The sequence below is a fragment of the Varanus komodoensis genome, unplaced genomic scaffold, assembly GCF_004798865.1.
Source record: "Varanus komodoensis strain SLA01 unplaced genomic scaffold, ASM479886v1 scaffold8, whole genome shotgun sequence".
NCBI classification, from domain to species: Eukaryota; Metazoa; Chordata; class Lepidosauria; order Squamata; family Varanidae; genus Varanus; species Varanus komodoensis.
Window position 1 is genome coordinate 40,613,466 of NW_025336481.1, and position 108,757 is coordinate 40,722,222.

Consider the following 108,757-nt stretch of genomic DNA (forward strand, 5'->3'; position numbering starts at 1 on the left):
GGCTTGCCTCTGAAGCTAAAAACAAGTCATTACCCATTCATGGTTTGGATGCAATATCTATCCTTAGAAAAAACGTTTGGCCTCCGAATGGCCTTTTGATTTTCTCTAAACACTGTGGCCCTCACTGTAATTTTTAAAAAAATCTACAAGTGACCCCTGGCAAGGGCAACCTGTCCCTCCCCTGGATGCTCAATGGGCATGGGAAGAGAAAGGATGGAGAAAGAGAAGGGATATCCCATCTTCCACTGCATTCAGCCTCATCCACAACTGCAGTGCACCTCTTGACTGATATTCTAGATAGGAATGTAGATTTCACAATCAAAAGCTTCCCTACCCCTGACTTAGTAGCTCCTATGAATACCTAGGCCCAGCTTTCCCCACATATAGCCGCCTCCAAGTTTATTACAGGTATTACAGCCCCCATTATCATCAGTAAGCATGGCTGGAGATGATGGGAGTTGTGGTCTGAGATCTCTTGTGAGCTCTGAGTTGCAGAAGACTGGGCTAAACCTGTTGTGGAATTCACATAATCAATGGGATTCCCATTGCCTTGCTCAACATTATTTTTTAAACTGTTTCCCATCCTGTGGAAAATCTGGAGAAAGATCAACAAGTTCTTACCAGTGATTAACTGATCCAATCTGTTTTTCAGATTATAATTCCCTAGTTTCTTCTGCTGTACATTTGTACCCACACAACTGCTCTAACTCAAGAGTCATATTTATGAGTCCATGCATGTCTATGAATTTGTACTCACAGGGGTGCTCTCTTCTTTCCTTATTTAGCATTTCTATAACAAATGGATTGACTACACTATATTTTCAGTGTGTGTATGACTAGAAACGTACTGCACAATCTTCTGATCTTTCCTTATAGCAAAACTAGGGTGATCTCTATGGAACAAAGCATTGTAAGGAACAACTTGATGGCACATTAAGAACAACAAAGAGATGTGTGTTCCATAAATGTTGCACATAATATTCACACTGGTGGCAATGTCTGATCTCAGTCTCTGCATCTGAGACATTTCAGTATTCTTATATCTCGTCTTCCTAGAAAATTTTCAGATATTTTGCCAAGCATGTAAAATTTTGCTTCAATATGTATTATGATATATTGCCTTAAGCCAGGGGTGGTTGTTGTTGTCGTTGTTGGTCGCGAAGTCATGTCCGACCCATTGCGACCCCATGGATAACATTCCTCCAGGACTTCCTGTCCTCCACCATCCCCTGGAGTCCACCTAAGCTCACACCAACTGCGTCAGTGACTCCATCCAGCCACCTCATCCTCTGCCGTCCCCTTCTTCTTTTGCCATCTATTGTTCCCAGCATTAGGCTCTTCTCCAGGGAGTCCTTCCTTCTCATTAGGTGGCCAAAGTATTTGAATTTCATCTTCACTATCTGGCCTTCTAAAGAGCAGTCAGGGTTGATCTCCTCTAGGACTGACCAGTTTGATCGCCTTGCGGTCCAAGGGACTCGCAGGAGTCTCCTCCAGCACCACAATTCAAAGGCCTCAATCCTTCGGTGCTCAGCCTTTCTTATGGGCCAGCTTTCACAGCCATACATTGCAACTGGGAAAACCATAGCCTTGACTATACACACTTTTGTTGGCAGGGTGATGTCTCTGCTTTTTAGTATGCTGTCTAGATTTGCCATAGCTTTCCTCCCCAGGAGCAAGCGTCCTTTAATTTCTTGGTTGCAGTCCTCATCTGCAGTGATCTCAGAGCCCAGGAAAATAAAATCTGTCACTACCTCCATTTTTTCCCCATCTATTTGCCCGGAAGTGAGAGGACCAGATGCCATGATCTTAGTTTTCTTAATGTTGAGTTTCAGGCCAACTTTTGTGCTCTCTTCCTTCACCCGCATCAAGAGGCTCTTTAGTTCCTCTTCACTTTCTGCCATTAGAGTGGTATCATCTGCATATCTGAGGTTGTTGATATTTCTCCCAGCAATCTTAATTCCAACTGGTGATTCATCTAGCCCCACCTTTCTCATGATGTGCTCTGCATATAAGTTAAACAGGCAGAGTGACAGAATACAGCCTCGCTGAACTCCTCAGTTTTGAACCAATCACTCCTTTCTCAATTTTGAACCAATCACTCCTTTCTCAATTTTGAACCAATCAGTGGTTCTGTGTCCAGTTCTCACTGTTGCTTCTTGACCCGCATATAGGTTTCTCAAGAGAATAGGTTTCTCAAGCCAGGGGTAGGCAATACTAAATTCCTAGAAGTTTTGGTCTAAAACTCCCCGTAAGTCTAGCAACCATGGCCGATGATCAGGGTGTGTGGAGTTTTAATCTGGAGGACATCAGATTACCTATACCTGCCTTAAGTAATATCTCGTGGGAACACTACAGCAGAAACTAGATGGTAGACCTGGGTCTTGGAATCCTTCATGACACTCAAGTGTCTCTCCATAGCTTCTCTAGTGCCACTAATCTGGGAAGCTGGTGGGGAAAAAGTAGCAGAGGAAGAGAAATGTAGGGGAGAAGCAATGCATAGGGTAAAAGTTAAACTTATCCCTTGTCCACTACTTCTTTCCAAATTGTTCTCTACCCCCACCCCCCTGGGAAGTTTTAGATTTTGCTGGATGCTCAGGTTCTCTGCAGGTCTACCACAAATTAACTGCTTTGTCTCCCTGGTGAAATGTTTTTATGTGCTGTCATCTCTGACTTAGGATGATCCGATAAATGAAAGATCTCCAGAACATCCTGTCCTTGACAACCCTACTCAACTCCCGCAAATTCAAGACTATGGATTCTTCTATGGAATTGATCCATCTCATACTTGCTCTTCCTTTTCTTCATCTGCCTTCAGCTTTCCTTAGCATGATTGTCCTCGCCATTGAGTTTTGTTCTCTCATGACGTGACCAAGGTAGAACAGCTTCAATTTCATAATTTTTTACTTCTACGGTAATTTCTGGCTTGATTTGATCTAGCCCTACTAATTTATTTTTCAATTTATATCCTGCCTTTGTAATTTGTCTTACAAAGCTCTGAACATTCCTCCATATAATTGCTTGCATATAGAAAACTAAGGTTATTTTTTTTTTAAGTTTATAAGCCGACAGGGCTTTCCAAGCGGTAAACAACAAGATGCAGACCAATATAATTAGAGTTCTCTGGCTAGAGTGAATTAGACAACTATCCGGTGGCCTCCTTTCAAACCAAAAGGATCATTAGTTGCAATAGTGACAAGAAAACAAAAACAATTGAAGGAACTATCAATTCAGATTTTCAAGTTCTCTTTCTACTCTCCTTGGCCCTGAAGGGGTCAAAAGGACAGCAAGGGCAGGATGAAACAGAGTGGCTCCTTTTCTCACACTTGTCTGAGTGCAGTCTTTATTATTGGCACACGAGCAAATGGAAAGGCTGCCCAGTTCAACATTAAATTATTTGGTATCTAACAAGAAGAGTTCCATCTAGCGGCAAAAGAGCATGTAGCATCTTTGGAAAATAAAATATATGTAACACTGTTAGATGCTTATTTCAAACAGGTTTATAGTAATTTTAACTCTTCCAGTACAACAGAACAATCTATTTCAATTAACTGTCATATCAACATATTTTTACTGGTATTTTCAAAAATCTAAATGAATGTCTTTGTTTTTTTAAAAGAAATGATTTTTGTTAGAAAGATACTTTAGAATTTTAAAGCTTCTGGGGTTTCATGCTTGCTAGTTTTGATATCAAATATGAACTTTGTCTGTCTGGGGTGGCTTCATTAAGACACACACACACACACACACACTCGAACAGTTATGCATTGAGTACTTCGCATGCATGCTAGGATGCATATGTTGCTTGGCATATTGACAAAGGCAAAATTCCCTCATGGTTATATTACCCCATGGTTCACTGCAGCCACTTTTTTCCCTGCCCTCACCAGTTCATGACAAGTTGCCAAGCATGAGAAAAGGCAAGCAAGCAGTTTCCTAAGACAAAATCAAGATAACTTTCATATGTCTCTGATGCGGTAGAAAATAAGGCAGGTGTCTATGCTGTCCTCATCCGGGTGTCCACCTCTTTCCCATGCTTTGTGTATGGGGCAGGGGAGAGGGGGAGATACCGATACCTGGAGATCAAAGGCTTCAGCTGTGTCATGGACCAGCCATGTCCTGGTCTGTGAGTGAATGGCAGAACATGCAAAATTGTGTGCTGCCGCTCCTTTTTTGCCCTTCTCTTCCTGTTGTCTTTTCTATTGCCACCAAGTAGAAAAATTAACTTCCTTTTTCTCACTGTCTTCTTGCCAGTGTTTTACTCCCCTCCTGCTTTTATCTCAAGAAAGGTAGGCAGGAGGGTAGTTCCTTGTTCACTTCTATAAACTAGATTCCTACTACCCAGTTTAAGAACATTGTCTTTTTTTCTTCATCTGGCCTTCATTGGACTTTATACTTTTGGCTTTCAGAGTAAACTTCTTGACCTCTAACTTTTGATTTTTAAACTATTTTTTTTCTCTGAAACAGAGAAGCACCAGGAACACACACACACACGTCTGTCCTTTTAAGCTCATGCACATGTGAGTTTGTGCTTTGCACACACATGGACACAGAGTTAAACCCATCATTTCTTACAACAAAGCTAAATACAAAAATAGAGGACAGTAGTTTCTTCACAGGCTGCTTGCAAGTTTGAGCAGCTGTATTAATTAGCTTGTTCCAAAAAGTATTCCCACGGCAACAGAAAACTTGTGAGTCCTGTTTTCGTCTTCTAGGCCTGGACAAGGCATACACTGAGACTCCACCTGCTTACTCAGCAGTAAGTGCTTTGATTTAAAAAGAACATGCTTCCAAGTAGAGGGGTTTAGGATTGCAGACACGAACCTATTACAGAAACTCTCTTCCAATCACTTTATTACCCAGCACTCAGTATTAGCAACTTGAAAAATCCAGTTCTTCGCAGCACCAAATCCTTAACTGCACATCTCAGTGGTTGTAAAGTTGTAACAAGAAGACCTACATACATGCAGTAGTGATGTTGTTTAAATAGGCTGAAAACAGCTAAATAGGTGTGTTCTTTACTATGGCTCAATATGGGTCTTTATCTCTCCAAGGGTCTGATTTTTCCAATGTGTTTGAGTTATTTATGGCTTTCCTTTGACTATTAGAAGATTTATCTCTCCCCAACTGGTTATCATATCATTGCTCTGCAGGGATGCATGCGAACAGTTTAGAAATTAAAGTATAAACCACGAGGTGGGACAAATAAAAGTCAAACATTCCTGAGGAATACAGCTTGCCTCTGTATTTACACTGATGCTTCAGTTGAATGGATTTCATTACTTATTCCAAGTTTTTCTACAGAGTCAACTTTACTGACCTTGGATTTAATTATTTTCCTTCTCAGGAACTGCACCACACAATTCTCCATAACAGTCAACCCAAGAGCCTTTCAGAAATGTAAAAGGACAGCTCCACTCATTAAGCCAGATTCTCAGATGGCACTTGAAATCAACCAAAAACCCAGATTACATTTATCAAGAGAAGCACTGAAGGCAGTAAAACACTTTGTTACTTGTATGAAGTAGATATATGAGTAGCAATGCAAGAATTAGGCTGCAATACTATACCTCCTTTCCTCAGAGCAAGCCCGACTGAACTCAATTGGACTTACTTCTGAGTAGATGTGTATAGAATAGCACTATTAAACAGTCCAAACCTAGATATGTCCACCCAGAAGCCCTCCTGAGTTCCATGTGACTTACCGCAAGGTACAGAGGCGCAGGATCGCATCCTCAGTCACCTAAGCTGCAATTCCATGCATGCTTAGACATAAAATGTCCCCTGGAAGTCAGGGCTTCATAATTTGGAAAGTTACACTATTTATTATAGACTTTTTCTTGTTCCTGGGTCTATCATGAAAGGTTCTGATTATAGGTTTATTCTTTAAAAGCAGAGTACACCTGATTCTACCTTTGTTGTTGTTCTTAATAATATTTGGCCAGGGCGGCTTATTTTATTCTAATGTATATATTTTAATGGTTATTGTTTTAATTTATTGTGTATTTTATTCTATGTTGTGAGCCGCCCCAAGGCTTCGGCAAGGGGCGGCATAGAAATGTTTTAATAAATAAATAAAATAAAATAAAAAGTGGTATGGCCATTTTTACAATGTGAGGATTCTACCACCTCATTCACTACCCTGTGTCTGTAAAGCATAAAGCAAATCCTTCTCTTCAGCCAGCAGAGAATCACAGTTAATGCCGAGAGAAAGCAGGTTTAATTTAAAATTGTTTTCAATAATTTTAGAGTACGCTCCAAGAGATGTTGGCAAGCTCAGTGAGACCCACTCTGCACAGTTTAGGGAGTGAATTTTGGCCTACTTCATGTCTAAAAGTTAGGCAGCTGTTTGAAGAAAAACACCTGTCTTTATTCCAAGTAGTGGGATGCCTAAATTGTTTCACAAATGTCCTTTTCTATTGTTGCCTACCATATAAAACATAATTTAGACTGAATAATAATTTTGCAAATCTGACTGTTTTCCCTTGAAAAAAAATTGAAAAAGCTCTGCATTTTCAGCGAATGTCCTCAGCCTTTTTGGAAAAGGGAATACAGCAACACCCCATTTCCCCAAAGATTTTGGATCTGTAGACCTAGGAAGGCTTAAGATTTTTGCCATGAGCAACCAAGTTGTCCTTACTACGAGAATCCCGGACACACATTTCTTGCTGGCATTCTTAAGTCTTTTTCAAATAGATCTCTCCCCCACCGTAGCCCCTATATGCACACACCACCAACCAATTAGCAAAACTTGCCTTGATATACCCCAAGAATCAGAAGATATCGACAAAGAAATTTTATATTCTATCCTGTAATGCATGGTACAATTATGTGCGCCCGCATATATGAAATATTTTATTGTTTTACTGTTAATACACGGCAACCGTCTACAGTCTTAAGCAAGAAACTTGGCCAAAGGCTCAATTTAAAACTTTTAAAGCTCCTCTAAGAGCAAAACCCACCCAAAGTAACATACAAACTTAAAAAGTATAAAATACAATAACATTAAACACATAGTTATTTAAGTTCAAAACCACACCCAGAATATGACAATGCAATCAGAAATAAGAGCAGCCGCTTTGGGGGCGTGGCCTCAGAAGTGTCCCGCCTCTTAAAGACACAGCAGCAGCTTGGCCCACGAAGAGTGGGGGCAGCACCCTGCCTCCATTTTACATTTCTTCGCGCGGATCAATTTAGCTTCAAAGGCAATTAGAGATATTTCAAGCAAATCTAACACCAGCGGCTCCCTCCGGGAGAGGCCATGAGCTGTTAAATCCTCCCTCAGTTCTGTGCCACTCTAGAACTCTGTGGTCCCCCAGCGTCGGAGCTGCACCCCGCCCGCTTATCACCGGAACCGGAAACGTCGTTACGGTGTCTAGGCGCCTGCGTGGAGCGGCACCTCCGTCTAACAGGAAGGCTTTGCGGCAGGGCCCATTTCCGGCTGCGTCACTTCCGTGGCCGGCGCAGTTCTTCCCCCGTCGGTGGCCAGGCCGTTCGCGTGGCTCTGCTTGAGCGGTGGCCCTCGTAGGCAGCTCGCCCGCCTCTTCGTCCTCTCCCGGCCCGCCTCGCGTCCTCCGTGTCACCCACGCGCCCCGCAGATCCAACGGGCTTCTGCCTGCCGCCCGTCGCCCTCCGCCATGGCGATGAGACAGACGCCGCTGACGTGCTCCGGCCACACGCGGCCCGTGGTGGATTTGGCCTTCAGCGGCATCACTCCCTACGGCTACTTTCTCATCAGCGCCTGCAAGGGTGAGACTGGGGGCGCCGCGGCGAGGCTGGGTGTGCGAGGGGGGATCGTTCCTTCCGGTCGGAGTGGTTTGCGTCCTATGCGAGGAAGCAAAGGAGAGCTGTAGGAATGTTTGCAAATAAGTACATAAATATAAATGCTTTTGGATTTGTGTCTCCCTGCTGCTTAAATGGCATGCCATTTTCTGGGTACTCTTCGGCTGAGTATCCCTAGCCAGTCAGGCATTTTCCCCTGTTGCCTTGTATACCCGCAGTTGCCTCTAGAATAACTGTGTTTGTCCTGAGCATCCTTCTTGTTTCTTTCAAATCCTTCAGCTCATGTTTTTCACTTGAAGCATTTAGAACAGCCTTTTGATCCCAATACTGTTTCTGTAATAAACCCAAAATATGTGTAGTTGAAATAACAGTTTATTGTCTCCACCTTTGTTTTCCTGTAACTATTTCCAGTTCTCTAAAGTAAGGAACTGTTGAACCTGTAGGTTTGCTTTTGTTTTTGTTAACTACCAGGTAAATAGAGAGTAGTATTGAACTCATGATCTGTAATTTCAAACAGTATTTATTGGAAAGGTATTATGCTTAAATTTGGTTATGTGCAGAGGTGTTTCTGTTTTAATTTATATGTGCAGTTGAATTAAAATAGTTTTTATTAAGCTGTGATGGATTTAATGCAAACATTCTTCAAAAAATTGTACCAACGTACTGTATAGGCTAAAAAAGATACATAAATTGACTTTTGATAGAGGTGTAGAAATCAAGGTTCTGTTATATGTCTATATTTTGGAAGAATTTTAAAACCTGATTTTGATCTTTAGTTTTATTGAGCCTATCACAGACTTGGTAAGGGTCCATTTTGAGAAATTTTCAATTTAGAGATCATTATGGATCTGTTAACAGCTGAACTTCCATTTTGGAAGAAGAACATCACCATTCACTGATTTTGAAAACTTTTGGAGGTTGCTGTTATGATGAAACTGACTTAAGATATAAGTCACCAAGATAATCAAATGTCTGAACCTACCTCACAGGGTTGTTGTGGTGGGGATAAGATTGAGAACAGCAGGAGGAGAATGATGCAAGTGGCTATGAGTTCTTTTAAAAAATGAAAAGGGAAGATAGAAATCAAATAATAAAAGAACAAATTAAGTACATTTGCCATTTTCTGAAATAATGCCTTTTAATGGAATTCAGATGTCAAGATACCTTAAAATAATAACCAAGCTTTAAATTCAATCTAAATGTAGTACAAATTGAAGGCTTACACCATTATTTTATATATTTTACTTACTGGTAATTTGTTACCTTTCTGAGATCTAGAATTAGATCTAGAGATTTTTTATATTGAACTGGATATAAATGTCTTAAATTACAACTATAGTAAAAGATGTTAGGTCTTGACATGGTTTTAAGGATACACCCATTGAATCAGTGCGATGTAAATTAGTCATGGCTTAAAATGGAGAAGAGTAGAATTATGTAAACTACCTTGGGTTTCTGGCAAAGAAAAAGGGGTAGGGTATAAATGTAATAAGGTATGACTAAACTTGGAACAAACATACTGTGTCAAATTATGAAGATGTTTCTGTCAACTTGCCCAAAATGGATATTTTGCTCACCTTCCCTGGCAATGCTAGTGGGTTGGTTGTTGCGTAACAGCTTGTGAGGCTCATGTGAACCTGCCCCCTTCCTTGTCCCTCCCATGGGTATCCCAGAGGACTGACTTGTTTTTCCTTGCTATCCAAAAGAGAGATTGTGCAAGCCTGTCTGATACTGGATTTTGTGATTTCTACGGGAAAGAAGGAGTTAAAGAGGAAAAAGGCCACAAGAAGCCCAAGACAGTAGTATTTGTATTGGGCAGTAATATTTAGTAAGCAGAACTAAAAATTCTCAGACTTTTGCAGTAAATTTGTTTATAGAGTTTTAGAAGAACTTAAGCCTATAGTAAAGAAGGCAAGTGATATTCTGCCTGAGGGACTGTTAGCCCAATGCATCATCCTGGGATAAATACTCTGAATTTAGTTCGGCCTCTGATCGGCATGCATCCAAAAAATAACTGTTTATAAAATAACCAGAGTGGAATTTATAGATTGTTACAGAGGACTAATGAAAATGACTCAAGGAGACTTGCAATAGACTTTGCTGAAATATCTTGGCATTCTTTGGAACACTAGGAATTTCCATCTCAACTGAGGGTATCTATCTGACTAAATAAAGTACATGAATTTGTTTGTGGACACTTAGCATGGACATCTGATTGAGGTTATTTAATAAAATACACCCATGTCTGCGTGTCTTTCTTGCTAGATGGCAAACCTATGCTTCGCCAGGGTGACACAGGAGATTGGATTGGAACGTTTCTTGGTCACAAGGGAGCTGTGTGGGGTGCCACTTTGAATAGAGACGCCACTAAAGCAGCTACAGCAGCTGCAGATTTCACTGCGTAAGTGCAAGTTTTCTTTCTAACACTAACACTTTCACATGCTTCTGCTTCTTTTTGGAGCTGCTTTAATACATGTTCATATAGTTTTTTCTGGGGTCTTAAATCATTAAGTGTTCAATGACTATTGAAAAAAATGTTTTCTAGCCTGGAACTTTATTAAGTTAGTATGCCAATCACAGTTATGTTCTCTGTTTCAGCAAAGTATGGGATGGTGTTTCAGGGGATGAACTAATCACCTTGGCACACAAGCATATTGTCAAATCTGTGGATTTTACTCAGGTAAGGGGAAACACCTTTTGTTTTCAGTGTTGAGAGTTTGTCAGTGTACAATACCAGTAATTTCATATTCATGGTCAATAACTTATGTTTTGAAAAGTATCATTTCAAAATGTGATATGGTTAAGTTTCGGTTGACTATTATAGTCTTACTGAGGTCATATGGATAAAAATGGTACTATTCATTTTTCTCTTCTAGGACAGCAATTACCTGTTGACAGGTGGACAAGATAAACTGTTGCGTATCTATGACTTAAGCAAGCCTGAAGCAGGTGGGTTTTACTGCTCCTAACGTTTATTATTAAGAGTTATGAAGTCTTCTACATATAATCTACACTAATCTTAGCTTTACACCCCAGATCCCATGCCTTTTTGTAACTAAACTTATTCCCTCCTCACATGTGCTTTCATTTTCTTATCCTTTTTGTGTCTCATTTATTGAACTTTAGATTGTCTGTTCTTTTGAATATATTCTGCTAATCATCGTGTATGTTGGTGCTATATAATATAAGAATAATGGAATCCTAAATGTTGGCAGTGATAAAATCACTGGTGCCTATCGTGGTTATGCTGGGCATAATAATAAAATATGGTTTTACGTTACAAGAAGGAGTCTTAGATACAGGAGCTTCTGTCCTTTCCTCCACTGTGGCCAGAAGTGGGGGACTGCAAACATCTGTTTTTGTTTTCAACTAACTGATCCTTGTTGTATCCATCAAATTGTGGTTAGTCTTACCTAAGGCTCCAGGAAACAAACCAATTTCAAACCAAGGTTTCTGATCCTAACAATAAGCCATAGTTAAAATTGAGAAGAAACCACACTTACTAGAAAGTGAAAGCTAAAGTTTCCAGTCTTCTTGTGGCTGTGCCAGAGGAGGAGAGCAGTATCACACAATTTTAATGTTAGGACCAGGCTCAGTGGATGCTAATGCCATGATAAACCATGGTTTGTCAAAATAGGAGTGAACAGGTGTGACAGTAGGCTTACCTTTGAGGCCACACTATGATCAGAAGCTTTCACTTCTGCTTTTGCTGACCATAGTGTTAGTTATATCCAAACCTTTAAATGATGGTTAGTCTTAACTATATTATTCTTGAAGTACATTTTTAAATAATAGTTTATAGCATGGATCTGGCCCGCAGGTTTTGCACTTGCTGGGCGCACGTGTGGCTTGCTCGCGAGGAGGTCGTTTTGGACTCACGAGGAGAAAACGATCTCGCAAGCAAGCTGGCACCCCACCCTGCATGTGCGTGCCCCCCGCCCCCACACTGGCCCGCACCCTCCTGCCAACACTGTCTTGGCGGCCCACAGCCACCATTGGCACCTGTCAACTGGCCTCCTGTTCAAAAAGTTTGAGGACCCCTGGTTTATAAAGTTAGCTTGTTTCAAATGAACAACGGCTTCTGTTCTCTGCCATGTGAAAAGGGAGCATGTAAGCAGAAGGCTTGCTATGGATTATTCCCATGAAGAAGAGTTTAGAATTACATTGGAACCAGTGAACTCTGTTATTAATAAATTGTTAATAATATCGCTTATGGGGAGACTTGGGAAATGGTGATTAGAAATAATCTGATTTTTAAAAACTAAGAATATGTACAAAAGGCTGTACAACTCTTCTTGCAGCCTTTTGTGATTATACTTCACAGTTACACAGCAGGGAAATAAAATTGTGAAAGCCCTGTTGGAATCATACCATATTAAATGCTCAGGGATGCCGTAAGCCACTCTCATATATATGGTTTGTATTGCCTTTATGTGATATTCTGAATAATTCTACTTAACTCATCGTAAGGTATGTTAAGAGTGGCTATGATGAAGTATAAGGCTAGAAATTAATTTTTAAATATCAATAATATTTCCTTTGCTTTTTAGAGCCTCAGATTGTTAGTGGCCACACATCTGGTATTAAAAAAGCTCTGTGGAGCAGTGATGATACACAGATACTTTCAGCAGATGATAAAACTGTCAGGTGAGAAGTAACAAATATTTTGTTTTCACCACTGATGTATTAAGCTCGTATATTGCTGTATCTAGTTCTTGACTATGGGATCTGTCTTTCAAATTAAACTTCTATTACTTCAAAGTTAATTTTTCTATTTTATCATGTGAATTTTTCAGCAAAATCTTGTGCATCAGGTATCAGCTGGATCTGAGAGCTAAACAGTGGCTTAGAGAAGGTGGCAGGAAGTTCATTACTTCAAATTAAGGAAAAGGTTTCTAGGCACATGCTGAGCCTAGGAATTTACTTTCTGTACTGGGATTCAGCTCTGTTTCTCAATATCATTTCCTGTTTTTCCATCACATTTCATTATATCAACCCCATTTAGGAAACATGCCCATTTGCTTCAGCTGCTTAAAAATCAGGAGTCAAACTTTGTTGATCTACTATGAAATACTTGTAGATTCCAAACTACTTTCCATCCCTTTTGTTTTACTTACATATTCCAAAATTGGTCCCACTGTGTACAGAGGGGCTTATTTCAAGATTGTCTCAGTAGCCTCACATCCTTAGAGTGGCATACTGTTTCTTGCAGTTGATCAATTCCAGCTGACTGTTAGATCAGAACGGTCAATAAAGTTAGCAAATATACTTTTGCTGTAATCCTGCAAGGTCATCAATTCAGTTACTTTGCCTACTAAGTGGTTGGTATTGAAATTTTCTTTATGAAAAAATACTTTTTAAAAAAAGCAACCATTTCCTCTTGTTGTTGTTGTCATTTGCCTAAGAAAAACAAGAGGTTCACTATAAATTAAAAGCAAAATACATACTGGTGTATTGTGTGACTTGACCTGAGGGACACTTGGGTCCTGCACAGATAGACGAGACTTCAAGGACAGCCATGTTCATCACAGGTTTTAAACACATGAGGGATTGGCTGATAGCTTGAGGAACTTTTCTTGTGTTGAGATGGTCAAATAGTTATGTATGACCCTCGTGATCATAGTGGAATTCACAGCCTTGGTCCTGATTTAGCTAGGAGCTACTCTTTCTCTTCCATTAGTAAGTTTGGTAAATAATGGAAGGGAAAGAGTAGCTCCTAGCTAAAGTGGTATATTATTGCAGTTCTTCCTTAGGCTTAAAACTTAATTCCATCCCTATGCTTCTCTCCAAATATCCATGGGGAAGGTGGGTGAGGAGAGTTTTCATCTTGGAAAGGGCTTAGTGTTCAGCCACTGGTGAAAGGTGCCTAACACTCAGAAAATACAGCATAAGCATACATAAAAAGTGGCGCTTATGTGCCTCGATTTTCAGAGCTTCTTATGTGCAGCCATGTTCTTGAGCAGTGGTATAGCTATTTTGGGAGGTGATGGTGTGGAGGAGCATTTGTCCCAGTGGAGCTTGTGGGGTTGACCTGCATTGCTTTTGGGATGAGCTAAACATACTTGTTCATGCCTCTCTTGTCGCAGACTCTGGGACAGAACTACAATGACAGAAGTCACTGCGATAAACGTTGCCATGTCTGTAAGCAGCATGGAGTATGTTCCAGAAGGCGAGATAATAGTGATCACCTACGGGAGGACCATTGCTTTTCATAGAGCAGAAACGTATGTATTTTTAAGGTGTGCTTTTCATGTCAAAATCGGCAGTCCATCCAGACTCTGCTTTGGTAAATAAAGAAAAAAAGTGAAGATCACGATGATTTAAAATACAGTTGAAACTATAATGGCAGTAATGTGCCCTGGGCATTACTTCTACTACCTTCTGTTACCCAGTTTACCGTGTAAAGTGAACTATTTGCCCACCATCTGGCTTTTTTACTGACATACTCTGCTGCTAGATAAGATTTGTAGACCTGATTCTCTGGAACCTGAAAAGTCCTGTAGGTCTGTGCACTTGATTTTGTAATTTATGTAACTTGTATGAACATTTTATTTTTCTCAATGAAGCAGCAGCATCTGAATGGCTTACAATACTCAGTCAGAACTTGCAAAGCTGCTTAAACAAAATATCACAAATATATTTCAAAGTAAGCAGACAGCAGACGTGAGACATTGGCACTAAGTTCAATAAAGTGAAGGCCACAGTGAATAACCGCTTTATAATGCATCCCTGTACATATCTGTTCAGAAGCAAGTCCCATTAGTTTAAATGGGGCTTACTCCCAGTGGTGTGGGGATAGGGTTACAGCCTTAGCCTGACACCAGAAGTGAGCCGAACTAGGTGTCATGCCATAACTAGAATGCCAGCACTCAAATACTTCGCTTACTGGTTGCCACCTGCCTAACTCTGGTGGTTTGGGCAACTGAAAGAAAGCTATTTGATAGCCTAAAGTACAAGATACAAACTTAAGCTCATGTTTCTTATGTATTTCACATTTGATATGACATTGCACGCATGTTCACTTGACAAACATTTAAAATCATGTTTTTTTGTTAGTAGAAACCAGAGATTTGACTAGTGTGGGAGGTGAATAGTAATTCCACCCTTGTCAGGTTTCTTTCTCTGTATTAGTGTGTTGAAGGCTGTGTCTACAGTTCAGTTTTTGCTAAATGCAATTTTCTTCTTTTCTTTAGGCTGGAACAGATTAAGGCATTTGAGGCTCCTGCAACAATCAATTCTGCATCCCTTCACCCAGAGAAAGAGTGTCTAGTTGCAGGTGGTGAAGATTTTAAACTATATAAGTACGATTATAATACTGGCGAAGAACTAGGTAAGTTAACTTTCAGTGCATCGGAAATCATATGCAGATCACTTTCATGTCTGTTAAAATATACAGCCAGTTTAACTGCTAATGTCAGAGGCTTTAAGCCTTTAACGTTTCCTTTGGTATGGTATAATGAAGAGGAAGTAATTTCCTAACCTTAATTATGTATCCAAATTAATTTTGGGGGCAGGGCACAAATGGGCCCACCCCCGACATTCACATGGTTAGATTCTATTCATATAACCATTGTACCTTGCTGGAACAACAGGCATTTATGTGGCTGATTAACTTTATACCCAATTGCACTTGCTATCTAGATAGCCAAAGTTCCATCTGTCACAGTCTTCCTATGACTGAAATCCCAGAAGGCACAATCCGATGGGCAAAGAACTCTTGGATAATTCACTTGGAAGGATCTCTTTCTTCTTCACAGCCAACCTGTAATCCACATTTTTTCTTCAGTCTGGTTGTTGGAAGAAAAGGGATTCAAAAGGAAGATGAAAAACCTGTTTAAATGGGGAAGGAAGGGAATTGAAAATGGCCTGTGTGGAATATTTATGCATCAACAGATGGTAGAAGAGTTCTGGCCAAGACTGTAGGAGGGATATAGTTGACAGCAAGGGAAAGGAAGATGAGAGCTTAGCGGGGGGAAACAGTGTTTGAAGGTTGCAAGTAAAGGTGATCCTCAGGTCTGGAAAAAGTTGAACAACAACTTAATTCAACTGAGTTTAACTAGTAGGTTTGCTGGTAGCCATTCAGAACAAACAAACTAGTGTTGGCTATAAGACCATTCACTAGGTTTGGAAAATGAGAGGCAAATTATGTATTTATATCTTTATTTATTCAACTATATTCTGCTATAAGTAATCTGAAGACTTTGTAAGCAGATTACAACAGTTTTACATAAAATAACATCACATTTTAAAACACATAAAATTACAACTTGTCATTATAGCATAGTTACAAAAGTGTTTAGAAATACCAGTTTTATGGCTGAGGATGTGTAATAGTCAGGGAACTCTTGAATTTTTAATGTTAAGTCTTGAGACTCTTCAAGCCCTCCTGTATATGTCTGCTGAATAAGGAATGTAGTAAGATAAATGAGTGCTTGGATCAAATCTTGAGTTCCTGGTTCCAGTGTCCTCCAGTGGTTGCTTTTGTCTCTTTCCAAGAGGTTCTCTGACTTAGCAGCACAGGTGTGAGTGATGGTTAGGTGCATGTAGAGGAGTTTCACACAAAGAATAAAGTGTGGAGACTATCCGGCTGCTTCAGTATCTCAAAACTGCATGTACTTTCTGGTGGCAAACCATAGCCCAAGGAGTAGAGAATTAGGCTAGTACTACCTGTTCATTAATGGATAGGACCTCACTGCTTGGGTTATGTGACTTAGGCTAGTAACCTTCATCTCCAGGTCTCCCCGGTACAGGCAAGCAAACAGTTGTTTTCCTTCTAAATTCCCAAGTCTAGATGTTAATGTATGTGCATCCATTCCTTGCCTGAAATTTTGATTGATACATATTATAATTTCCTGCAGAATCTTACAAGGGGCACTTTGGACCCATTCACTGTGTCAGATTTAGCCCAGATGGAGAGTTGTATGCTAGTGGCTCTGAGGATGGAACGCTAAGACTGTGGCAGACGACAGTAGGGAAAACATATGGTCTCTGGAAATGTGTGATTCCTGGTAAGAAACGAGTGTTGTTTTTTTTTCCTGGTAGAGCTGAAGTGCATCGTAGCTTATTTTAAGATAAGTTAATTATTACAGCATGGCATTAAACATTATCTCTTGCTAACTTAGTGGCAGCCGAGTGGGTTGCATACCAATAGAACTTTGCTGAACTGTATTGACAAAGGCATAATTGTCACTGAGGGGTAAGATCTCTGTCTGATCTGTACCTCTTCAGACAGCAGGTGGGCACTCGCATGGATCAACGCCCCTCCCTACTTTTATTTATATAGATATCTTCTTTCCACAGAAAACAGCCTTGTTGGGGAAAAGCTGGGTAGTACCTTTCCCTACTTTTCTGTGTAGATGGAATGGAGCAATATTGTGATGTCAGCCCGCCCAGCTGCCTTGCAGATTAGTTTATGAAGCCCTAAACAACCAAGTATTGACGAGGCCCTTACCTGGCTGCCTGAGGTCATCCGATAAAGCTTTCCTTGTGGTTTGGAGTCTGCTCGGAGGAGAGCCTTTGGGGCATTGACTTACACCTACAGGCAGGGCAATTCCGTAGAGAGGGGGCAAGCTCTAGTATATGTTCTGTTTTGAACTTCCGCTGAAGCCTCCCCTGATGAACCAGTCATGACTTTATTGACACAATCAGATTTTAAAGGGTTTAATTCTGATTATTAATAACATCATGTTTCTTTTATCGCTCATTGTTTGTATAGCTTACTGGATTTAGAGGAGTGTACTAATATTGTAAATAAGCATAACTGTGTAAGTAAAGGAAGAAACAGCCCAGTATCTGGTTTATTGTGTCAGGTATATGCCTAATTTAGTTTGGACATTGAATACCCCCCCTTGTTGGCCTTACACAACGAAAGGGTGGTATACTGCCATCAGTGAGTTTGCTTGACGTTGCCTCATAGTAAAACATAACCAGCGTAACTGAAGATGGATTTTAATCAATTGGTGAAAGTCACAAAAAGCAATAGAAAGCACACAGCAAATGGCAAACCTGTTCTCAAGATCTGTAGTAGACAAAATTTGCTATGCTGGAGATGAAAAGAGATCTCCCTTTCTTTTTTCCTACAGAAGAAGAAGGTGAACTGACGAAACCAAAGGTCAACTTGCCAGGGACTGCAGAGGAAGAACTAGGTAATGAGCTGATCTCATTGGGTCTGGTCAGAGTAAATTAGATACAACATTTAGTTGCATATTTATAGAGGGCAGTAATTCAGAATGGGGAAAGGCATAGGGTCCAGTATGAATCTCCACATAATGCTACTGCAAGAGTTGTTGCTTGCATGGAAGTAGTAATAATCATGTTGTTGCTTTTTAACCAATTGCAAAAATTTGTTGAAGTCAAGAAGTGCAGGAAAGACCTTCAGGGGGAGCGGGTGGGACACATACAACTAGTTAGTGGCTTTTGTAGTAAGGGCCAACAGAGCCTTCCAGTGGCTAGCCAAGTCAGGGCAAGGAAGTATCTCTCCAGCAGGGGGTGGGGGTGGGCATTCACAGCTGTTATGGCTAAAACAGGCTTACACTAACAGCCAAAAGAGCACATTCAGGATCAGGCTGTGCTTAAAATGAGTACAGAACTTGTATAAGTACAGGAAAACAAAGTGTTTGAAACAGCATTGTGGTTGAATACTAGAATAATGTTGACAAATATATCTTTGCTAAATATTATTCTTCTGCTAAAAATTATTATTTGGGCATCCCCCCCTTCTTTTCAACTTGGCAGAAGACCTTGGCTCTGAGAACTCGGATTCCATCTACAGCACAACTCCTGAAGTTAAGGCTTGAGTTTCGCAGCTGTTAATGACAACGCATGGACTTTTTGAGACTAAAGAAAGCAGCGGTATGCAGCAGCCTCCTGGGTTGCACACTGTGCCCAAGGCAAAGATGAGCAGTCATGGATAAGAATGTGTTGGAACTGTTTGTCAAGAGATTTGAGAGTATTGAATGGGGCAAGCAGTAATGGTTTTTTGCGGTCTCCTAGCACCACTGCCTGTTGTATGTCTGACTGTAACATGGCAGCTGAGACCGTTTCTCCAACTCCAGTTAACTAATTGTAGTGTTTATTACTGAGAAAGGTAATGGCTTCTAGTAGAGTGTATTCTCTGAAAAAGTTGGCAAAAGATGGGGTTATGTGATGAAACAACCAATTAGTTTTTTCTTTTTTTTCTGTTGTGCATCGCTTCTGAATGTCTGTTTCAACCATCTAAATAAAACACCTCTTCAACAACACTCCTAGGGAAGCTCCTATAATGTACAAGCTAACAAATCTGTTTCCGAACAATGTTGTGCATCTTGGAAGTTTTAATAGGGAAAGGAAGCTAAGACTTGGTGACGGTTTTTGCACGAAAGGTGGCTGATTGCCCTGCTGCTTGCAGCTTGTATTCCACCCCTTGTAAACTTTTGTATTCAAAAGCCCCTCTAAAATAACATGTGCAGGATGCATGTATTATAACTGCCATGATTATACATAATGCCTCTGGTGGAAATTGTTCCTATAATTTCTGAATTTGAAATATGTAAAAATGTAGATACTGGCACTGTATTCTCTCTTAATTTCTAAGTGGTATCAGCTCAGCCTTTCTACACAACAAAAATTAGTTTTCTTTCCTGTTTAAAAATTGTTATTTTGTGTGTGCCTCAGATTACTTGTATGGAATAAAGTTTTGGTTTAAGGGGTCATCTGTATTAACTGGAGAATAAATACAAGAAAAGCCACTGTTGTTTATAGTAACACTGTTGACCTAATGTGTTCAGAAGCTTTTGTGTGCCCAGTGTGGTACTACTCAAGAATATCGGGCTGATCTTCTAAGATGGGGTAGGCAAATGGGAAGCACTGCAAAATGGCTGATGTGGGAGGCATAGCAAAGGCCCAATAAATTTAAGTGCAAGGCAATTGCATCTAAGCCCAAACAGCTCCTTTTTGTGCCAATAGAAACCAATTTCACAAGAATCCAGTTTACTGGCAAGAAAATAAGGTGGTGTCTTTCTTTTGTGGTATAGGACACCTTGTCAGGTGCCAAGAATGGTACATGGAGGCATAGTGGAGTTCATGGGTGCCATGTTGCTAGCATCTGTTCTGGGATATAGTTCCTATGATGACGTAAGCTTAAGTATCTAAAGGAACAATGGGTAGAAGATGGAAACCAAATGTGTTATTATCCAGTACAATTCTTTGCGGTAGAATTGAACTTGAAATGTAATTGAGGCAAGAATACTTGTGCTCTGATTTAAAAGGTGCAGCCAATCTTTAGAGATGGCTTAGTGAAGAAAGGGCATGAACAAGATGAAAATGCAACTTGAGAACGTAGAGCTGTGGGACCTTGGGTTTATGAGCCTGCTCAAGGGCTTGTTGCGCAAGCAGGTAACTCACAGGCAATCCTTGTTGGTCTGTGCCACTTTGACAAGATGTTTGAAAAGTAACAATGGAAAATGATAGTGTCGGGGAGGGGGAAATTATCCCTTCACCTCCTCATGCTGTATTTCTGTAGATACTCTCTTTTTGCATGAGAAGTAGTGAAGTGCACTCCACCTCAAGTTAAGATGAAACCGCCAAGGCTACATCTTGTGATTCAGCTGATTGTGTAGCTTATGCTTACAGTGCCTGCTTAGTTACAGATACAATAATGTTTCCATCTGTTATGTGGCACAGTCCTTTTACATTTTGTTTGGCTCATGCTGCCTTATTTCCTCCCACCAATAAGAGGGTATAAATACAGCCACCTGGTACACCATTAGTTGCATAGTGGGGGATTATTTAACATGTTTGTGTTGTAATAAGGAAAGAGCTTTTGATGAAATACTGTTCATTGGTTTATCTAAGGAAAAAGGCTATTAGAGTACATTTCAGAACACACACACATGTTCGTGGTCCTTCATCCAGCAATATTTCTGTTCTGAAATGTATGGCATTTATAATAGCAAAAGCTTCTAAAAACTGATTCATTTTCAACCACGCCATTCAAAAATGGCCTGCATGGTGCCTAAGCATGTAATGAGATGATACTGTAAGCGAAGTCAGTATGTGGCCAGTTGACTGTCTGGCTAACATCTCTAAACCCACAGTTTGCCATTTGTGCTGTTGTTGTTGCAGTGTTTGGATTAAAAATCTGAGAGGTTCAACAAGCCAAGTATATTATGCGGACTCACAGCTATGCATACAAATGGAGGGGGCCACCAGTACCTGGCCCCTGTGGATGCTGCTGTGCGTATATGTGAGAATGAGCAAGAGAAAATGAGTACATGATGCTCCTGGTTTTTTAAGAGACCACCGACACATCTGAAATGTCTATATTGCATTACCAGCCCTATAACAGGATCCATTCCTTATAGGCAATGGCTGTATGTTGACTTCATTATTATCCATGAAGAAGAGACTGTTGAGAAAGGGCTGAATTCGGAGAAACTGTTGAGTGCAGTATTTGTGGAAGGAGAAATGTATGTATTCTGAGCTTAGTGGTGCAACGAAGCTCAAAGTATTGTCCTGCTTAAAGCTCAGTCCAAGCAGCAGTTAATGGGACACATCTGGGATCTCTGCCATAACACAGAAAAGCAACAGGCTGTTCAAGGCCTCGGTCCCATTTATACCTAGCATGGGAATTCCATGAGGCTCACTTCTACATACAAAAGTATAGGCTCAGACTCACATGCAGCAATGTTAACACATTCATTAGGGAGAAAAGCAGTTGTGTGACAAGGTCTAATAAATACATTCCTGGCAAGAGTTTTTGTTGGGCAGAGTGTGCATTGCGTTCAGCAGGACTTGTCTTGGCGAAGTCTGTGGCAGCAGCCATTCAAGATTAAGCAAGTCAGTTCTCCCACCTGGTGCTCTTCAGTGCATTTTCTCAGGCAAGCTGGAGAAAGCTAATGCACATGGAGTAGGAGGGTTCTGAAAATAAAGACTAAATTTCTGTAGTCACCTTCAGTTAGCACAGTTCTGCTTAAAACAAACTGGATTTTTCTGTTCTTTTCCAGGAGGTTAAAAAGGAACTCTGGCTAACTGTTGCAAACCCTGTTATAAAAGAGGCAGCAGTTGGGTCTGCTGAAGTGCTGATTGCATTCAGCCTTGCTGCCCTGGGCTCCCCCAAAAACCCATACCTGATCCTCCACTTTTAGTTTGTTTTAAACCTTCACAGCTGTCTGAGGTAGGCTAGATTGAAAGGACTGGTTCCCCCAGTCCTCTTCTGAAACTCTACTATTACATCCTACTGACTTTTAAAGTTAGTAGGTGTTGTGATCTTAATACACTCCTGTGCACATTTGGGATTAATTCCAATTGAACTCCATAGGATTTCTAAGTAGACACAAATATGATTGTTCTTGGTACCTTCATTAGCCTTTAGAAAATACCACTCTTCAAATGCATCCTTCCAAGAAACCTTATTTATGGTGACTGAATATAGGAGAGAGTTTAAAATCTTTGTTCTGCCATGGCCTTGGACCAGATCACACTCTCAGCCTAGTCTGTCTTGCAGGGTTGTTGGGAGGCTAAATAGGAAAGCTAACTGCAGAATAAAATGAAGTGTCAGGCAGGCTTGTACATGACTGTGCATGGATAGAAATGACTGCTTAGATTTGTGATGAAAATGTTGCAGAATGTGCAAAAATACAGTGTCGCACCATAACAACCTAATATATTGAGGTAACTTCCAGGAACCTTAATGATGCTTGCTTTTGACTAGAGATTAACAGTGGAATTCTAGGGGGGTGTCTTCAGTGCCTCTGCACTGAACAAGGCTTAGTTCTAAGTAAGGACATAGAATTGTAGACCTGCAATACTACCTGAAGCATCTTCAGGCTGCATAATTTTCCTACATTGCAGAGGACAATCTATTCTAGAGAGTTGCCCAGAGCACAGAGCTTTATTTGAAGGTGTTTTCTACTTGCTAGGCAGTTCAAATTATGGTTTGATGCCAAATAACTGAAAACACTGTACAGTACTCCCATTTACTCCCTGGTAAATGGACCTAGGTTTGCAATCCTGGTGTTGGCCTTTGGCCAAACGGTTCGAGCGACCCTCCACCCCCACAACCCCGGCTCTTTGGGCAGCTGAAGACGGGGCGGGGGGGCGCAACAACATAAAATTGCCAATCGCAAAGCTGAGCAAAACACTTGCACTGGGAGGTTCGTGCAGGTGGCGAGATGGCAGGAAGGGGAAGCGGAGGAAAAATGGAAGAGGCGTAACCAGGAAGCGCTGAACGTACCTCGCCCTGGAAGAGATACGGGCTTGGCTTTTGCTGAGATCATGGCTTCTCGCAACCCGGGGACGGAGTTGGGTAAGACGAAGGCAGCCGAGGCGGGCTTTGTTGGGGCGACAGCCGTTTCGGCGCGGCGGCTCATCTGCATTTGTCTGCAGATTCATTCGGCGGGACGGTGACTTTATCCGCCCCGTGAGCCAGTAGATTGGCAGCCGGATCGTTGCCTTGAGCGGGGGGTGAGGAGGCGGGAGCCCCGAAACTCTGGGAGGCCCGTTGCCCTCTCCCCCCACCCCCCTGTGCGTGGGTGTAGAAACGGTCCAGGGGCCCAGAGAGTCCCCAACGCCTCTGATTCACGGCATGGGCTGGCCTGCTGCGACCCGCCCTGAGTCTTCTGCCGGGATCCCCCCCCCCCCGAAAACAAAAGCTCCACTCTGCATAGGGGTGTGCTTGGGAAACAGACACGCACACAGAGAGATTGGAGCTCATGGGAATTAAATGGCGCGGGTTTGGGCCTGTGGGTCTGAGCCCTAGATTTTTTTCAGCACCTGCCTTCAGTGCTGCAGCCCTGCCACACCATCCCGTTATACCTGACCGGCACGTGCATTTCGTTTCCATCGCTCCCTCCATTCCCAAGCTTCCCAGCGCACCAGAGGCAGCATTTCCATCACAACAGCCCTGTGAGGAGGCCTAGGCTGAGAGCAAGCAGAATGGCCCCAGGACCCTCAGTGAGGTTCTGGCTGAACTTGGGGACTGAACTTGGGCCTCCCAGGTTTGAGATTCGGCACACTCAACCCACCTGGGCTACGTGTTGTTCTGATGCAAGGAGCACCTGGAGAGTTAGCAGAATCAGAAGCCTCCTGTGTGCTGAAGCCTGCGGATATTTCTTTTGGTGCTTTTTAGGCTTCATAAGGAGGGGAACTCAGATAATGGCGTTGCTTTGAGAATATAGAATGAATTCAATCCTTGTGGCCCTGTTGATGACCTTTCTATCCCACCTTCCTTCACTTTCTCTAACTGGTTCTTCTGGAATCACACCTGATTATTTTATCTGTAATTAAATGTACATCGACATAGGGTTTGGGAGACCCTTCTAATATGTCGGTTTTGCTACTGCTGCCCTCCCCAAGAAAGAAGAAGTAAAAATGGCCTTGTGGGTTTGTTATTTGGAGAGTATTTTCTTATTTATTATTAAACTTATTTTCCACAACCAATAGTCCAAAAGAACTCTCTTGGCTGATTGAAAGTATTCACAGAATTGCTAGTGTAAGTTTCTTAGAAAATAACCCTGTTTAGACAAAAGTCCTACTGGCTGTGGCATGCTGGGACTTTTAGGGCATTTGTGTATCTAAAGAGGTGTTGGACTTCACCCATGCAGTTACAATACCATTGTGGGCAATACCATTCTGTCTACAATCCTAAGACAAAATCCCCCAAAGTATTGCCTACAGGACCAGATAACCACATATGGATGAGTGTTAGCTCATCACAGCCTGTTCAACATTTCAGCTCTTCCCATTAGCTGGATGTGTTGTATTCTGCCCTGCTGGCAGACAGAAGCTGCCTTTGGAAGCTATTATCTCATGCAGGCAGTTCTGGGATCTTGGAGGTGGAAGAGTCGGATTCAGTGACACAGCAAGGATGTTTGCCCCCTTTCTACAGAGCTATACAGGATTTTGTAAATTACATGTGAGGCAGACACCAGCATGGCCTGGAGTCTCCAATTTGGTACCCATGTTTGCCACTCCTGGTTCCCACTAGCCTCTTCTCCCCTTCTGATACTTTCCATTTCTCAACATTTTCAGATTTATTTGAATTGAGAAGCTGGTGCACTGCACATCAGAGATCTTCCCTCTAGCTCCTAGTAACATCTTTGGGTTCAAAAGATAGTTTTTGTGTTTTGGAGTGCAGACCCCTACCTCTGCCGTGTCCTTGGCCAACTTTTCTTTTAGCTTCATCAGTTTGCTTCTAAGAAATCTGCAGGCCATGCCCATTCATAAGATAATTGTTGTAAGCCGCCCCGAGGCTTCGGCGAATGGGGCGGCATAAAAATGTTTTAATAAATAAATAAATAAATAAAATAATTCCTAAGATGGACAAGTCCATCCCTGACACACAGCAAAACAAGAGCATAAGAGCCCTGCTGGATCAGAGCAAGGTCTGTCCAGTCCAGTATTCTATGCACACCATGGCCAGTCAGCTGCTCACAGAAAACTCACAACAAGACCCGAGTGTAACAGGACCATCCTGCCCAACTTCCCCAGCAACTGGTATCTGTAGTCATTCTGCCTCTGATAGTGGAGATTGCCTGTAACTATAAGGACCAGTAGCAACTGATAGCCTTCTCCATGAATTGACTCATTCTCCTTTTAAAGGCATCCAAATTATTGCCTGTCATGACCTCTGGCCCAAGGGAATTCCATAGTTCAGCTACACGCTGTGTGAAGAAGGACTTCCTTCTATCCGCCCTGAATCCAGCCAATTTTTAAGTGCTACCACAACATTCTCTTAAAATTCCAGGTATGCTCATTGAACCAAATGGTTGTAGAGCCCCGTCTTGGACTACCAAGATGCTACTAAACGGCTGAAAAGGTATCTGTGGACATATTACCAGGATAGATGTGAACTGTCCACATGCCCAGCAATTTGGACAAACATTTCCTGAGCTATTACTGAATAGATCATTATCATTTTACACCAATTAACTGAATTTACATGTACGCTGTAGCAACTGTGTTCAAAGTCCTGTTATTAGTATGCTTCTGTCTTTACCATACACCAAATAGGCTCTCATACCCAGTTCTATATACGGGGGTGGGGTGGGGGGAGAAGGGGGCAGTTGTCCCCCTCCAGCAGATGATTTACACATATACTAGCTGTAAAAAATATTAAATTGCCTGCTTGGGGGGGGGCACTGTCCCCTGCTTCCCCCCATCCCCAATCCTGGCCTCTTCATACCCTAAGGCACAATAGGCAAATTAGCCTGATATTTTTCCCCAAAAATGGCTCTTGTGAAACTTCTAAATACAATTTTCAACTGATCATCAGAGGAAGAAAAAAAATTATTCCAGGGGAGAAGAGTTAAGGAAAGTTGGCTAATTAGCTGTAGTTTAATCACTTTAATTACTTGTATCCCTGAAGTTCCATGAATATTTAGATGGCGCAGATGATATATTTAAAAAGTAGTATTCACACTCCAATTTAAATTAATCTACACGTTGTTTTCCTTCGGCAGACACTCCAGATGATTCATAGATGTGGAGTTTCTTTATCCAGATCTCTGACCTGGGTATGCCTAGAAAGGGCAACTCTGTATGAGCAACTCACAAGGGGTAGCCGTGTGAATGTTTGTGTGTGTGCTTTTTCCTACAAGGAAATAACATATGTAAGAAAACACCCTTGCCTTGAAAATAACTTTAAAAGGGAGGAATGAAGCTTGTTAATAGCTTCTTACTAACAGTAAGTAAAACATGACCAAGAGTTTACCTTTTTGTAAATGGATGAGTTCCATTTTCCTTTCCTTGTACCCAACCTCTTCTCCCCAAATGGCTTGCACTGTTTTATCTGGACAGGTGATTAAGAATATGTTTGCATACTTACATTAAATGAATATAAAAACATAAGAACCCTGCTGGATCAGACCAGAGGCTGATCTAATTAATTGGTTTTCCATATGGCCAACCACTTGCTCATAAGAAGCCCTTAAAGCAGGGTATGAATACAGCAGCACCCTCCTATGCAGGTTGTCAAGCAACTGGTTTTCAAAGGCATGGTGTCTGTCATACTGGAGGTAGCCATGGGGCTAGTCAGCATTGGTAGCCCTCTCTATGAATTAGTCTAATCTCCTTTCAAAGCCATCCAAACTGGTGGTCATTGCCCCATCTTATGGAGGGAATTCTGTAACTGTAAAGAATTACTTCCTATTATCTCTCCTGGATCTCTCCACCCATTGGCTTCATGGGATGACTCTGGATCTGGTGTGGTCCATGTATAAACTTGCGTTATTGCAACGTGCTTGAAGTGGGGCTGCCCTTTAGGTTGGTGCAGAATTCTGAACTCATCCTGGTAATATAAGCAGCATATTGCCAGGATAGAACACCGATGCTGAGGGAGCATAGTGTACTTACTATTTGTTACTGAGCCAGAATTTACACACCCCTAAACAAGTCAGGATCAGGATGCTTAAGGGAACACCTGATCCTTCGCTGAGTTGCTCCATCTATCTGGAGATACCCTCCTGGTGGCAGAAGCAAGATTCCAGAGGTTTAGTCCTTGGAATAGGGCCTTTAGTGGCACTGTGCCCACTTTCTGGAAGTCCCTACTTCTACAAATTAGGCACCACCATTTTGGCTTTTTGATGCCAGCAAAAAGCATGATTTTTCTAACAGATATTTCCAGGTAAGTAAATTTGTCATCTCCATGAAGACTTGTTTTGACGCATTGCTTAGAAATGTGTTTAATGTAAAAGATTCATAATATGAAATGAATCAATACGAGAGGGGAAGGAAAACTGTTCTCCAGCTAATTTCTCCCCATCGTGCATCATTCTGTACACTTCTTATCATTTCCCCCATTACTTCGTGTTAAAAAGTCCACTCTTTTCTGCATCTTTTCCAGCTCTGTTATATCCTTTTTGGAATGTGATAGCTACCTTTGCCATTATCCTCCCTTGTCAACCTCAGTTTATTTGTATGCGATTTTTTCACAGGAAACTGTGCCCACAGCAATTCAGGGCAGCATCTGAACTGGGGAATAACAAGACAATAACTCAGAACAAAAATCAATTCATTTTGTTGTTGTTGTTAGTTGTGAAGTTGTGTCCAACCCATCGCGACCCCATGGACAACATTCCTCCAGGCCCTCCTGTCCTCCACCATCTCCCGGAGTCCACCCAAGCTCACACCGACTGCTTCAGTGACTCCATCTAGCCACCTCATTCTCTGCCGTCCCCTTCTTCTCTTGCCATCAATTGTTCCCAGCATTAGACTCTTCTCCAGGGAGTTCTTCCTCCTCATTAGGTGGTCAAAGTATTTGAGTTTCATTTTCAGTCTGGATTTGCCACAGCTTTCCTCCCCAGGAGCAAGCATTTTTTAATTTCTTGGCTGCAGTCCCTGTCTTTGGTGATCTTGGAGCCCAGGAAAATAAAATCTGTCACTACTTCCATTTCTTCCCTATCTATTTGCCAGGAAGTGAGAGGACTGGATGCCATGATCCTAGTTTTCTTAATGTTGAGTTTCAAGCCAACTTTTGTGCTCTCTTCCTTCACCTGCATCAAGAGGCTCTTTAGTTCCTCTTCACTTTCTGCCATTAGAGTGGTATCATCTGCATATCTGAGGTTGTTGATATTTCTTCCAGCAATCTTAATTCCAACTGGTGATTCATCTAGCCCCACCTTTCTCATGATGTGCTCTGCATATAAGTTGAATAGGCAGGGCGACACTATACAGCCTCTCTGAACTCCTTTCTCAATTTTGAACCAATCAGTGGTTCCGTGTCCAGTTCTCACTGTTGCTTCTTGACCCCCATATAGGTTTCTCAAGAGACAAATAAGATGGTCTGGTACTTCCATCTCTTTAAGAACTTGCCACAATTTGTTGTGATCCACACAATCAAAGGATTTAGCATAGTCAATGAAGCAGAAGTAGATGTTTTTCTGGAACCCCCTAGCTTTCTCCATGGTCCAGCGTATGTTGGCAATTTGATCTCTAGTTCTTCTCCCTCTTCGAAATCCTGCCTGTACTTCTGGTAGTTCTCGGTCCACATACTGCTGGAACCAAGCTTGTAGGATTTTGAGCATAACTTTGCTAGCATGTGAAATGAGTGCAATGGTGCGGTAGTTTGAACATTCTTTGGCACTGCCCATCTTTGGGATCGGAATGTAAACCGACCTTTTCCAATCCTGTGGCCACTGTTGAGTTTTCCAAATTTGCTGGCATATTGAGTGTAGCACTTTTACTGCATCGTCTTTTAGGATTTTGAATAGCTCAACTGGAATACTGTCGCCTCCACTAGCTTTGTTGTTGCTCAGACTTCCTAAGGCCCATTTGACTTCACATTCCAGGATGTCTGGCTCGAGGTCAGTGTCCACCCCATCGTGGTTATCAGGGACATTGAACTCTTTCTTGTATAGTTCTTTTGTGTAATCTTGCCACCTCTTCTTAATCTCTTCTGCCTCTGTTAGGTCCTTGCCATTTTGTCCTTTATCATGCCCATCTTTGCATGAAATGTTCCCTTCATATCTCCAATTTTCTTGAAGAGATCTCTGGTCCTCCCTCTTCTATTGTTTTCTTCTATTTCTTTGCACTGTTCATTTAAGAAGGCATTCTTACCTCTTCTAGTTGTTCTCTGGAATTCTGCATTCAATTGTTTGTATCTTTCTCTTTCTCCCTGGCCTTTCACTTCCCTTCTTTCCTCAGCTTTTTGTAAAGCTTCCTCAGACAGCCATTTTGCTTTCTTGCATTTCTTTTTCTTTGGGATGGTTTTAGTAGCTGCCTCTTGTACAATGTTGCGAACCTCGGTCCATAGTTCTTCAGGCACACTGTCTATCAGATCTAATTCCTCAAATATATTTGTCACCTCTACTGTATATTCATCAGGGATATGATTTAGGTCATACCTGAGTGGCCTAGTGCTTTTCCCTACTTTCTTCAACTTAAGCCTAAATTTTGCAACCAGAAGCTCATGATCTGAGCCACAGTCAGCTCCTGGTCTAGTTTTTACTGACTGTATAGAGCTTCTCCATCTTTGTCTGCAGAGCACATAGTCCATCTGATTTCTGTGTTGACTGTCTGGTGATGTCCATGTGTAGAGTCGTCTCTTGGGTTGTTGGAAAAGAGTGTTTGCTATGACCATCGTATTCTCTTGAAAAAATTCTACCAGCCTGTGCCCTGCTTCATTTTGTACTCCAAGGCCAAACTTGCCTGTTATTCCGGTTATCTTTTGACTTCCTACTTTAGCATTCCAATCTCCCATGATGATAAGGACATCATTTTTTGGAGTTAATTCTAGAAGGTGTTGTAGGCCTTCACAGAACTGGTCAACTTCAGCCTCTTCAGCACCAGTGGTTGGGGCATAGACTTGGACTATTGTGATGTTGAATGGTTTGCCTTGGATTCGAACTGAGATCATTCTGTCATTTTGGAGATTGTATCCCAGTACTGCTTTTCCTACTTTTTTACTGACTATGAAGGCTACTCCATTTCTTCTGAGACATTCTTGCCTGTAGTACTATATCTGATGTTCGTCTGAATTAAATTCACCCATTCCTGTCCATTTTAGTTCACTGATTCCTAAGATGTCGATGTTCAGTCTTGTCATCTCTTGTTTGACCACATCCAGCTTGCCTTGATTCATGGATCTTACATTCCAGGTTCCTATGGAGTATAGATCTTTGCAGCATCAGACTCTCCTTTCACCACTAGATACATTAGCAACTGAGTGTCCTTTCGGCTTTGACCCAGTCACTTCATTCTTTCTGACGCTACTAGTACTAGCCCTCTGCTCTTCCCCAGTAGCATATTGGACACCTTCCAGCCTGAGGGGGCTCATCTCCCGGCGTCATATCTTTTTGCCTTTTGGTACTGTCCATGGGGTTTTCATGGCGAAGATACTGGAGTGGGTTGCCATTTCCTTCTCCAGTGGATCACGTTTTGTCAGAGCTCTCTGCTATGACCTGTCCGTCTTGGGTGGCCCTGCATGGCATAGCTCATAGCTTCACTGAGCTACGCAAGCCCCTTCACCACGACAAGGCAGTGATCCATGAAGGAGTTTGTTGTTGTTATGTGCCATCAACTTACGGTGACCCTGTGAAAGAAAACTCTTCAAGATGTATTTTCCATGACAACCCTGTTCAGCTCTTGAAGCCATTTGTTAATGGTTCATTTAAAAAAAAAATCACATCAATAATGTTGAAATAAATATTAGATCAATGTACTGTATCTGTAGGCCAAAGATAGGCAACATACGACCTTCTAATTGATGTTGTATCGCACCTCCCATATTTCTTGCCCATGGGCTATGCTGGCAGAGGCTGAGAGAGGCTGAAGTTCATCATCGGAAAGACCATGGCTTTCCCATCCCAAGGTCAATTAAAAAAAACTCCTGCTATGTTGGTACTCAACTGTATCTCATACCAATAGAAATAGTATTCTAAGATTGAACAAATCACTCCCGTTTCTTAAAGTACAATTCAGTACCAAAGAGTGCAGTACAATACAATGGAAAAAGAAAGGACTGGATTTTATTTCTGGTTTTGATGCTTCCCTATATCTATTATTTTTAAGCGGACCTTGCACTAAGCCCCCAAACAAACCAAGTGAAATCGCACTAGCTGGATGTAATTACACTAGTTTGGATGTAATGCCAAACTGCAGCATATACAACCTTTTGGAACTGCTGGACCACTGGATGTGGCACTGCATCAGGGAGCACATGCATGCACACAGATGCACATGTATGTGTGTGTATACACACATGTATGTGTGTGTATACACACATGTGACCTAGAGGAATATCTCAGGGAGGGAGCGGAGAGCCCTCTTCTAGCAGTGCTGATATAATTTATTGTTTCTAATAAGTTGTAATCTCCTTTGAGTGCTGTTTTTACAATAGAAGGCTGGGGCAGAAATGGTTTCATGGCCAGCCTCGATCCTGGGATAGACAGATCTAGTATCCCTGAGCACTGGGTAAAGCAGGGTTCTGTATTCTGTATTGACTTTTCATGCTAGGTGATAAGAACCACACTTCCACATTTGTCCAATCAAAACAGTTTCCTGGGTTTTAAGACTGTGGAGCAGATAGTAGGTGCTGAAGATAACTGGGCATTTTCCCCCTCTAGAACTCAGCTGGCTTGCTCAAGTTCGGGTGAATCAGCCAGCCATTCTGAGGCGTGCAGCACAAATCCAAATGCAACGGGCTGTGAAAAAGAATTGGCAGGTAAGCCCCCCTTTTTTGGTATTCTGCTCTCATGCATCTAAAATAGCCATTCTTCCTTTGTCTGTTTTAATAGTGAATTTCATTTGAGATGTCTATACGTTTAAAAGATGTGGCTTGCCAATGTTGTCATCAAAAAATAAATTACTAAAGGACATCCATGATGGGCTAGTAAAAGATGATTTCTTTATCCAAACAAGTTTCTCGATGGGCAAAGGTGACACTTCCAGACTGGTCAAAGCAGAAATTCATTAAATCTGTATTTGTGAGTGATAGGAGTATGCATTATCTAAACTGTCACATTTATTCTGCATAGAGATGGAGCTTATTTCTCTCAAAGTACAGCATTCTCAGGTAGAAAGTTCAGGCTCAGAATGTCAACTAGATGGAGAAGGAGGACTGGAATGTGGCACAGAAATGGCAGGGTTAACAAGTGAGATTTGTCAGACAGCTGCTGAGAACCAAAGCGTCTCAGATTCAGGGGAAATCCTATACAACAGGGAAGATCTGAGGAGGAAGAGTGTGAATTCATTTACCAGTGAGTTGGTGTCAAGCTAAATGAGTAGCAGATTGTCCCTGAGGGTGAAGTCAAGCCTTTTTGGGAAAGGACTGGTGGAAGGGGTCTTCAGTTTGGCATCAGTTGTTCACATGGGCAAAAGCTGCTTCCACAAACTAGAGAATTTTACTCTGAGTGGTGTTACTTGAGAACAATTTTCTTATGAAGAACTCAGTACTGGAAAAACCCTGCCTGGTTCCAATAAAAGTCTATTTCAGAAGCCTTCTGTTTTGATTTACTAGAAAGAGAAAAGGAAAGAGACATGCTCTCAGAATTCTGCTTCATGGGCAGTCCTCTTTTCAAAAGCAATCATCTTGCTCCTTTATTTTTAAAGTAGCCCACATATAACATGAGTGCCTCTGTGCCATGTCTTTACCAGTGACATTTTGTTTTACTGCTTGTTACTAGCGGTTGCAAGATCTTTTGTGTTTTTAGTATGTAATCAAAAACAGTTACTGGGTTCAGACAACAGAATAACCAGAGTATGGTTTGTTGTTGTATCATGGGTTGTTACTGAAGTGTGGATAATTGTGTTGTCTAAATCCAGATGAGATAACAAACCATGCTGAACAACCCACAGTTCACAAGCCAACAACAAACTATGGCTTCTCTTGTTTTTGGTTACCAAGCCATGGCTTATTAGTACAGTTAACATGATAAACCATGTTTCAATAACAGTCCACACTTAACCAATATTCATTTTTGTGGGTTATTGCTCTGTATTAACCCAGTCAGAGTACACGCATCTAAGTGGGCTTCAGCACTCTTAATTCTGAATCATGGCTTCACTATGCTGACTTGGCTTGTGGATATTGTTCTTCAAGAGTCAATGTGGTATAATGGTTAGAGCAGTCAGGTTAGGAATAGGGACACCCACATTGAAATTCATTCTTAGCAGAAACTTACTGTGTAAGCTCAAACTCAAAAAATACAATAACAATATAGAAATATAGGAACACAAACAGAGCAAATCAGAAGGTGCCTCCTGGACCATCTAGTCTGACCCCCAGCTCCAGCCGGCTCCGCTCACGACATGCCCACCATGTGCATGTCTAGCCTATCCTTGAAACCCTCACCGATGGGGCCTCAACGACCTCTTGTGGAAGCCCTTTCCACACCCTCGGGGTCCTAACTGTCAGGAAGTGCTTCCTGGCATCCAAATGGAACCTTTGTTCCCTGAGCTTCGCTCTGTTGAAACACATCCTGCCCTCCTCTGCAGGAGGAAAATAAAACTAGTATACCCCCCAACAATCCCACAGTCATTGTAGTTCATTGTTTAAGGGCACAATCCTCTGTGTATCTAGGTAGAAAAAAGTTCTACAGTGCCTGGTATTCCCTGTCAGCATGGCTTGCACCCTAACAGTTTAAATTAAAATGTCATTTGTGCAGTGAAAGCAGGAACTTTTCTATGGCTTCTCTATTTTCAGTTTCTTTTAAGACTGAGAAAGGAAACTCAAATGGGAGGAGGCCTCATAAGAGAGCCAATGGAATTTAAAAAGTTGAGCAAAAAGATAATTTATTAGGATGGATTTACAAGAAATTTCTACAATATGACACTGGAACTGAACAAGTTAAAACCTGTATTGTAAGAGCCACAGAATCATTCTGAATTAGGCTGCTCTGCCCCACATGGCTGGTAGCCCCACAGCTAACCCGGGAGGGCGATTTCTAACAAGTTGTTCTTGTTGCTAAAGGCAGCCTGGCTCCTGAGAGCTGTCACCTGCATCGATCTCACCACCCTCTCGGGCGATGACACCCCCTCTAACGTCTGCAGGCTGTGCTACAAAGCCAAACATCCCATCAGAGAAGATCTCTTGCAAGCTTTGGACATGCATGACAAAGGTATTGCAGACTGTACTTGACACTTGGGAAAGCTTGGCTCTGGTCACTTAACGCATATCTGGCCAAGGTGTGAGCTTTTGGTGTTTCTGCTTTCTCCATTTGACCTCTGCCATTGGATTGTTTTCTACTAAAACCTTGGGGTGATAAGGATTCAGTAACTTCAAATTATACCCATAGATGCTGTGAGGAGCAAATAGATTGCTCCTTTCCAATGCTGTCCCAGTAGAGACCATCCTCAGGACAGCAGGGGCCGTATCAGGCCCTGTTGCAAGCTGAAACGAATCAAAATTCTCCACATCTTTCAAGAGCGTCTGCACTGGTGCCACCAAGATCCTGTCGAGCAGAACTGCCTTACCTTAGAAGCTAAGCAGAGTCAGGCCTGGTCAGAATTGGAATGGGTGACTTGAGTGCATGATTCTGATTAATGTTATAAACTGCCCAGAGAGCTTTGTCTATGGGCAGTATAAAAATGTAATCATAACATAATAAATTAATATAAGCTAAAAACTTTGTCATTTTCTTCCTTCAAATGTGAAGAAAAAGACCTCACGTTTCCTGATAGAAGCCCCACCCTGATGTGGTTAAGAACTAGAATTACTGGAGCATATGCTGGACAAGATTTACAGATTTGGGTGCCGATGGGCGCACTGGGAACTTCCGTAGAGTTTTGTGAGCACGCTCACAAAATGGTTGCCGGGGGGCTTCACATTTGCAAAATGACTGCCATGGAGGCAGTCACAAAACATCCACTTCTCGGGAGGTAAACAGGTGAGTCTAAAAGAAAAGAAACAGCCATCCAGAACACATGCTAAAACATAGAGGGTTTTACCTTTAAAGGTGGCCAGAAAACAATTAAACTAAAACAACACATGCAAAGATCACATGTGAAATAATTAAAAACATGCACCACACCACACAGGCAAAACTTTTCCCTCACCCCCACTTCATCCACAGCTTTCTTTTCCCCTTTTTTCTGAGGGACTCGGCACACTACTAAATGAAGCTGAGGGCAATAATCACCCAGAAATCACCCAGATGCTAACGGGCAGCTTTTAAACAAATTAATCTATAAATAATAAATGTATAATAAATAACCTCTTGCCATATTTACTTTCACAGAATGTCTCTGGGGTCACATCCCTTTTCTTTTGCGGCACGCCTGCCTCCCAGATCATAGCAGTGGTCGTATTTAGTTTAATTTAAAACCGTTCTGCTTGATGTCAGGAGCGGTGTCTCCGGGCGCATGGGCGAGCATGCACATCCCGCTGGGCCCCCCGATGCGCAGCAAGATGGCAGATGCACAACACTTGGTTGTCCTTCCTTCACAGGCATCACTACTGCGGCCGTTTGTGTCTATCCAGCCAGGGTCGCTGATGCGGTCAAGGCCCTCAAGTCTGCCGGCTGTGACATCCCTGTCGCTTCAGGTAAGCTTTTTATCTGTGTTTCCTGTTGACAGCATTTTGGGGGGCTGTGGGGGAGACCTTGTGCGATGTGCTGCCCTCATTTTTTTCAACATGCAAATAGACTCAAACCTGTAAGAACCTGTGATCAGAATACATGAAACCAAATTCGGCATGTCGATTTTAAATAATTCTGTGTTTTCTATTCGGGGTAAATGACACATGAAAAGGGAGGTATGGGGTTGTTCACAGGGATGGCTAATTTGGAAGCAGTCCAATGGAGATGATGCATTTTTCACTTCTCCACCTCATTTTTCACCTTTTCCCCAGTCTAAATTGCTGCTGCTGGTAAAGTGTCCCAGGAGGGACATGGGAGAATCCATATTCTCCTTGAATTCTCTAGGAATCTTGAATGCTCCTAGTTGTGATGCTAATAGCAGGTCTTGAGCAGGGTGCATTTTGACGCAGAACATGGTGTAGTAGGGTAAGGACTAACCCACAACTGCTTCCCTGGTCAAATTAGCATCCCTCTCCCCAGCCCCATCCTTCTAGGAAGGAAAGAGGAAGACTTCCCGACACCCGACGCCATGCACATTTTGCCCTGCAGATGCATCCCAACTGGGCACGTAATGTACGGTGACTCTTCAGAGGTTGTTCTTGGGCAACAACTGCCATCAACCCTGACCTTTGGCCAGGCCATCTGGGGCTGATGTGAGTTGGAGTCCAACAGTATCTGGAAGGCCAGTGGTTTCCCCAACAACAGCAACAACTGGTATAGAGTCTAACTATGACTGGGATAGAGTCCAACTATGATGGGATACTGGGATCACATCTGCCCTTAACTCCTACTTGATATCCATGCAGTGGGTCTGCATTCCAGTGGAGATTCGTGGTGCTTGGCCTGACCTCTGAGCATCACCCCTTAAAATTGGGTGTCCCTGGGAAAGGAGTCCCCACCTGAGTAAGTCTTGGGTCCAGACAGCACCATCCTTCTTCCCAGCATGCTCCTGGATCCTCTGACTTTTTTTATGCTGAAAGCACCATATCCATAAAAGACTGTGAGAAGCCAAGCCCGGTGATCAGCGATGATGGGGGCTGCTGTCTGTTATGGAATCTCCGCTTGCTTCAATACTGGCTAGTTAGTGTCCTTCAGATGTTCTCAGAATCGGCACGTGATGCATTCATTTGATGGACTGTAATTTCCCTATTCTTAGTGGCAACTGGGTTCCCAGCCGGACAGACAGCTCTGAAAACTCGCTTGGAGGAGATCCGGCTAGCAGTGGAAGCTGGGGCCAGAGAGATTGACATTGTCATTAACAGAACCTTAGTTCTGACGGGCCAGTGGGAAGGTGAGTTTAGTTACGTCTTCAGAGAACCGGTTGGTCAAATGTGAGGCTCCCTTTCATTGTTATCTAGCCGTTTTAGAGCTCAAGTTGTACATTTGCGTCCAACTGAACACACTGGAAACATTGCTACTAAATTTTAGAAGCAGACAATTGGCCAAGATTTTCTAAAGCAGTTACAGGATTTATGTTGTGAGCTGGGATTCCTCTCTTCAGACCTTTCTCACAAAATGTTCTTTATTGATCAAAGCTTTTTGCTGAAGCACAAACACCCAGAGTAAATCTCTGACCATGCACTGAGCCGTTTGTTGAACCCGATCTAACATTCACCTTCAGGAACTCTCCTTATGAGCATGCCTGGGTCCCGTCCCTTTGGGAGGGACCTTCTGAAAGCGAACGTGCCTCCTCTCTGTACGCTGCTCCTCTAATTGGGCTGCCCCCTCTGTTGACGGTGTACCATGGGGTCAAGTGCTGTACCTGCTTCGTCTGTCTCTGAGAAAACCCCGTGTTCCAAGCCCCCTCCCATGAACTGTACATCTTGGTTATTCCCAGAGGCTTCCTGCCCACCTGGGGAGTCTGGCCTTGAGAATAAACACCTCCACGTCTCTCATCTCAACATCGGGAGTCGGCCCGCAATTGGCATGAGCGCAGTGAGGCAGGCCAGATAATGGGCATGGCTTCCTGCCCACCTGGGGAGTCTGGCCTTGAGAATAAACACCTCCACGTCTCTCATCTCAACATCGGGAGTCGGCCCGCAATTGGCATGAGCGCAGTGAGGCAGGCCAGATAATGGGCATGGCGGGCCAGATCCGGCCCATGGGCTGTAGTTTGAGGACCCATGGCCTAGAGCAACTGTCTTTCTCACTCCTGTTGACCAAAAGGTTCGTATCCTGGTGTGCGTGTGCCCAAAATGCACAACGGGGAGGTTTTCTTTTAAAAGATTTATTCTGGAGAATAACCAGACACCAACAAACCATTCCAGATGGCGCACCTGAGCAGTTCTCAGCCCTTTTACACATTGATCATTAAAGGGTTGCATGTAACATAGTTAACACTTTCTAATAGGTTGCAGTAGTAAAAAGTTGCAATGGTGTGATCTTTCCCACTTGCATACCAAAGAAGATTCTCCAAAGAAAGGGGAATGATGGGGTGCTATTACAAAGAAGAGGAGGAGGATGGGATGGGCTGGTGTGAATTGCCCTTTGTTTGAGCTCCATTATCTGTCAAGGGCCAACTGGCTGTCTCTGGAATGGTGCCTGATTAGTCTCAGCTACATTTCAAGGATGCGCACATGCTGATTTCTAGAAAAGAAGGTTTTCCCCAAGTCTGGTGCTGAGTCAATGATTGCATGATTTAACCCATGGAGGTTCTACCTATTGATACTCCTGTTGACTGAACACGCTCACCAGGACATGGCCCATTTGGTCAACACTCCCAACAACTGAGGTTGAACTGATGTGCATTCAACCTGGGCAGAGCTGGTCCAAGACATTTTGCTGCCTGAGATGACGGACAAGGGGCTGCCTCCTTCCCATTCCACGTATGGATGCCAACCAGCCTGAGCAGTGCATCTTATTTCAGGACTGCCAGCAGAATAGACCTCCGTTGTACTGCCAGCCCATGAGGAGATCCTCCAGCTCGTTGACGTTGCCCCATGTTCCCCATTCCCAGGGGCCCCTCTCCACCTGGGCCATCAGCCCGGTCTCTTTTTCTCCCCACAGACGCCCCTGCATGATTTTGACAGCTACGTATTTTCTCTCAACCAACGTATTGCCACAGCACAGAAAGTAAAGAAATTATGTCCAGTGATGTGGCTAAAGCCACCTTAATGCAGAGACGAGCAAGGAGGGTGGGCCTGGAGCAGCTGGGAAGTAGGGGACCAGGCAGGCTTTAAGATTCAAGGGAAACTGCTGATGGACGGGGCTAGGGGAAACTCTGTCCTAAAAGAGGGAGGGGAAAAGGGGCTGAGAATAGCCAGGCTGGTGGGACTGGGGGTAGAGGGCTACTGTATGATCCTCCCTTTTCGGAGGCCTTTTTTGGGAAGAACGTGTAATGTCCTTTCATGCCTTTAGCCATGCATGATTTGAGATTGGTGGGTGGCCTTGGGGGACACCCGCTGCCCTGAATGCAACTCAGTTGACTCCGATGCGCATGACAGAAAGGCAGCCATGCTGGACGTAAAAAAACCTCCAGGATTCATAGAGTTTAATTCCTCTACTGAACCAAATTAAACACCACGAAACACAGACAAGCTTCTGAGAAACCCGCAGCAATTTTCATCAGGAAAGGTGTTACATAAAGCCCGCTGGGGGAAAAAGGGCTATGTTGTGAGGCACGGTCCTCCTCCCGAGTTTCTTTTCATGCCACTCCAGAGTTTCTTTTCACAAGGCTTTATTGTCACAAGTTCCTGCTGTCACACATTTATGAGTCCACCCAGAGTGAAGTATTTAGCGCTTTCTAAAACCTCTCAGTCGCCACTCCACTCACAGCTTTCCTCCTACGCCAACTGAGAGGCGGGGTGCTGTGATACCTCCCCTACTCCATCAACTGGCTCTCCCACCTGTGTTGTCTCCTGGCAATCAGCATCGCCTCTTCCGGGGAGGGACCTCTATATCTGACAGGCCAGTCAACCTCTGGCGTGCACCCTGGCCAGATCCTAAGTCCTCCCCCGGTCTCCCATTGGCCCATGGGGGCTCTTGTGAGCCCCGGCTGCCAGCGCCACCGCTGGCTGGGCTCTCTCCCATTCCCTGGGCTGGCTGGCCCTCCCCTCCGCACTCCTCGTTCCTCAGACATTCCCTGGCCTTGATCTGATGCTGTAGTTGGCTGACATTCTAGAACCCCTTCCTCTTCACTGTCTGAACTCGAATTCTCATTGAAGCTATAAACTGGCTGTGTGCATCCTGACGTTTTCCTTGTGCACAGACACGGTAGACCAGATGTTGTGTGAATACCTCCATGACATTCTGAACATCGCTGTTAGCTGATGTTTCCCCATTCTCCCAACAGCCTGCTATTTGTAGCATCTTGCTGGGTGAAGAGCGCTGAATATCTTGTGGGCTAGTTGGATGCATTCATGGAGCCTGTTAGGTGGAGTGTTTGTTTAAAGTTTTTATATGTCATCCAATACTAAAAGTCTCTGGGTGGCGTACAAACAAACAAACAAAACAAAACAACCACATGCAACAAGCGATACACAACACGCTGCATATGATAAATAATGATAAACTCAAAGATAAAACCAATTAACTATTAACATTGGGAAAATAAAAAGGTCTTTGCCTGATGCCGAAAAGAATAAAGCGATGGCACCCGGCAAACCTCCCTGGGGAGCGTGTTCCACAGTCGGGGTGCCACCACTGAAAAGGCCCTTTTCCGGGTAGCTACCCCCCTAATTTCCTTGAAAGAGGGCTCCTGGAGAAGGACCTCTGCTTCAGATCTCAAGGGGTGGGCAGGCACATAGGGAAGAAGGTGCTCCTTCTCCCAGTTTATAGGACGCAAACCTGAAGAAGTAGCAAGGTTGTGAAAAGGGCAGTAGACGCACAACAGCTCGCTAAAGGCTATCTGAAGTGGACCAAGTTTGCAAACTTTGTGCGGGCGCATTACTGCTGGGGAAGGGTGCGGTGAAATGGGACAGTGGCACAAAAACGTTTATGGCTCCTCCAGAAGCCTCATCGGTCATCAAACAACCCAGTCCTGTACATGTTTACTTAGAACGAGGCCCCACTGGGTTCTCTGGGTTACTCTTCAGTAAATGTGTCTAGGAATCCAACCAGTGCTGTTTGCCACCGCCCCCCCCCCCGCCCCCCGTGAAAGCAACAGCTGCATTTTTCCAGTCTTGCCACCTGAAATCATTGGAAGTGCATGGTACTTGATGGGGAGCCACTGGCCTATGGATTTTCACATCAGCCCAAAGTGCTACAATTTTGACAGGCTGGTCCAGCCTTTTCTTTATCGCAGGCAAGCATGCAGAGCTCCGTGCAAGCAAGCAAACAGGCCAGCAGAGGTCGGATCACTCCATCCCTGCATTCCTGGCCTGCTTTGTTTCCATGCTAACTGCAGAGGAAGAAAAGTTTCTTCCTCCACAATCTGCGCAGCAACACCACAGCAGAGGGCTAGCATGATTTGCTCCTCTTTTGCCAGCCAGCACAAAAGAAAGCACATTTTTATCAGCTTCCTAAGAAGCAATTGCCCTGCATTTTCATGCTTCGTTTCCTCGTGGTCAGTATGGAACATGAAGGATACCAGCCACCTGTTGTAAAGGTTTGCACTGGCTGGTCATTGTTTTGGGCTCATAACCATGAGTTGCAAATCATATCAACTCCATTCAAAATGTACTAATGATTCTCCATGCCTTGAAACTCTTCATGCCTTTTTTTCTGTTTTTGCAAACGTGGCTGCCTGAAATAAAAAAAAAAAAAAAATAAAGCTCGTTACCTAAATTTGTTAATGGCTGCCAAAAATCATGTGAACATTATCTCCAGATTTATTTTTTTAACAAAGATTTCTGCAAAAGAATATTGTGAAAAATAATTTCCCCCATACCCCAGCACACTTTTGTCTAACTTAATGTGAAATGAAGAGGGGGAAAGGCAGTGCTTGGGTGCCAGTACTCTAATTATTTCCAAACAGAATTGTTAAAAAGAACTCAAGGGGTAGTGGGTTTAGATGGTGTATCTTGTTAAAAAAATAAGTGTGTTTGGTTCTTGACAACAAAATCTGTGTGTTTTCTAATTGGTTTTTGCAGAATTTCAGGGCACGCTTGGTACCGTTTAGACTGCTGTAGCTCGTTGTCTCCCTGGAATGCTATTAATTAGGGAGCTTTTTAATACAGTAGGAGATGGCTTTTCTCTGTAATTGGTTTTCTCTTAATGTACCTTGAATAGTTTGCCTTTAAGTGCTGACAGTGCTCCAATAACTAAGTTCTGTGCTTAGAAAAAACCCCCAAAAAGTATACAATTAACATCCTTGCATTAGAAAGCAACTTTTCTTTAACTGGAGAACAGAGCTCCAATAGTGTCCACCTAGGACAGGTGTGGATGTTATGTTTGGGTGGTTTGTGCAGGTTAGCCAATGTCCTCTTGAGCTTGTTTGGTTGGTGCAGATGTGATGTTACCTGATTTTGAACCATGGTTAGTAATTAGGAGCCGACCCTGGAGATATAAAGTTGCTCAGAAGGAGTCCAGATGAAACCCAAGCTTTATACTGAGAGATGTGGCTGTGAGATTGTAAAAGGTTAAAAGAACTTTGAATTTGGGAGATGTCCCTAGATTGAACTTACTGAACTGGTACTGAATCTATTTCTCCACTCTGGGGGTCACTTTCCAACCTTGAACAGCAGCCAGCATGATTCTTTCCTTTCCAGGTGTGAGAGGGCAGGAAGGCAAAGCCCCAACTCTCAGCTGCAAGGTCAGAGCAGTGTCCTTGAGCCTGGAACTGGGAACCTGGAATATCCTATGGCCTCCCAAACCACGCCTAGGGGCCATAGGATCATTCGGAGACATATTTTTACTTTTAGAATGGGGAAAAAAACAGCAAATGTTAGGCAGTTGGAGGAAGGGGGCATGGCCACTCAGGGAATGCCAGGAGGCCAGATTTGAGTCCAGCTGGTCAGATTTGGCCCACTGTCTAAGGTTCAGCACCTCTGACCTAAAACCAGGCCTTCCTTCCATGGTGGAACTCAGGATGGTATCCATCAGGGTCCCAGGCTGTCCCCCACCCACCCCCAGACCTGCTTCAACAAGGTCGGTGCATCATTTTGTTGTCAGACCACAGTTACAAGAGAATGCTACCAAGAGTCACATGTACTTTCGACATCCTGGGTGTTACGCTTTGTCATCTGTCTGCTGGGTCTGTGTGTTGCTTATCCACAGGGCTGTGCACAAGGCAGCTCACAAGCAGGTATCAAATGCCCAGTCATAAATATAGCAATTTGAACCACTACAAAAGCAGCAGCAACAAACTGTTCCAATGTCAAGAGGGAAATGCATAAGAGAAATATTGCGTTCAATCCATGCAACTTTGTGTAAAATGGAATGAATCTAACCCGAGCCAAGAGCTAAAATGAAACAAGTGGAGAGAGAGAAGCCACAGAAAGAAAGAGAGAGGAGAAACACTACCATATAAGGCTATGTTGACCTTGATTCCACCATAGCAACATGGGGCTTTCCGCAGGCCAGCCTACTCATGTGGCGACCTTTCTCCCATCTCCCACCTTGATTCCTTCTCTCAGTCCCTTGCTTATCTGATCCAGGGAAGTGAAGATGGCTACTTCTTCACGCTCCAGTCTCTGTTTCGTATCCTCTGGCACGGTCTTCAAGGCAGTGGGGTTTATTAGGATCCAAGGTAGTGAGACAAAGCAGATTTAATTATACTTTGTTCTTATCATTATCGCATTGTTCTTCCTCCAAGCTCAAGGGTGGCTTTCATAGTCCTTCTCCCCATTTTTATCCTTGCAACAGGAACCTGTGAGGCAGGTTAGTATGAAGGCCAGCAGCTGCCTGAAAACCACCCGGTGAGCTTCATGGCCAAGAAGGGATGAGAACGGAGATCGATCCCCTAAGCCCCAGTCCAGCACTAACCACTGGCTGGCCTGGGAGAAATAGGCCAGGGTCCCGGCTTCGGGCTATGCATGAAACACCCTGGTTCTGCTTTGTTGCCTTGGCAGGAGGAGCCAAGCAGGTGTGAACCTGCCCTGGGTTCCACTGCACAGCTTGTCTGCTGTAAGCCAAGATTCTCCAGGGTTGGGATTTACCTTGGTGTCCAAAGGCAGCCTCGGCTCCTTGTTCAGGAGTGTTTGGCAGAAGGGATGCTAAGTTACGGACAGAGGGGAAAAACGTGTGTTTGGTCCGCTAAACTCTTATCATTTGGAGGAGCATACAGGGAAAGATGCTGTGCCTGCAGTGGGAAATAAAGGCCCATTGTGAACCAGGGGCTTTCTAGGTCCTTTTTAATAGAAAAGGGCGGTGGTGGGGAGTAATATTTATTAATAGCATTCATCAGGCGAGGCCTAGATCTTTCCCTGACAGTAAAAATGACAAAACTGAGGCTGATGTACTCCAGATATATCATGAGAAAGCAAGACTCTCTGGAGAAGACTGTCCTGCTAGATAAGGTCTAAGCAGCAGAAGAAAGAGAAGGCCAAGTATGAAATGGATCAAATGCCAGAAAGGAAGCTCTTGAGCCTACCAGACCCATGAAGCTCACTAGCCTAACCTGTTTTACATTCTGCTGTGAGATGAACTAGGGAGGTCGAAGAGGATGTTATAAGCTACTTGGGGTTCCTTGCAGGAAAAAAGATGGGATATATATATTATATAAATAAACAGAGGAGGACTCTGAGCATGGGCCCTGAGTCTTCCTCACTCATATGTGAACTGCAAACATTTCTGATTTTGATGGCACACCTACTGAAAAGTTTATTAAAAGTGCCATGTTATAAAACTGAAAATATTTGAATGCCCTTGAATCTCACCCCCTCCTTCTGGTCCCTCCTTTATTATTATTTTTTTAAAGAGCCTTTTAAAGAGCCTGTGGCAAAGTTGAGGGTCATGTTTGATGGAAGGCAGCTGGACTTGCTGAACAGTTTTTCAGGCTGAATACATTTCAAAAATTGCTGAAAATGTTAAGTACTTTAGTGTGTGTCCAATTATGCTGAGCTTTAAGTTAAATCTGCTGTTACCTGTTGTTGAGTATCTTCACGCCACTTGAACTATAATTTGTCTATGCCTGGTCTTTAACAATTATTTTAAGTGCTTTTTAATGGATTGGAATATAAAAGCAAGTGTATTGTGCGGTTCCCTTTCTTAGTTTAGAAGCCGAGTCCTTGCACTAGAGTTACTGAACTCCTTTCTGACAGAGCTTTTCTCTAACCTTCCATTAGTGCAAAAAGAAAAAGAAGTGATTGTTCTGATATTTAAAAAACTAAAACTGTTCCATCTGGCTTTTCTCCCCTCCTGCTAGTCTGCCACAAGTAAGGACAAAAGACAAGCTATGTGCTGCCCTGATCCGTATCTCTTCTCAGAAACATGAGTTTGTATCCAAATATACATTAGCTTAAGGAAACTCATGGAAGAAATGTTTCTCACTGCCCCTTGTGCATCTCTGGAAGGTCAAGGGACCCTCCTAAAGGAAGAGGTTATGGCATGAGGACTTGACCTGCAGTGGGGGAGTTAAACACCCGTCAGTAAAGGCCTGTTGGCATCCAAGCTTGATTTGGGGTGATTCCTTTCGTCCTTGCAGCTCTTGGACCTCCAATTCTTCCAGTGGGACCTCTCCACACCTTTGGAGAGACAGGGGTGCAGGGAAGAAGACAACATGGGAAGTACTCCTTGTATAAAGTTCCTTCATCAACTTAGCCTGGGATGCAGGCTGTGCCCAGATCAAAGCAAAGGTTCCTTTTTCAGCACCAAGGCTCCAACCTGGGATAGGTTTTTGCCCTGAGGGGGCAGAGCAGACCAGCATTCCTGCCAGTGTTGCTGCTTCTGTTGGTGCTCAAAGATGCACTTTCCCTTAGCAAAAGAGCTCCATTTAGTATGGTCACTTTCCCCCTCTCAGCACCCACATTCTTCCTTCTGGGACTGGCAGAATTTTCACAGAAAGCACAAACGTTTAAGCGTAAAGCCCAGGGAGGGCAACCTCTGTGCTGTGGTGTTGCTTAGTCCAGCCTTCAGCACTCCATCCATACACCTGTGCCTTCAGGTTCCTGCATCTGTCTTGCAAACCTCCACTGAGAACTCCATGCTGCTCCCTGCCCAAAGAGAAAAAAGTGTGTAGGGCAGAGTGTGACTTCCCAGGAGAGGAGGGGCTTTGAGGTGGATCTTGTCCATATGACAACCTGTCAGCTTAAAATAGGGTACCTTCCCTAGGCATGGAAATATCAAGCTGAAAATCCAGACATGCCGTTTCCAAATTCCTTGTAACAAATGTCATTCTGCCTTCTTGGATTGGAGAGGAGCATCCTAGTCCAAGTTCAGATATTCAGCTTTGGCCGTCATGGTTTGTTTGAAATATGCCTACTTCAAGCCATGGGTTAGGAAGCTGGCATGTTTCGACAAACTAATGAAGGGTCGGCTACAGTTAAGCACTGAAGAAAAATGCTTAAGCAGATGTGGGAAACCTTTTTCATACTCAAGGCAAAGGCCAGAGAAGTGCTTGAAGGAGACATTCCAGTGCTGGATGATGCTGAAGGCCCAAGGAGTGGAACCCAAACTACAAAAACTAAGCTACAGGAGAGCTGTTTCATCCTTTCAGAATAGGAATAACTACAAAACCTGGAAACCACCCCCCCCCCCCGCCAAATAATGCATCAGGGAAAAGGGGAATGGGACCGGGGTAGGATATGACTCCAAGTTTCTCATCACTGTGCTAAACAGAAGTTAGCCTAAAACAGAGAGAAGAAGGAAGCGGGGAGCCCAGGCAGGGGAAGACATCTGAACTCAGCCAGGGAATTTAATGAAGCAACATGTATGGGGTTGCTGTTATATCTTGCTTTTGAAATCTTGGTCCCAGGGAGTCTTGTAATATTTGAGGCTTACTTTTTCCTATTCTTTCTCTTAACATGTTATGCATTATTTGTGCCTGTTATTTTTGTTTTTGTAAACCACCCAGAAAGCTCCACCAAAGGGCAGCCTATACATCTTTTAAATACATGAAATAAATATGAATTATTTTGATGGAGTTTGCATTAGTTCCAATTCTCCAGTATTCACAGTGGAGCTGAAACTAATTTCCATAATGGGGGGAAAGGAGCTCAAACTTTAAATATGCATTTCATACAGTTATGTTGGATTTTGAAAATAGACTTGATTTTAGCTGTTAAAGTAGAGCAGAGATGGAATGCTGAAAATGCTGAACTAGAGATGTGTTTTAAACTAACTTCTCTCCAACCCTCTTTGATTTTCTTTTGCTTCTAGTCCTCTATGAGGAAATATGCCAGTTCCGTCAGGCCTGTGGAGAAGCTCACATGAAAGCCATCTTGGGCACCGGAGAGCTGGGATCACTTACGAATGTCTACAAAGCTAGTCTTATAGCCATGATGGCAGGTAATTACAGAGTGTTATGGTGTGCCAGTTAAATAGGCTCTTTTCAGTATACATTGCTTTCCCCGTCCTTTCCCTCAGTTTATTTTTAAATACATTTTTATGCCTCCTAATACTGGAAGTTTTCTGTCTGGTTCACAACAGCTTAAAACTATTTCTAATTAATTTCCAATCTAAAATACCAATGAAATAACACTACATTTAAAATACAAACATAAGAACTTGACATACAATAAAAATAATTTTTACGCTACTATGCTTCCCAGCACCAGGACCAAGGATACATGTCAAAATTTAAAAACCTTCAAATATTTTAGGATGGTCCACCCTTCCAAAAATGCAGTGATTGTTTTGACAGCTCAAATCCATTCCCTTTCTTTAAAACATAGTCAATAAATACACCCCAAATCTCATTAAACTTAATTTTCTTTATATGACCTTTTCTTACTTTAATATCATGTTAATTTCTCATAAATAGCTACGTATATTCCAAACTTCTGTATACTCAGATAATTGGTAATCATACTTTGTTTTCCTGTTCTTCACTATAATTTGTCCCACTGCAAATTCTTAAATTTGTTATTAATTCTTTATTATCCCAGCTCAATTGTTTTATCAAATATTGAAAGTAATGCAATCTCAAGGCAAATATCTATATTTAAACTTAATATTTTACTGCAATCTTTGAAAACCTCTTTCCAAAATTTCATTATATATTTGCATTCCTACCACATATGGAAATATATACCCATTTCATACCCACATCCCTAACATGAAATTGGAGTATTTAGAATCTATACAATTCAACATAACTGAAGCATAAAACTACTTAAAATAGAAAATGCAGCATAAAATACAATATATAAAACTTTACATGGTTGAAACTACCTTTTAGTTTTAAAGCCAAACAGCACTACAAAGAAAAATAAAATTAAAACAAACTGAAGCTAAAGTGCCAGGGGAAATCAGAATGTCTTCACCTAGCGCAGGTGCCAGATGAGTCCCTGAGAATCGGGGCCACAAGAAAAGGCCCTTTCTTAGAAGCCACTGACCTGGCATTCCTTGCCAGGGACTCCTGTCGAAGGACCTCGGAGGATGATCTAAGGGTCTGGGCAAGTATATATGAGAAGAGACAGGCCCAGTTCTCAGCCCCATTCCTCTCCCCATTCTCAAATAGGCAGTATTCCTTGATCAGGGAGCCTGCTTACTCAAGTGGTGGGAGCAGATCCGGGGTGTTTTTCTCAGGTCTTCTTTTGCACCGTTGGGCTTCTCCTAAGCCCTCTGAGAGGTCCTTCTTGTGTGTGGATGGTACTGTTTTGGCTACATGAGGACCCATATTCCTTTATGTCTAATTCATGCTTAAAGAATAACTTCACGATTCTTAGAAAGGTTCCTTTCAAATTTAGGAAGGATTCTAGAAGCTCTGGCAGGAATCAGACCAGTAGGATTTAGTCTCCAAGAAGTAAAATGTCTCTTGTGCTTTGAGGATTTGGTGTTACCACGAGGCCAGAACCCAAAAGCAGAATGCTAGGCTATTTATACTGCCCTGCAGTAAATGGAAAATCCTATGAAAAATCTTCCGGGCTTTCAGTTGCAAAAAAGCTTGTATTGGAAGAGTCCTGAAAACACGCAGGAAGCCATCCTGAGACGTGTGGTGTGAGCCCAGAGTGTCTTAAACCAGGCAGCAAGAGGCAGGACCAGATGGAAGGACTTCGGAGACTGTGAGGTTATCCTTGTGGGACGTTCATTTGCTCAGTGTTTTCTGCAGGGGGAATGGGAAATGCCAAGCTCATCTGAATTTCTGGCATTACTGCACTCCTCTGTCTTTCTGTGTCCTCAGGAAGTATTTTTCTCATGATATTCTTTCAATAGAATAGCTGAAAGCCCAGTGTTAAAACCTGACACTTTCAGGCAAGTTTCAGGACTGCACCCCCTGAAAACCCATCAGGTCTAGTGCCTGAAAGAGGCTCCCACCCTCGCTGTAGCCCAAGAGCAGAGCAATCCAATGCTTTGGCAGACTACTTTAGAGGAGTGACTGAGCAGAACTTGTAGGTAGGCCTTCAAGAGCTCTGGGGCTACAACAGAAAAGGCCCTGCCCTGAAGTAGCCAGTGTGGTATAGTGGTTAAGAGCATGGGACTGGGACTCAGGCGATCTGGGTTCTAGTCCCTGCTTGGCCATGGAGCCAACTGGGTGACTTTGGGCCAGTCACAGACTCTCAGCCCAACCTACCTCACAGGGTTGTTGTTGTGGGGATAAGATGGAGGAGGAGAATGATGTAAGCTGCCTTGAGCTCTTTGTAGGAAAAAGGCAGGATATAAATTGAAGAAAGAAAGAAAAAGTAAAGCAAAGCAGTGCTGTGTGAAGTTGGCATTTTTAGTCCATCCAGTCAGAAATCCTCTTTCTTTCTATGGCACAGTCGCCTGGGAGATATTCAGATAAACATGGAGTAGTCTAGTCCGTGTTTCACTTTCCCCCATTGTGTGTGTGCGCGGTGGGGGGATGTTGGAGGAGACCATGTCTATATCCAGTCAATGGTCCTTGGAAAGCATTGCACCAGAGGGCCTGTGCTGTAACACTGTCTTCCTTGTGCATCGGCCTGCTGCAACCACATTTTGAATGTCTTATCGGGGTCACACATTGGTGGAGGTAAAATTGGGTTCGGGCAGGATGGGAGTGCATCAAGACAGACTACGATCTCTAACATCTCCCCTGCTTCCGTGACCCCCATGAGAGCAATGAGTCAAGGTATTAATCCAGATCTAGAGTATCAAGTACCATGGTCCTGCTTTTAAGCAGACCAGAGGGTGCTCAAGAGGAACATTGTTCCAGTCCAGCTCCTACTTCAGCAAAAGCCCCTTGGATGCCCCCCGCCCCCAGTCCAGGCTGATAGTTCATTTGGCACTTCTTGTAGCTTTCAGAACTATATTAATCTCTTTCTTTTTTAATTAAAATCTGAACATCCGAATCATTAGAGGCAAAGATGGCCCCTAATTAATCCAATAAGCTATGTACAGTTTCCTCTTTTTTGCGGGGGGGGGGGGGCTTTTTGCATAGTATTTGGTGCAGTTTCACTGCAATACAGCAGATGGCTCTGCTGTTAACGCTATTCTCTTCTTCCCCCCACCCTACCCCACCCCTCTATTCGGATTGTGAGCTCTTCTCCCTTTTTAAAATACATGTAGCTGCTTCCGTTCATCTGTGGCTTTGTAGCTCTCTGCATTTGCTTGGATCAAGCAAAACAGCCCGATGTAGCAGGCTGCATTTTGAAAGTGGAGCAGATGAATCTGGAGAAAGGGAATCTTCCCCTGAAAGTCAGTGTCAAACTGAGGCAAGATTTGGAAGCTTCTGGGGGTGGAAGGGATGGTAGAAGAAAGCTTCCCCGTCAGACTCCTCCTTGATTTGCTGCGTGGCCCTGTTGCCTGGTCTGAGCCAAAGTACGAAGAGAAATGCCTGGGACACTGATCATGCTTAATCCCAGCCATTTGTCTCCTGATGACTATTGAATAGGGAAGTCTGAAGGGGTTACACTCCTGTGCCAGCCATGCTGAATACAAGAAGCGGGTTGGGCAACGTATTGTCTCGGAAGGGACCCGGTGCTTGATCAGGAGGAGACTGTGGAAACGTCAGGGGGTTGATCTCTTTATAAAGAGGATTGTAGTTCCTGTATTGTGTTTCCCCAATCTGCTGACCATTAGATGTTTTGGACTCCAACCCCCATCAGTGCCAGTGGGCATGGCAATAGTAGTTGCAGAATACTACCCTAAGTATTGGGGGTATGTATTTATTTATGTTTCGATTTATATCCTGCCTTTTTCCTATAAAGGGCTCAAGGCAGCTTACATCATTCTCTTCCTCCATCTTATCCCCACAACAACAACCCTGTGAGGTAGGTTGGGCTGAGAGTCTGTGACTGGCCCAAAGCCACCCAGTTGGCTCCATGGCTGAGTGGGGACTAGAACCCAGATCGCCTGAGTCCCAGTCCCGCACTCTTAACCACTACACCACACTGGCTCTCTGTATGTAGAAACCTCTGCTCTGTCCTGTAGGCTGAGGTCTCATCTTGACACCTGTGGGCTCCACCTCTGTCATCTTCCTGGTTTTTAAGCATTGAGCAAATTAATTTGCTTTGTCTCATTGGTTTCTCTTCTGAGAAGTGGGTGACATGGCAGCCATTTTGTGGCAGTGCCCACAGCCCTGTCTGAAGATTCCAAATGTGACCCCAAAGGGTTGGGAAACTCTATCCTCAGGAGCATACCCTGAAAGGTTATTTCTCCTCTTTCCCCCTCTATCTGCCATCTCCTCCTCTTCCTCCACCACCTTTGCTTGGAAGTCTGAACTGATCCATTGCAGGGGGCTCTTGAAATTATGCTGCGGGCCGCCTGGCATTAAATTGCCTGGTGGACATGGCCCCAGATTTACAGTCATGTTCTATGAAATGGCTTCAGGTACAAGGTACCGCGAGTTGCCCAGCAGCAAACAAGATGCCCCGTGGCTACCATTTCTACTGGTGTGCAGTGGGGCAGAATTGTGAGTGGGGGAGAAATGGTGGGTGCTTGCCCAGTCCTTTTTCTGCCGGCCTCACTCTGCAAATCACCTTGTCTAGCAGCCTAATCTATCACCGTCCACCTTTTCTCCAAGACTAGCTTTCTCCAGTAAAGATGGGGAAACGGCAGAAGGGAAGGACTGTGGAGGAAAAGCACCGAGTGGGGAATGGAGGACGCCCCTCTTCTTCCCTCCAGATGCCCCCTTGTCACTGCTTGCTGGAACCCCAAACGGGATCAGGGATCTGATATGGCCCATTCAGGTGTTTTGTGGAAGGGAGAATATAATTTTGAGCTTGACAGCAACAGTTTGACATCGCCTGCACAAGGAGAACTTTGGACCTGGAGAGGCTTCCCTTCCTCACCTAGAAAATTTGGTTTCTGAGTCAGGTGGGGACCTTGCACGAGCAGGAAGGTGAGGCCAGAGGGGGGGCCGGGGGGACACGAACGGAGGTAGCTGTCACTGTCCCCCCTTCTGCACCCATGACCAGAGACCCAAATAGGGCTTCAACATTAGCTCTGGCCACGGATGCTCGAGAAGACCTGAATTTCAATATCCTGCAGGTCCAGGATTCTGCCTTGGATCTCTGTTTTTATCATCTGTTCCTATCGCTCTCTTATTAATCACGATGCAAGGTTTAAACCATTCATTTGTTACTTGATTAGAAACATTTAATGGATTCAAAGAGTGCATCTTGATTACTAGAGCAGGAGATTTTCTGAACATCTATTATTTTAGTACCTGCGAAAACTTCAGGTAACAGCCCACATGGCATCCCCTCTTTTAATATCTGTTCTGAAATGATCCCTGCTTTTAGCACAGGTGTGCATTGTCTGAAAATAAAGCATGTCAGAAATTATTTTTAGCCATTAGCAAGTTTCAAGGATAAATTACTCGACCTGTACTTGCGCTCAGCCTTTTGCAATTGTTGTCATTTTAATTGGGCTGCAGCTGCAATTACAAATCATTCCCGACTACAAATCCCATTACTCCAGCTAGCATGGTCACTGGTTCAGGACCCAGGGGGTTGGAGTCCAACACCGCTTAGAAACCCAAGATTGGGAAAGGTGCTCCAGTGTCCAAAGTGCTTTCAAAATGATCTCAGTTAGAGGCAGTTCTGCAATTTTGTTTCCTGACACAAGGGCTGAACTCCTGCAGTGAAAGACTCTCAGCCTGCCATTTTTCAGAGGTTCTCTTTTGACACGCCTGGCAAGTCAATTCTGCCAAGCAGCCTGGCATGCTACAGAGGATTCTAGCATGAGCTCTGGGCCTACCTTCTTTGACCTGCCATCCTCCAGATGTTTGACTGCCACTCCCATGATCCACAGCCACTGTGGTCAAGGATGATGGGTGTTGTCTGGCACAACTGGAAAGTGTCAGGATGGGGGAGGCTGTTCTCGGAGGGATACTGGGACAGGCTTGTTCAGCCCCCTTGGTGTCTCCTTGCTTGAGCAGGGAGCCTGGGATCTTATTTTCTGCGTGCAGGAACTGAGGTTTGGAGAGGACACCATGCCTTACTTTCCTGATTTAATCCTATTTGCTTGCATTTCTGAATATTTCAACTCAAGTTACAACAGGGTCGTTGGAGAGCACTGTGTTTTGCCTTGTTAAGAGTTAAAACATTAAGCAATGTTATTTCTGTTAACCCGTGTTATGTTCCTACATATATGTGCCTTCCTTTGTTATGCTCTCACTTTGTGATGGCCTGATGACTAGACACAAATAGACCAGGGATTTGAATCGGAGCACAACGGCCTGCCGTCCTGCGTCTGTGCATCACAGGGAAAGATCTGTAGCGATGGAAGCATGTCCACTGGTACTAGTCTTCTCGCCGAAGAGCACTTGACAAGCTCCAAAAACAAACACATCTGGTACCCGGATGCAAATCTACGGCCACACTTACAATATTATGCACAGTTCTGGTTTTCACCTCTCCAAAAAGTTTTAAAGTGATGCATGGTGTGCAGAACACAGCTAGAAGAGAGATTTTTCCTCGTTCTCCCATGATAGGAGGAGCTAGGGTCATCCAGTGTGATAATGACGGTGCAAGATGTGCTATGGACAAAAGAACGGACACACAGGGCATGATGAAACTGTGGAACTCGCTCCTGCAAGAGAAGTGATGTCTGTTAGATTAGGGTGTAATTCTTTACCTACTTACCTAGGAGTAACTCAATAGAACTTCCTTCATAATAAATATGTGTAGGATTAAAACCTCAAAAAGATACTATAAAAGCCATATATACACATGTTCAGAGCAATCAGCAACAAGAACTCGAGGCCTGATTAAAACCTCATCATTTGCTGCCAAATGTCTGAGACAAGGAGGTCTTAATTTGGTGCCAGAAGGATAACGTTGGGGCCAGACAGGCCTTCGCAGGCAAACTGCTCCAGAATTGGGGTGCGGGGGGGTACCACAAAGTAGCTGCCTGCTGAATATCCCTCAGAGCAGATGCCTTGTGGGGAGCCTTAGATGATGAATGTAGTGTTCATGTAGGTTCGTGCTATGAGAAGCCCTTCACCAGGGATTTTAGTCCTGAGCCGTGAAAATTTTGTCAGGCAAAACTAGCACAAGTGGGTGCTGCTTCAAACTTGGGTTGGTGCACATTATCTTTATTTCTTTACCGCCTGTAGCCAAAGATCTCTGAGCAGCTTACCGCAAGGTATAAAACGAGACAAAATTGAAATTATTTTAACAGTGACAGTGAGGCATGGCTCTCAAACCAAGAGCCAAACACCACACAAAACCTCTCCCCTTGCAATAAACCAGTGCAAACCAGGCCTGTGTGAACTCAGCCATGCATTTCCGCTCTGGATTATTTATAGATGTGGGTTTGATAGAGAGCGCAGGCTTTTCTGAGCATTTCATGTGTTGACGAAGGGCTGATGAGTTGGTGCAGTGTTAGAGGTCTGAGCCAGCTGGGTGTTCTGCAAAAAGAAGGTCTGGTCGGTGGCATCTAAATTGCAGCAATGCTTGTGCTTAGGATAATTTGGTGGTGAATAATTTAAAGGGGCCCCTCTTATTTTTTTAATAAAAGGGAAAGTTATAAATCGTCACTGTGTGGGGAATGTTACTTACAGCTGCCTCTGTACAGCTGCTTGGAGTTCTTAAATGGATATTTAAGTCTACAATAAGTTATTGGTGCAAAGAACAAACTTTTTAAAAAATTTGCCCTCCCACCCATTCTTTTAAAATGGATTTTCTGACAAGTCTGTGTGTGCGACGTACAACAACGCACGCGGATGTATTCCTTATAAATATTTCATTTAGCTTGTGCTCTGTGAGTATGTGTGTGTTTTGGCAGCGATTGCGTTTTAATGATTATGATGGACTATTTTAATATAAGACTGTTAAATAAGTTTCATTTATTCTTTGGAGCCAAACTTGCCCAGAGTGAATCACGGTCGGGTGTTTGTGGGCAGAGACTGGGTACAAATTAGAGTGGTGTTTTGACATATCAAAAATCCAAAAATGGGCCTCTTGTTGACAGATGGCTTCAGTCCTTCGAAGAATGTGGCAAGGAAAAAGACAAGTCATGCTAACGGACTGAGAATCTACCATATTTCTTGAAATTCATCAGGAAATGCAGAGCGTGTGTTCTCTGTAATGGTTGAGAAAGGCAGGGCTTCGTTAGTCCCCTCAGTTGCAAAGAAGCCAGGGCTTGGCTATGAAGTAAATGCTTCCAGGTGTTTGAGATCTTGGAACCCAGGTACCGCAGAAGCTGCCTATCTGGATCGTGTGGTCATCTCTGGAGGCTTTGCTCTGCTTCTCTTCTGCACCTTGCTATCTGAACACAGGCAGGTGGTGGCAGGTGAGAGGGGTTTTCTTACTCATGACTCCACCTGCAACTCTCCAGGGAGACTCGCCAGGTGCCAGCTCTGATAGCATTTCAGTGTCAGATGAACCTGACATTAGTTTCCCAGGCTTCTTGTGCAGCTTTCCTCACCCTGGCACCCTCTGGATACTTTGGACTACACCACCCAGCATTCCCTATGGCCATACTAGCTGGGGCTGATGGGAGCTGAAGCTAAAATACATGCAGGGCATCAGGTTGGGAAGGGCTGATTTAGTGTAAGCCTTTGTTTTGAAGTTCTGGTTTTATCCATTTTCTATGGTTCTGTTTTAGCGGCATCCTTCCCCTGTTTTTTCCCCTTGTTTGATTACAGTTGGTTTTATATGCATTGTTTTTGTTTCTTGTTTACCTTGCAATATCACCTTGCAATAAACTGCCCTGGGAATTTTAGTGGCATAAAAATACTTTAATCTTGTAGCAAGGATGTTAAATGCAACGTCTTTTCTGCACACTGCAGCCTGAGTTTCTGTATTGCTTCAAAATTTCTCCATAGATTTGGCAGTGCGTTCTCTATACACAGTACACACCCATGAAAATATGCCTATTGGGAGGAGAGGAAATGGTTCTTGTAATGCAAATGGACCTGTATAATATAGTGATGATTGTCTCCCCCTCCTCTCTCAACTAGTCAGGAACCAAGAACAGATGTACTGTGATTAGCAGAACTACCATGGGAGCCATTTTGGGGTGGTTTCCCCAGGAGTTTCTCAATTCCCCAAATGTTGGAGATCCCTGCTGAAGAGGACTCTCCCTGTGCAGTGTAGGACAGCGATTTGGTGGTGGTTGTGTGTGCTTCCTGGTGGGAGTTGCATATGCCTAAATGCTGTTGAATCCCTGTGCTTCTACTCTTGAAAGAAAGCAGGAAACCAGGGTGACTGGCTTAAGAGTCATCTGTTTGTCGGGGGAAGAGATGCAAGAGGCAGTCCTCAGTCGATAATGTTGGAACCATTATTCTGTTACCAAGCAAAAGCCCAAGCTTCTGGTTTACAATTTTCAGAATGCAGAATATGCATTGCCAGAGAAGTAAAATTTCAGGGATTATTAGGAATTCCAAAGCCTGCTTTAAATTTAAGCACACACAACACTATTTATCCATACCCATCTCTTGTTCTCTTTACCAGCCCCTATGGACATACATCTTGTAAGCTCTTTGGGGCATATACCTGTCTTGTTATATGATCCTGTCCCAGATCACGTAAGCTGACTGCACTACAGAAATAAATAGCATGTACATAGGTTTGCTTTATAAGCTTCTTCACTTATTCTGAGTGAAGCATTCTAGTTTCTTTGGTGCAAGCATTGGGGGTTTGGCACAGACAAGTCATGCATTCATACTGAAAGCCTTACGGTTTCAAAGCAAAAAAAGGGGCTTTCAAGGCAGGCCCTTTTATTGTAATTCAAGTGCTTTTTATCAGAAACTATTGAAAAAAGTACACTCAAGTTGACATTGAAGTGTGATGGTCTTGGTTGTATGTGTGTTTTTATATCTGCCTTTTAAAAAAAGTTATGTTTAAAATTCATAGCACTTTCAATGCCTGATAAAAGAGTCTAATTTTCCAGCTTGCTTTGTTCGATGTAATATATTTTTCGAACTCCATTTCAAGCAGTCCATTTTTCCATTTCAGCAACTTTCCTGCAAGTTTGGTAGACAATGGGCTTTTATTAATAAAATTAGTTAACAACTTCCTGCTGATGTGGGAAAGCATCAAAGTTAAATCAAGTTTCTGGAAATATCTGCACCTTATGAGCATGCAGACTGTACGGGGGATGGTCAGGAAGCATCCCTCACTGGAGACTTAGCTAAGCTAAACTGGTATGGACTTGATTGCTCCCTTAAGCCATGTTAGTGGACTGGGAGAAGATCCTCTGCACCAGAACCCGATCTGCAGGGGAACAATATTTGTGTCTGTTAAATGTTGAGGTTCTGCCCTGTAGACCAGCGACTATACTTCCTCAAGGTGGAGATGCGACCATAAGAAGAGCCATGCTGGATCAAACCAAGGGCCTATCCAGCATTCTGCTCTCAGAATGGGTTGTCGCATTAGGCTCATGGTGTGTGTGTGTGCGTGCGTGTGTGTAGTAAGTAGCTTTTGGTTAACACTCTACTGTGGACCATCCAATTTGGACGTTCATTAGTGCCTTTGAAAGGATTGCAGTGAAAACTGTGATACAAAAGATTATGCATCAGCCAGATCGCTTTGCATTATTTTAAATTGCAGACCGTGTCCTTATTCTTTATTAAGAGTAAAGCAACTTTAAGCAGTCTGAGGTTATCAGGAGATAATCACATCCCCAGGGTGTATATAGCACTTTGAAACATAAAGTTTGCGATTACTCTGTGATTGCTACGCGGCTTATTATTCTTTACTGCTTAATAATGGGGCCATAATACTGTTCTTGGAGATAGCTAGCTGAATACCCCTCTCCAGTTTTAATCATGTAAATGGTTACCATTTACAAATCCAAGATTTTTTTTCCTCCTACATTTGTACTGAAGGTGTATAGCAGTGGCGAACTCACACAGCTGATGCTGTTTCTAGATGTAAGATTGTTTTTACTTCCGGCCCAAAAATTGCATTTCCAAAAGCAACATTGCTTCAGCTATGATACCAAAATGCACCAACAGTATGCATTTCTCCTTTACGACTTCTTTCCCAAGGGCTTTTCTATTTTCTCATCCTACATAGCAGAACTCATCAGTCTGAGACTTGGGGTACAAAGCTATGTATGTTTAGAGAGAGAAAAAATCCTACAACTTCCAGGATTCCCTTATTAAAGGTAAGACTTGCAAAACTTTGGAGCCTGAGAATAGCTTCCCAACATGGTTCTGGGTTTCTTTACTTTCTGTGTTTTGTCTGTCTGGAACGGACAGCTGGTGCCTGCTTCTCATGAACATCTAGTTTGAGTTCAGTTTTTAATTCGGATCTGAGAAGGTTGGCTGTGAATTTTTATACCCTGATGCAGCACTCATTTAGGAAGAGCTTCATGCCCCCTCTTCCCTGCTGCCAGTCTCTTCAATCAGCTGTGAAGTGCCTGCCACATAGCTAGGTACAAGGACAAGGTCCCCTTCCAATCCACAACCCTGCACCATGCAACCTTACACCAGGTTCCAGGAATACTCCACCCCTGATGTTGCCTTAGTCCTTTCATCATTAAAGAACGCAAGAAGAGCCATGCTGAGTCAGACCTAGGCTCTTTCCAGTTGAGCATACTGGTCCGGAAGACCATGCTTCCTACCCATGCTCCCCAGCAACTCAGGCACACAGACATACTGCCTCTGTTATTGGAGGTCGCATGTAGCCATAGGGGCTAGTAGCCATTGTGAGCCTCATCCTTCATGAATTTTCCAGTCCCCTTTCACAGCCATCCAAATTGAAGGCTGCCATCAAATATCGTGCAAGTAAAATCCGTCGTTTTACTATGTGTTGTGTGAGGAAGAGCTTCCATTTACCTCTTCTGAGTCTTCTGCCACGCAGCTTCAGGAATGGTCCTTTTGGGTTCTAGGAGGATGAGCAAGGGAGAAAAGCACTCTCTCCCCCTCCCTCCTCCCTCCCTCCTCTCCTTTTCCCCCATGCCTTGCTTCAATTTTGTACACTTCTGTGAATCTTAGGACAAGGCAGAGCTGCATTCAGTGCAAGGCCAGGGGCGATGAGGAGAGATTTACAGCAGCTGAGATTCAAATGTGAAAAAGCAGACTGTGTGTTAAGAGCTTTTGTGTTCATTTATTCCTGCCTCATAATAACTTTGGTCATGTTTTTATGGGCACAGATCAGTCACCCTAGTCTTTTCTCTTTTTCTGAGCAAAAGTGCTTTGACTCGCAAATACCAGTTACACTGCGACTGGCAGCAAGAACCTGCCCCCAGCGCCCACTCATTTCCTCCCATGGTTGGGAAAGAGATTCATTCTCCTGTCCATCCCCTCCCTTTGCACCATCCACACTGTGGGAGCTACACGGAGCTACTTTGCAGGGCTGGTATGACCCTCGCAGACATAACACTTCCCAGTGGCAGGATCCACACCTCATGGCAGCTGATAGTGCGTGGTTCTTTGCATGGATGTGCCTGAAAGACAATCAGGTAACTCTCGTCTGCCATTTTCGTCCCTCTCAGTCCTCCAATAGGTTCCTCAGGGGGGCACCTTGGGGAGGAGGGAAGCTCCTTACTTTGACAGCCGCGCTCATGGAGCAAGTTCAGCTCCCCGCAGCTGTCAAGCTGTCTGTGTTGCATAAACAGGGCTCATGCCCTGAAGCTCAGCAGAGGAGGAGGAGGAGCTGGTCCAGCAATTACACTTCCTGCTCCAGAGGAGACCATGCTCAGGTGACCGTGGAGAAACCAGCTGGGCAATGCTGCAGAGAGGAGCAATGAGGAGATTTTCCCACTCTTGTCAAATGGCTCACTTGTAGCCAGGTTTGACCCATGGTGGGTTGTATTGTCCAGGTTCAGATGACATGACTACCCATTGTGAGTAGAATAACCACAGCTGCAAGTCATGGGTTATCAGGGTGGCATATAAGCCAAAAATAGGCCAGGTTTACATGGCATGACAACCCACCAGAGCTTATAAGCCAGAGTAAGTTGCTATGTTGTACAAAGTCTTATATGTTGACTTTATACCAATGTTGACCTTCATTTTGATTATTTCAATATTTTCAAATTCAGGAGAAAGTATTATTTTGCATGAAATTAAACATCTGAATAATCTTTGCTTCTGCCATTTTGGCTTTGGGTTTCTTCTGGCCAGCCCCAGTTGCAGTCAGATCCTGCATGCCTGCATTCTTTTCCCTGGGAAGGAAAGCCAAAAAACAGGAGATTTCTTCTCCAAATAATAGGCAGTTTCCAGGGCTAAGACTGCACTTACCTAAGACTGCTAATTGATGTAGCGCTAGTATAGGTGACCCAGTACCACCGCATATGCTTTTGGCATTTTGGTAGAGATTGGAGCAGGGGGAAACCATGGCGGTCTCTTTGTTATTTCAGATCGCAAAGAGATTGGACTGCCGTGCAATTACTGGTAGCAGGACGGATGTGGTGTGTGTGCTTTATTCATTTATTTAAATGACACTGTCTATGCCCATGGCTCTTTGCAAAGGACAAACTCCTACCCCAAAGGATATGCAATGAGTACTTAGACATGGGGGAACAGCACAGAACTGTTGCAGTAGCAGCTCCCTTCTTCCTTGGGAGGATCTGCCCTTGTCCATGCTGGGGGCAGATGATGGGAGTTGTAGTGTCAGCAATTTGAGCCTGAGGTGGGTAGCAGTCCAGCATCTCTCTTAGTGATCTGCCTTTGAGCTGCGATGTGCCTGCTGAGATTTCCTGGGATCGTGCTGTCGTAGCCTAGGAATGGGGTAGGGGAATTATACTGGAATATATTTCTATGTTCAAAGCGATCCTGAGCAGAGAAACCAGCCTGCCACACTGGAGGGTTGTTACGGGGCCATTTCTCTAATAAGCCAGGAGTCTTTTTCACAGGGGATTCCTCAGCCTGAAGCAGCAGAACTAGAACCCTCCCGGGTGGTTTTTCTGTTCCCTGCAGGCCGACGCAGGGGAATCTGAATCTGGACCGGGGGTAGTCCTCAGAGCTGGCCCTGCTGTAGGCAAAACAGAGCAGCTGCCCCAGGCAGTGGCTGCTGGGAAGTGGCAGCCAGGTGTGGAAGGGGGGAACTGTACCCTGTGCCTGTCTTCAGGTATGGGGGTGGAGCTAACCCTGAAGAAGGATTCAGGTGCAAGTCTGGTTGGCTTTCTGTGTCCAGTGGGAGGGGTGCCTGCCTGAGCCAGCCAGCTCTATGGAGGAGGGTCTTCTTGCAAGGCACCCTCTTACCGGAACACCTTTCCAGCACAAGTGCCGCTTGAGGATAAAGGGTGGGAGACCCGGGGCTGGCCACCCGCACTGGGCTCCTAGGTAGCGGCTGGAGCCATCAGCACACCGGTGCCTGAGTTGTGCAATGCGCACCAGGCCGGAGCAACTGTGGGCCCTCCAGATGGTTCTGCTGGCAGCATGCAGAAGGCCTGGCCAGCAGAACCAGTATGAGGGTTGATGGGAAGTGTGAGCCATCTCAGTGGTAGGGCCAGAAGTTGCTGCCCGTGGTCCGTACCTGTAAATGCGCAAGTGGGCAGTATCCAAGGTATCACTTTTGTCCTTTTGAGGAACCCAAAAGGACAGAAGTGGCCATCCCAATGATTGTCTTGTGTTTCCAAGCGCTCTGCCTCCAGACCCATTCCTGGCTTTTTAAAGGGGTGCCTTGTTGGACTGGGGGCACCCCTGTTCAATATCCAGGTCCACCAGAAACTGACACCCTAGGAAGCCCCTTGGCTGGTCCAAGAGGCAGAATTCCTGTGGTTCCTGAACCGCAGTTGCACGTCGCCGTGAGATCAGACGCAGAGCTTTTTCTCTTTTTCTAAACTTTTTTCTTTCCTAGCGCAACTCTTGTAAGATGAAAATCACTGACAGGTGAATAATATGGCCAGAAGTAGCTTATTTATAAAGCTAGCATGAAGTATGCTTAATGGCCTCCATTTTAAAACAGTAGTTTGCTTTCTTCACCCCCCCCCCTCCAATCCGTTCAAAGTCCCTGTTTTCATTAGTGGGATATAAAATGTTAATAATACCTTTACATTGAAAAGCTTTGTGGCAGCATCTTTCTTCCATCATCTTTGTGGAGTCCTGCTAGCAAGCTCTCGTTCGTATCATAAATAGAATTTGTTCATGAAATAAAAAATGTATTGTTTTCATTGTTAGAAGATGCTGCTAAATTGGCTGTATGTTTGATAATCACATCTCAAGCTGATTATTCCGCTAATAGCCTTAAGATATTATTTTATTTAAAAAAAAAAAGTGCATCGCTATGGTCCTAACACTAGTATTTTATTTTTTAAAAAAAACCCCTTCTTGTTTCTGCAATGTCTGAATGAGATTTTCAAAATTGAATAATAATTTGATCCGTTAATCTTTTGAAGCTAGTAATTTTATTTTCCCCTCTTTGCAGTCTCCGAGGCTCACAAATGAATAGAGCTTCATTACTGGAGCCTACGTTTAATAACCATTATCCATTATCTTGTAATTAAGACTCCCTGTAACGAATCATGAGGACAATGCAAAAATACATAGTACATTTCTTTAATGAACTGGAAAATGTTCATCTTGTTCTATTTAGTAATGAGTTGCTGAATAGTCGTTAAATCCACTGGAGAATAGAGCGAGATGGATTTTGAAGACTATCTTGAGTTTGTGGTTAATCTATTAGAATTAAAATTTCATCTTCTATTTTTATCAACAGCCGATTAGAAGTCCTTCTGTTTGACCAAATTGATTAGGAGACCCTATACAAGGGCAGATGTTGTTTAATGAAAGTTTTAAATGAAACTATACCATAGAGATTTCTAATTACCAGACTTATAAAAGCGTTGACTTACCTTACCCTGAAAGGAGGGATGTGGGGAATAGAAGTATTGTGCTAAAGGACTTAAATTCTGCAATTAAATGAAAACCAGTGGGTGATGGAATATAGGTTGGTGCAAGGAAGATTAATATGCTTTTCTAAAGCCTTTAGTCATCAGCTGCAAGAGACAGCTGCACAATGGGCAGTGGCATAGTGCTAGAGGATACGCTTTGTGCGCAGAGACACCCAAATTTGATCCCAAATATCTCCAACTTAAAAGGACCCAGGCAGCCGGTGATGTGAAGACCTCTGCCTAAGAGCCATCGTTCGAGGAGGCAGTGGCCCTCTTTGCACAACATGTGGGCTCTCCCTGGGTTATTCCACTCATGGTGAGTTGTGGCCAGTGCCAAGCGCCATTTTGAATATGCACCACCTAGTGGGTTTGTGGTGTGTCATCTGAACCCAGCCTTCAGGAGTCCCAGGATAATTATTTGCATAATCCTACAACAAACCCTTGTCATCACCCCGTTGGATTGCATCATGTTGCAGCCCCATTGCCATCCTAATGCACTGCTATACCACAGGAGTTCCATATTTACTCATCTAAAGCTTTTCTGTACAGTCTGACTACAACAGTCTTGGGGTGGTCCTACAATAAAAAATGGCACCCAGCATACATCACAGCCCATTGTTGGTTGAATAACCCATGGCAAGCCCGTGTGTGGACTGGGTCATTACATGCTTATATGGGCAAGTAGGTTAGCTCCCCTTGTTAAGAAGGTTACCAAGGTTGTACACTGGAGACTTTGCTAAACAAGCATGCACTGAAAGTATTACCATGCTTCTTGGGCCTTCTCTCCAAATGTTCCCCCTCTCTGCCCGATGTCACCTGCCAGATGAGTTCAAAGGATCCTGAGCTAGATGAAGTTTAGCATCGTGAATCCTGCACTGGCCAACCAGGTGGATGGACACTGTGTTCCAGCCTTCCCTGTGAGGATACACGAGTGGGCATGGCATGGCATGGAGCATCCCAGAAAAGGTCACGGCTAGCTGGATTTCTGAGCATCATCACTCCAACTGCTATAGGTTATTGCAGATCCCTCTTCTTCCCCTAGAAATACTAGGGGAGAATGACTGCATATGACGAAAACAAAGCATAACACCAGGAGGTATGATGATAATTTTGTTAGTGAAATGCTTTTAAAAAAAAATATTATTCCCTCCAAAGGTTCTGATTTCATTAAAACTTCCACCGGAAAAGAAGCTGTCAATGCTACCTTTCCAGTCGGACTGGTCATGGTGAGAGCCATTAGGGATTTCTACTGGAAAACTGGCTATAAGGTAAGTTAACAGCTCCTCTGTCTTTCCTTTGTCTAGAAGATGGTGTTTGTGAAAGCATCGCCATTAGTTTAAGTGTGGGAGATACCAAACAAGGTGATATGTTCCAGGATCTTCTGGTGGCCAGATGTTCATAGAATCATAGAATAGTAGAGTTGGAAGGGGCCATGAAGGCCATCGGGTTCAACCCCTGCTCTTGCAGGACACCAAGTTACACCATCCCTCTCAGAATTAACTTTATTTAATACTCTTTTAGCTTGACCTTTGCCTGTGGGGCTCGGGTTGGTATATGTGTTTCTTCCCTCCTATTTTATTGTCATAACAGCCCTGTGAAGTAGGGTGAGAGCCAGTGTGGTGTAATGGTCAAGTGTGCGGGACTGGGACTCAGGAGATCTGGGTTTTAGTCCTCACTCAGCCATTGCAGCATCAATGGGTGACCTTGGGCCAATCAGAATCTCAGCCCAACCAACCTCACAGGGTTGTTGTTGTGAGAATAAGAATTAGAGGAGGAGGAGAGTTAGGTAAGCCACCCTGAGTTCCTTAAAAGGAAAAAGGTGGGATATAAATAAAATAAATAAATAAACAGGCTGAGAGACGGCAGTTGCTCCAGGGTCACCAGCACCCCAAAGACGTCGAACCTCTTTCAACAGGAGGACTAACTTTGATTTTGGGGGAGCTGTTTGGGTCACGTTCCCTTGTGGGCCGGCAAAAGGGATGGCCTAAAATGCCAGCCAAATTTAATGTCAGCTTACTGCCAGCAAGATATCCTTTGGAAAGGGTTCAACCTTTCAGAAAGGAAACAGTGACACCGAGAAGGTGCCAAATGATTAGTGTTTGGGGAGAAGGGGAGCTCCCACTGTAGAACCACGAGGCTCCCTTCTTTGGAAAGGGCACCCAGAGGTAGGCAGGCAGATCCAGTGGATATAAATAAGTATTGTTTGTCCAGAAACCTTCAGCTGCAAGAATAAGAAGCAAACATCACCAGCTGCATTGCAGTGAAGTTCATTGTCTGCAAGTGAGACCCCTCATGAAAACAGCTGCAGCCCTGCCCAAGTGTGGCGCATCCGTAGACATGGGGGAGCCTCAGGTCTAAGGGTGGGGGGCAAAACAGAAAAATGGGGGCAGAACATGCTGAGCGGATATGGAGTGCTTACCGAATGTTTGGAGACATGGGGCAGTCATGGAATGGAGTATCCTAGAAAAGGACATGGCTGCAGAAATTGGAAACGGAAGCTGCCCACTTGTATATTTCTAATCATATCCCATCATAAAATCACCCCTGTCCATTTTCCAGGTTATGAAAATTACACACCTCTCCCATATCTCTTTAGAGTTAGCAAAATCCAGTCCAGAGGCAGTCCGGTTCGGAAGAAGCAGCACCCCTGAATTGTTTGCCACCGGTCAGAGCATCCTCCTTCCTCAAACCTAACTCAAACTGTCATCTTTATTGCAAAATATAGGAACCAATTTGGTCAAATAAGAGGCTTTTTTCCTAGAACAGGTTAAAGCATTTTCTACAAAGAGGGTCAAAGAAACCCTTCTATAAGCAACACGATAAGCATTGGCTCGGAGCAGGCCTGGTGATGTTTAGCAACTAATGGTTTTCTGTTTCCTTGGTAGCAAGAGACCATTGCAGCTTTAAGACAAAGAGACCCAGGCTAGGCTGTTAATGCAAATTGACCTTCCCCAACCTGGTATCCTCAGTCAGCCTGGCCAATGGGAGTTGCCGCCCCGCACACCTGGAAGGGGCTAGCTCGGGGAAGCCTGGATTAAAGTGCTGGACATTCTAAAATAGGGAGAACTGGGTACAAACCCCCACTTGAAGAAGGCACCTGTGTCCCAGAACAACGACGACAAAATCTCAGTTTCTTGCAAACACTTTCTCATCCCAGTGCCTTGTAGAAAGGACTTTCTTTCTTCAGGAGCTGCTTATCTTTCTCCAAATGTGTGACCAAAACAAAGGGGAGGGGAGGGGAGGGGAGGGGAGGGAGAAGAAGACATTTTGCAAAGTTTCTTCTTTTAAAAGGAAGCATCCTAAGACAGAAAAAGCATTGGAGATATTTTTTGCTGACATATTTGTAGAAAAATAAGAGGCTGCTGCAGAAGGGAAGTCCTTTAGAAAATGCATTGCTGGGCTCCTTCGTTTGCCACTAAGCTGACCTGGAGACCTTGGGCCAGTCACCATGACAGCCAAACCTTGGAGTGGCCGCCATCACTGCTGGTGCCTCCCGCTTGCTCCAGTTGTCCAATCTGAACCACTGCCCTGAGTGAGGCAAGTCGAACGAATTCCTCAGCTGTGCTCCTCTCGCCTGCCCGTTCATTCTCACCTCTCTAGACAGACAGCAGCCCTGCCCCTTGTGCCAGTCCTTCCTGGCTTCTGTGCAGGCAAGGGAACCCTGGCAGAAGCAGTGACGTCTGAGCAGAAGTCACTGCAGCCATGAGATGTTGCGGTGCTGTGACACAGTTCTGGATGGGCTCAGGGATCTAGACTTATTCACGCCTAGAACAAGCTCAACATGTGAGTGTGGCCATGCAGAGTAGCCACAACCGTAATGTTGTTCTTATGTTCCGTCAAGTCATCTCCAGCTTACAGTGTTCCTATGAATGATCCTCCACAGTGTCCTATCCATGACAGCCCTGCTCAGTTCCTCGAAATTCAAGGCTGTGGCCTCCTTTGTGCAGTCCATCCATCTCCTGTTTGGTCTTCCTCTTCTTCTTCTGCCTTCGACTTTCCCTAGCATGCTGGTCTTCTCCAGGGAGCTTCGCCTTCTCGTGGGAACCTACCATTACCCGCACTGAATAGCCTCAGCCTCTGTCATCTGGGCATTTGGCACAAACACCGGAAGGGAGAGGGTCCTCACCTGTGAAACTGCATGTGTGCAGGTCTCCTAGTGACCCAGAACCCTCTGCTATCAGGTTTCCGGGTTGTATGGCACACTTAACTTAGATGCTTGGGGGCCCTATCCTTGAAGAGCTCTGTGTGGTATGTATGTATGTAGACTTCTGTAGTGGAAAAGGCCAGGAGACCCTGGTGATCACGAGGAGAAAATGGTATAGGACCATTCTCTTTGTGTGTCTGGGCCTTCTCTGTGCAGACATACTTATTCTTCATTTCTTCTCCATTGTGACTTGAGTCAACAGATGTTACCCACTGTCTGGTGTCTATTACCAGTGGTGTTGAGCATTTCCCACGAGAAGCTTGTGGATTCATTTTGTTTTCAGACAGTCTTGGGTGTACTTGAAATGTCAGCCGAGACCCGGGAAGGCAATTCAGTTATCTCATGGCCTAGATAGCTGTTACTCACTGCTTGGATGAATTTGAATTACGGCTCCAGGAAGGAGCTTGGCCAACTTGGAAGGGCTGTTGACCACCAAATGGCCAAGTCCAACACCCTGGCATGGGAATATCCAAGATGATGGTCTTCGAAAAAGCTATACAAAGTCAGGGAATCTTCTGAAGAGCAGCGCTTTGGTAGACCAGGTGCAGAAGATGGTGTATGCCAGCCAACAGGCTACTGTTATTTCTTTCAGGAGTTCCTGATAGCAGAATGGGCAGAAGTGTGGAACTCCGTACCTCCCTTACTTCCACAGTCCATTTTCTATAGTCTGCTAATAAGGGGATTTTAAAAAAAATCTTTAACCACAAATGTGCTTATTTCTGCTGGATTCCCAAAATGGACCACTCCCACTGGCCAGGTGGAGGGGCGGCTTGGTGCATCTTGAGACTACATAGTGCGGCCCCGCTCTGCTTATAGGCTGGACTCACTCACATGTATGATGCCTGAATGGGGCTTCTCCACTGAGGCTGACGTGGTTTGGTTTTCTGCGTTGCCACAGCCACACATGTCATTAAGATAACCATTTAATTATCGTTCCTTTAAGCAGAATTGATGGAGTGAGGGCATGTTTAACTTTCTATTAACCCAAAATGTGTGCTGCATGCCCATGTTCAGGAAATAATAATAATAATGATAATAATGATAATAATTAGATGTAAACTGAGTTTATATCCCGTTATTAAAAAGAGACAATTTTATCACTGACAAGAGGTTTCTAAATGCCTTCCTAAGCAAACCAATTTGGCTGCCTTACAGATGCTTTTCCAGCAAAGGCGTTGACTAGTAAAAACAGGTTAATGTAGAAATTAAACTTCTTCCGAGGACAGAAGCTGGTTGCTAACATTTATTGAATGATAAGCAGTGGTGGTGATATGAAAAGTATGCAGCATAATGGGAAACAATCTTTTCCTGTCATTATTGAAGGACACACACAAATTGGTTTTTCTGTTGGGGAATCCCCAGTCCAGAGAAACTTATTACTTTTAATAATATGAGGTGACAAGAAAAAATTCTCAAGGAGATGAACTTATTAAACAAAATAATGAAATCCTGTGAAAACAGCAGGGGGAAAAGTAGCCAGACTTTTTATAGCTCTTGAAGGAAACACACACATATATACACATATCTATTTATATGTGATGGAGTCTGTAGAAAGCCCGGAAACCGAAAGGATGAGAGAGGAGTGAGCAGCTGTAGCTGGAAATAAAGGGAATTGTTGGAGGAGAACTTGGAGGGAGAGTCGGGTTGGCAGTCGGGATCGAAAACGCTCTGCAAACAGAGCAGCCGTTTATGTTTTGGGGCTTCTGAGGCCTGCTTGGGAAGCCATCTGACCCCAGCTAATCGTGGGGAATGGGAGAAGGAGCCTGGTGTACATTACAAGGGGCTGCATTTGGAAAAAAGAAATGAAGGGGAGTCCCTTGTTGTCTTTTATATCACTTCTTCAGCTCTGCCTTTGGCATGGAGCGGTCCTTTCCTTGGTATGTTTGTAGAGCGGGTGACAAGTGGAAATGCAGTGAGCTGAGTCAGTGGCTGCTGGTGAGGATGACGAGAGGATACATCTAATATCCAGAAAGCAGTAGGCTGTGCTGGCTGGGCATGATGGGAATTGTAGGACAGCACACCTGGAGGACTGTGCTACCTGCAGATGTTCAACTAGTTATTGTCGAATAATTTTTATTTGATTTCTATAAAATCAAAATGCTCCTTGTTTCTGCTCATATAATGTGCCCAACACAAGGTGAATTCAGGGCCCCTTTTAACTTGCCACTGTGTACCTGTGTATGGTAGGCATGTCCTGAGTGGAGCCGGCTGGAGCCAGAGGTCAGACTAGATCAGTGGTGGCAAACCTGTGGCATGTGTGCCACGGTGCGCATGCAGAGCCCTCTCTGCTGGCACGCGAGTCAAGTCGCCCCCGCATCGCCCCAGCGGCCGAGCATTGGATAACGGTGCACATAGGGGCCATGCGCATGCTCGGAAAGGAGTAGTGGCCCTATATTAGGGTTAGGGGTGTGCACCAGGGCAAGGTTAGGGTTACAAAAGTGAGGTGTCCTGGCATGATATTGATGGTGGGCATGTGTTCAGAATGGGCAAAACGATGAGCTGTGCAGAAGAAGCTACTCCAGGAAGGCTTTTTCAAAACCACATTATTTTCAATGGAACTTTACCCTATATTAGGGTTAGGGGTGTGCATCAGGGCAGGGTTAGGGTTAGGAAAACGAGGTGTCCCGGCATGATTTTGATGGTGGGAATGTGTGTAGAATGGGCAGAAATGATGAGCAGTGCAGAAAAAGCTGCTCAAGGTAGGCTTTTTCAAAATCACCCTTTCAGTGGTATTCTGACTCACCCTGTTTCTGTATTTCTACCTCTGGCCTCAAGTCATGCCATTCTTTTTGTACGGCCCCACCCGCCACGCTGGGAGTCCCAGTAGAGCCAGTATGATGCACTCCATTAGGAGATGCAGTGCCTTTAGGCTAGAGACTGGCTCCCAGCATAACCTGCTTCACCAATTTGTTGGGAGAATTAAATGGCATGGAGGAAGCCCTTGCGAAAGGAAGAAAGGCAGGGCATGCATGCAGTGTTACAAGGGCGAGGATGATTTTGCCCATGCCCTGAGATCTTCTGGGGAAGCCCTTTTACACGTGCCGTTGCCTTCTGCGATAGCACTTGCAAGTTCTAGCTACAAGAGCCCTTTCAAGTTGTGGAACCCTGTAGTTTGGACTCTCTCCTGCGTAATTCTACTATAGTTCCATCACTGTCTGAAACATTTTTCTTTACCGCTGGGGTTTATCTGTTTGTGGTATAATTGTTTTATTTATACTTTGCTCTTAAAAACAGTTAAACAGCAGTGGGTTCTTACTTAAGTACGTAAGCAGTGAGCTGCATAAACTGGACGTAGCCATGTGAAATACCTTGCTTTGAGGAGACGCAAGGCAAACCGTGATTATGTGATTATGAATGTATTTCTTGTGTGTGTGCGTGTGTGCATGCGCTCATGCTTAAACACACACAGGAAATGCAACTAAGTGGTGTTGCAAGCAGGCAAACCTGGAATACCAGAGGAATGCAACCAACTGTACTCAAGAGTTTATATTTTTAGTAAACAATTTGGTAAACAGGGATAAATATATAGATACAGTTTTTGTCCAATGTTTCAGCTTCTGCCCTCAGCTCTAACAATTAGGATAAACTGTATTGTCTGTCACTGGTAAAGAAAGAAACCAAAAGGTTTGATAGGAATTGTAGAATATATATTTATCCTTGTTTATACAATTGCTTAACTGCACATGGAGACACATGCAGTTACACATTTATTTCTATGGCATGTTTATTCTTCACTTTATGTTTTCATTTTGTCAAAGTGAAAAAGCAGGATAGAGATCCCTGTATGGATAGAAGTGCATGCAAGTTCCATTCCCCCCCCCCCCCCCCGGTCTAGGCCAGCTTGTTGTATTCCTTCAATGACATCTTTATAACCTGTTTTCTATCCCCCCTCTTCTTAAATCAAGGTTGGGTTTAAGCCTGCAGGTGGCATTCGCACGGCCAAAGAAGCCCTGATCTGGCTTTCATTGATGAAAGAAGAACTGGGAGATGAGTGGCTAAAACCGGAACTCTTTCGCCTGGGCGCCAGTACCTTGCTGGGGGATATCGAGAGACAGGTTTGGCTTCTACTGATGCTTTCTTTAGTCCCCACTCCCCCACAGTAAAACACCTTGTGTTGCCTCCTATGTTACAGACGTTTAAAAATTGCCACTTAAGAACTTTTGCTTTCTTACATTGTCTCTGAAATATCAGGAAATATCAGAAACTGGCTTTAATTTCTAATAATAGCCAGGCAGTTTTCGTGTGCTTCCTCACACCGAGGCAGGTGGATCCTGCAGGGCAAAAGTAGGTTCATTTGCTGACTAATTGCTCATTTTATACTGGGACAGAATTCAGGCTGTGCTTCCAGGAAGCCGCCGTGGCAGCCACTGACTCCTGTCTTCTAAACAGTTCCAGGATCAGGGTTTCAAAAGAGTGAATCCACATAGTTCAGCACATGCTTTGCATGCAGAAATCCCAGGCTCAGTTGCTGGCATCTCCAGTCCGGATCAGCTGAAGCTCTCCCAGTGCCTTGTTGGGTATTGGACAGGTGTCACCACTCCTGCACCCCCCCACCACTTCGTCATGCACGCCTGGGCCTTCTGAATGCCCATCCACCCAGAGCTTTTCTCCACCAGACTCTTACTCACCCCTCTACTAAGACTTTTCCTTCTGGATTCTTTGTGGGATGAAGACGAGCCTGTTTCCACAGGGGTTTTTTTTACTCCCTTTTGTAATAAGTTCCATTAAACAGCCATTAGGTGGTGCTGTGGAGTAGCAGAATAGTGTCAACACAGGAAGCTTCAGCCCACAATTTCCTAATAATACCACACCTTTCTCACTCGGAAAAGAGAAAGTCGTGGGCATGGTTGCAAAGCATAGAGAAGCCCTGGAGGGTGTAAGGCACCTGCAAACTACCATGAGTGAGGAAGCCTGAGCTGCAGGGTGTGGCTCTTGAGCAGAAAAAATGGTTCCCGGTAAGGCAGTTCTTGGTGCAAAGGTGGCCGAGTGTGGCTGCAGCCCTTCTGCTTTGCTCTAAGATGGGTGGCTGCTCTCAGTGTCCTGCAGGTTGCATCCTCGCCTCAGCCCCAGGGGGAGTCTGGGCCGGAGCACCTGCTCGCCTTGCAGAGCTGGTGGCTACATCGCAGAGCCCCGCTGGCCCCACTGACTTACTGCCATGGCAAGAGAGGGGCTTGGTGGGGCTTGCTGAGCAGAGGGGAGGGCAGGGGGGCAGCAGTGCCCTTTGGGTGCTGGCCCTGCCTCCGGTTTGTTTATTATCCTGATTTAGCACCTTTTTCCTGTGAGGGACCCAAGGCAGCTTACAGAATCCTCCTGCTCTCCTCCGTTTCTCCTCCCAATAAGCTCCTCAGGTTAGTCTGGCTGACTGGGCCAGAGTCACCCTGTGAGTGCCATGGCTGAGTGGGGACAAGAACCTGGATCTCCTGAGTCCCAGTCCAGCACTCTGACCACTACACTGTGTTGGCTGAAAGGATCAGGCAGTAGATGGTGAAGAAGAGGGAGTTTCCTTTGACCTAATGAACCACTTTGTCATCCAGCCACTTTGGGTGCCTTGCAAGAGGAGGAACAGCAGAAATACCAGGATCTTTGGCAGGGGGGTGGCATGCATGCATGCATGCATGCATGCAAACACACACAGAGCAGATCATATGCCATGCTAGATAGAGTGGGGAAATGAGCTCCAGGGTATTGGCAGAGATTAAGTGTGAAGTGCATATGTTTTTATCTAAACAGGAAGTGAAGACATGCTAGGATAATAGTGACGTGCTATTTGGAGGCCTGGACACAGTGGGGAAACCTCCCCTTCCACCAACACAGGGTTGGAACTGGGAGATTCAGGGGTGGAACTGGGAGATTCAGGCTGGCCATCATGACCTCTTTCAGAGGAGGGAGAGCACAAAATCCCGCACTTCTTGCTTGCTTGGATGGAAGTTTGCAATGGCTATGCTGTTTTCTCTGGGATTCTGGTCAAAACCTTGCAGAGAGGTAGTCACCCAGTTTCACTGCCCTGGTTCAATTTCCATCCTGGGCAGGTTGCACTATCTGTATTTCTCCCAGGAAAAAGCCTGGATGACCGAAACTGAGCTTCGAATCACCGCTCAGCCATGATGTTCACTGGCTAACTTTGGGTGGGCTCCCTTACCTACCTTGCAAGGTCATTGTAGTTTAAATGAACCCGGGGAGAAGACCAGCATAAGAGCACATGAATAGATAGAGTCTGAGGCATGTAAGGGGAAAGGACACCATCGTGGATTTCTTGCCAAAAGCGGGTGGTGTTAAGAAACTTGGACAGAGTACTGTTTAAATTGGTGAGAATAATTAAATTTCTATAAACTGCATCCACCTTCTTGTTAACCTGCCCTTAATTGATTGGCTTTGTTACACCTGTTTAATTTCTCTTTTTTCATAATTGCTCCGGTAAACTTCTCCCCCCACCCTGGTCCCCCTTTCTCCCACTCTGCAGATTTATCATCATGTGACTGGCAGATACGCTGCTTACTATGACCTGCCGATGGCTTAGACCAGTGACTAATTCGTGATATGAAAGAGAGTGAGAGAAAGGATACGCGGAAGAAGCTTAAGCGAACAATGTCCTTGCATCTTTTCCTCCAACCAACTCCGAGCAGTGCTTATGAAAGGATTAAAAGGGCAGGGCTTCCATTTCAGGGTGCGACTGTGCCTGCCTGGCCCCCCAAAGTCTACCGGCAAGAAGGAACGCTTTGGATTTTGACATTTTCTGACGCCAGTTTTGCTGCAACCTTGCTTTGTCTGTATGTTAATAGGAGAAAACAAAGAACGTGTGATTGTTTTAGCCTGTATGAGCCACCTCAGGGAAGCCAACCTTTTCGGCAGCAGAATCAGAACTGCAAACATAACATGGTGCTACCTTTCAGTATCAGGGCAAAGGTTGTTTCAGGCCCTTTGAAGGCCAAGCCAGACTTCATGCAGATCGTGCCACTGGCAATGCTGAGAATGGCTTTTAAAAAGTAAATTACAGGCATGGGAGGGGTGGGAGCTGATCAGGTCCATGGCACGGGGTATCGAGGGGTTCACCCTTTGACCTCTGCGGTGGACCTGATCCCTTTCAAGGGGAGGGATGTCTCGGCTGGGATTTGCATCTGGGAGTGGTGGTGGGAATGGGCGCTTTTCCTGCACTGGAAGCAGCCGTTGGAGGACGCCCAATCCAGGTAAGAATTGCACTGGTGGTCAGAAGAGGATTTCGATCAGGTGTCCCACACCTGCACTTCTTTTTTAAGCCATAGGTGCAGTTTCTGATTTCGCAAATGCCCACTCCCCTAGTGTGACCTGTCCTTTATGGAGCTGGACCGTGGGTCGTTGGGTGTGTTCACAGGCAAATGCAAACAGGAGACTGAATAAGGATCTTTTCCACCTCGCACCACCCCTGTAGAATTGCGAGTTGCATCTTAAAGATCTCGTTCAACTGCGAAGTTGTCCTGCTTTTGCGGAGCTCCATTGAGTGCAACAACTGCAGTTTTCTGGAACACAGTGGATGAATCCGCCCACGGGCTTCCCACCATCCAGTCGCTTCTTTTGGAGTGTGGGGAGGAATTGGTATACAAATATTATAAGGAATCATTTCACACGTCTTTTATCTGAGCCTCTTTTTAATAAAATGAAATGAGAAAGGGTTCCTCCTTTGTGAAATCTTGTTTCAGCTTTTGACGCTGCAGAAATAAATTGCTTTGATGGTTTAAGAACCTAAGTTTAAATAAAAGAAACGTCTGTGGTAGTTGACTCCTTTCATTTCACTGGAGATTAATTACCGCTTGCATACAACACAACTCAAAATAATACTAGAATCATTACTTTTCTAAAGATCAGGCCGCAGCAGGTTTACTCCTTATTTCACCGCTGAGAAGGCCAGGCAGACTTTTCTGTTCCTCTCTCTTTTCCTCATTAGACCTTTAGTATCCACCAGCATGGCATGAAGCTGTTGGCCCACCAGGCAAAAATGAGATTCTGAGGGCCCATTAAGCTGAAACAGAGAGGTGGGGGCTTAAGACTTTCCAGAACCCCCACCTCCCTGGGAAGAGCTGTGGCTAACAGTGGTGTTGGATCAGACCAAAAGTCCATCCATTCCAGCACTCTGTACTCACAGGGGCGAACCAGCTGCCCACAGGATTCCTCAAGCAGGATGGGTCCAAGACCACCTCTTGCTGGGCTCCTCAGCAACAGGTGTGTGCAGGCAGGCCACCTTTGGTAAAGGAGGAAGCACCTGGCCAGCAGGGCTAGTAGCCACAGATAGCCTCCTCTTCCTCCATGAATGTGTCCAATCCGTTGGAAACCCTCCCAAATGGTGGCCACCACCACTTCCTGTGGCAGTTAATACCCTCTTGTATCCATGTGTTGTGTGAGGAAATACTTCCTTTGATCTCTCCTAAATCTTCCACTGGTCAGATACTTGGCATGTCCTGGGTTCCAGTGTTAAGGGAGAGGAGCAAATTGGCTTCCTTGCCAGCGTCTCCACGCCATGCATAATTTTCAACACCAGTGACTGAGAGCAGCCGCTTCTCATGCAGCAGGTCACTGGCTTCACCCCTCGCATCTGCAGGTAGGGCTGGGAAAAGCTGCCTGAAAGTGCTCCTTAGACCTCTTCCACGACATGGTGTGGATTCCTCCTCGCAGCTTTTCACATGGCTTGTGCGTGGTGTCGTCTGTGTGCCCCACATGCTCCTGTTAAATCGCCCTCTGCCCCAGGGAAACAGTATTCTGCAAGGTCAGCGTTCCAGATCGAGGGAGGGCAGCCTGTGGTCCCTGAGCAAACCACGAAAGCCGGGCAGGTATATATGGAAGGAGGCGCTTCTTCAACTATCCCGATCCTAGGCCATTTCGGTCTTTATAAGATCACTTAGCACCTTGAATTGGGCCCAGGCTTCAACTGGAAGCCGGTGCAGATGGTAGAGGACCGGTGTTATGTGCGTGTGTCTGCCGGTCCTTGCTAGCAACCCGGCTGTTCTGTTCTGAACCAATTGAAGCATCAGGACCATCTTCATGTAGAGCTTGTTGCAATAGTCCACTTGGGAAGTTACCAGGGCATGGGTCACCATCGCTAGGCTCTGCTCAGCCAAGTAAAGGGGTAGGTGATGGATCACCCAAAGCCGAAGGAAAGCACTCCTCGCCACAGGAGTCACCTGGGATTCCAAGGATAACTCTGGGTCGAGGAGCACTCCCAAACTACGCACCCTGTCCCATAAAACATTATGAATAATAGAGATTGACTCTTGCCCCAAGAAGGTGGTTTATTTGACTTGCGCCCCACCTTCCTGCCAAAAATGGCATTCAGGGCAGCTCACAGCTTACATTCATTAAAATCCATTGAGTTTATCTTAAAATCCATTGAGTTTATCTTGTAGCCCCATCTTAGTTTGGGCTGATACTTTTCCTTTCCAGCACTCTGTGTCAGCGTGTTGGAGAGGTGACCTATAAAGCCAGTGACTCTGTAACTGAGGAAGCCCCTCCCAACCTCAAAACGAAGAAACCACAGCCAGCTCCATATTTTAATTTGCTCTGTTGTAATTTTGGATTCTTGTTTCCTTCAGAGAATAGAAATAAGTTTTATCCTGCTGATCCAATGTTGAAATGATCAGAGGTAACATCTGGATGATAGATAAAATGTCAGGGGTAGGATTAAAAAGGAGAATCATTTTTTAATTAAATACCAACCTGTGCTAGAAGAGAAGATGGAGGGGGGAGTCCTTCCATCTGGTCAATTCTTTTAATGGGGCAGACGAGAACTAAAGTATTCTAACTATACAAAGGCACAGTGTTTAAAAGATCTAATGGCCATTTGAGTTAATATCCCAGCTCTTTAAAACTTTCATAGCAGGGGAAGAAAATATCCATTTGCCTGCGTCCTCTATTAGATTTGGGGGTAGGTGTTACTACTTAGTATGCAGCAGCTGTGTGGGTGTGAGGATTGGGGGAGACAAACTCCGTACTAGGGGATTATTAGGAGAGGGATTGAAAATAAAGCTGTCAGTATTATAAAGCCTTTGTATGAATCTATGGTACAACTCTGGGAATAAGACTGGATATGTCCAGTTCCAATTGCCTCACCTCCGAAAGGCTACTTTAGAGCTGGAAGAAGAGGTGCTCAAAAGCGGCCAGGAGTTTGGAATACCTTCTCAGTGAGAAAAAGCTTAATAGTTTGGTGCTTTTTCATTTGAAAAGAAAAACAACAGTAAAGCAAGCATTGCCACTCTTTTTCAAGCTGGCTCCAGGCATTACCACTGAGGTCACATGGTGCCCTTTGCTAGCCCATGGAGAACTTTCTTTTCTGTGGTCCAGCAGTGATGCTGTGCATCGGATTCAGCTGGGGGCCTTTTGGAATCTCACCTCCTCTGTCACCCAAGCAAAGCCTCACTCAGTTTCTAGCCAGGTAAAGAGCCGGCTCTCCTTTCACTGCGAGAGATCCTTTTCTCGGCATTGAGGGAGCGCTCTGAGCCCAGCCCCGATGCATCCTCTGCTAGCCCAACCATTAAAGCAAGCAGCAAGGCCAAATGAGGAGTGGGCAGCAGCTGCGGAAAGAGAATTAGTGCAAAAGGCAGAAGGATACATCCCACGGAAGAGCACTGCACTTTGCGTGTGTCGGTTGGGGTGAGGAGGCATAAATCATGACAGCAGAACGTGGGTAGAGAGCTGTTTTCTCCTTTCTTGGGCTTATCCAAAGAAGTGGATTGGCAGCAGGATGAGGACAAACAGAAGAAAGTACATCTTTTCCTTCTAGCGTTTTAACCCAGTTCTTCAGTTGAAAGGGCTCCTGGAGTAGTTTACCGACAAGGTTGTGGTTTGTGGGTGCTGCTGGAGAAGGCTTTTATGGTGCAATCACATCGCCTCATTCATGTCATTTTACAGGGGATCCAGATGCTGGCATCTTTCCTTAGTCACCCTTCTGTACTATCCCACGACTTCTTCCATCTTTTTTTCTTTCCAGAAAAGGTGGAATAGAGGAATTTTAAGGAGAAATAGAGGAAGTTGCTGCACACTGCCTTTTGCTTGCTAGGCCTGGAAGCCCTCTATCTGCAAGTGCCCCAAAAGACACAGCACAAAAAGAAACGAGGTGAAGGAAGGAGGGGAATAAAGAAAATCCAAGCTCCAGGGTTTTTTTTTTTTACCTCGCTTCTTAAAACATCATAGAAACATAGAAACAAAGCAATGTCAGGCCTGAATGGCTCAGAGAGGAGAAGCAAAAGGCAACCGAGCTCTCCACAGAACCGACACGATGGACCACTTCCCTTTCCTTTTCCATCCCTTCCACTGCTCTGAAATTGTTCTTCACACAACGCATAATTGGTCTGTGAAATCATCTGGCATACTATGAGGTGATGGTCATTTATTTCAGATAGCATAAAATGGGATTACGGACAGGGACAAGAACTCTGTCAGTGTCCAGCCATAATAGTGTTCTTTCAGATGTTTTGGCCTGCAACGCCCATCATCCTTAGCCAGCAGTGACAATGAGGAGGGATTATGGGAGGTGTGAGCCAAAACATCGGGAGGGCCAGAAGCTGCCTCACCCTGAGCGAAATGGAAGCCTGAGCCCATGGCTTACCAGTGGTGACAGCAGGTGAGAAACGCTGCTTTCAAGCAGAAGTACCTGAAGGACCTGTGCTGGAAACAAGACCACAGGTTTCTCTTTTGGTCTCGTCCTTCAAAGCTTTATAAAAAGTGGCTACTAAAGCATCTCATGTGCAGCCTTGAACTTTTTCCTCCAGTGTTACTTTTCTTCCCAGCTAGGAAACTAAAGCACTCAATCTGGTGTGACTTTTCGTTTGTTGGCATGCGAAGCCGGAGATTTTCTGAAAGAGCAGGACAGCATCACCCTGGGATGCTACCACTCATTAATGGCTGGGCAAAGACGGATGTGTGGAAGAGGCCTCTCCCAGCATCTGTGCCAGTGGAGGCTTTTAACTGAAGAGCAGAAAGGCTGAAACATGACAAAGGGGGCAGAGAACAAGGCAGTGCGAAATAATTGGGTTCCACTTTCTGTTGGATAAACCAGTCAGGATAGTTTTTGTGTGCAAAGGGTTCAGAACCAGATCTTGGAGTCTGCATGCCAGAACTCCTGTTTTCAGAGCTAAATGTGCCTTACGAAAGCAAAAGAGAGCTGGGCTGTGCGCACCTTCCCTTTCAAACTTCTCCACCCTATTTGTGGGCGGAAAAGGAGAAATTGTGTAGCAGTTCCTTCACAGTTGGAGCTCTCCGGTGGCAGGGGTTGTATCTTGCTTTTCTTTCTTGTCTTTTTCCTTAAAGGGGGTGGGAATTTTTTTTTTTTTGCACTACAAAAAGAAAAGATGCATATCCCCAGTTTGGATCTTCCACAACGCCCATCCCTAGTATTATTCGAGGACAGGGGGCAGGTGGGAAGGATGGTAACGACCTCAAAAAATGCTAGATCTTTGGAGAAAATATCTTCAGAGTGGGATTTTGTTTCAGGGGAGGGTAAGAAGAGAAACATCTCAAAACTTTCTGGAGGAAAAATGTATTCTGAAGGGCATTCTTTAATTTATTGTGAATTCTTTTTGGAGCTTGCCTGCTAGGTGGTCAAGGTGATGGGTGTCTCTATGGGAGGAGTTCCAAATTAATGTCTTGCCCTGGGCTTTATCCAACATTTGGGGAGCTGTGGCTGCTTTAAGTTGCCTGAGAGATGTATGTACAATGAAAGACTGGCCACACAGACTGCTTAGTCATCTCATGAGTAAGGCAGGCCCAGGAACTCTGAACAGCACCTATGACAATTGGCCAAAGTTTTCTTAACCTTTGAACAGATTTTCCTGTAAAATTGAATGAGGACAGTCAAAAATGTGGTTATAAATTCTCAGATAGCGTGGAAGTGATGGAAGGCTTGGCCAATAGAGGCCTAATAGAAGCGATGTTGGATGTGAGCAAAAGAGACCCGGGTTTGAATCCATACAGCGCTTCAGATGCTTACCTTCCAAACTGAGCAGACTCAGACACAATCTGCAATTCAACCCATGTATTTCTGAGCTTGCAATGTGATTACCAGGTCCAAAAAAGCACTCAGCACTATGTGTAAATTTGAAAAATGCACATGAATAATGTATATTTTAAAAAATGTGCACAAATGTGCTTTAATCAATACAAAATGTGCACATGTCAAAGAGGTACAACAATTGTTGCACACATTTGGGAAATTATGAACAAAAACCAAAAGGTTTGCCATCATTTAAGGCCTTGAGTCAAAACGAGTTACATGGAAGACTTTGGAGAACTTTGGGGAGCTCAAGCTGTGCTGATTCATACAACCCCAGGTAAGAGAGGCAGAAGTCTGCACACTGATTTGAAATAATTAGCAAAAGCAATGTCCACAGGCCTCTCTCCCTGTAGAATAGAAATACTGAGAGTAACTGGCTTGGAATTTTTTCTGCGATATACATATGGAGATTGCATTGTTGAGCCACTTTTAAAACTCTGAATTAATGGGTACTTTGGCAACAGTTTCAAAGCCTGAAATCATTATTAATTCCTTTAGTACTGTAATAACATTGATGGAGATGAACTCTTATAACATTGAAATTGTATAGTATTTAGCAGTAATTAACGTCCCCTAATTAGGAAATGTTGCCAAGTAGTTTTCTCTGCTGGCTCCATCAGTAGTTAAGTGCAGCTGGATGAAAATTAACCACAAAGGGAACAGCTTGTGTTTTATGTGAAGTTTGCCTTTGATTGATTCCAAAAGATATTCCTGAATGCTCCATCTTATTATCTAAAAGGGTACATGGAATTATCAGTGTTAGAGAGAGTCAAGAAATCCTCATGCCACCAACCACACCCCCATGCACATGAAGCTGGGGAATTTACCAATTGACCTTGCAGTATGGTCTCTCTTCGAGCTCTGAAGCAAGGAGGTGTTAGAGGCACTGTGGCTCTTCCAGATGGCGCTGGCCAGTGCACTGGGCACAAAGGATATTGCTCTCATTTTCTGGCTGTACTGGGGGAAGGGAGATAAAAAGATATCTTCAGAGTCAATGGGGTTAGGCAGTTATGGTGGCCAAGGCTGCAGGATGGCCCACCACCAGCCCACAATGCCAACTACAGCCATCCAGTCAGAGCCCTCCGCTCAACCCAACACTGTCTCGAGGCCCGAGACATTGTGGACGAAGCAAAATCCGGCTGCCCCTTGAGATCTGCGGGAGAGGCCCTTCTCCGGGAACCCTCCGTGAAAGAAATTAGGAGGGTAGGTACTCGGAGGAGGGCTTTCTCTGTGGTGGCGCCCAATCTATGGAATGCGCTCCCCAGAGAGGTCCGCCTGGCACCGTCGTTATTTGTTTTTCAGCGCCAGGCAAAGACCTTTTTATTTAAACGTCATTTTAATTGTTAACAATATTTGCTTATTTATCTGGCCAGGGCGACTTCTTTTATATTGTTATTTATTTAATATTGTTAATTTTATATTGTTATTTTTGTAGTTTATTGTATTTTATTTGTGCTGTGAGCCACCCCGAGGCTTCGGCAAGGGGCGGCATAGAAATGTTTTAATAAATAAATAAATAAATAAATAAATAAATAAAATGGTGGCTGCCAGCCGAACCAGTGCTCCAGTGCTGAGGGGGCTGGCAAGGTCGGGTGGTTCCAGCGGGCACCTGTGGCCTCCACACCTCTGGGGCATGGGGAGCTGCCTGTTCATGTCTGTCCCTGGTGCTGGGCCTTTCTGAGCCTCACCTGCAGAACTCTCTTTGGCTTTGCCCCAGGCACACCCTGCATGTGCCCTGGCTCCATCCCTCGGCAAGCCCAGGTCCAGAATGCTTTGTTTCTAGAGCAGTGGGGAGGCACAGAATATCCCCACACCCTTGTCTAAGGATGGCCCAGATGGGAAGCAAAGGAATAGACTATTCTGCCTGTTCCCCTTGCTTGGCCCGGACTCCTGGAACAACTCCTAGGGTCTCACCTTTCTCCTTTTCCTCAACTTCCTCCTCAAAACCTTCCTCCTTGGTTGCTGCTTCTGGCTCAGCTGAGGACAAGATCTGGCTCTGAAAGCAAGTTTATTGGGGTCTCTTGATATTCTGATCAAATTTTGAATCAAGGTATGGGAATACTTCTGCTTCCTATTTCACATTAAGAGAGAAAAGGGGGCACCACATGGCAAGAAGGCCAGTGCCTTTGAATACTGTTACCTCCCTTTGGATTCGCTGTTTCGTGCCCACGGGATTCCTGACGGCCATGTGAGTGATGCAACTGCAAACACTCTGTCTCATAGCAGGGGCGGTGAGGATCGCTGTGAGGTAGGTTTCTGCTTGCACTAAGTACTACAGTGTTCTTAGTATGTTGGGGCGAGAATCCCACCACTGCCATTTATTTATTTAATTTATATCCTGCCTTCAAAGGATGCCAGGGTGGCACACACAACCCTGTAGGATAGGTTAGACTGAAAGTTAGTGGCTGGTCAAAATCACACAGTCTTTAGGAAAAGTTGCTTGTCCCTTGCATGTTGCCCATGGCAGCCATCTTGTGGTGGTGCTCAGGGCAGTCTCTCAAAATGCCAAATGTGTCCACTCCTGACTTAAGGGTTGAAGCCAATGGGAGACCTACTTAGAGTAGACTACTGAAACGCAATGGGACTTAAGTTAGACCAGCCTCAGATTCAACCCATTTTCTCCCTGCATTTCAAATCTTTGGCTATCCAGAAGGAAGAAGTACGGGACAGGATAAAATTACTGAATAAGAGCAATTTCCCCCCTGAACAGAAGGAATGAAGCCGATTTGGAAACCCGACAGAAAGACAGTGTTTTCATTGTCCCTGGAACTCACTCGGCTCTACCCTAGAGAGCGATCTTAAGCTGTGCCACATTTTATCTGCCAGTTGTTTGAATTTACACGTCAATGCACTGTGTCAATGTGAGAAAGTGACCATATTTTTATTTTAACAATTTAGATGACTTTTGCGGGGGTTTTTTCTGCAAAGAGTGGGGGTGGGAGAGAAAAAAAAACCCCTAGATCTGTTGTCACTTTGGAGTGTTGGCCTCATTTTTCCCCTTGTAAAGATGTCTCAATTTATAGATTTAGTCTGTGCTCTTGCCTAGGAGACAGCATGTATCTGGTTGCTTCTTCTTCCCTTCTTTCTTTTTTTCAGTTCCTCTTTCTCTGTTCTGTCACTTCCAATTCACAGTTGCTAAGCGTTCCAAGAGCTCACCAGAGGGACCCTTCTCCTAGTGTGAGTTGAAAACTTTGAAATAACTCCTACCAGCAGAAGGACCATATGCTCTGAAGTTTCACAATGAACCAACAGGAGTGTTTCCAGACAGCATTTGAAATTCCCAAAGATTTCAGCCTTTGCTATTAACAAAGGCCCCTTCAGTTAGGGTTATATCCATACCAGCCAATTATTACACGATTTCTTCCCCAGCCTCCATTAAAATCTGCTTCATTCCTGCACAATTGCACCATGGGGGTGCCATTTAGTAAGGGGGCAAAGATTTTAGGAGGGGGGAGAAGATTCAGCAAGATCCCATGGCCTGCTGTTGAATATATTCAAGGTTAAATTGAAAATGAGAAAAAGCTGTGCATTTGGAGAGCATTCGTTGGGCATGTTTAAAATACTTCTAAAACACATTAACTGTAGTGCAGTGTTATCAAGTCACTACCCATTTAAAAAGAGGGAAGGGGGGATTGAAGTGTTTGGCATGCCTGCCTAATGCATAGGCCTGTTTGGATACTTAGAGTAATAGTTTCTTGGTGTGAACGATATATGTGCTACTAATTGCACATGGTCCAAGATAAGAATTGGAAGGGCTCCTTCTGGTTCCGCTCTCTTTCAATGGCGCCCCTTTAAGACCTGCTGCCACATGGGCCTGAACAGATGCCGCTGCATCATACCAAATCAGAGCACTGGCCATTCAGGGAGTTATGGAGAGGACTTTCCCATCATGTGTCTCCTGATATATTTTATCTGGTGATACTGGGGGCTAAAACTGGGACCTTTTAGGTCCACATGCTCTTCTATGGAGCTATGAGCATGTCCCTTGTGAAACTGGGAACCGTTTTCTGTATGCAGTAGAATGTTCTCTCTCTCTCTCTCTCTCTCTCTCTCTCTCTCTCTGTGTATGCACATGCCATGCATGCGTACTGCATGCACCCCCAGGGCTCTCACTGCACAGAGAGTACAAGCAACTCATCCACAAAATGAGACATCCATTGTTCAGTCTTCCAGAAGTGGCCACCCAGAAGACACAACAGCTTCCCTGGCAGGTCAGCAGAGTGGACCTGCAGACGGTTTTCACACGTGGGGCATTACAGATTTGGAACTGTGGCGAGCAGTAGGGGCAGCCGCCATCCTGCCAGCAACTCCTTGGAGGACCCTTGAAGGCGAACGTGTGAAGTGCATGAGAGCAGCTGTCCACGGCAACCTGGAGAGAACGGAAGAGAGAGCATGAACACCCCTCTGGCGTGCAGAAAAGGTTTCCTGGAGCAGTTTCACAGTGCAAGGGCCTGCAGTCCTCCCAGCCATCTCTGAACACAGAGACTGGTGTTGCCATCTCTGCCACAATCCTCTTCCCCCATTACTTTGGCTACACGGCAGCTGCCTTTGATGTGCCTGAGGCAGCGGGCAAGCTCAGGAGGTGGAGGGCACATGTGGCTCTGCTCACCAAAACCTCACCCGTCCCCTTCTTCCAGCATCAACTGTTGGAGGCAGCGGCCTCCCTTCACGAATGGTAAGGCCAGCTGTGCTTGAAAGAGGACCAGGAAACAGTGGACGTGGATGAAGCGCTGGAGGGAGATCTTCCCATCAACCAGCCCCAATTCCCAGTCAAGCAGCCATGCTTTTGAACTTTCCAGGTGGTCTTCAAGGGGCAGCCCTGGACAGAACATGTTACAGTAGTCTAATTTGGAAGTGCCAGAACTGGGAACCACAGGGGACTGGGCGACTGGACAAGCTGCCACTGCCCAGGTGGGGATCCAGCTGGCACAACCAGACTCTGCTCATGAAAAGCTCTCCATGCCAGAGAGGGCTCCAGTGGCAAAGCTGGATTACTGAGCCCACCCTAGCCAGAATTTTAGAGGGCGTGACTGGAAGTAAGAAGTGGAGACTTTATTTATTATTGGATTAGTATCCCACTTTTTCTCCTCTTGCAAGGAACCCATGGCGGGTTGCATAGTCTACTTCCTCCTCACTGAATCTGCCCAACAATCCTGTGAAGTAAGTTAAGCTAATTGTCCAGGACGGGTCCAAAGTCACCCAGTGGGTTTCCTGGCCAAGTGGGGGCCAGAGCTCAAATCTTCCAAGTCCTGTTCCACTACGTTCACAGCTATACCACACTGGCTCTCAAGATCAGATTAACCCAAGAATGTTGGGGCTTCGTGGGTTGAAACGGAGTCTCTTGCAGCCAGCATAGACTGAGAGAGGGAGACTGAAGCTGCCTTGACAGCCACCACTCTGGCCGGTCAGGCATTTGTGTAGATCCACAGTTGCATCCACACTGCTGTTACTAACAGGTTTAAAAAAAAATTCCAGCACAATTTCCAAACACCCTACTATCCTCTTTCCCTCCCTACTCCCGTCTTCATGCAGTCTTCCACTTAAAGAAAAAAGGCTTCATGTACATAATTAAAACCATTAAGGAAAACAAAAATGGACAAATAAATAGTTAAATGGCAAGAAGTTAAATAAAGTAGAAGCCATGTATCATGTGGAAGTCTCGACTGGCCTGAGCTGGATTCGCAGCTGTGCGACGCATTGCTCTTTCTAATGAAGTTCACAGCATCTGCAAGAGTACCTTATTGTACCTTTGTTTGCCAGTGAAGCTCACCTGAGCTATTCCTGAAATCCAAAGGAAACCTGCAGCTCAAACCATCTGTTGCTTTGCAAGTGGGGTTGTGACTTTGCTGTGGTCCAAATTAACAGGCATGGATGGACCATTTCTTTATGTAGGAGTCTAGGAACTTTTGCTGGTCCAGAATGTGGGAGAATGTTACGTGGTGCAACTTTGGGGAAGATGCTGCACCTGTCTGCACACTTGCACACACACAGATACACACACACCTGGGCATACATGCACATACACATACAAATCTGCCATTGGACACATTTTGTGCAGTTTTTAAAACTGTGCAGTAGAAACATGGTTTTTGTGAAGCTAGGAATATGCAGTTTTATCTTATTATTCTTTTCCCTTAGAAAAATTCTGGCAGGTACTCACACTGGGGATTTGTGTGCACTGGGGGAAGCGGGGTTTGCAGGGGGTCCTTGCTCCATTGAAAACAATACTTAGAATACACATACTTCTGACCAATCTGGATCCAGCAAGCATACAAAACACAGCTCCATTCTATGCATATTTGCACAGAAGGAAACCAGACACTATAACACGGAGGAAAACCCAGGCATTTAAAAAAAAAGCCTTCCAGCTCCTTGCAAGACCAGTTGAAACATCCTGATTTCTAAATACCTTTACATTTAAAGAGCAGTGTGATTTACATTTAAACAACTTTAGAAAGATCTTTAGTCAAATCACTGATTGGAGGTAAGAATGGCTCTCCCTTCCCACCCCAGTCACCCCAGTGCTGCTTACAGTAGTGGTCTTTTCGCTGAGAAAAGTGGGTGGGTTTGCCCAATATTGGAGGAGTGAAGAACCACCCACTGATGAACTGATTTTAAAAAAGATTCTGGATTGCGCTGAAATGGACAGACTGACTTTGTCTCTGAAGGAGGAAGAGGATACATACTTCTATCAAACTTGGAACTCTTTTTATCATTGGCTAGAGAAACAGGACTATGCGCAGATTTGAATATATTTATGGATTGCTATAAATAAAAATAAAAATGGGGGGCTGACCTAGCAGGTCTGATGTTTCTGATGACTGATGTCTTTTAGTTTCTTTTTTTTATTTTGTAGAAAATAATAATTAAATTTACTCAGAAAAGAAAAGAAAAGAAAAGAAAAGAAAAGAAAAGAAAAGAAAAGAAAAGTGGGTAGGTGGGTGACCAATGCACAGCTGGCCTACAGCTGTGTCCCTTGCTTTACAGATTTGAAACACTTAGAGACTGCATCACAGTCATTTCCACTCCAGCGAGAGGCAGTGCACTGCCATTTAATTCAGAGCAACGCTTTCTGGTTTTGTATCAATGCAACCTAATTTTCATGTGGAGATTGTATGCAAATCCACGTCCCATGTGTGGGGATGCATCTCTGGCCAGCTGAATGCAGGCTTCGTGCTTCGTGGCTGAGCCGCGTTAGGCTGCCTTATCAAAGCCAACCTGCTCCCTGCTGCATCAAGGCAACTGGAACGCCTGCCTGCCTGCCTTCCGGGTGCCCTGCACTTCAGCGCCCCTCCGTCCCAGCCAGCAGGGCCCACGGTCTGGGATGCTGGGGGCTGCGATCCCAAACATCTAGCGGGAACGAGCTGGGGGAAGGCTGACCCACCTCCACTCCAATCCAGCGTGCAAACAGAGCCCTGAGCAGGAATCGGTCTCGAGCGTGACTGAGGAATGGTGCAGCCAACAAGCCACTCAGGGAAGGGGAGCTGTGTTGCTGTGTCCACAGCGACCCCCCCCCCCGCTTTTCTGCTTCTCTACACCCCCTCCCCTGGGATCCTGCTGCATTAGTCTCACCTCCTTCACGCCTCCATACCAGATGTTTAGCTTCCATGGCAGCTGGGCTGTTTAAAAGTTTTATCTCTAATTAAGAAATGGAATCTTAAGCAACAGTTAAATTTTAACACAAGCCAGCTGCATTACAAAGGAACTCTGATGTTGGAAGCACAGGCCTTCCCCCACTCCCGCCCCTTCTCTCTGTTCCTTAGTGAGATGCTACTGCAATTCAAGGGGAAATCTGACTATGCTGACCCAGCCTGTACTAAAGGCAGAATGCCTGGCGGCTTCGGAGTGGGAGTGCCATCGGATGGCCGGAAACACAGGTCTGCTCAGGGCTCTGATTGTCTGACTTTCTGTTCATTTTTTAAAAATTTCAGAAGGATGGGTGCGAAGCAAAGCAAGGCAAAGCAAAGCAAAAGGTGTACCTGACGATCTTAGTAAACAAGCAATGTATTTGACTCTACATGCAACTACTGTGACAAGGATTGCATTGGCCCAACACTGGAAGAGTGAAGAGCCACCTACCAGTGAACTGATTCTAAAAAAGATCTTGGACTGTGTGGAAATGGACAGATTGACTTTGTCTCTGAAGGAGAAAGAAGATACAGATTTCTATCAAACCGGGACTCTTTTTATTATTGGCTAGAGAAACGGGACTATGCATAGACTTAAATATGTTTATAGTTGAACATAAAAAGAAAAAATGTGGGGGGCTGACCCAGTAGGTCTGATGTTTTTGATGATTGATGCTTTTTAGTTTTTTTTTTTTTTTGGTTGGGAATCAATTAAAAAAATGACTAAATCCCCCCCCCCCCCAAAAAAAAGAAAAAAAAGAAAAAGAAAAAAAGGGCGAAAGGTAAAGGTTTCCCCATGACATTAAAGTCCAGTCATGCCTGACTCTTGGGGGCGGTGATCATCTAGCCAAGGGAGCCAGCGTTTGTCCGCAGACAGTTTCCATGGTCATGTGGTCAGCATGACTAAACACCGAAGTGCACGGAATGCTGTTACCTGCCCACCGAAGTGGTACCTTTTCATCTACTTGCATTTGCTTGCTTTCGAACTGCAAGGTTGGCAGGAGCTGGGACAGAGTACGGGAGCTCACCCTGTCTGTGAATTCGAACTGTCGACCTTTTGATCAACCAGCCCAGAGGCTCAACAATTTAACCCACTGCACTGCCGCATCCCAACAAGCAAAGCAAAGCAATGCAACACAATGCAAAACGCAATGAAATAAAGAGGCCCTGCAGGATGAGATTAGAGGACTAACCATGCCACTGTTCACACAGTGGCCACCAGCTGCCCACAAGGAGCACATGGCCCACAGCAGCCTCCTGGCCATCTCCCCAGCAGCTGGGGTTTGCATGCTTACAGCCTCTGGCCCTGGAGAAGGCATATGACCAGCAGGACCTGTGGCCACTCGTGGCCTCCTCCTCCGTGAATTTGCCTGATCCCCCTTCCAAGCCAGCCAAATGCATGGCCATCACTGCCCTTTGCAGAATTGAGCTTTGTGGTTTAACTATGCGCCCTCTGAAATAGGACTTGCTTTTATCCACCCTGAACCTGGCACCAGTCAGCTTCATGGGGTGGCCCCAGGCTCTAGTCTTATGAACGAGGAAGAAAAATGCCTCCCTGTCTATTTCCTCCAAACCACATAGAAGTAGCTCTCCAGGTATTTCCACCTCCAAAGCCCCTGTCCATAGGGCCAGCCATCAGAGAAGCTCAGGGCTGAGGTCCCAGGCGTTCTGCCCATTTCTGTTCTGAACATGCAGACAGTGCCTCAGTGGCTAGGAGAGTGGATGCAAGTAGCCCGCCTGCAGGAGGAGAAGGCCAGGCTGTTCGACTCCTCCTTAAGCTGAAAAACGTTGCTGCATGTTTTTTAATATTCCAAATGTGAGAGGATTTCAAGTGCGGAAGTTTGAATTTGATGCTGAGATGATAAATCTGCGAAGCTTATCATCCCACCTGTTGGGATGGCAGAGGATTGGTTCCTATGAGCTTCCTTTTTGCTGCCATATACTCCTGTTTGCCAGCTGAAATTACCTGCTGAGACCTTTCTCCATGAGTCCTTGCAGCCAGAGTTTGGAGGGGAAGCTTCTGGAGAAGAGCCACTGATGTTGCCTTTAGGCATCAGGCACAGGGGAAGGTGGAAGCCTCTGAATCGGCTGAAGAGAGGAGGACATGGGCTTGGATAAAATGCACATAGGCTAATTAATTTGCAAACATGCTGATTTAGAAATTATGATTATAGTTTACCCAGATACAGCACCTACAATAGCGAGAAAGATTGCGGCCAGGTGACCCAGGTGCCTAGCACAGTCTGCTAACCAGGTGTCACTGGTGGACAACTTCAAGGCCCAGCTAGTTTGGACCAGGAAAAAACAGACCTCAAAACAGAGAAGAATCATCCAGCAGCCCTTCAAATGTTTATTTGTTTGTTTAATCCTACTCCTAATGGATTATAGTAGAGCATTGGCCTCTGTAAAGGGCCATCCTGGATCGGCCTCCTTTAGTTTTTCATTTATAGATTTATTATATTTGTGCTCTACCTTTTTTCCGTCAAGGAACACAAGGCGGTTTACAGTCTCCTCTCCATCTTAGTCCCACAACAACAACCCTGTGAGATAGTTTTGGATGAGAGTCTGTGACTGGCCCAAAGTCACTGGGTGAACTTCATGGCCAAGTGGGGGCTAGAAGTTGGATCTCCCCAGTCCCCGGTCCAACCGTCCAACCACTGCACAACAATGACCCTCTTTAACAACAGAAGCCTTTTTCTCTCTGTTTCTTTCTTTGTAAGTCGTAAAACAATCCAGTCAGGATTTTTACTCACCTGGAGGAGCCATAAATCTGTACCTGCACAGGTCCCTTTGAGAGTAAAATTAACTGAACATACTGCCAGGGGGTGCAAATCTGTTGTGGGGGGGGTGTGTGGAGGGGGGCAAGATCTTGCCTGTGACTCCCCCCGACACATGCTCTTCACTTTTTGCTGGTCTTTTATCTTGTGCTAGTTCAGCTTTACTGCAGCACTGGTTATTTTATGATCTCTTTGAAACTGTTATAGTTTGGACTGTAAGCCATCTTGGGGGGTTCTCTCTCACTGGAAAAGCACTATCCCTTCTCTTAAACAAATGAACAAGTAAACCCTGACTCGAGTCTCAAACACCTGAGTAGTTTCCTGGTCCTGAAATGAGCCAGGTGCTGGTCTCAGGTTTCTGTGGGCCCTTGCGCAAGATGCTCTCCATGGGCGCCTCCCTCGGGGAATCTTCTTTCTCTCCTCTCCTGCCACCAGCGGCTATTTCTTCCGCCCCTTGCTCACCAGGCAGGGAGGCAGAGGGCAAGCCTGTCGTGGTGTCTATCGCTCCTTCCTCTCACCATGACCACAATTTGGGCCAGGGTACGAGGACGGTTCAGTGGTGGAAAGAACCAGCCGGTCCAGGGCCCCTTTCACCAGCACTCAGCCATCGCTCTTCCCGAAGCTGTCCTGACTGCACTCACAGGCATGCCGAAAACACCTGGGGGCCCAGCTGCCATGTGCCTCTAGAGCAAGAACAAGGGGCAGGAAGGGCAAGTACATGCGTGGCACATTTGAGGTATGGCGCATGCATTTTGTGCTTGGACAAGGGCCAAATCCACCAGAGCACTTGGGCCCAGCTTCCCCGGGGCTCTTCTTGCATCTGTATGCCCGATTCTGTGAGGTCCGCACAGCCAAAGGATGCTGTGAGCCCACCTGTAGGGGACATGGAGGGAAGCTGGACAGGAGGAGAGCAAAATCCAGTTTCTTATGCTCTTGTATCCTGTGCATCAGGAAACACAGGCATGAGACGCATGCTCTACGAAAGCATTTGGGGGTCTAGGTAACCAAGGCAACCTTTTTTTTGTTATTGCCTCAAGCCACACTTTTTTTCTTTTGGATGCCTGTCTATTGCCATGCCAGTAATTGTAGCCGAAGAGGCTGTTTGTTATGAAAGGCAATTAGCACTTGAAATAAAGAACAGATTTAAATAAATGAGGGGGGATTGCATGGACTGAGTCTTAAAAACAAACCGGGAGCTTTTGGGGGTGGAGAGGCAACTGTGACTGCCAGGGATTTGGTGCCAGCTCCCTGGCACATGGGGAGGGGTGGAGTTGCGACTTACTTTTGGAATGAACACCGCAAGCAAAGCCCACCTGACTTGGTGCAGCTGTGGAAGATGTTGCGGAAGGAATGAGGATTTTCTCTCTGGCTTTTCTTCTGTTCACATGCAGACTTATTTACAGTGTTTTCAAATTGTTCCATATCTAGGCAGACTCCAGAGTGCTGAACAATAAAACGGTAGAGAGGATGAATGAATAGAAATGATGCATTGAGAACAAAAAGGCATTAAAAACATAGCGGGTCAGCAAAAGGTTTCCCAGAACAAGGACATCTTCAGCAGGCCCTGAAAACAACAGTGGCTGGGTTCACATGGCATGGCAAGCAACCCTGCGTGGTTTCCACAGTGTGCAGGTTTTTGCCTGGATGTGCCTGACTAGGGTTGTGCTGGAGCTCCATGGAACCCATCCCGCCAGCACTGGCAGGCTTCCTCTGGTGCTCAGCCCTGTCTTAGAAGGTCCATGAGCACTTGCCGAATGAAGCTTGTGCAACCAGCAACCACCTTCCACATCACAGACGGCAAAAGGGCTGATGCACACGATGAATGCGAGCAGAAGTCGTGCAGCGTCTGTTTCCTGGAGAACAACATGTGAACGCTGGGAAGTTGCACACAAGACCATGACAAAGTGGACTGCAGTCCGGGGAGCTGAGCCCTGGAAATTATTTATTTATGTGTAGCTTTTCTATACCATCCGACTGCTACAGTCTTGGAATTAAAAAAAACAAAACAAATCCCAATGGATTTCCACCCCCAAAATTGATTCTTCACACACCCCTATGTCTGACAGACAATCTAGTGGTTTCCATGCTAGTGTGGTTTCTACCCATCTTGCTCAGTCCTCCTGCTGTGGGCATATATCCCATCAGCCTCCCTGCCAGAAATTCAATCCCATGCTGGGTTGCTGGAGCAATTCCTGAAGCAGCTCTGCTTTTTCCCAAGGCTCCTGTGGTAGCTGCGTGACAGGACTGTAGAAACCATGATGTCAGGTTCAGCTGTCCAGAGAAACCATGGTGAATCATGGAAACCATAGGACAGACCATTGTTTCTTATCATGGTTAGCATACCATGGTGAAATACCGCAAGCGGGTTTGGGAGACGCAGCAGACCAGCCTGTTCAAGAAGCCTGTGTGGATTGCGTTGTGTGAACTTGCCTGGTGTCAGACCCTGGCTGCCTCCGGAGGGAAGGAGTTCCACAGAAGTGGACCCACCAGCCTGAAGGCTTTGCTTTAGCTGGACTCCAGTTGGACAATAGGTCCATGTTGAATCATCAGGAGAATGGCCTCCAATGACTTTAGTGACCAGGCAGGCTGGGAAGGGACAGGCATTCTCCCAGCTATCCCAGTCCCAGGTTGGCTAGTGCTTTGGCCGCCAGTTCACAAATCACAACAGGAGGCAGTTCACTCTGCAAATTCCATGATGCACCAGGCATGGGATTGTTTTCTTAGTTGTACTGGGACTGACCCACCCTTGGATGAGCTGAAAAATGAATGGGGCCATCATTTTTCCTTCCACAAGATGTTTTCATTTCTATGGTTCCTCTTGAGAAAGTATCATATTGCAGAGGCTGGTAGATGGCATTCGAGATGTAATTTAGCTGTTTTAATCTCTCCTTCTCTTCTTGGGGATATTTTAAATATTTTGATTGCTGTTACATTGTTGGCTGCTGTTTTTATGCTTCATGTTGTATTGAAAATTGGAAGGATGCTTTGACTAATGACATTACTGCCTTGGTTATAAGCTGCCTAGAACTCCTGACAGATAATGCAGGGTATAATGTTTTGAATTTTTTAAAAAATCCTGGTTTGGTTCTTCCAGCATCCCATGGCCTTTTGTAGGCCCAATTGCTCTCCTACCAAATCATCTTTTGATCCAAGTTGTCCACCCTACCCCGAGCCTGCAAAACTAACAAGATATTTACACCATCTTGCCAGTTTTCTCTCTTAGAACCACATCTCCAGGACTGATTCCCCCAGCTCATAAAAATAACCTGTTTATTTTTGAAAGCAACCTACATGAAGTGGATGGTGCTTATTTATCATCAAAATTAACATCTTTCCAACACTGGAATAATAACCGTGCTGCCAGAGATGGCTCTTCCACCAAATGCCTCCCTTGCTAATGCTCAGCAGGCGAGACTTGCATTTATAGCCTCCCAGAATAGAGTTAATGCTCGCAAGTCTCCACTCTTGTACGCCTACAGCTAAATCATGGTACCCAGCAGATGGTGCATGTGTGCTTCCTAATGCAATGTCTTGTATGTGTGTAGTTATAGTAATTAAATAATAGTTCCCCACACCATCGCCTGGAACAATAGTTCCAGAGACATATTTCTCAAAAGAGAAGAGCCAAACACTTCTTACATGAGCCACAAGAATCTAGCACACAGACAAGATACACCACATAAATAAAACATGCTTTCCCCACACTTTCTGGGCAGTTTGTTTCATGGCTTAAATTGAATCTGAAGAGCACAGTGATACCAAGACATCCAGGATCCAATGCAAAGCTCCGTAGTTACAAATACCAGGCTGATCTCAAATCCAATGGGTCCAACAGTGTTGACCATAAAACTCAACAACCTGGGTACTTGGTTTCCAGAAATGCCCAGCAGGGAAAGGGAAGGGATGGAGTCAAGCACTCGGATGGTCCTTGCTTGGTGAGCAGGGTGACATGGCTTCTGCCGAGGACTGGCCCTTACCCTCTGTTGGCTCCACTGGCCCCCTGCTGACATTAACGCGCAAAGCCCCAAACGGTTTGAGAGCAGGATGCCTGAGGGAGTGCCTGTTTCCACATATCCCTACCCAGCCACTGGGATCTTTGGCAGAGACCCTTCCCCACGAAGTGCCCCATGACGAAGCGAGGGTGGACATTTCTAGGAGAAGGACCTTCTGTGAGGTTGCACTCCACTTACGGAACGTGCTCGTCAGGGAGGTGCACCTGCTGCCGCCACTGCTCTCTTCCCAGGGCCAGGTAAAGGCTTTTTAATTTAGCAGGTGTTTTAGTAACTGAACTGGTTTTTCAAATTGTTCTAATTTTTATGCTTTGCTGTGACCTACTTCGCCTTGAGTGCTGGATCTCGTATTGCTTTGATAGATTTTACTCTTTTCTTTGTTTGTTTTTATTGTTGTCGCTGTTTTTATTGTAAGCCGGCCAGAGATCCTTTGGGCTATGGGGCAGCAATAAAAGTAAACGAGTAGGTGAAGGAAGGGGCTGCACTGCAACTGCAGCTCACAGTCCGTTCGTTGTCATCTCCAGTGCCCTGGATAGGGAAATGGCAGCATCTTTGGCTTCCTTGGTGGTTAGCTCAAGTGCTGTCAGAGGCGTCCTCTGTAGGATGTTTGGTCTAGTCCAGTCTGGCTTAATGGTAATGCACCATCTGACAGAAGAGCTGGGCCTTGAAGTTGCCCAGTAGCCCCTCTCGGGAAGCAGATTTAGCAAAGCACCGTCTCCCACACTTTGGTGAGATGTACTGGCTTTCTAGATAAATTATATTAGTTCCTTCTAAATTTGCATCTATACATACACATTAGAGCAGGAGTAAGCCATGAAGTGATTATGGGCACTGGTGTGTTCCTGGGCGCCTTTCTTACTGCCCCCCAAGGAGACCTAACCCTTTAACATTTTATCAATTAGCAAATATAATTAATTCTGTTGGTGCTTAAAAGTCTGGGTGCAAGGGGTTGTTAAGGGTGTTAGGACTTGGACTCCACCTTGGCCTTGTGCTCAGTCTTTTGGACTAATACTTGCCCTTTGCTAGTGGCCATGCCTCCTGTGACAACTGTTCTGTGGTGGTGCCTATGAGAGGTTGTTAAATTTGCCTACATGTCCAGAAGTGTTGCCTAGCCTGCTTCAGCCCATGCAAATGTATGGCAAATCCGTACTCTCTTCTCTCCCCAGTTTTTCTGGTAATGTATTTCCTCTTTTTTGAGCAATTTATAAGCAGTTGCAGAACCGGGATATTCCCTACAGAAGAAGGAAGGAGCGGACCTGGGGAGTCCACAGCCCAGCCAAATGACTCCTCCTCTGCAGTGGTCTGTTCTCATCCCTCGTGTTGCAAACAGGGAAACGGTTGCCTTTTGATGGAGCTGCTTGAGGCTCTGTGCAGAAAGAAAGCTCTCATTGGCTGCAGCGCCACAGTCACAAATCAGTCCAGGGGAGAGCAGGCCTTGGCAGTGCGGTGCCAGCAGCTCTGAGAGGGACCCCTCATCCCTAATGCCAAGGAGCATCCACTGCGCTGGCCATGGGGACGTCTTCTGTTTTGCCCCAGGCGTCAAGGCCATGCCCTGGGCAGAGAAGGTTTCTGGCATTATCCTTATTGCATGGCTGGCTTTAATGCTGGCTGGGGGTCACCACAACCTCAGGTCATGTCTCTGGCTGTCATGAAAGGGCAACCTATCATGCCTGGGTTATTATTGTCCTATTCTCACCACGGGAGGTGCATAAATGCAGCGAGCTGAATTTCCTGCAAGATGGCCAGCCTACAAGAAGACAAGCGCATGGATGTCACAGGGCAGCAGAAAGCTCTGGCGATGACACAACCTCAGGCTTAGACCAGGGAGTAGTGCTAAACCTTTCAGACACTCCAAAGATGCCCCAGTTTTTTCAAATGTTCCTCCCCACTTTGCCTTCCTCCACCTAAAAGATCTCAAGAGCATTCTAGGATACATAGTCTCGGTCCTCAGGAGGAAAAGAAAAGACTTCTTCCCGTAGATTGGGAGCACCCGTCACTGCCACCTCCTCCTACCCCGAGGTAATATTTTCCCACCTTGAATCTGTTCACAAGAATTTCAGAAGAAATTTCAGTTAACAGCACTGTCATCTAGTTCACATTTTATCAGCTTGCCAACAAAAATATCATGGGGACCTTGTTGAAACCCTTGCTGAAATCAAGATATATCTCCAACAAGTGCAAGATAGGAAATGGAAACTTCTGGCTTTGCTCAGATGCGCCTAAGTCCAGTGCTGCCTGGTGATTAAACTATAGTATGAGCTCTACCTAGATAGAGGGCAGAAAATGCAGATTGTGGCTGTCTGATGGAATGTGGCGAGGAATATTCATCAATGGCTCCTCAACAATCTGGAGAGAATCACAGAAGAGCAGAGTTGGAAGGGGCCAAGAAGGCCACCAGGTCCAACCCCTGCTCAGTGCAGGACTCCAAGTTAAATCATCCTTAAATGATGGCTCTCCAGCTGCACCTTGAATGCCTCCTGCAGTGTGGGAAAGCCCATGACCTTCCTTGGTTCCAAAGTCCTATTGCTAGTTCAGGGTTCTGTCCTGGGCCCAGCATTGTTTAAAAACTTTATAAATTGCTTGTATGAAGGAACAGAGTTGATGCTCTTTAGATATGCAGATGTGAACTAATAGACCAGAGTAACTGATATCTCAGAAGACAGAAGACAATTCAAAATCTTCTTGACAGGATGGAGAACTGTGCCAAAATGAGCAAATCAGATGTTGATGGACTTAAATGTGAAATTCTGCATCTTGCTAGGAAGACTCAGTTGCATAAACACAGGACTGGGGACACCGAGCGTGACCTGTGAGAAGGATCCGGGTCAGAAGCCAAGCAGGACCCAGTAGTTCAATGTGGCTGCTGTAAAGGCTAATGCGATGCCAGGCTGATTCAGCAGAGAAAATGTGCAGATAACAACAAGCAGTGGCGGGGCTTTGTTCTGCACCAGTCAGACCTCAGCTGGAGTCCTTGCCTGGTTCTGGAACTGCAGTTTAAGGATGATCTCCACAAAGGTGAGGAGAGACCAGAAACCTAGACCTGTGGGGAACTGTTGAAGGAACCGAGTCTTTTTACCTTGGAAAAGAGGACATCTTGAAATATTTGCATGTCTTTCACATACTGTAAATGGTAGAACAGTTTTGTTGTTGGGTCCAGAGCTCAGGACCTGAACCAATAGATTCAGATTGAAAGATGAAAGATTTAGGCCAGGAGTGTACAACGGCTTCAGTCCTGCAGGCCATATCCAGTGTCAGCTGGGGGCTACACAAACACATGCATGCATGCCCCCACCCCCTCTCTGCACCATCGTGTCTCTGCATTGAGATGTCTAACCCCCCCCCCCTTGCTGCCACTCAGTCTCCCTGGTGATTACAGTCTTCTCCGTTCCCCGAGCCTTGGCACCAAGACTGTAGCTTCTTTTCTTGGTTCTAGCAGCAGTCCCCCCATGGGGGCAAAGTAGGTGGGTTCCTGCTAGCGTGGGAGCCACACAACTTGGCTGCAGGCCACAAATGGTGCACCCTGGATTTCGACTAAGCATTCAGAAGGTGTTCTTCATGGTAGGAGCTCTGTGGGAGCAGAACAGATGACTTTGGAAAATGGTGGCCTCTCGTCCATGGCAGCCAGGTTGCAGGAGCACCATACCAGCTGATCTTTTGTGTGAGCAAATGTTGGGCCTGATTATCTTTGTGGTCACCTCCAGCTCTTCCTTTGCGAAGGGGGAGTCAATGAAGAACTTGCCCAGCTACAGAAGGGTCATGGCTATGATCCAGGGAAGCTCGGACCGCTGCCATTGCAATTTGCCTGTAATAACAATGAGGCAGCATGGACAACTCATACTGCACCCGGGCTGTTTCCATTGCAGCGCTGAATATTCCCAACCCTGCGGCACAGAGGCCGGAGAAGCTTCTCTTCAAGAGGCAGAGATGAGTGATGTAGTGCTTTGGAAATGATCCACCTTTGCAGGTATTCTGTGGATCTTTAAAACAGGGGCTTATTCTGCTGAAACCCCGAACAACAGTGACAACACGAATGCTGGAAATGCCACATGAAAACAAAGTTGCTAATTCTTTGTTGTTGTTTGTGTTGTTTTTCCAGAAGTGTGTGTTACCATAAATATGCATAATATATTCCCCCCCACACTTTGTAACTTCTGGAGCAAAGACTGTAATCTGTTTAAGAAGAACATGAATCAGACTGATAAAAAATAATTGGTTGGGAGTTATATATTGTTTTTTTTTTAAATCTTTTTTTTTAAATAAAGCTGTCAAAAAGTTCTTATGGTAATGAAGAGCTTTGTTGTTATGACAATTGCATCGTCTCTTTTCCCTTTTGAACAAGCTTGCAATGTGCAATATGATAGGCAAAGACATCAGGAATAATTAAAACAAATGGTAACTGAGGGGAAAAAAACATCTGCAAGGACAGATCTCCGCCAGAAAGCTTTAAAATCACACTTGTTAAGTGACAAACTTCAAATGGGAGGCATATATATATATAAACCGGCACAGACCGATTCGCCAGCTGCCAGGGGCTAAGATAATCACACAGTACGACTCCCAGTGCCGGGATGGGGGAAGGATGCGGGAATGGCTGCTTTCTCATTCAATCCATCACACAGGGCATAACGTGCCACATACACTTCTGGTGACTGAAGCAGGAGGAGTTTTTCATAGCGCACTCTGTTCTTTCAAGGAGCACAATTATTCATGCTTTTCTCATCTCATGAAACATGGCAAAAATCACTGCCGGAAACATGGCATCGAGGTGTCTACAGGGTGCCTCTGCTCCTGGAGAGGACACTGGGCAAGGGTTTGGAAGGAAGAAGACCAGGGATTCTTCAGAGCACTGATGCTTTTTCCAGGAGAGCTATGATTTTGCTTTTCCTGTCATGTGAAACGTGCCAAAAATCGATGCTGGAAACATGGAATCGAGACCTCAGCAGGGTGCCTCTGCTTTCTGGGTGAGATGTTGGGAAGAGGGGGATTTAGGAGTGGGAAGGCTGGAAGGCGTTGTTCAGCCCAGGATGAAACTTGTTGCCAAGGGGCACAAACCAGCAGAACTCCAGCTCATGGAAGGTCTCCAATTCCATCCCAAAGTTCCTTCTAATTTTCTTTTTTTTAAGCTGCCACTAGTTTTTAAACAGGTAGCATATGTCAACAGCAGGTGTGTCCCAGACAGTGAGGCCCTACAATGCCCCCAAATTAACAACTCTCACCCCCTCTGAAGTGGCTTGCCACCAAAACTGGAGGCAAGCTGCTGCTGTTGTTTTCCACTGCAAATTCCCACACTCAGCAGCAAGTTGCGCAGCCCTGTGATCAGTGTTTCCCACTCCAGGAACCCAAGTGTAGCTCTTCCTTCTCCCCCTGCCATTGTGGGGAAGGTTGGGAAAGGCTGAGTTGGATGGGTAGATCCTGCTACGATATGGAAGTTCAGCTAAGGACTACTTTGGTTGTAGACCTATTAGAGGTGACCTATTTGGTTGCAGGCCTATTGGGGTGAGCCCCAACTTTTGAGCCTCTCTATTTTGGTAATTCAGGGGTGGAGAGAGGTGAAATGGATACACCCCCCAAAAATGCTGGACAGAGGGAAAGCTGGAGAATGTTGTAAGAGGAGAGAGAAGCAGGGGCTCCATTTACTTTCAGTGTAGGAGGCCATTAAACAGCATTCTTGGGGGGGGTTACTTTAAAAACACACACAGTGGTGCTGCATTGTGCAGGGGTTTTACAAAGTTTTTAAAAATGCTAAAAATGAGAGAGAGATCCAGAAAGAAGTCGCCTCAGCTACAACCTGCTCTGAAAAGTTAAATGGAAGGATTCCCCAGGAAGAAACGTCATTCAAGTTCTCTCCTTTCCGGTGAAAGAAACGGGACCCCCCGCATCCACCCCCCAACAAAAACCTATTTCACACAGGAAGGGCCACGTTTTGCAAAAGTTGCCAATGGAGCTTGCGCAGACCTGGTTCTTACAGGACTGCATGAAACGACAATTGTGGGCACTAGGTGGTGCTGAAACAGTGGTTTGCTGAGCAGGTGAGAAAAATCGAGCCCTGAACAGGCTAATCCAGTGTGTTAAAGTTAGCCTGTGGGTTTAGATTTTCGCATTCCTCACCAAAGGACTGGTCCCCAAGAATTATTGCTGAAGACGTCTTACTTCCATGGTCTGCCACCTCCCACCATTATAGCGCATCACCAGAAAATGGTAATAAAGTCCCAAGCAAGACTTTAAATTTTAACTGCAAAGATGGCTGGTTTGGAAGAGAAACCAAGAGTGTGGTTCGTTTTTAAGGCATTTTCACCTGAAACTGCATCTCCAGCTTTCCCTGCATGATTGAACCAGGATGTGTGGAAGGCGCCTAACTCGACAGCAGGCACATGGTTTGCAATGCAATCTCTGGCTTTTCCAGGTAGAACTGGGAATGGCACCTTCTTGAAACCTTAGAAAGGCGGGCACGCTTGGTCTGGACAGACCAATGGAGAACCATAGCTCAGCGTTAAATCAGGTGTTTGGTAGGCTGAAAATCCCCGGTTTATTCCCGAGTAGCTCCAGATTGGTACTAGCAAACTGGAAAAGATCCAGGAGAGCTGCTGGTGGTCCGAGTGGGCAAGATGGAGCTAGCTGGGCAAGCGGCCTGGCTCTGCAAACGCCAGTTTCTTTGGGCAACTCCCTGGGCTTGAAGAGCACAGATGGGCTTACTTGGTGGACTCCATGATGACTGTAGCAATGTTATCTGCACATTCACTTCCCTGCACAAGGCAACAAAAAGGTGTGCTACTTTGACAACACACGCAGCATAAAGAGTCATCTTATGGCTCATAACTATAGGCCTCCAGCTGGTTGGATCAAGGAATGGGCCCAAAAGATACCCGAGGAATTGTCTGGAGCTTTGCAGGAGCAAGGAAATGCATCCTTTTGTGCCTCTAAGCTGGTACCACGGAGAATCCTGTAATAGTGAACTTCTCCGGGTATCCAACTTCTGTGTTGGAGGAAAGGGAACATGACAGTCCTGTCCACATTTTCTTGCACATTTCCCTTGCCTGCAGCATTGCTTTGGACCACCTGGAGAGTTTTGGCTACTGGTTGGTATCAAAATGGACCAAATCGAATGTGGAGAGTGGTTTTCTGAATGGGAGTCTTTTCTGGGTGTGCAGCTCCCCATGTGATGGGAAAACCTGAAAGCTGAGCGGGGGGGGGGGGGGCACTACCGCAATCCCGATACCTCTTCCATGTGTTTGGGTGTCCTTAGTTTGTAATCTCACCAAAGCCCTTCAGTGTGTGTGTGTGTGTGTGTGTGTGTGTGCGTGCACATGTGTGTCCGCGAGTGTCTATATGCAGAAAGGTGGGGCTGAGAAGGAATCTTCCAGGATAATTTTTTTTTTTCAGGGAAGGAAAAGAGGGGCCGGGAACTGAGAAGATGCTTTTTTGGGGGTGGGGGGTGGGGGTGATTCTCCCTTTGAAGTCTGCATTGGCAGTGGACCCTTTCTCACAACCACTTCACCATTGAATCATGGCCCTATTGCTGCATCAGCGGCGTTGTTGGCCATGTACTGGAGAGAGTACAAGGGAGAAACCTCGACCGAAGGAGCCAGGGAAAAAGGAAAAAGAAAGGCTGACACAGAGGCGAGAGAGACTGGGAGCATGTCTGGAAATGTAAAACAGTACATGCAACTTCATTAAAGCGTCTCTCAGGTTGGGATTGCTCATGTGATCTGGTTGTGGAAATGCTGAAGACCCCTGAATTAGATGATCATTGTTACTACGGCTTTGGTGCAAAGAAGTGCCCTTTTGAAACAATGAAAGGATCTGTCTCTTCAGTGGTGATGATTATTATCCAGTCCCCCAGGGAATAACATCCACCAGCGCACTAGAAGCAGTACCAGAATCTTTGTTCTTTCTCTTGTAGTTGCATTAAAGACAGTTTGTACTCCAAAGGTTAACACCCTTGCTGAGCACGCCAAACTCTGACAGCCTGCTAAGAGGGCCTGATGAAGCTCTAAATGGGTGTGTGTTTGTGGTGGCGGCTTTCCGCGCTCGCACAGGTGTGAGTGGATCTGGTGACAGGGGAGGCTGGGAAGAATGCTGAAGAGCCCAGTTAGTGGAAGCAGCCTTCCTTTCAGATCCCTGCTCTGCCCCCAAACTATTGGCCCAGAGGCTTCACAAACCCCATTAACTCCAGGGTAAGTGTGGCCAGTTTCTGTGTTTTCAGGGGCTCTTCCAGGGAGCTAGAATAACCCTCCTGGTCCACAGGTGGACAGGATAAAACAAAACAGAAATGCTTCTGCAGGTTTGGAGGGCAGATGTGCAACCTGAAGGACCCCCTCAAAAGTGGTGGGCGTGCTGCTTCTCCATTTCTGCAGCAGAGAGTCACGTACTCACAAGTGCGACCTGCCCTAAAATCTTGCATTGTGGAGCCCTGGGTTTCAGCCACTCCATGACATTCTGCTCCCTTCTCCCTGTTTTTATTCCAGCTCTGCTCAGCAGTGTCAGCCCTTGAAGACCACTGAGCACATCCACTTCTCCGGATTATTTTGAGTGTCCCTCCAACTTGAGTTTTGGAGGGGGTTGACCCCTATGATGTTTTGCATCTCTGCAAGCCTCAGGGTTCCTCCAAGCCTGCCGATAGTTCCCTCCTGGGTCTGCACGCAGGGCCTATTCAAGGGAGGAACATCTGGGCAGCTGCCAAGGGCCCATATCTTAGTGGAGGCCACTGACAAAAGCCCCATAGAGCTGTGTGTCCTCTTCATGACTGCAACCTGCTTATTCGCCTGACTGTGATTGCGGTGCTAAGAAGGGGAACTAGCTGGTGCACTACCTGCTTGTGGAAAGGGGATGCGGAGCAATAACAGCCGGTGGTGATGGCTGCCAAGCTCAGCTTGTGGGTGTCTAGCCCAAGGGGTTCCTCGAGGACCTGGAGCTGGCTTTCTTGGTCCATAGCTATCCATCCAGAAAGGAGCCCACTCCTCTTGAGTACAAGTTTCCAAGATGGAGTCAAATGGCCAGTCTATCCAGATTTAGTTGGATCCTTGAATTCCTTGTGGAGATGGTGTGATCAAAGACTGAGCTGCCCCAAAGCCATGAGAGAGCAGGACATGGAATAACAGGCTCAAGGTACAGGGAGCCCAATTCCAGCTGGACATCAGGAAGAACTTCCTCACTGTTGGAGCAGGATGGTAATGGGACCAATCACCTAGGGGGGTGGTGGGCTATCCCACACTGGAGGTGGATGGCCATCTGAGAGGGATGGTTTCACAGAGTCCTTTGCTGAGCACGGGATGGACCTGATGGCATTGCAGGCCCTCCAAATCTACTATTTTATGATTTTATGGATTTGGTTTAAAAGTAGCATTTAGAGTAGAGAACCTCAAAACTACTGAATTTTTAAAAGAGGCGATTAAAATGGCTATCTTGGTTTGAGGCCCTTGGTGGCAGCATCCCAGCGAAGTTCCTGCCATTGGACTCCAAGACAGCCTCTCATGCAGTGAGCAAGCCTCCTGCAGGGTTCCTGGGACAGGTTGCCTTCCTCCAGCATATGGAGCTTGGCTCTGGACCCAGAGCATGCTGAAGCAGCAGACCACAATGTCAGCTGATCTCTCGCTAAGTCAGGGGTGTTGATCCCGAGGGCTGAACTCACTTTCAGAGCAGCTCCTAGGAGTCCACGTTCAGGCAAAGGCAAGCAAGGTGGCAAGGTGGTTTCATGGTCAGAATATATTATTCTTCCCCTGGAAGCACAGGAGGAGAGATGGGGTGGAGCAGGGAATCACACTGGAAAAGGATCACAAGGAAGGCATGGGCCCCAGGTAAGGCTGAGATGCTGTTGGCTGAGAGCCACAAGCATTGTGGGGTGGGTACTCCAGTGCGAAGAAAGAACTAGTACACAAACTTTCGGTCCGTTATAGGTTCCAGATCAACGGGCACAAAGGACTCAGTGGCTCCCAGGCTGAACAACCCTGTAAACACTGTACTTCACTGACCTCACTAGCTCCTGACCCTCTCTGACAACGATCCTGTGGTTCCTATCCAAAAATGGTCTGGTTTTTATTTGCTGGGATCTCTTTGGGTTGCATTTTATCCCCCAGAAAACCTTTCCCCCAGAGTAAATTAAGTTCCTACAATTTCTGCATCATCCATGAACCCACCAAGGCTTTCACGCCTACTCCTTCGCTCAGTTGATGGTTGATGATATTGACCAGCCCCATACCCAGCAGAAGCTCTTGTGGAACCTGGCTAGGCCACATGTTCCTCACCCAGCACTGATCCACGTATTCCCTGCTACCTTTGGAGCGGAGGTTTTCAGCCAGTCCGTCTGTATCTGTGCCTGAGTTTCTACTCCTCAAATGTATTCACAAATCTAATCAAGGCATGGGAGAAGGGAGATGATGGCAACGTACAGTACAGTACACATGGGCATCGGTAAACTACCTATTTAGCAATAAACCCACAGCTGTCTTCTACGAAGTCTGCTCCCTGGAATAAGGAAAGTCAAAGCGGCGCACAGCACAGGTGGTGTGTGTGTGTGTGACAATCCCCCCTACGTGTCTTCTGTGTGTGTGTGTGTGTGGAGGGCTTGATGCATATGCTGCTGTTAACCCTTTGTCTGCCTCTCCACTTTCTTTAGCACTTGCTGCAATAAACCCAGATAATTACGGCCCTCCCCAAGTCCTGCTTTGGGAAAGGGGAAGATGGCACAGGTAACAGGAAGAGAGGTAAATCAGCGCCCCCGTGACTTTGCCATGGAAGCAAGTGTGCTGGGAAGGACAGTGCTCCTTTGACCAGGGAGCTCAAGGGGGATACTTAAGAATTGCCCTGAAGAGGAAATGCAAAAATTAAAGCTTCGCATAAAATGTGTCTGTGCTAATTTATAGGTGTGGTGGCAGATTTAGAATCCCAGCTAAAATGGAAATTGGAATACAGGAGGTTGTGTGGAAGACGGTATGCGTTGCTCAGCCTGCTTAATTCTTTCTGGATGGTTTATGTTTACACTGGACTTGTCCTGGACAGCCTTTTGAGCAGAGAATGCCTTCAAAATATTGTATTGACATATAAAGCCCTAAATAGCTTGGGGCCTGGCTATCTGAAGGACTGTCTGCACCGACATATACCTACCTGCCCCCTTAGATCTGCTCAGGAAGCCCTTCTATGAGAACCACCCGTCAAGGAGGCGAGAGGGGTGGCAACCAGGCAAAGGGCCTTTTCCGCTGCTGCTCCCCATCTCTGGAGCTCCCTCCCTAGGGAAATTCGCCTGGCACCATCTCTATTTTCCTTTCGGCACCAGGCGAAAAAAATAACTTTTTAGGATTTTTTTTTTAATGTTTAGCCTGTATGCTGTGGCCCTTTTTAACTGTTTTATAGATGTTTAATACATTATGCTTCAATTGGTTTTTAATGTGTTTTTACTCTGTTGGTATGTTTTACATTGTAAGCCACCTAGGAAGGCTTCAGCAATTATAGGTGGCCTATAAATATAGGCAAATAAATAAATAAAATACGGGGAAGTTCTCTGGAAGCCCTTCAAACAGAGGACTGTCATCTGCAGAAGAATACTTGGCGGAGGGAGGCGAGTTACTGGGAAGGACTGCATTAGCACTGCAGGAGGGGTAACTAGCAAACCACCGTGTTCTGTGCAGGTCGTCCTCTCCCCACTCTTGTCCCATCACTTGGCTGGTGGGTCTGCAGAACCGGCATTCTCAGCATCGCATGCTGCGAGCGAGGTTTCGCCCACGGTCTGTGGAGCCCCCAGCCCAAATATAGCTGAAGGGAATGTTCTCAGATCCTTTTTTTCTTCCTCTTTGAGTAACCTATAATAAATATTACATTCTTTCGTAACATTGAGGGAGACTGGAGTTGTTTGATCCATTCCATCTTGCATAGGTGTCTGTCTGTCTGTCTGTCTGCCTGTCTCCCTATATACACTGGAAGGAGAAGGAGCTACTTTACATAGCTGGTCTGAAAGAACTAAGAGCTCATTATGGAAAGACAGGAAGGCCTCTCAGAGCAGACTAACCAGCTAACATCACATGTGTTCTTGTGGGCCATCTGCTGTGTGTGTGTGTGTGTGTGTTTGGCGTGTGGGGAGGACTTTTAGAAAGGTAGAAGCAAGATGGAACCAGAGCAATGACAAAACTCTGAGAGGATGTCAGAAGGCCAAGATAAAGGGCACAAAAAGGAATGCAAGTCAGAAGTAGATGTGAACACACCTGTAAATGGATGTTGACTGTGCAGGAGTGGCGATTCTTAGGGTTAGCCATTATAAAGGTTTGAATTGGCATCTGTGGAGATAAGAGAGAGATATCCTCTTGCAGAAATTTGGAATATCATTAGGGCCATGTGTGAAATTCGCTGCAGTGGGCCCTTAGGAAAAATTGGAAGGGTTTGATCCATGTGTGAGTTAATACAGAGGGGCAGAATACCCACCGCAGCACACACGTTCTGCAATTTGCATGGCGCCGTCCCATCTGCCATTTCAGTATTCAGCTAATTCTTCTGGCTAAACCAGGACTGAGTTTAAACCAAATCACTGCTGTTCAAATGGAAAACTGGTGTAGTCTAGTAAGACTAAACCTGCCACACTTGGGAGTCAGTTCCATGAATTTATTATTGCTAGTATTATTACTTTTGTATTTAAATCCCACCTTTTCTCCTCTTGCAAGGAACCCGAGGTGTTTCATTCTCACCGCAGCCTTCTGAGACAAGCTAGGCTGAGACTGGCCCAAAGTCACCCAGTGGGCTTCAGGGCCGAGCAGGGACTAGAACGTAAGTCTTGCGAGTCCCAGTCCAATAATCTAACCACTACACCAAACTGGCTCTCACTGGGACTTAAAAAAAGTCCCAGTATCTTTTTCACTGTCAAAAAGTCAGTTGCAAGCCAGGAAGTTGCTTGCTCAAATCTTGCCTCGGCCTCTAATTTGGGAGGTCACCTTAGGCAAGAAGCTGGCTTGTCATCCTCGGTCGCTAACATCCTGGATTTGCGAGGCAGGGCTGGAAATAAATTATTGGTCTACATTACAGTGTGGATTTTGTACTTCGGACACTATGGGTATTAGCCTACTATGTCCATATGCTCATGGAACCCACCCCTTTTGCCACAGGTCTTTGGCACGCCTAAAAATAAGATTTAAGAAAATACCTGAGTGGGAATGCTCAAGTTAGAAATCATAAAATCATAGAATAGTAGAATTGGAAGGGGCCCTGAAGGCCATCGAGTCCAACCCCCTGCTGTTGCAGGATCAGATGGGGATCATCTGTGGAGCTTGCAAAAGGGACCTCTGCCTACCTGTTCTGATGTGGAAACGAACATTTCAGCTCATTTTCTGGTCTGTTTATAGTTGCTGGAAAGCCCTGTTGGCAAGCAGTGAGGACCGCAAGGTACCAGGATCAGCGTAGCGAAGCTGGTCCTTTTGGATGCTCCTCTTCAAATGCCCTCTGTAAATGCCATGGCAAGTGATTGAAAGGTTAGGAAAATGTGCATGTGTTTGTGGCCGGGGTGGAGCATCACAGAGCTAGGCTGCCCCACCGTCTGCGTTCCGTCATTGTGATGAATGTGTGTAGGTCATGGGAAGGACCCCACTGAGCTGGCCTTGCATATTCAGTCTAGGCATATAGTGCCTGACACTGGCACATAAGTAAAGTTCGAAAGACGGAAGAGGAATTCCCCCCCGGGCAGCACAACATTTTCTCTAAGGTCATGCTTTTGTTTGCAGCTGGAAAGTAAGGATGGGGGTTAACCCCCTCCCCATTTTTTTCCCTTAAGCCTTAAAAAAATTCTTGTGCAACACTCTTAAAATAAAATTTGATAGGTGCCCACACTGTGTATGCTGTGTATGCTAATCAAAGTGATATTGCAAAATTGATCAACCCCTTTCCTTCAAAAAGTACCTCTTCCTTTTGGCACTCTGCTCCCCCCCCCCCACCCCGTTTCCCCCTCCCCTGCAGCCTTGTTCTTCTGTTGGGGAAGGAAATATCCCAAAGGATTTCCCTTTAGGAATCCAGATCTCAGCATGAAACTGAGTAACGCGATTTATGTTGACACCGCCAGCTCTCTCTCTTCCCTTTTTAGGCCAAAAAACGACTTCATCTCATCAGGTAATGCCATCACGAAACAGTACAGTAGAAAATTCATCATTTGGATGAGTTTATGGAGGCAGAGTCTCTCTCTCTCTCTCTCTCTCTCTCTCTCTCTCTCTCTCTCTCTCT

The 108,757-nt window shown here is 45.1% G+C and overlaps 2 protein-coding genes across 3 annotated transcripts; both read left to right on the plus strand.

Annotated features, from left to right (window-relative positions):
- The first annotated feature begins 7,460 nt into the window (after positions 1-7,460).
- Positions 7,461-19,505, plus strand: LOC123036393 (serine/threonine kinase receptor associated protein). Its single transcript, XM_044455605.1, has 10 exons — positions 7,461-7,746; positions 10,045-10,180; positions 10,378-10,459; positions 10,656-10,728; positions 12,330-12,426; positions 13,866-14,003; positions 14,973-15,109; positions 16,638-16,787; positions 17,862-17,924; positions 18,514-19,505. Exons 1-10 carry the CDS (start codon positions 7,635-7,637, stop codon positions 18,573-18,575), a joined length of 1,050 nt encoding a protein of 349 aa, XP_044311540.1. The 5' UTR covers positions 7,461-7,634; the 3' UTR covers positions 18,576-19,505.
- Positions 19,506-22,955: 3,450 nt separating this feature from the next.
- Positions 22,956-74,890, plus strand: DERA (deoxyribose-phosphate aldolase). 2 transcript variants are annotated; one of them, XM_044455675.1, is made up of 9 exons: positions 22,956-23,062; positions 31,818-31,915; positions 34,163-34,310; positions 35,639-35,734; positions 36,925-37,059; positions 46,965-47,093; positions 64,095-64,207; positions 71,049-71,198; positions 73,604-74,890. In XM_044455675.1, the coding sequence occupies exons 1-9, from the start codon at positions 23,032-23,034 to the stop codon at positions 73,658-73,660; spliced, it is 957 nt and encodes a 318-aa protein (XP_044311610.1). In that variant the 5' UTR covers positions 22,956-23,031; the 3' UTR covers positions 73,661-74,890. The 2 variants fall into 2 exon arrangements, with proteins under 2 accessions (XP_044311610.1, XP_044311611.1); XM_044455676.1 differs by lacking the exon at positions 22,956-23,062 and adding an exon at positions 25,550-25,573.
- The last annotated feature ends 33,867 nt before the right edge of the window (positions 74,891-108,757 follow it).

Bases quoted from the DNA above. Each gene is read 5' to 3' on its own strand.
- DERA (XM_044455675.1), top strand. From the start codon at position 23,032: ATGGCTTCTCGCAACCCGGGGACGGAGTTGG. The intron at 47,094-64,094 runs GTAATTACAGAG...TTCCCTCCAAAG, and splicing joins TCTTATAGCCATGATGGCAG to GTTCTGATTTCATTAAAACT. The intron at 64,208-71,048 runs GTAAGTTAACAG...TCTTAAATCAAG, and splicing joins ACTGGAAAACTGGCTATAAG to GTTGGGTTTAAGCCTGCAGG.
- LOC123036393 (XM_044455605.1), top strand. From the start codon at position 7,635: ATGGCGATGAGACAGACGCCGCTGACGTGCTCCGGCCACACGCGGCCC. The intron at 10,460-10,655 runs GTAAGGGGAAAC...TTTCTCTTCTAG, and splicing joins AATCTGTGGATTTTACTCAG to GACAGCAATTACCTGTTGAC. The intron at 16,788-17,861 runs GTAAGAAACGAG...TTTTTCCTACAG, and splicing joins CTGGAAATGTGTGATTCCTG to AAGAAGAAGGTGAACTGACG.